The 144,179-nt window shown below is 33.4% G+C and overlaps 10 protein-coding genes, 1 long non-coding RNA gene and 3 pseudogenes across 18 annotated transcripts in view; 9 read left to right on the top strand and 5 right to left on the bottom strand.

Annotated features, from left to right (window-relative positions):
• LOC123910009 overlaps positions 1 to 58 on the top strand; it is a 655-nt pseudogene extending 597 nt beyond the window's left edge.
• The window catches only part of LOC123906980 (disease resistance protein RUN1-like), a 6,868-nt gene extending 503 nt beyond the window's left edge, over positions 1 to 6,365 (top strand). Inside the window, exons 1-6 of one of the 2 annotated variants that reach the window (XM_045957025.1) lie at positions 1 to 127; positions 593 to 1,995; positions 2,637 to 4,014; positions 4,172 to 4,447; positions 4,696 to 5,505; positions 5,648 to 6,365. The exon at positions 1 to 127 is cut by the window's left edge and continues 503 nt beyond it. In XM_045957025.1, the coding sequence (XP_045812981.1) occupies positions 1,430 to 1,995; positions 2,637 to 4,014; positions 4,172 to 4,447; positions 4,696 to 5,505; positions 5,648 to 6,241 (3,624 nt within the window). In that variant the 5' untranslated portion in view covers positions 1 to 127; positions 593 to 1,429 and the 3' untranslated portion in view covers positions 6,242 to 6,365. Of the gene's footprint in view, positions 1,996 to 2,636; positions 4,015 to 4,171; positions 4,448 to 4,695; positions 5,506 to 5,647 lie in introns of both variants that reach the window. The other variant, XM_045957024.1, reaches the window with a different exon arrangement.
• Positions 6,366 to 6,498: 133 nt separating this feature from the next.
• LOC123906981 (disease resistance protein RPV1-like) lies at positions 6,499 to 43,625 on the top strand. 3 transcript variants are annotated; one of them, XM_045957028.1, is made up of 7 exons: positions 6,499 to 7,055; positions 7,403 to 7,633; positions 39,298 to 39,598; positions 40,091 to 41,186; positions 41,375 to 41,650; positions 41,755 to 42,543; positions 42,644 to 43,625. In XM_045957028.1, the coding sequence occupies exons 2-7, from the start codon at positions 7,405 to 7,407 to the stop codon at positions 43,238 to 43,240; spliced, it is 3,288 nt and encodes a 1,095-aa protein (XP_045812984.1). In that variant the 5' UTR covers positions 6,499 to 7,055; positions 7,403 to 7,404; the 3' UTR covers positions 43,241 to 43,625. The 3 variants fall into 3 exon arrangements, with proteins under 3 accessions (XP_045812984.1, XP_045812982.1, XP_045812983.1); XM_045957026.1 differs by having other exon boundaries at positions 6,499 to 7,633; XM_045957027.1 differs by having other exon boundaries at positions 6,499 to 7,639; positions 39,304 to 39,598.
• A 1,464-nt stretch (positions 43,626 to 45,089) lies between these two features.
• Positions 45,090 to 45,758, top strand: LOC123906984. The gene is made up of 2 exons (XR_006809067.1): positions 45,090 to 45,183; positions 45,286 to 45,758. It is a non-coding gene; the product is annotated as an uncharacterized LOC123906984 (long non-coding RNA).
• A 3,796-nt stretch (positions 45,759 to 49,554) lies between these two features.
• Positions 49,555 to 64,036, top strand: LOC123910008. Its single transcript, XM_045961032.1, has 12 exons — positions 49,555 to 49,752; positions 49,844 to 50,375; positions 52,637 to 53,741; positions 53,957 to 54,232; positions 54,354 to 55,124; positions 55,276 to 55,976; positions 57,512 to 57,567; positions 57,669 to 58,257; positions 59,994 to 61,104; positions 61,265 to 61,540; positions 62,276 to 63,091; positions 63,218 to 64,036. Exons 1-12 carry the CDS (start codon positions 49,731 to 49,733, stop codon positions 63,722 to 63,724), a joined length of 6,762 nt encoding a protein of 2,253 aa, XP_045816988.1. The 5' UTR covers positions 49,555 to 49,730; the 3' UTR covers positions 63,725 to 64,036.
• A 4,203-nt stretch (positions 64,037 to 68,239) lies between these two features.
• On the top strand, positions 68,240 to 79,195 carry LOC123910005 (annotated as a pseudogene).
• A 347-nt stretch (positions 79,196 to 79,542) lies between these two features.
• Positions 79,543 to 88,626, top strand: LOC123906983 (annotated as a pseudogene).
• A 5,968-nt stretch (positions 88,627 to 94,594) lies between these two features.
• LOC123906979 (polygalacturonase QRT3-like) lies at positions 94,595 to 98,650 on the bottom strand. Its single transcript, XM_045957023.1, has 4 exons — positions 98,144 to 98,650; positions 97,174 to 97,410; positions 95,967 to 96,453; positions 94,595 to 95,258 (listed from the first exon to the last, which is right to left on the bottom strand). Exons 1-4 carry the CDS (start codon positions 98,393 to 98,395, stop codon positions 94,738 to 94,740), a joined length of 1,497 nt encoding a protein of 498 aa, XP_045812979.1. The 5' UTR covers positions 98,396 to 98,650; the 3' UTR covers positions 94,595 to 94,737.
• An 8,100-nt stretch (positions 98,651 to 106,750) lies between these two features.
• Positions 106,751 to 108,896, top strand: LOC123906978 (protein PELOTA 1-like). Of its 2 annotated transcripts, XM_045957022.1 has the most exons (5): positions 106,751 to 107,294; positions 107,600 to 107,675; positions 107,875 to 107,950; positions 108,030 to 108,062; positions 108,512 to 108,896. In XM_045957022.1, the coding sequence occupies exons 2-5, from the start codon at positions 107,635 to 107,637 to the stop codon at positions 108,611 to 108,613; spliced, it is 252 nt and encodes an 83-aa protein (XP_045812978.1). In that variant the 5' UTR covers positions 106,751 to 107,294; positions 107,600 to 107,634; the 3' UTR covers positions 108,614 to 108,896. The 2 variants fall into 2 exon arrangements, with proteins under 2 accessions (XP_045812978.1, XP_045812977.1); XM_045957021.1 differs by having other exon boundaries at positions 107,286 to 107,675.
• Positions 108,897 to 111,172: 2,276 nt separating this feature from the next.
• On the bottom strand, positions 111,173 to 111,822 carry LOC123911103. Its single transcript, XM_045962450.1, has 2 exons — positions 111,579 to 111,822; positions 111,173 to 111,478 (listed from the first exon to the last, which is right to left on the bottom strand). Exons 1-2 carry the CDS (start codon positions 111,816 to 111,818, stop codon positions 111,236 to 111,238), a joined length of 483 nt encoding a protein of 160 aa, XP_045818406.1. The 5' UTR covers positions 111,819 to 111,822; the 3' UTR covers positions 111,173 to 111,235.
• A 1,244-nt stretch (positions 111,823 to 113,066) lies between these two features.
• LOC123911037 lies at positions 113,067 to 114,234 on the top strand. Its single transcript, XM_045962352.1, has 3 exons — positions 113,067 to 113,140; positions 113,233 to 113,580; positions 113,680 to 114,234. The coding sequence occupies exons 1-3, from the start codon at positions 113,123 to 113,125 to the stop codon at positions 113,926 to 113,928; spliced, it is 615 nt and encodes a 204-aa protein (XP_045818308.1). The 5' UTR covers positions 113,067 to 113,122; the 3' UTR covers positions 113,929 to 114,234.
• A 2,228-nt stretch (positions 114,235 to 116,462) lies between these two features.
• LOC123910001 lies at positions 116,463 to 117,850 on the bottom strand. The gene is made up of 4 exons (XM_045961025.1): positions 117,572 to 117,850; positions 117,146 to 117,472; positions 116,936 to 117,058; positions 116,463 to 116,735 (listed from the first exon to the last, which is right to left on the bottom strand). The coding sequence occupies exons 1-4, from the start codon at positions 117,848 to 117,850 to the stop codon at positions 116,463 to 116,465; spliced, it is 1,002 nt and encodes a 333-aa protein (XP_045816981.1).
• Positions 117,851 to 130,477: 12,627 nt separating this feature from the next.
• Positions 130,478 to 135,764, bottom strand: LOC123909929. Its single transcript, XM_045960866.1, has 7 exons — positions 135,326 to 135,764; positions 134,804 to 135,248; positions 133,754 to 134,655; positions 132,419 to 133,642; positions 132,120 to 132,338; positions 131,154 to 132,002; positions 130,478 to 131,067 (listed from the first exon to the last, which is right to left on the bottom strand). Exons 1-7 carry the CDS (start codon positions 135,762 to 135,764, stop codon positions 130,478 to 130,480), a joined length of 4,668 nt encoding a protein of 1,555 aa, XP_045816822.1.
• A 2,749-nt stretch (positions 135,765 to 138,513) lies between these two features.
• On the bottom strand, positions 138,514 to 143,486 carry LOC123909747. 4 transcript variants are annotated; one of them, XM_045960628.1, is made up of 22 exons: positions 143,036 to 143,486; positions 142,896 to 142,937; positions 142,603 to 142,638; positions 142,460 to 142,495; positions 142,317 to 142,352; positions 142,189 to 142,224; positions 142,064 to 142,081; positions 141,944 to 141,979; positions 141,754 to 141,789; positions 141,634 to 141,669; positions 141,398 to 141,550; positions 141,035 to 141,302; positions 140,795 to 140,885; positions 140,586 to 140,713; positions 140,396 to 140,486; positions 140,157 to 140,316; positions 139,893 to 140,062; positions 139,678 to 139,798; positions 139,424 to 139,597; positions 139,244 to 139,321; positions 139,079 to 139,138; positions 138,514 to 138,978 (listed from the first exon to the last, which is right to left on the bottom strand). In XM_045960628.1, exons 1-22 carry the CDS (start codon positions 143,051 to 143,053, stop codon positions 138,817 to 138,819), a joined length of 1,986 nt encoding a protein of 661 aa, XP_045816584.1. In that variant the 5' UTR covers positions 143,054 to 143,486; the 3' UTR covers positions 138,514 to 138,816. The 4 variants fall into 4 exon arrangements, with proteins under 4 accessions (XP_045816584.1, XP_045816585.1, XP_045816586.1 ...); XM_045960629.1 differs by having other exon boundaries at positions 140,795 to 140,876; XM_045960630.1 differs by having other exon boundaries at positions 142,908 to 142,937.
• Positions 143,487 to 144,179: the final 693 nt, after the last annotated feature.

Raw genomic sequence — 144,179 nt, 5'->3', positions numbered from 1 at the left:
GAGAAAGGCACTTCGAGGTACCGGATACGCGCACCAGTACCGGATACTTGCATGGTAGTCGCTGCGTACTTACAAATCAAAATCCATTTGATTGATTCGGAGTCGTGGATACGACAAAAATGTGCAGGTGGTTTAAAAATAGCATAAAATGTTTTAATTTTTTATTACATTTAATTATTTATCTTGCTTTTGATGAAAATAGTTGAGGTGGTGGACAAATTCACTCAAAATATACTTATTTTGATACTCTGCATTAACGTACCCGTATCTTAAATTTTTTCAAAATGCCGTATCACGTATCCGCACTCATATCGGGTATCGTACCCGTACCTAGGCAACACAAGAATACATGTTACCAATTTTAGAAGTGCATTTTCGGACGCCAAAAATTATTTGGCTTGCATATGTAGCATGTAAGCCACTCTAGCCGGCAAGTAATATTCAGATCATGCATACTGTTTAGGGCATGAACCCCCCAATTTTGAAGAGAACCTTGACAATTATGTCATGTGGCAGTGCATAAAGTAGATATTCTCTTGACCTTTTTGCTTGATGATGTTGCAATTCTGTGCTGAATGTTTTCTTATGCCAGACACTGTATGACAAGTATAATCTTTTGGAGACACCATACTGCTAGTTTTATTCCTTCATGAAGATGAAGAATTTAGTTGTTGATGGAAAAGTTACCTCAATTTCTTGAAAGTGCATTCCTTTTAATAGAGGAGGTAAGCCGGAAGCCTTGTCCATCTTCTACTATAATATGCAATCTTCTTGTTTTAGGGAACAGTTTCATTGTGAAGAAGACAGCAGTTTGTCTCATATATGATAAACCAATTGGCAGAAAAATGGACAAAAGTCACGTACCAGATAAGAACAGCTTTGTTTGTAGTCGTATCTTTTATGAGGAACTTTATCTATGGAAAGTTTAGAGCATAAATATCAAATTTTAGGGGCTGATCATTTGTATGCTATCTAATGAAAAGTCTAGCAGTCTGCAATCAAGTTCCTAATAGATTATGTAAATAACAATGATTAGAGTAAATAGTGTTTTGAGTACTAAACTAATTGAGGAAAAATACATTCAAATACAAAATGACTAACAAAAGATACATTTATGTATGTTTCTGTGACTTTGATGCATTGAGTTGTGACTATTGTGACAGGAGATTTTTTTTATTACCAAATATACTGTACATATTTAAAAGTTGAAGGAGATATTTATGGGTATTGGTTGGTATGCTGTTGACAACTAATGTGGACCCGACACATCAAATAATTCTGCTTCACACACACACTTTCACACTACATTACTCTTCTCTAATCTTTCCCCTGCTGCATTCTGTTTGTTTCTTTCTTTCTTCTGCACACTTCACTTTTCTGTCATATAATTTTCTGTTTCAATAATTAATTAGTTCCCTCTCAACCATCCATGTCTTCTTCCTTTAGCTTCCCCAATCTTCTAAATGACACATACACAAAGAATCCATCGAAAACAATAAGGATCCATGACGTGTTCTTAAGTTTCAGGGGCGAAGACACACGTGTTTCCTTCACTTCACATCTTAACACTTCTCTTCTAAATGCTGGAATTAAAGTTTTTAGGGACGATGATTCGCTTCAAAGAGGAGATATCATTTCAACATCAATAAGTAGAGCAATTGAACAATCACAAATTGCCGTGATTGTTTTCTCAAAGAATTATGCAGATTCGCGTTGGTGTCTGGACGAGTTGGTGAAGATAATGGAGTGTTCCAAATCAACAGGACAGGTTATTTTGCCAGTGTTTTACGGTGTAGATCCTTCGGAAGTCCGTCACCAAAATGGTGAGTTTGGTAGAGCATTTCAAAGTCTCTTGACTAGACTTTCAAATATGAAAGGACTTTTCAAAGTGTTAAACTTTAAATCTGGATCGCTGAATCTGGAGCAAGAACGGAGTTGGACAGCGGCGCTTCATGAGGTAGCAGGCTTTGCAGGGTTTGTCGTACTAAATTCCAGGTAATGCAATTCAATTCTAGCAAATCATTTTAAAAAGGGGAAAAAAACTTAATATTTATGATCAAAATTCCCCTTACTTTTGAAAAAATGCTACTTTGACACTGATACATGAGCACTTTGCATCACTTATTATACCGTTAATGTAGTTCAAATACATTGTTAATTACGTTTAATTGATATCCTGTATATTGTTTCTTTTGACAAATGATATCTTGTATATTTGAACACCATGATATTTTGATATAAAACAATGTTCATTTCTTTATTACATGGTTAACATAATTCAAACATGTTAATTATGTTCAGTAGATGGTTAATAAATATCACAAGGTGTTGTAACTCATTAACCATATGTAATAAGTAAATGAACATTTTTTTTTATAAGCATTGTCGTGTCCAAATATCATTGTCTTCCATTTTACATGATATTTATTAAACATCTACCGAACTTAATTAACTTTGCATTTGAACTGATTCAAATATACCATGTCTGTATGGTGTCAACAAATTGCATGTCAAAATAACACAACTGACACTTTTGACACATAAGTACATACCTATATGTATGCACATATATTCAATGATATATGTATGCATGTGTGTGTGTTTCTATATGATCCTTTATTTGGGTTTTTAAACAGGAACGAAAGTGAGGCTATCAAGGATATTGTTGAAAAAGTTGTGCGCTTGCTAAACAAGACAGACTTGTTTGTGGCTAATAATCCAGTGGGTGTTGAACCTCGAGTGGAAGATATGATTCAACTGCTAGAGAAAAGAATACCGCAACACACTAGTGAACTGCTACAGTTTCAACAAATGCAAGCTCCGATTCAACTGTTACAGTTCCAACCGGGGCAAGCTCCGCTTCAACCGCTGCACGTCCAACCAATGCAAGCTCCAGTTCAGCCGCTACAGTTCCAACCAGTGCAAGCTCCGTTTCATCCGCTACAGTTCCAACCAATGCAAGCTTTGGTTCAACAGCAACAGTTCCAACCAGTGCAAGCTCCAGTTCAACAGCAACAGTTCCAACAAATGCAAGCTCCAAACCTGCAATCAAAGGATGTTCTACTAATAGGGATGTGGGGTATGGGAGGCATTGGCAAAACCACCATTGCAAAAGCCATTTTCAATAAAATTGGCCGCAACTTTGATGGTAGGAGCTTCCTTGCAAATATTCGGGAAGCTTGGGAGCAAAATATTGGACAAGTGTCTTTACAAGAACGAATTCTCTTTGATATTTGCAAAGAAACTACGAACAAGATACAAAGCATTGAGGAAGGAAAAAATAAGTTAAAGGATAGACTCTACCATAAAAAAGTACTTCTTGTACTTGATGATGTGAATACATTGGATCAGTTGAATGCTTTGTGTGGAAGTCGTCAGTGGTTTGGTTCGGGTAGTAGAATAATTATCACAACTAGAGATATGCATATTCTTAGAGGGAATAGAGTTGATCAAGTATATACAATGAAAGAAATGGGTGAAAGTGAAGCAATTGAGCTTTTTAGTTGGCATGCTTTCAAACAAGCGAGCCCCAATGTAGATTTTGCTGAAATTTCAAGAAACGTAGTGGATTATTCCGGGGGATTGCCGCTAGCTCTTGAAGTCCTTGGTTCATATTTGTTTGATAGGGGGATAACAGAATGGGAGAGTGTGTTGGAAAAACTCAAAAAAATTCCTAATGATCAAGTACATAAGAAGTTAAAAATAAGCTATGATGCTTTAAATGATGACACTGAGAAAGAAATATTTCTTGACATAGCTTGTTTCTTTATAGGAATGGTCAGGAATGATGTTATACATATATTAAATGGGTGTGAACTTTATGCAGAAATTGGAATAAATGTTCTTGTCGAGCGTAGCCTTGTGACTGTTGATGATATGAACAGGCTTGGAATGCATGATTTGTTGCGTGATATGGGAAGAGAAATCATTCGTGAGAAATCACCAAAGGATCCTGAGGAGCGTAGCAGGTTATGGTTTAGTAAGGACGTACTTGATGTATTATCAGAACAAACGGTAATTACTTCATTTACGTTTTTATTTTTTTCTTATTAAACTTTATAATATCTAAAGATATAGGAAATGAAACAAAAATTTATGAGTTATACATTTTTAACATTCATATTTTAGTTGTGATTTGAAAATTAATTTGACCGTGAATCATATTTCACAGGGAACAAAAGTTGTTGAAGGACTGACGTTGAAGTTGCAAAAAGCTGATGCAAAATGTTTTACTACAAAAGCATTTAAAAATATGACAAGGCTGAGATTGCTTCAACTTGTTGGAGTACAACTTGATGGGGATTTTGAATACCTTTCAAGAAATTTGAGATGGATTTCTTGGAATGGATTTCCTTTAACATGCATACCTACAAGCTTTTATCTAGGAAATTTAGTTTCCATTGAGTTAGTTAACAGCAATGTCGAATTTCTATGGATAAAGGCTCAGGTATTAATTTATATTTCATTTTTCATCTTTGTTTTTGTAGGTATTTCTAATTTTGGTCCAGTTGTATGACCCTATAGAATAGATCCTTTTCAAGTAAGGTTGTACACACTACGCATAATACGTATATATTTTGCAAAAGCAACACCAAATGAATGTATTAAGGAAAATGACACAAAAATGCAATGATGTAAATATTTTACTTTCCATTATCAAGGTTAGTGATACATTGTATTTTCTTCCACTCGCAGAGGATGGAGAAGTTGAAAATTCTAAACCTTAGTCATTCTCATTCCCTGAGACAGACCCCAGACTTTTCGAACATGCCTAATCTTGAAAAGCTAATACTCACTGATTGTCCAATGCTGTCTGAGATTTCTCCTAGCATTGGACATCTCAATGAAGTCCTTCTGATAAATTTGGAAGACTGTATTAACATACGGACCCTCCCAAGAAGCATATACAAGTTAAAATCTTTGAACACCCTTATTCTTTCTGGGTGTTTAAAGATTGACAAGTTGGAAGATGAGTTAGAAGATATGAAATCTTTAACCACCCTAATTGCAAATAATACGGCAATAGCACGAGTTCCCTTTTCAGTAGTAAGGTCGAAAAGCATTGGATATATTTCTTTGTGCGGTTATGAAGGATTCTCACATGATGTGTTTCCAGCTATCATTTGGTCTTGGATGTCACCGACAAATAATCTCCCATCTCCATTTCAATCACCTGCTGGCATTTCATCTCTTGTTCCTTTAGATGTACAAAATAGTAGTTCTCATGAACTATCATCTATATCCAATTACCTTCAATGGCTTCGATGTCTTTTGGTGGAGTGCGACTCAGAACTTCAACTTTCTCGAGACACAAAAATAATTCTGGATGCCTTATATGCCTCAAATTCTGAAGAGTTGGAATCAACTGATACTTCACAAGTTTCGAATGTGAAAACTTCTACACTAATTCAATGCTACAGTCAAGTATCGAATGTGAAATCTCTGTTTATTCAAATTGGAATGAATTGCCAAGTCACTAAGATTCTGAAAGACATCATTTTACAGGTTTCACATTGAACTCTCTACCTCTTACATGTATATATTATGAACTCATCGAATATTATATTCAAATTAACAAAAACTTTAGCCCATACGAATGTAGCAGATGCATATTGTTTTAATCTTGAGCCTATTTTAACTCTTACAGAATATGGCTGTCAAAGGGTGTGGTGGTCAATTGCTCCCCGGTGATAGTTATCCAGATTGGCTGACCTTCAATTTCAAAGGTTCTTCTGTAATTTTTGAAGTCCCTCGGGTGCAAGGGCGTAACTTGAAGACAATAGTGTGTGTTATATATTCTTCAACACCTGATAACATAGCCTCAGATGGCCTTAAAAATGTGTTGGTAAAAAATTACACCAAGGCCACCATTCAACTCTATAAGAGAGAGGCGTTAGTCTCTTTTGAAGATGAGGATGGCGAGAGGGTAGTCTCAAGTATAGAACCTGGTAATAAAGTAGAGGTTGTTGTTGTTTTTGAGAACAGTTTTGTTGTGAAGGAAACAATAGTTTATCTTGTATATGATGAACCAATTGGAGAAAAAATTGAGAAATGTCAAGAACAAGAAAAAAATGATATTGTTTACAGTGGTGATGATAATGAAGGCATTGTGTGGACAAGCTCTCCACCAGTGGAACTCGTGGATGAAAATGGCAGCGCTGCTAGTTGTTGTGGATTGATCAAATATAGTTTCAGACAGTGGATTACAGATTTGGTGCATAAATTAGTGGAGTGCAGGTGAAAGTCAAGTTGGCCTCGAGCTTGATTCTAAATAATCTATGGATTTTAATCGATTCTTTTATGGAATGGATTTTGCATGACTTTTTAGTTGAAAATATAAATATCAGACTCTTCCAACAATCCCACTCAAAACCCTGGAATTGTTCATATATACACTCATCAAGACTTTTTTTCTTTCTGCGTCACACTGAAATGTTTGATTTTAGCAAATTATTTCTCTCAGCAAAGATTATGCTCTCAGAAAAACGAGATCATGCTCTCGTAAAATTTTTGGTACATACATATACTTTCCAAGGACAATAGACGGTGTTTGTGAATGACAATTGCTATATTGTTCATGCATATCAATACAAATCTTAAAAGTCTGTGTTACAAATCTCACAAATTCTTGTGTTAAGAATTTTGATTGTAAAAAGTCTTTTAAAAAAGTCACTGGAAATCTCACAAAATCAATACAATCTCACAAAGTCTTTTAAAATCTTCAAGATTTTTTTTTGCCAAAATAGTCTTGTGAAATCCCAATCCAATACACCCCTTAGTGCTTTAATGTTGCTATTGAATCTGTTAGTCAGGGTGTGCTTTCGGTTTAGTTTTTCTTCTGTTGGTCTTTATAAGCCCTGTTATTATCTTACAAAAGATGGATCCATTTGTTATCTCAAAGTAATTGTAAAATCATATCTTAAAAAAGTTTAAGCATCATTTTTTATATCAGTAATAATTTAAAAGGCATGTACATAATATGTATGCGTTTTGAACTGATTATGTAACTAATAAGCCTAAGAATTATCATGCCACAGAGGTGTTTAACCCACAAGGTATGTTATTTGAGCATCAAAAAATTGATCTCTATTTATTTTTTACTTTTTACTTTATGCACTTTACACACATTTTAAAAATACACATAAAAAACACTTGACAACCAATTCCTTCCATCATTGACTTTGTGATGGCAACACTGCCTGCCACTCATGTGTTTGACAGCTGTAATGCGGTTTCATGTACAATGTGTATGTAATATATAATTGGTAGTTGGTCAACGCATCATGTGTTTTTCTTACAGATGTTATTTTCATTTTTTTTGGCTATAAATCAGTTTTTTAACAAAAAATGTACAAATCAATATTTTGTTGTTGCCTGGTTTGATCTTAAGCTCTCAGTATAGTTATGGCAGGACAAGTGAGTGGATCTGTGATGGGAGAGATGATGAAACACATCAACGAAACAGTCAAAAAAGGACTATTGAGTAGGTATGAAGTGTTCTTAAGTTTCAGAGGGGAAGACACACGTGCTTCATTCACTTCACATCTATATGCTTCTCTTCAAAACAACGGAATTATTGTTTTTAAGGACGATGAATCACTTCAAACTGGAGATCACATTTCAACTTCACTACCGCAATGTTTACACTGATTTTTGGTAAACAACCGCTAATTTAAATTAATTACTTGAGAGATCAACTAGTAAATCTCGGGACAATTGTTCATGCATTTTATTAAAAGAAATTTGGAAGTTTATCTTTAAAGACATCCTTATTTTGCAAAAGAACAATATGTTTGGTTTCTGAAACATATATTAAATACGAACAAAAGTAAGTTCACTCGAACGAGAGAACCTATAAAATGCAGAATTTGTAAATGCTTTAGAAAATAAAGACTTATGGAAAGTAAATTTGCATTTAGAATGTAAAAGTTACAAGGAAAATAAGATGGTTCACTGATTCATACATCTTTCTCGAGTAACTCGTTTCTCGCTTTAACATGGGTACTTTGAGTGTTTGAGAATTTGTGTAAATGAATTGTGACCACTAATTCGACTATACAGACTTCTATTTATAGAAAACTAAGTAACGTCTACTCTAACGTTAAACTACTAAACTTCAGCCACGCGTCCTTTTGCATTTGAAATGAACTAAGGCCTTGAACCGTTGTAACCGTCGAAGTCGAATCACACTTAGATAATGAAAAATACTCTAAGTCCACAATTCCTGATTACTTCGATTCATTGGCTTCCATCGAAACATTCTTCAGTCTTGAAATATGAAGTTTTTTCCATTAGAACTCTCTTGTTCTTAAAGACATTAAAGACTGAGGCTATTTAAAGCCATTTAACAGGTTTTTATAATAATAAATGTCTTTGGAACTGAAGATTATAACATATTTTACCTTGAGCTAAAATATGGGATAACAAATTGCCCCCAAAAATGCCTATTTCGATTTGAATGATTCGAATGAAATAAGAGATGGGCATTTTTTAAAGTACTTCTGCATTTCCAAACGCCATCCCTTTATTTCGAACTGATGATGCCATGGCATTTAAAAGGTAACCGCTTCGTTTCTTACAAAACTGTCATGTTCTACACCATACTTGAGTAGTGGGACACGCGTCAGCCTGAGAAGTTGAATCGGAAAAGGCAAAAAGCGCCTTTTTAGCATTTATTCCTTTTTTAATTAAATTTTGTCTTAATCCAAGAACGGCTATAAATAGAGCTTCGCCACTTCAGTTGAAACTTTTACAACTTCCTCCATAGCTTCTCACGCTCCAGAAAATCTCTCAAATTCTTCTTCCAATATTGAAACAACGAAGACTCAAACGACTCTGAACTTACCAGATCTTTGATTAACTTCTTCAAATCGTACCTTTTCAGATCTCAGATTTACATCTTTTCATCTTCTTTTTCTTTTCAAAACTTCATGGCGTCTTCATCCAACAAGATTCAAGTCCCTTTTACTGGAAAATGGAGTGATTTCTCCATTGCTGATGATGGAACAAAGTACGTTCCAGAACCCAAAGGTAGCAAAGAACATCGAGAAATCTGGGAAAGCCAGGTAATGATTCCCTTTGCTGTTAATAAAAATGTTTATGCTTTTGGTGGTCCGATTCCAGATGATATGAACTTGACTAGTGAAGTAGATGAGATATTTCCATGTCTCGAAACTTGCGAACCCAGAATTTTTGACAGCAAACCCTATAATTTTGAATATATGCTGACAAATTATAAACCCTTTCGATCCCATCCTTATTACGGAAACACCCTTTACCTTACTTGGCTTGATCGAATAGAACAATCCTTTGGCGATTTCTGGAAAGATTATGGAATCTTCGAGTTAATACAATTTTCCAGGATAGGGCCTAAGTACCAACCTGAAATGCTCATTGCTGCAATGCATTTCTTTGAAAAATCTACCAACACCTTTCAATTCAAAAGTGGTATGATGACACCCACCCTATTCGATGTGTCAGCTATCACAGGGTTAAGACCCACTGGCAAAACCTACAGCCCCAATGACGCTAGTGATAACATTACTTTGAACTACAAAGAGAATGCCTTTTCCGCCTATATCCTTAAACATTCAGGACCTGAGAATGAAGAAGTCTCAGATGAAGAACATGTGGCTTTTCTCAATTTATGGTTATCCCATTATGTATTCTGCTCTCGATCTCTTCAAATTGCTAGGAAATTCATTCCTATGGCTGTGCAAATACATGAAGGATGCCACTTTGCTTTAGGGCGCCTTCTGCTGGCAACCTTGTATGAATCTATTGGGGAGGTATGTGATAACCTGAAAGGTTTAGTCCCTGCTAAGTCGAAATCGAAGAAAGCTGCCACAGATGGATGCTTTCAAGCTGCTGGGCCTATGTGGCTATTACAATTGTGGTTAAATGCCACTTTTGAAAAGGAACTTGGCTTATTCATTCCGACTGAACACCAAGCTTCGATAGCCAAAAGGAAAGTCGAAGGTACCCGCTTGATAAGGCTCCAGCCTAATCCCCTCGAACAAAACTCTCGACAACTTTTCATGAAGTATATGAAAATTTTCTTAGCCATCGACCAATTCAAGCCTGAACACGCTCCATTTGTGAAAAGAACTATTGGTCCCTCCTAGTTCGTCAAAGAGATACCAGTGCTGAATCCAGATGCTGAGGAGGAAATAAATGAAACCTGGACAGCATATTTGGACCCTACCATTCTGTCTATTCGAATTGGTACCCTATCTTCTGAATATGCATTAGTTGGGTATCAACCAAATTTGGTCTCTAGACAATTTGGTTTCTCACAGCTTCGACCAAAGAGCATGTATATAAGGAAGAAGAACATTGTGCTTGGGACTACTGTGACTTCCACTTTATATGAAAGGTATATGAAGATTAGCCGCGAGAATGTTTATGGCTTCGAGCCATTTGACTTCAACCTTTCCTACTACTGTACACACGAGTTTGCCAACTGGTGGAGGCAATACTTTAACAGCAAGCACCTGGGAGATTCAGTACTTATCTCGAGGTTGGAGAGTGGTTTCACTCAACCTCAGATTAATAGAATCGAACAACAAGTCAAAACTACAGGTAACTTGTCTTTATATATGCACTTTTCTTTTGTCATATATTCTCATACTGCTTCGAAACTGTTAAGATAGTCAAAGAAAAACCAACACCAAAGGCTGTTGAAACAGTTGGAGAGCCTTCTAAGGTACTTACTGAATCGAAATTTGTTTTTCCTTTGAAAACTCTAAGTTAAGTTTTTATTCTTTCTCACCTACTTCTTCCAGGCACGTAAAAGATCAACCAACACCACTTCTACTGAGACTGGCCCATCGAAGAAGCCAAAACCTAGCATTGTAGTCGTCAGTGACGAAGAAGAGGTATAAGTCTTTTCTTACTCCTGGTTTATTTTCAAAGTTTCTCCCACATCAATCCCATTAATTCAAATGTTTCTTGTTTCGACTTCTATTCACAGGAAGAAGAAGAAGAAAGTTTCCAGAGAAAGAGGAACCAGCCTTCTGTGAATATCGAAACAAATATTCCAGAAACTACTTCTGATAGTCCTTCTGCTGAAGAGAAGGAGAGGAAGATGAAAGAGAAGAAAGAGAAGAAGGAAAAGAAAGAAAAGAGGAAAGAAGAAAAGAAGAAAGAAGGAAAGAAAAGTTCAGAGGATCAAACCCGGGAGAAAAAGAATAAAAAGAAGTCCAAGTCTTCAAGTGATCCTTCTGCAACCAACCTTAAAACTCCTTCGATCTCGAGTGAACAACAAGAGCCTACCCCTGAAGCTGAAGTTCAAGAAGATATTACTATGCCTGATGCTACTCTCAATAATTCGGATAACATGCCCCAGCAAGACATCAATCCAGAGGTACTTGTACTACTTTACTTGCGTTTTCTCATTAAGTAAAGTTATATTCCCTTATATTCGATTTTGTTTTTTAGGAAATCATATCGAACAAGTCTAGTGGTGATACCCTCAAAGACAGTGAGACCACTATTTCTGAAAAGATCATACCAGAGCCGAGTCAAGATCAACCAGAGCATCCTAAATCTGCTGAAACTGATAGCAGAACTTCTCCTTTCAAGGAATGGAACGAGACTGCAGCAGTCGAAGTCGACGCTAATGAGACCTCCTCAGAAGAAGAAGAATTTGACTCTGAAGCCATGAAGGAAGCAGAAGCTGGTGGATCGGAATTGCTGCCTGAAACTTCAACGTCGAAACTGTCAGCCAACCTAGGGCTTCCTGATGAAGAATTCATTGCCTTGCAAATCCATGATCCTGAGGCTGCTCTGAAACTTCTGATTTCCAAGACAACTTCTGATCCTGTGAGTTCGAGTGGACCCAGTAATTCGACTGCCTCAGATTCAGAAATCAATTCATCTGTTCGACAAGATTCTCTGATTTCAAAGCTGTACCAGGATTTCATTAATGGAGATATCTTGGCATCAGTGGAGGAGCACCCTGCTAATGCTTTTAAACATAAATCTTTCTTGAACAAGTTGCATAATCCTCACACTGATCTCGAGACTTTGGGGAAGGTCATCCAACTCGAATCTATCTTGGACCAATTTGCCACTACTGTGCAAAATTTGAAACGCAACTCTCAAAAACTTGTTGGTCAGCAGGCTGCTTATGATGCATTATTCGAGAAGGCCATGGCTGCTCAATCGAAAGTTGACCAAATGAAAGCACAAGTTCAGCAACCAGGTCTTGGAATTCAAGAATGTACCAACAATATTTCTAAGTGGGAGGCAGAGATAGAATCTCTTCATTGAAATTCTGGTATAGCAGAACCAGATGTTGTACAAAATGTCGAGACATCTGGTCTGACATGAATAACACGGTAAGGCATATAACATTAAAACGGATACTGAGGAATAATGTTTGATCAGATGTTCCAACATTCAACTTAAAGAGAATGTCATACTTAATGTTGGAACATCTTACGAAACATAATAAAATCAACAAGTAAATAAACTGCACAGGAAATTGTTAACCCAGTTCAGCCAACCTGCCTACTCTGGGGATACCAATCCAGGAAGGAAATCCACTAATAGCTCTAGTCACTAAGACCTCCAGCAAACCCTTTGAATTTACGTCTTACACTAAGACCTCCAGCAAACCCTCGGTTTACGTCTTACACTAAGACCTCCAGCAAATCCTAGGTTTACGCCTTATGACCTCGACACTACGCATGCAACTTCTGCCTAGGAACTCCTAGAAATGAGATCCCATCTCACTTCCACTAACACAACACAACCTGTGTTGTTTAAACAATGTTGGGAATGATGTGGCAACAACTTACCAAGACACTACTTCACTTTTGCTTAAAAGCTTCAAGTGAATCACACACGGTAAACTCCGTACTTCAAAGCTTAGGAGTAACCTTAAAATAACAAACTCAGTTCTTAACTCGTGTTATAGAATCCACAAGTAAGAATCACAATTAAAAAATACAAACACTATCTCATTGCTTAAAAGCTTCAGAGATATTACAATACTCAACTCATTACCTAAAGGTTTCTGAGTGAGGACATAGTGACCATCTCACAACCCGAGTGGTTCACTTACACCAACTCTCCTAGAGAGTGGCTTAAAGACACGAAACCCTAATGACTACATCTTTGATGAACAATGGTTTCGGTTCGTAAAATCTTGGTCTTGAGTCTTCTTTATATAGACAGAGCTAGCACACTCCTGATCATCAAAGATAAGCTTCAGAACACAGCTGGTCTTTGAGTCACGTCCAGCTAAGCAAATCAGACCTTAATAAAAACTTTCCTAAAATGGTTGATCCTCTTTAGGAAATAAATAATGTGTTGAATCATTCCATTAAGTCTTGATAAGAACATATCTTCACTGATAACGTCTTGATCAGATCAAATCTTGATATACACGTTTGTAGAGTGGATTTCCATATATAGCAAATACGTGTAATAAATGCGCGAGATTTGGGCAATCTGACTGTCGTACCCAAACATGTTACAACATTTGGTCCAACATCTTTTGTACCCAACATGTTGAAACATTTGGTCCAACATCTTGCTTGTATATTTGTTTTAGCAAAATGAGGCCAACACACAAATATCCAACAATCTCCCCCTTTGGCAATTTTTGGCTAAAACAACTTCAGCCCATTAATTATCATAGAGAGATTTAAAAAAAAACATAGAATCCTTCAAGTCAACGTGAAACACAAATATGAAGGAATATAGAACATCTTCTATGTTACTTCCAAAAGAATTCCTCAAATGAAAATAACGCGCAGGGTAAAGAAATAAACTTTACCATAAACCATCAGAGGCATACACAGCAGCGGAATCATAACATACTTAGCTTCATCCTTCAGTAGAGAGAAATAAACACTCACAAGCACACTTGGGAAAAATAAATTCCCACATCAGCATCAAGATGTTTCAACATTTTGTAGCGCATCATAACATCCATACATTAAGCACACATAGGCAAAGAACTTGATATTGCATTACTCCCCCTTAATGTCAGATCAGAGAAAAACATACTTTTGCTCCCCCTGAATACATCAGCTCATGCATCTCATCAGGCCATCAGAAAAACTGGTTCTTACTCCCCCTGAATTCATGCATGTCACTGCACACACTACTACTTCTTCATAGACAGGCTAGACTAGCATGTCACAACATCAGATACAACATTATAAAGTAGCAGACAAACACAAACATACTACTCCCCCTTTTTAGCCACAAAATATGCCAAACAAAAACTTCATGCATTAAGAGCAATAGTAATGAACATCACATAAATCCATAGTGCAGAATATCAGAGCATAACAAATCCATAGTCTTGAAATAGCAGAAGCATTACATCACGTACCAACAAAAAAGACAAATGTCCTCAACATTATGCTCCACATCATATAATCATCAGATACCACATACTTCTACCGCACACAAAACATATCACATATCACAACTCCTTAAGGAAACCACAAAGTAGCAGTTGGGAAGAGTAAATTCTCACATAGTTGAGAAAAATAAGTTGTCATGCATCCAGGATGTTCCAACATATGGCAGGACATCATCCAGAGCAAACAAATAGAGCTTTGCACAACAGAATAGTAACTACTTACTGCATTATGCTACTTCCCCTTAAAATCAGAATTAGAGCAAAAATTAATTTCACTCCCTCCAAATACATTGACACATGCTTATCAGAATGATCATCAGAAAACAATTCTTACTCCCCCTCAATTTTATCATCCATATCAGCACATCAGCATACAGCAGCACAGATTCAATACTGCACCACTCAGATTAGTAGATGTCTAAGCATCAGACACCACATCATATAGTAGAACACATCCAACCACTAAAAGAGCATGCATATGTTTCGACATCAGGTAGCACAACAGACATTAGCAGCAAAACATATCATGTCTACCAACTACTTAAGTACTTCCCTTTTTAGTCAGAAGTGTAGACAAAATAGGGTCTTCATGCATTAATCAAAGAGTACAATAGTAGAGATATCCAGGAACATAGTGCACAGAGCTACTACAAACGAAGATAACACCATGGGATACATACCTCATCAGATATAGATTAGCAGTGGAGTCATCATCAAATAGTCTAAAACAGATCACACTTCATCAGCACAAAATTTTCAACATGATGACCAAGATGTTTCACCATCTAGTAGCACATCAGATAGCACAGGTTCCTCTGGTATGGTATCAGAGCATTGACAACAAAGATGTTTCAACACATGTTAGCACAACACATAGCACATGTTAGCAAAGATGTTTCAACATGTCTATCTAGCGTGGTATCAGAGCAAATAGGAGCAATCACAAAATACGTCACATGTTAGAAAAGATGTTGCAACATATGGTAGCATAGCTTCTAGCACAGCTTCTTCCAACATGGTATCAAAGCACGTGGTCTTCCAATCAGGGCATTGAGCATCCATCTAGCAAAAACTCCTCTTGTACACATGATCCCATCTTTGTGCAAAGGAAGCACGATGAAAGGAAACATTGTCACAGAGAGCAACAAGCACATTCTGAGGGATCTTTTTCCCACCAGACTTCTTCTTTGAGGCAGAGGGTGTGATGTCTGGCACATCCTCCTCAACATCATACTTAGAGTCACTTGAAGATGCTTCCTTTCTTTTCAGACTCTGTTTCTTCTTACTAGCAGGCACATTAACCTCATACATATTCTTTTCAGAATCAACCACTTCTTCATTAAGTGGCACAATTTGATGACTTTCTTTACACTGAAAGACCCTTCTTCAACCTCAGTAGAATTCTCTTCATCAAACCCTGTTTCTTCATTAGATGAGTCAGATGGGTCAACAGATGTCCCAACATCTTTCACCACAATAGTTTCTTGAACAGGTTTCTGGACACTAGTAACATCAGCCTTAGGTTGGTCCACAGATGTGTCAGCGTCTGGCACAACATCCTTTTTAGGAACAGTTTGTTTTGGTTTATCAACAACGGAACCAATAACATCTTTTGTCTGAGATACACCAGCAACAAGAACATCTACAATTATGTTTGTGGAATCAGCAACATCCACCCCAGCAGAGATAATAATGTCAGGAACTAGCAATACTTCTCATAGCTTCTTTCTCCTTTAAAGCACAAAGGGAGAAATAAACTCCCATATACAGAGGAAAATAAATTCTCACACATCAGAGAAAAATAAATTATCAAAAATCAGATCAGGATGTGTAGACAACATGAGTGACATCATAGCATAACATATCTCATGAGAACATAAAGCTAGAGGTTTCAGAAGCAGATCTGAAACTGTCACATAATCACATTTAAGTATCACATATCTGAGCATTATCGCATTTGATCACAACACATCTGAACACGTATAGTACTTCTCAGCAGAATGCACATCCACACAAACAGTCATAGCATGACCAGTTCTCTTTCAATCATACTTTGAGCAATAGCTTAGTCACGTGGAAGATCATCAAGATCAGTTTCTTCCGCCACATTATAATCTTCAATACTCCAAATCACAATCAGGTTTGTGACTCTCAGAACCATATTAGCATCAGCTTGGGAATTATAGAACAGGTTTCAACAACACGAACAGGTTGGTCCAAGATGTTTCAACATCTGATGTGACATCAGACTCAGGTGAGGTTTCTTTGGGGGACACAACCACAACTTTAGTGGGGAATAACAAAGTGACAGAATCAACAACTTTGAAAGATGACACATGAAAAAATTTCAAAAAAAATGTCATCAACAACCACAACATTCATACTAGACTGACCTATGGTTTTAAGAGATCTTGGTTTATCTAGAATTACAATTTCAGAGACAGATCTCACAGATGTTTCAACACTACCCACAACATTTGAACTGACAAAAAAAACCTTTAACAGATGTAACAACATTTGACTCAACATTATGGGGTGACAACTGAATCAATGAGGTTATCAAAACGAGTTTGGTAGGTTTATTAACATCATCAACAAACATAGATAGGCTTTTCTAGGATCTTTTGAGAGATAAGATTAACCTGGATAATGGATTTAGAAATAGGTTTCCTAGATGATGCACATTTTGTTGACCAAGCAGAATAGAAGTAGATTCAGATGGATTCAAAGTATTCACAGACCTTTTATGCATTCCCTTCTGACACGAGGTTGATCACACTGTCCATTTCACTTCCTTTACAGGAAACATGTCTCGAATAATGTTCTAACATTCAGTCAGACATTGTCGTCTTTTACTTGCATTGATCAACACATCTTCAAACATACTGTTTTCCACTTGATTCGAAGTGTTCTCCTTTCACTTAGACTTAGTGACACATACCAAGACATATGAATATCACATTTGTGACATCTCTCAATAATGAAGACTCTTGGAAAGTCCTTCCAAAAAATCTGTAGAGAAAAATAAATTCTCCCAGACTCAACCATTTAATCACTCGAGAGATATATAACTGATATAATTATTCAGCTTTACATGATTAGAATCAACCATGCCTTGTTAATAATTTCATAATGTCACAGCATGTTGTCTGACATCATATTCTCATATGAGGCATAAGATCTCCACAAGCTTGTACAACACTCTAGGCAATATATATGTACCAATGCAATCCACAGATGAACACATGACTCTACCTATCATAGATAATCAGGGCTCCAGCTGAAGATGAAAACTCGAGCACTAAATGAAAACATGCGAAAGATTTCATGCTTTCATGTTGAAGGTCAACACCAACTCCCTCAGTAGAGTCGATTTTGAGTCAGATACTCTCACTTCTTGAGAATACATCCAAGCATTCTGACCTCTTCAGTTAACAAGGACACATCTGATCAATGTCATAGCAGAACCACACTATGTATCATGACCTTTTGAATAGGCAGGATGTCATGCATACAAGGTGTAAAGTCACTCACAAAGTCCAAAACATCTTAGTTTGCTTAAAAGCTTGACTAAGATCCTGATTATCAACCCTTTTCTAGAGTGACTTGCAACAGAAGAAAACCAAAGACAATTATCAAACCTCAGTATTTGACAATATTCTTCTGCCCTTACATTCACTAGTAGTTGTTGATACTAGTGGAATAAATAGTCATGCATTGCTAGAGCATACTATTAAAACAAGATCAGAACCTCCACATTCTGATTCACATAGTCAGAAACACGTCTTCTGACCACATAGCTTGAGCACTCCCATGCAAAGTCTCAGGCACCTTCCACAGAACAGCCATAAGTAAATATGATGTTACAACATCATTTGGGACATCAGCTTCTGATTTTGGAACCCAATTACATTGGTTCATAAATCATCACTCAAAAGGACTCATTGTGCATAGACATCCTTCAAGAAGCTCCCAATAGAGTACCATCAATGCAGATCATCCAGGTTTTTCAAAACACCTGAATACCATGAAGAGAAATATACTCTCCGAACAATAAAGTTCAGACTACATAATTGCACAGCTCTTCAGCAAATATATCAGTTTTATGCATAACTTCAACAAAGGATATACAGATACTTAGCTCCCATTAAAGTATTTATCATTTGTCAGATAGGATTACCTTCTCACACAAGGTAGGACATTAGATCTGACATCATTCTTCTGCACATATATGGCACCAACAGATAACATCCACTCATGACAGTTATTCTTACAAAAAAGTCATTCCATATTAGGTCAGTTGCTTGACCTTGTACTCCACCCTGAGTAGAACCAGCTTCCTTGGCTGAAGAAGCAGATGTTGGAGAAGATGTTTCAACATTAATTCTAACATCAATCTCAATCCCATCGGTTTCATCCTGAACTATGGTCTGAAGATACCATAGTAGTCCATAACTCTTGCAAGGGGACACAGGAGAATCAACCATCAGTAGTTGATCAACATTCAATATCAAATCATCCACACATGCAGGGACGTGCATATTTTACATCTCAAAAAATTCTTCTAATGTTCCAACCCCTTGTCTTACTTTGAGATGTTTGATGCCATTCTTCTGAACCTATAGAGGAGATTTCCTCAAACAGGTATCTGGAACACTTTGATCCAACATAATATCAGGTACCACTGATGTGACAGTACTTAGCACAACATCAGTCTTAGGTGCTAAAGATGTACCAACATTCGACACAACATCATTTTCAGAGCCAGATCCTTTGAGAGACTCATCAACAAACTCATTTGTGACCTCAGTGGAAGCATTAAATACATCAGATGGATTTCCCTTGATTAGTGTGCACCAGACAATGGAGAGAGGGATGCAACATATACTTCCTTCCACTTCAACACAAGCATACATCTTGAAGGGAAGTAAAAACTTCGTCAATCTTAATTCAAAAGATATCTTTAATGCACAAGGTAAAGAATTAACTTCACCAAAAATACCAGAGAACCATAATCCTTTGGTCCCAAAATAAATCCTCCTTTTTTTTTAATCATGCATTCATACAACTAGATATTATCACAAGAATATAACATGCATGGTTAAAACATCATATAACACATCAACACTGCACACAACTTCAACTACCACTTACTTGGATCAGACATGAACTAACCCGAGAGGTCAACCATATGTTGATCGTGTCCTAACAAACTTATCTAAGACATGTTTCTAGCGTAGAAACCATCTCAGACACAGATGCCTCCTCTTCCAGGTCAGGAGAAGGTTCCAAACATATGTAACCAACACACACACTTGTTTAGAACCCAAGCATCTGCCATGCCCTACTGTCATCCAACAAGATTCTGCAGAATCTGCTCGTCAGATGTTCCGTCAGATGTTCCAACATCTGGTAAGACATCAGTTCCCTTTTAACGGAACACACCAAGAAATCCTTTATCAAAGCCAATGGAGGTTAGCTTTTTAGAGTTGGAAGCAAAAATAAATTGCTCATAACTTTCTTCAGACCCCTTTTCAACAAACTCATACATGAGTGCCTTTATGAGTGGACTTAAGATCACCCCCAAATATCTTTGTCATCTCTAACAAGTTAATTAAACAAACTCTCCTCGAGCATCACCACACCAGGGCTTACATCATAGAACAAAGTGGTGCATCCTCCACAAACAAAACCACCAGGAGTTTTCCATCAGATATATATGCAGCGGAATTCAAACCACAAAACTCCTCAACAAACTTCAGGCACACTACAATAACACATGTTTGAAAATAAATCAAACCATACAGCAACTCATCACAAGATCTACACGCCTGAACAACAAAAGATAGGTCTAATACACACCCTATCAAGAATAGTCCATCCTCCACTTCTAGGGACCATTCAAGCAATGTGAACTTCTCCAAGTTCAAACAAATTTTCAGTATTCCTTACTTGCCCATAACCAGAAAGTATCTTCCCTAGGATCTCATCCAGAAAACAGAACAGGATGCCTGCTCTGATACCAATTGAAATTCTGGTATAGCAGAACCAGATGTTGTACAAAATGTCGAGACATCTGGTCTGACATGAATAACACGGCAAGGCATATAACATTAAAACGGATACTGAGGAATAATGTTTGATCAGATGTTCCAACATTCAACTTAAAGAGAATGTCATACTTAATGTTGGAACATCTTACGAAACATAATAAAATCAACAAGTAAATAAACTGCACAGGAAATTGTTAACCCAGTTCAGCCAACCTGCCTACTCTGGGGGATACCAATCCAGGAAGGAAATCCACTAATAGCTCTAGTCACTAAGACCTCCAGCAAACCCTTTGAATTTACGTCTTACACTAAGACCTCCAGCAAACCCTCGGTTTACGTCTTACACTAAGACCTCCAGCAAATCCTAGGTTTACGCCTTATGACCTCGACACTACGCATGCAACTTCTGCCTAGGAACTCCTAGACATGAGATCCCATCTCACTTCCACTAACACAACACAACCTGTGTTGTTTAAACAATGTTGGGAATGATGTGGCAACAACTTACCAAGACACTACTTCACTTTTGCTTAAAAGCTTCAAGTGAATCACACACGGTAAACTCCGTACTTCAAAGCTTAGGAGTAACCTTAAAATAACAAACTCAGTTCTTAACTCGTGTTATAGAATCCACAAGTAAGAATCACAATTAAAAAATACAAACACTATCTCATTGCTTAAAAGCTTCAGAGATATTACAATACTCAACTCATTACCTAAAGGTTTCTGAGTGAGGACATAGTGACCATCTCACAACCCGAGTGGTTCACTTACACCAACTCTCCTAGAGAGTGGCTTAAAGACACGAAACCCTAATGACTACATCTTTGATGAACAATGGTTTCGGTTCGTAAAATCTTGGTCTTGAGTCTTCTTTATATAGACAGAGCTAGCACACTCCTGATCATCAAAGATAAGCTTCAGAACACAGCTGGTCTTTGAGTCACGTCCAGCTAAGCAAATCAGACCTTAATAAAAACTTTCCTAAAATGGTTGATCCTCTTTAGGAAATAAATAATGTGTTGAATCATTCCATTAAGTCTTGATAAGAACATATCTTCACTGATAACGTCTTGATCAGATCAAATCTTGATATACACGTTTGTAGAGTGGATTTCCATATATAGCAAATACGTGTAATAAATGCGCGAGATTTGGGCAATCTGACTGTCGTACCCAAACATGTTACAACATTTGGTCCAACATCTTTTGTACCCAACATGTTGAAACATTTGGTCCAACATCTTGCTTGTATATTTGTTTTAGCAAAATGAGGCCAACACACAAATATCCAACAGAGCTGAGATTGCTGATCGAGAGAAGAAGATCCTCGAAGAGAAAGCAAAGCGCTCAAAGATTGAAGAAGCTGTTGCTGCTACCACTCAAGAATCTATTCGAGAGGCTGCAAAAGAAGGGATTTCTCACTTTAGTGCTGCCACTGTGATCAAAGAAGAGATCAAGTCTCTCGAAGATGCAATCAAGATCCAGACTGTCGAAGTTGGCCTTATTAAGGACCATTATGCTGATTTCAAATCCAAGTGTTTGTGTTAGACTTTCTTTTGATGTTCTTTTTAAACTTTTTAACTATTCGAACAATTGTCTGGTTTTGTTTTTATTTGGTTTGTAACTTTGACAATTGCCTTCTATGGCATTTTTACTTTGTTTATGCCATTTCAATTTCGTTTCGAATCTTTATTCTGTGCTAATATTAACTTCTAAAAGCGTTGGTTTATATTTTTTCAAATACTTACCATTTATATTCAATGTTCGCTTTTCTGAAGTTAATTCTTCTATTTCATATGCACCATTCGAAAACACTTGTATTATTTTAAAAGGTCCTTCCCAATTAGGGGACCACTTGCCTAAAATTCTATCTTTTTTGTCCATAGGCAAAATAACTTTCCAAACTAAATTCCCTACGTCGAAAGCTTTTGACTTAACCTTTTTATTGTAAGCCTTGGCTACTCTTTCCTTTTGTCTACTTAAGGTATCAAGTGCCCTTAGTCTTTCTTCGTCTAAATCAACCAATTCATCATACATCATACTCCAATAGTGGTCTGTTGGTATCTCTATTTGTCTTTGGATTCTGGTAGACTGTAAATAGATTTCTACTGGTAACACAGCATCATGACCATATGTTAAACGAAATGGAGTAGAATTTGTTGATTCTTTGGGAGAGTTTCTACATGCCCATAAGACTTGGTTCAAAGTCTTGTTCCAATTTCTTGGCTTTTGAGCAATGTGTTTTCTGATTAATCCAATAATAATCTTATTGGCAGCTTCCACTTGACCATTTGCTTGTGCATAATAAGGTGTTGAAGTTAACAACTTAAAACCTGTTTGTTGAGCAAATTCCTGCATCTTTCGACCAGTAAACACTTAACCTTGGTCAGTTGTGATGGTTTCAGGAATTCCAAACCTATAAATGATGTGGTTTTGGATAAAACTTATCACTTCTTCTTGGTCAACATTTGGCAATGGTATAGCTTCGATCCATTTAGTGAAATAATCAATACCAACTATTATGTACCTTTGATTTTTTGAAGATGCTGGTTTAATTTCACCAATTAAATCTAAAGTCCAACCTCTAAATGGCCAAGGTTTTATTATCGAATGTAATTCGCTTGTAGGTACATGTTGGATTCCTGCATGTTTTTGACATTCTTGACAACCTTTAGCAAAATCTATGCAATCTTTTAACATAGATGGCCAGTACATGCCTTGTCGAACTAAAAGCCATTTCATCTTATGGCCTGATTGGTGAGAACCACAGGCCCCACTATGAACATCAGAGATTGCTATGTAGGCCTCATTCTCACTAAGGTATTTCAACAGTACTCCTTCGAGGGTCTTTTTAAACAATTCATTACCAATGATCACATAATTTGACGCCCTATATTTGATCTTTCGAGGAGCAATCCCGATTGGATTCTCCAAATATTCTACAATTGGTTTTCTCCAATCACCATCTACTAAATTGTCAATGACAAAAATTTGGAATTCATCATAATTCATTTCTTTATCAGAATTATTTATGTCATTTGGTGACATCTCTGCCCCCTCAAGTTTTGGCATTGACAATTCCAATTGCATTGGCTCATTAGAAATCAATTTTTCTTTGATTTCTATTAATTGTTCCAACTTTTCTTTGGACACTTTGTATCCTGAAGCAATCTGTGCTAAGTCATTTGCTTCTTGGTTTGCTATTCGAGGAACATGTTCTATGTCAATCGAATCGAAACGTTTTAGTAACGCATTCGCTATAACAAAATAACGAATCAAATGCTCTTTAATACATTTGTACTCTTTTGTCAATTGTTTCAAAACTAATTCTGAATCACCTTTTATTTTAATGTCTTTTGCCCCCAGGCTCAACAATATTTCTAAACCTGCTATCAAAGCCTCATATTCAGCTTCATTGTTCGAACAAATACCATTAATCCTGTATTTGAACCTAGTAGGAATTTTTTGTGGGGAAATTATCAAAATACCTATTCCAGTACCATGTTGATGTCTAGACCCATCAAAATACAAAGTCCATGGTTCTAGAGCAATGTAATTCTGAGGTGATTCGATTGCTGAATGATCAACAATAAAGTCAGCCACTATTTGGCCTTTAATTGCTTTCAAAGGTTTGTATGAAAGTGAATATTCAGAAAGAGCCAAGGCCCATCTTCCAATTCGACTATGTAAAATTGGTTTTAGCAACATATGTTTAACAACATCATAATGAGAATAAACATAAACATCAATAGGCTTTATATAATGCTTCAATTTCATACAAGAAAAGTACAAACAAAGACAAAGCTTTTCAATACTACTGTATCTAGTTTCAACATCATTAAGGACTCTACTTAGATAATAAATGGCCTTTTCTTCGCCATTTTCGTCCTCTTGGGCTAACATACTACCTAATGTGGTATCAGATGCTGAAATATACAACTTCATAAACTTATTTCTAATTGGTGGCATCAGAGTTGGAGGATTAGACAAGTATTTTTTGATTTCATCAAACGCTTCTTGCTGATCCTGCCCCCAAGTAAAAACATCTTCTTTCTTGAGTCGAAGCAATGGTGAAAAAGCTTGAGCTTTACCACTTAGATTCGAAATGAATCTTCTTAGAAAGTTGATTTTTCCCAACAAGGATTGAAGTTGCTTTTTGTTTATTGGAGGGTTAGTCTCCAAAATAGCTTTTGTCTTGTTTTGGTTTATCTCAATGCCTTTTTTATGCACCACAAATCCAAGGAAGTCTCCTGCATGTACACAAAAAGCACATTTCAATGGATTCATTTTCAATCCATATTTTCTCATTCTTTCGAATGACTTTTTTAAACAAACCAAGTGATCATTTTGTGATGATGATTTTACAATAATATCATCAATATATACTTGCATAAAAGTATCTATGAAATCATGGAAAATTGAGTTCATTGCTCTTTGGTATGTGGCTCCAGCATTTTTCAATCCGAATGGCATCACGACCCATTCATAGGTGCCTAAGGCCCCTGGGCATCGAAAAGCTGTTTTTGCCACATCTTCTTCAGCAATAAAGATTTGATTATATCCAGAATATCCATCTAGCATACTAAGATACTCAAAACCTGCTGCTGAATCTATTAGCATTTCTGCCACAGGCATGGAATATTCATCTTTGGGGGTAGCATTATTTAAGTCCCTAAAATCTATACATATCCTAAGAGAACCATTTTTCTTAATGACAGGAACTATATTTGCTAACCATTCGACGTACCTGGCAGTCCTGATGAACTTGCTTCTCAGCAGCCTTTCAATTTCCTCCTTGATCTTAGATAGGATTTCTGGTGCAAATCTTCTTGGTGATTGTTTAACTGGTTTCTTGTCTGGTCGAATGGGTAATCTGTGTTCGACCAAATTTCTGTTTAAACCTGGCATTTCATTGTAATCCCAAGCAAAACAATCTTTGAACTCTTTAAGGAGTTCAACCAGTTTATCACGCAAGTCCTTTGGGATATTAGCACTTATGTACGTTGGCCTTTTGATCGAGCCATCTCCAATATCTATTTCCTCCAAAGGGTCTTGGGCTTGCATCTTTTGACTGGAACTGGAAGGATCCTTTTCAAATCCTAATGGTTCTTCATCGTAAATGCAGTCCAATTTTTGAGTCATTGGCAATGATTTGCCATTTTCACAGTTATTGGCTTCGACAGCCATATTTTCTTGCAGCATTGTGGCTTCTAAAGCCATATTTATTCTGTTTTCGGCCATGTAAGCCGAAATCTTGGCCCAAGCATTGGGCTTAGTCATTGTGGTCCTCTTCGAAGTCCCACCCAGTTGGGCGGAATTTGCCTTCATCCTCATAAGGACCATCATCTATCTCCTCTCTCTCCCAAATAAACCCATGAGTTGGATCTAATTTGACAGAATGGTAGACATTATCAGCAGGGGCATAGGCATATCCCTGTTCAGTACATGGCGAGATATTCGCCAATTTCTTATCAAATGAATGCTTGGTTATGTGGTGTGTTTCAGCCCTAAAATAACTTTGATCGGCTTCGATATTTTCCACTACACCATCATCTCTCCAAATACTTACCCTCTGATGGAGAGTCGAAGGCACTGCTCCTACACCATGTATCCACTCCCTTCCTAGAAGCAGATTATAATTGGCCTTCGATGCTACAACCAAAAACAAAGTTGGCCTAACAGTGCTGCCAATCGCTACATCGACTTGAATTGCCCCCAGTGAGAAATCAGTCTCACCTTCGTAATTCGAAAGAACGATGTTGTGAGGGTGCAAGTCAGTAGAGAACTTACCAATCTTGGTAATCATGAACTCTGGCATCAGATTTACTGCTGCTCCTCCATCAATCAGCACTTTGTTGACCCCCACATTGTTTACTTTGGCCTGAATAAAGAGGGGTTTCAAATGATTCTTCATTCCCTCAGTTGGCCTCTCAAAATTGGCCATCTGTTCCTCTAAACAGCCATTATTCATAACATAATAACACATTGGCTTATGTAAAGCCAATTCACTTTCATCGAACTCATCCTCCCCTTCAGTTACTTCTGACCATACGTCATACTCAGCAGGCAGAATAGATACCACATTCACCAGCACATCAAATTCAGGATCTGAACCAAGAAGATCCTCATCCTCGAAGTTCTCCTCTTCGATCTTGTCATCAACATTTTGATCAGCCAATGGTTGAGACAATCTTTCTTTCAGAGGCCTTCTGGTCGCTTCGACCACCTGTTTTCCTTTGTTGTTTTCTACCTTCTGAGCCTCCTGAAGTGAGAGTTTCTGTTGGCGTTGATGTCTGCGCCATTGTGTTCTTGTCATGGGATTCTTCCCCATGTAGTTGTTCCGGTAAGCATACTTCTTCGAATCTCCTAACTGACTCGAACGGCTCTTACTCGAACTTCCCTTGTCAACAAAATTTCTGACAAAGTTTGATGCATGACCATGAACCCATTTGTTCATTGGTGAGTTGTTGGATGGCACAAAAGTATTTGGGTTGCCCAACCTTTGATGTATTGGTTTGGCATGCGCCATGTTCTGTCTTTTCATTGGCCTTGACTTTGGCCAATTCTCATTGTTTCTTCTGAATGGTATAAACTTGTTGAGGCCCTCAGTAGCCTTCTTGTCGAATACGGCACTGCATCTTGGGCAAAGCATAACTTCAGACTTGTTAAGCTTACACCTTTGCAGAAAGTCAATCAGTTCCTCTTCAGCCCCAGGATATACTACTTTCATCTTCTCGTAGTATTCATTCTCTGGAATAGAAACCAATTGAGCGCCTCCTGATAAATCCATGGCATCGATCATCAAGCATTCGACCGGTTCCACATAGGAAGCATCTGATATTTGTAGTGGATCTTCGTCAATTTTCATCTGTTGTCTGGATTTCTCTCCAAACTTCAACCTTCCATCTTTCAAAGCCTTTTGAACCAGATCCCTGAAAAGAACACATTGTGAGGTTTTATGACCCAAAAAATTATGAAATTTGCAAAAACCTCTTTTCTTTTGTTGTTCAAGGGGAGGCACTTTCAATCCCTTTGGAACAACAATTTGGCCATCAGTAACCAATAAATCAAATATTTCATCACATTTAGTTATGTCAAATGAATAAGTTTTAGCTACAAATTTATCATTCTTAGGTTCGACAGGATTCTTCCCATTCGAAGGTTTTAATAATTTACAGACATAAGGAGGGCCAGGTTTTAGTTCGGCCACATTAATTTCATTATCCTCTATGTCTTCATAATTTATCATATATTCCTCATCATCATCATCCATGGTTTCAACATAAGCAATCTTTTCCCTCTTTTGAAACTTTGATGATCTAGCCTTTTCAGCTTTAAGGCGTTCGACCTGTCTTACCCTATCTGCTAATTGCGCCATGTCTCTTAGATGTTGTGTATCTAATTTCTTTCGAATTGAATAATCTAGGCCTCCAGCAGCCATTTCGACTAACTCATGTTCAGGCACTTGAGTAAAACATCTAGCCTTGAGTAGCCTAAATCGATTCAAATAATCATCTATGGACTCTGGTGTCTTTCTCCTCACACTGGGCAATTCCTTCAAACTAATCTTAGATTGACCCATATAAAACTGTTCATGGAAAGCCCTTTCCAATTGAGTCCAATGCTGAATCGAACGAGGGGGAAGAGTTGTGAACCAAGTGAAAGCATTTTTTGTAAGGGAATTTGGGAAATACTTCAACCTTAAATTTTCGTTATCTGCCAAATTTCCTGCTTCAGCAAAAAATCTTGCCACATGTTCTACTGTTGACTCAGTTGTGTCCCCAGCAAACTTTGTGAATTTGGGGATTTTCCATCCCCTTGGCAATTCAGTTTGTAGTACATACTCAGATAATGGGGAAATAAAATTAGGCCTGTGCAGGCCAACATTAAAACCATTTTGAGTTAAAATAGTTTCGACTAAATTTGTAACGACCCATTTTTCGTATTCGTATATTTTATTAAATGTTATTTTATTTATTAATTGGCTTTTATTATTTTAGTGAGCGACGAATAATTATTTAGCCGATCGTAAGTTATTAGGCGCGAGAACCTTGTTTTGGGCTTAATGGGGCGTGAGAGGCATGGGCCTAAGCCATTTGGGCTTGGTTCATGACACATGAGAAGTAGTATAAGTAGCAAGTCCAACTTATGAATAGTATCATAAATTCATTTTCTTGAGTTTGAGTGAGTAGAAACAAGATAGAGCAAGAGCTAGGGTTTTGGCTAAGAGAAAGCTTGAGCAAGAGAAGGCTTGGATCATCATCTTTGCTTAAGGTAAGAGATTAGAATTCATGATTCTTGAGTGACAAGGAGGGGGGAGATTGTCTATGTCTCCGTTCCCGAACTCTCCCACTCAATTTCTTTTAGACTTTGATAAGCTTTTGTATGTGAGTATGATGTTCTTCATCATCACTTTGTATGTGTTAATCACTAGCTTGATTCCATGATGAATATGTATGTGTTTGGATCATTTTTGTTAAGTTTATGAAAGTTGCTTAAAACTCAAGTAATTGGCATGATTTTGATTATTTGAGGTATTTGGATGTTTGGAAGGGATGATTAATGTTCCTTGATACCATATATGTTTGGAATGGCTGTTTATACGAATTTATAACATGTTTGGATGAATTTTTGAGTTGATTTGAGGTTAAACCGCCTTAGATAACTCAAGAACAGATTTTCTTTCTGGTGTAGTTCGCTTAGCGAATAGTAGCTCGCTACAGCGAATAAGCTCGCTACAAGCTCGCTACCTGTTCGCCATGTACCTGTAATCCTTTGATGTAGTTCGCTACAGCGAAAGGAGATTCGCTTAGCGAATAAGTTCGCTACCTGTTCGCTATGGATTCGCTTAGCGAACAGTACTGAACCTGCAACTTTTGTTATTGTTTATAAGTGTGATTAGGCACTTGTATCATGGTTTAAGAGTATCCTTACATGATTGTTGATACATGTTGATACTGTTAATGCTTATTGTTAATCGTTATATGAATGATAAACGTGTATGCAATAAGTTGTAGCTTAATGTGAGCAATGTATATGTTTTAGCATTAATTTGCAATGATAAGAGAATGATGTATGTTTTATGACATAAGTGTAAATGAAACCTTGTGTGTATAAAAATGAGTATGCAGATAATTATCATGTGAATAATTATGAATTGAGTGATAGGATATTGTGTTATCCTAATGTGTTAGATGTTGGAATTGTGTTTCCGCATCAGTGAATGATTAGCTTCGAGCTAGATAGCGTCATGTATTTGATGTGTTTAAAAGTAATCATGCATTCATGATTGTATGTGAACATTGGAAACTTGGGTTCCAATAACGAAAATGGACTATGTGTTCATAATGAAGCCGAGGATCGGATTAGATGAATCCATGAGTCCAGAGCTGCTATCCAACAGGATATAAAACTGTTTTGGCTTATCCAAGGGAGATAAGATGGTTCGGTAAGTTCCGACATATCCAGCATGATATAAAACTGTTCTTGGTCCACCGTTGGTGAGACATCTTGGTACCACATGCATTTAGTTATGTCTAGGGATGGCATGACAGTGAATTAATTGGCATTAGATACCTTAGGGTAAATGCGCATATATTTGATAAATGGTAAGTGACATTATTTGGTTGAATGGTGTTGAACCTTATTAATTGATAATTGTTTAGTGCGATGTTTTGACGTGAGTTAGAATATGTATGATGTAGTTCGAAAGTGTAAGGTCTTTCTTATGCTCGTATGATATGCGATTATGTTTTCTAACTCTCTGCTTTGTGTTATTTGCTGGACCTTTGGGGGTTCAGATATTCAGGCTGAGGATTGTGCCGACGTTTAGACTGCGGTGTTAGCTGGGTGTTGAAGATACCTTTTGGTGAGGAGACTTAGCATAGATTACTCCTCTTAGTACTAGCTTTGACTAGAGTTTGTAAATAGTGAATGCTCTGGTAATGTAACATCGAGTCGGGGTTACGCTTGGATTTCATCGTATATCGGTGTTACCTTTTGATATGCTAGTTCTTGTATAAGTGACATCCTTAGGGATGAATATGGCTTATGTATATATATATGTATATATATGCATGCTTGGTTTGATTGGAATCCGCTGTTGCTTTTCATGTTAAATTTCATGATGCTCTGTGTGTATGCTTGTGTTTTAATTACCGCGTGGCACTCTGCCTTTACGCTTGTTAAAAAGTTTTTAAAATTACGTTTTTAAGGGTAGTATGGGTTAGGGTGTTACAATAGTGGTATCAGAGCAGGTCGGTTCGTGTGAACCATTTAGGACTTTTCTTTTCCCCGTATGAGCATGTGTAGGGAACACTGTTAGTACTTTCTAACGTCTAGTTGTGATTCGTTCAGGAATCATGGCTGCTGCGAGGACGAATGCTCAGATTGCGGAGGCTTTGGCCGCACTCACCAACATAGTGGTTAGAGATCATCAACCTGGAAGAGAGGTAGAGATGAGGTTGGAAAGGTTCATGAAGCAGAAACCGCCAACATTTACCGGAGGTTACAACCCGGATGGAGCTCACAAGTGGCTGGAGGAACTTGAAATAATTTTTGAAGCAATGGATTGTTCCGAGGAAGGGAAGACAACCCTTGGAACATATGTGTTGCGTGAGGAAGCGAATGTGTGGTGGAAGAACGCCAAGTTGAGGCTAGGACCCGGTGGTATGGCTATACCATGGGCAATGTTTAAAAGAGAATTTTTGGTCAAGTATTTTCCTGTGGATGTGAAGAATAAGAAGGTGGTGGAATTCATGGAACTGAAACAGGGAAATATGACGGTAGCTGACTATGCCGTCAAGTTTGAGACTTTGTGTGCGTTTAGCCCGCATTACAACACTATGGAAGCGGAGGACGACAAGTGTGTGAAGTTTGAAAGTGGTCTACGTCCAGACATTAAGCATATGATTGGATTTTCGCAGATAAGGGATTTTGCGACCCTTGTGAACAAGAGTAGGATTTGTGATGAAGATGGTAGGGCCAAGGTGAATTACTATAAGGCTGTGAACGACCGGAAAGGGAAAGGACAAGAGCGCGGGAAACCTTATGACAACCGCGGTAAGGGGAATACAAGTGGTGGTAAGAAGCCGATGAATGGGAATTGTTACAACTGTGGAGAAAGGGGTCATGTGTCTTATGATTGCCCGAAGAGAGGAGATAGGTGTAAGAATTGTGGAAAGCTGGGCCACAAGACCGAGGTGTGTAGGACAAAAGTAGTGTGTTTCAATTGTGGAGATGAAGGCCACAAGAGTGCGACTTGCAAGAAGCCCAAGAAGGTGATGGGCAAGGTGTTTGCTTTAAGTGGAGAGGATGCTAGCCTTGAGGACAATCTCATTAGAGGTACGTGTTTCATCTATGACACTCCTTTAATTGCGATTATAGATACGGGAGCGACGCATTCTTTTATTTCTTTGGATTGTGCGAAGCGTCTTAGTATTCCTTTAACGGATATGATGGGTAGGATGGAAATAGAAACTCCTGCTAATGGTTCAGTGATTACCCGACGAGTATGTCGTAACTGCCCCGTAACCATTTTTGGTAGGCATTTTGGTATGGATTTAGTGTGTATTCCACTTAGTGGTATGGATGTAATTTTTGGTATGAATTGGTTAATCTTTAATCGAATTCATATCAACTGTCGTGAGAAGGCCGTTGTTTTTCCGAAGCCGGAGGAGAACTTGCATTTGATGAATGGGAAGGAAGTATCGGAAGCGTTGAAAGAACATGCCGAGATGTTCATGATGTTTGCATCATTGAAACTCGAAGGAGGAGTTAAGATAGAAGAGTTACCGATCGTTTGTGAATTCCCAGATGTGTTTCCGGATGATATATCTGACGTGCCTCCAAAGCGAGAGGTAGAGTTTTCTATCGACCTAGTACCTGGAACTAGTCCGATATCGATGGCGCCGTATCGAATGTCAGCGTCAGAGTTGAATGAATTGAAGAAGCAACTTGAAGAGCTGCTTGAGAAGAGGTTTGTTCGACCGAGTGTTTCGCCATGGGGAGCGCCGGTATTGCTTGTAAAGAAGAAAGATGGAAGCATGAGATTATGTATAGACTATCGTCAGTTGAACAAAGTGACGATCAAGAATAAATATCCACTTCCGAGGATAGATGATTTGATGGATCAACTAGTTGGAGCTTGTGTGTTTAGTAAGATCGATTTGAGATCTGGATACCATCAGATTAGAGTGAAGACGGAAGACATACCTAAGACTGCATTTAGGACGAGGTATGGGCACTACGAGTATTCAGTTATGCCGTTTGGTGTGACCAATGCACCCGGAGTTTTCATGGAGTATATGAACCGAATTTTCCATTCATTTTTGGATAGATTCGTGGTGGTGTTCATCGACGACATTTTGATTTACTCAAAATCCGAGGAAGAGCACGAAGAGCACTTGAGGATTGTTTTGCAAGTCTTGAAGGAGAAGAAGTTGTATGCCAAGTTGTCGAAGTGTGAATTTTGGATGAAAGAGGTGAGTTTCCTAGGGCATATAATTTCAAGTGGAGGAATCGCGGTAGATCCTGCGAAGGTTGACGCTGTGTCACAGTGGGGAACGCCGGAATCTGTTTCAGAGATTAGAAGTTTTCTTGGTTTAGCCGGTTATTATAGAAGATTCATCGAAGGTTTTTCGAAGTTGGCTTTACCGTTAACCAAGTTGACGAGGAAAGATCAAGCGTTTGTTTGGGATGGTAATTGTGAGGAGAGCTTCCAAGAGCTCAAGAGAAGATTGACTACTGCACCCGTGTTGATTTTACCTGATGCCAAAGAGTCGTTCGTCGTGTATTGCGATGCTTCGAAGTTAGGACTTAGTGGAGTGCTTATGCAAGGGGGTAATGTGGTAGCATATGCTTCAAGGCAACTGAAGGTTCACGAGAGGAACTATCCAACGCATGATTTAGAGTTAGCCGCAGTGGTGTTTGCTTTGAAAGTGTGGAGACACTACTTGTATGGATCGAGGTTCGAAGTGTTTAGTGATCACAAGAGTCTGAGATACTTATTCGACCAGAAGGAGTTGAATATGAGGCAACGAAGATGGCTCGAATTCCTAAAGGACTACGATTTTGAATTGAGTTATCACCCTGGAAAAGCCAATGTAGTGGCCGATGCTTTAAGTAGGAAAACTTTGCATATGTCATCATTGATGGTGAGAGAGTTAGAGTTGATTGAAGAATTCCGAGACTTGAGTCTTGTGTGTGAGGTTACTTCTTCAAGTGTGAAGCTTGGAATGTTGAGATTGACGAATCCTTTTCTTGAAGATATTAAAGAACGTCAGAAATCGGATAAGAGATTGATGGAGAAGATGGTACTCATCAATGAAGGCAAGGAGACCAATATCAAGATTGATGAAAGTGGAGTCATGAGATTTCACGGAAGAGTTTGTGTACCGGATGTACCCGAATTAAAGAGAATGATCATGGAAGAAGGTCACAGAAGTGGTTTGAGTATTCATCCTGGAGTAACCAAGATGTATCAGGATTTGAGGAAGTTATTTTGGTGGCCGGGAATGAAGAGGCAAATTTCTGAATTTGTTTATTCATGCTTAACTTGTCAGAAATCGAAAATTGAACATCAGAAGCCGTTTGGTTTGTTGCAACCAATGTTTATACCCAAATGGAAATGGGATAGCATTGCAATGGATTTTGTGGGAGGTTTACCGAAGACCAAGAAAGGTAACGAGGTGATTTGGGTAGTGGTAGATCGTCTGACGAAGTGTGCTCACTTCATTGCTATCAGGAAAGGTACTTTGGTGCCTAAGTTGGCCGAGATTTATGTGGAGCAGATTGTGAAGCTACATGGTATTCCAACAAGTATTATTTCGGATAGAGATCCGAGATTTACTTCTAGATTTTGGGAAAGCTTGCAAGAAGCTTTAGGAACGAAGCTGAGGTTGAGTTCAGCGTATCACCCTCAGACAGATGGTCAGTCGGAGAGGACGATACAATCCTTAGAGGATTTGTTGAGGGCTTGTGTTTTGGAGCAAAACGTGAATTGGGATTCTTGTTTGCCGTTGGTAGAGTTTACATACAACAACAGTTACCATTCTAGTATCGGAATGGCACCGTTTGAGGCTTTGTATGGGAGAAGGTGTAGGACACCTCTGTGTTGGTATGAAACTGGAGAAGGTGCAATTCTTGGACCAGAGATTGTACAAGAGACAACAGAGAAGATTCGGATGATTCGTGAGAAGATGAAAGCGTCTCAGAGTCGACAGAGGAGTTATCATGATAAGAGGAGGAAGGATATTGAATTCCAAGAGGGGGATCATGTATTCCTACGAGTTAAATCGACTACTGGAGTAGGACGTGCGTTGAAGTCAAGGAAGTTGACATCGAGGTTTATTGGACCGTTTGAGATTTTGAAGCGAGTTGGGAAAGTTGCGTATAGGATTGCATTACCGCCATCATTGGCGAATTTGCACGATGTTTTTCATGTATCACAGTTGCGCAAGTATGTGTCTGATCCGACACACGTGATTGAATCGGACGATGTTCAAGTGAGGGATGACTTGACCGTCGAGACTGTGCCTTTGAGAATCGAAGGAAGAGAAGTGAAGAGGTTGAGAAACAAAGAGATTGCATCCGTGAAAGTCGTGTGGGGAGGACCGGCTGGTGAGAATGCGACGTGGGAGTTGGAAAGCAAGATGAGAGATTCTTATCCCGATCTGTTTCTAGGTAATTTCGAGGGCGAAATTCTTTTAAGGGGGGTAGGATTGTAACGACCCATTTTTCGTATTCGTATATTTTATTAAATGTTATTTTATTTATTAATTGGCTTTTATTATTTTAGTGAGCGACGAATAATTATTTAGCCGATCGTAAGTTATTAGGCGCGAGAACCTTGTTTTGGGCTTAATGGGGCGTGAGAGGCATGGGCCTAAGCCATTTGGGCTTGGTTCATGACACATGAGAAGTAGTATAAGTAGCAAGTCCAACTTATGAATAGTATCATAAATTCATTTTCTTGAGTTTGAGTGAGTAGAAACAAGATAGAGCAAGAGCTAGGGTTTTGGCTAAGAGAAAGCTTGAGCAAGAGAAGGCTTGGATCATCATCTTTGCTTAAGGTAAGAGATTAGAATTCATGATTCTTGAGTGACAAGGAGGGGGGAGATTGTCTATGTCTCCGTTCCCGAACTCTCCCACTCAATTTCTTTTAGACTTTGATAAGCTTTTGTATGTGAGTATGATGTTCTTCATCATCACTTTGTATGTGTTAATCACTAGCTTGATTCCATGATGAATATGTATGTGTTTGGATCATTTTTGTTAAGTTTATGAAAGTTGCTTAAAACTCAAGTAATTGGCATGATTTTGATTATTTGAGGTATTTGGATGTTTGGAAGGGATGATTAATGTTCCTTGATACCATATATGTTTGGAATGGCTGTTTATACGAATTTATAACATGTTTGGATGAATTTTTGAGTTGATTTGAGGTTAAACCGCCTTAGATAACTCAAGAACAGATTTTCTTTCTGGTGTAGTTCGCTTAGCGAACAGTAGCTCGCTACAGCGAATAAGCTCGCTACAAGCTCGCTACCTGTTCGCCATGTACCTGTAATCCTCTGATGTAGTTCGCTACAGCGAAAGGAGATTCGCTTAGCGAATAAGTTCGCTACCTGTTCGCTATGGATTCGCTTAGCGAACAGTACTGAACCTGCAACTTTTGTTATTGTTTATAAGTGTGATTAGGCACTTGTATCATGGTTTAAGAGTATCCTTACATGATTGTTGATACATGTTGATACTGTTAATGCTTATTGTTAATCGTTATATGAATGATAAACGTGTATGCAATAAGTTGTAGCTTAATGTGAGCAATGTATATGTTTTAGCATTAATTTGCAATGATAAGAGAATGATGTATGTTTTATGACATAAGTGTAAATGAAACCTTGTGTGTATAAAAATGAGTATGCAGATAATTATCATGTGAATAATTATGAATTGAGTGATAGGATATTGTGTTATCCTAATGTGTTAGATGTTGGAATTGTGTTTCCGCATCAGTGAATGATTAGCTTCGAGCTAGATAGCGTCATGTATTTGATGTGTTTAAAAGTAATCATGCATTCATGATTGTATGTGAACATTGGAAACTTGGGTTCCAATAACGAAAATGGACTATGTGTTCATAATGAAGCCGAGGATCGGATTAGATGAATCCATGAGTCCAGAGCTGCTATCCAACAGGATATAAAACTGTTTTGGCTTATCCAAGGGAGATAAGATGGTTCGGTAAGTTCCGACATATCCAGCATGATATAAAACTGTTCTTGGTCCACCGTTGGTGAGACATCTTGGTACCACATGCATTTAGTTATGTCTAGGGATGGCATGACAGTGAATTAATTGGCATTAGATACCTTAGGGTAAATGCGCATATATTTGATAAATGGTAAGTGACATTATTTGGTTGAATGGTGTTGAACCTTATTAATTGATAATTGTTTAGTGCGATGTTTTGACGTGAGTTAGAATATGTATGATGTAGTTCGAAAGTGTAAGGTCTTTCTTATGCTCGTATGATATGCGATTATGTTTTCTAACTCTCTGCTTTGTGTTATTTGCTGGACCTTTGGGGGTTCAGATATTCAGGCTGAGGATTGTGCCGACGTTTAGACTGCGGTGTTAGCTGGGTGTTGAAGATACCTTTTGGTGAGGAGACTTAGCATAGATTACTCCTCTTAGTACTAGCTTTGACTAGAGTTTGTAAATAGTGAATGCTCTGGTAATGTAACATCGAGTCGGGGTTACGCTTGGATTTCATCGTATATCGGTGTTACCTTTTGATATGCTAGTTCTTGTATAAGTGACATCCTTAGGGATGAATATGGCTTATGTATATATATATGTATATATATGCATGCTTGGTTTGATTGGAATCCGCTGTTGCTTTTCATGTTAAATTTCATGATGCTCTGTGTGTATGCTTGTGTTTTAATTACCGCGTGGCACTCTGCCTTTACGCTTGTTAAAAAGTTTTTAAAATTACGTTTTTAAGGGTAGTATGGGTTAGGGTGTTACAAAATTCGCCAAATTATCTTGTTGCGCAAAATTGTTTCTTTGCACATGTCTAACTACTTCGTCAGCATTCTGATTTCTATTAACCAAAATTACTTCAGGCTCTGGCACATGGTTCTCTACTGGAGCCGGTGGTTCCTCTTGTACCACTTGTGGCACTTGATTGTTTGGAACTTCATTGTTCACATGAAACCCTTGGTTCTGAACCTGTGTTTGGTTTCGAATGGGCTGAAGGTTTTGGTTAGGCATGGCAGAAGTAGCAAAGAAATCTGCAATTCGCCCCATCTGATGGGCTAACAACTGATAGTTGTTATTTGTATTGTTGATCAAGGGATTCAAAATAGTTCCCAATTGCGAAGTCAGAGTATTAACCATTTCATGATTACTTTCGTCCATTTGTTGTCGAAAGGACATCATAGTTACATTGGTTAAATTTTGTAAGGCAATGTCTCTGGTCCTATTTCCCACAACAGAGGCTGCTGGGGAAGGCATGGTACTCCTTTCAGGATTTTGATTAGAATTATGTAAGCCTGCCATTAAAGATTCTGGCATTCATAATCCTGATTGGTTCAACAGAAATAATCGAATGGGGCTCCTTACATCTTCAGCACCAGGCTGACTGCCCCCTATACCATGTGATACTAACGAAGATATCGACCCAGATACAGTCGAACTCGTTGAGGGCATTGTTACCCCTATATTCCCAAAATTGACTGAAGGAACGCTCGAAGCAGATGTTCCAGAGCCTTGAGCCATGATAGTAGCGTTACTAATTGACGCTTGTGTTGGCTGTCCTTCAGGATTTGGGACATTGTTGTTATTGTTTTGATTGTTATTTGGTGGTCTAACCATTTTTGATCTAGATTTAACACTAGTTAAATTTGGTAAAGATTTACCACTTCTCAAATGCATACAAAATCAAAACACAAACTATAAATACTAACTGTCTTAGTATTTGTAAAAGGATTTTTTCGAAAATAAACTTCTTTCAAAAAATGTAAATTGCACAAAACAACCCGTCCCACTGGGCGTGCCAATTTGTTTACACTGATTTTTGGTAAACAACCGCTAGTTTAAATTAATTACTTGAGAGATCAACTAGTAAATCTCGGGACAATTGTTCATGCATTTTATTAAAAGAAGTTTGGAAGTTTATCTTTAAAGACATCCTTATTTTGCAAAAGAACAATATGTTTGGTTTCTGAAACATATATTAAATACGAACAAAAGTAAGTTCACTCGAACGAGAGAACCTATAAAATGCAGAATTTGTAAATGCTTTTGAAAATAAAGACTTATGGAAAGTAAATTTGCATTTAGAATGTAAAAGTTACAAGGAAAATAAGATGGTTCACTGATTCATACATCTTTCTCGAGGAACTCGTTTCTCGCTTTAACATGGGTACTTTGAGTGTTTGAGAATTTGTGTAAATGAATTGTGACCACTAATTCGACTATACAGACTTCTATTTATAGAAAACTAAGTAACGTCTACTCTAACGTTAAACTACTAAACTTCAGCCACGCGTCCTTTTGCATTTGAAATGAACTAAGGCCTTGAACCGTTGTAACCGTCGAAGTCGAATCACACTTAGATAATGAAAAATACTCTAAGTCCACAATTCCTGATTACTTCGATTCATTGGCTTCCATCGAAACATTCTTCAGTCTTGAAATATGAAGTTTTTTCCATTAGAACTCTCTTGTTCTTAAAGACATTAAAGACTGAGGCTATTTAAAGCCATTTAACAGGTTTTTATAATAATAAATGTCTTTGAAACTGAAGATTATAACATATTTTACCTTGAGCTAAAATATGGGATAACACGCAATCAATCGAAGATTCTCAAATTTCTGTTATCGTTTTCTCAAAGAATTATGCAGATTCGCGATGGTGTTTGGACGAGTTGGTAAAAGTAATGGAGTGTCATAGAACCATGGGGCATATAGTGTTTCCAGTGTTCTACAATGTTGATCCTTCAGAGGTACGTCACCAGACTGGTAAGTTTGGAAAAGCTTTTCAAAGTCTCTTGAGCAGAGCTTCAGTGGAGGAAGATGTGTCGCTGAAATGGAGACATGCACTTGGTGAGGCTTCTGGACATTCTGGCTTTGTAGTTCTTAAATCCAGGTAATTTAATTGGTTCAACCATTAGAGTACTTATGATTTGGCAACTAAATTGAAATTGCTTAAACCAATTGGTTGGATGAAGTGGTTGACATGCATCAGCAAATGTCGAATTGATTGTATTGAGTTTAAATTCTGATCAGTATAATCGTTGGTCAGATATTACTAATTCAGTTCCCATAAAAAAAAAAGACAGTAATAACTCCTTATATTAGGTTTAAAGCGAAACAAATGCAAATTATATTTTAATGTTAGAAACAGATTCCTTATATTAGGTTTTTAAAGTTCAGAATTACTCCTCTATTCCATTTTAATTGTGTATATATGTTCTCCTTTTCATTGGTCCATTTCTTGTCTGTGTAAACCTTTTTTTATTTGGTTCATGTACATATGCATCTGTATGTTGTATATGCATATACATGTTCATATATACCTATATACATGCATGTATGTGCAAATAATGTATAAGGACCTTTTCGTTTGTTCGTTTTATAGGAATGAAAATAAGGACATCCAGGATATTACTGAAAAAATTACTAATTTGCTTGACAAGAAAGACTTGTTCATTGCTGATAAACCAGTGGGAGTTGATTCTCGAGTGCAAGATGTTATTCAACGGCTAGACATCCAACAATCAAATGGTGTACAATTTCTTGGGATGTGGGGTATGGGGGGAATCGGAAAAACAACCATTGCAAAAGCCATTTATAATGAAATTGGTCGCAATTTCGACGGGAGGAGCTTCCTTGCGGAAGTTTGGAAGAAACCTGCTGGACAAGTGGATTTACAAGAACAACTTCTATATAATATCTACAAAGGAACAAAAACCAAGATACAAAGTATTGATTCAGGAAAAATTATATTAAAGGATAGGCTTTGTCATAATAGAGTACTTATTGTTCTTGATGATGTGGATGAGTGGGAGCAACTAGATGCTTTGTGTGGAAGTCGTGATTGGTTTGGTCAAGGGAGCAGAATAATTATCACAACTAGAGATATGCATATACTTGAAGGGAATAGAGTTGACAAAATATACTCAAATACAAAAATGAATGAAAATGAATCAATGGAGCTTTTTGAATGGCATGCATTCAAGCAAGCGATACCCACCAAAGAATTTGTTGCAATTTCCAAAAATGTCATTATGTATTCTGGGGGGTTGCCATTAGCTCTAGAAGTTCTTGGACGCTATTTGTTTGAGAGGGAGGTAAAAGAATGGAAGAGTGTATTGGAGAAACTAAAGAGAATTCCCAATGGAAAAGTACAAAACAAGTTGAAAATAAGCTATGATGGTTTAGACGATGAGTACCAGAAAGCAATATTCCTCGACATAGCATGTTTCTTTATTGGAATGGACCAAAATGATGTTATACATATATTAAATGGCTGCAATATGTTTGCAGAAAATGGAATAAGTGTCCTTGTTCAGCGAAGCCTAGTAACTATTGATGATAAAAACAAACTTAGAATGCATGATTTGTTGCGGGATATGGGAAGAGAAATCGTTTGTAATATACCACGAAAGGAGCCTGAGGAGCGTAGCAGGTTGTGGTTTCATGAGGATGTTGAGGGTGTATTAGAAGGACAAACTGTAAGTACATCGTATACTTTTTTTTATTGAAGAAAAATAACATTTATGGATCAGTGATTAACATTCATTTGTTTTATTGATTTTGATTATCACAAGAACTTCAATATTTTGGTTGTGTACCATTTTGTGCCTCGTGTCATAGATATGTTTCATCACAAATTTTTAGCTGCCTTGTATCTATTGCACAGGGAACAAAAGCTGTTGAGGGATTGGCTTTGAAGTTGCAAGGAGATAGTGTGAAATGTTACAGTACTAAAACATTTGAGAAGATGAAGAATCTCAGATTGCTTCAACTTGCTGGTGTACAACTTGATGGGGACTTTGACTATCTTTCAAGAAATTTGAGATGGCTTTCATGGAATGGATTTCCTCTATCATACATTCCTACAGATTTTTATCAAGGAAATTTAGTTTCCATCGAATTAGAAAATAGCAATATTAAAGTTTTGTGGAAAGAGCCCCGGGTATTAATTTTAAGTTATTTTCACTTTTCATATCTATCGATGAAATTTAAGCAAATAGTCTCAAATTGTAAATTTGTAATACTATTTTATGTTCTTTCTTGCAGAGGATGAAAAACTTGAAAATTCTTAATCTTAGTCATTCTCATCATCTGACACAGACCCCAAACTTTTCATACATGCCTAATCTTGAAAAGTTAGTACTCATGGATTGTCCAAAGTTGTCTGAGATTTCTCATAGCATTGGAGATCTCAAAAATATTCTTCTGATCAATTTGGAAGACTGTATTAGCCTTCGTAGCCTTCCAAGAAGCATCTATAAGTTGAAATGTTTAGAAACTCTCATTCTTTCGGGATGCTTAATGATTGACAAGTTGGAAGAGGACTTGGAACACATGGAATCTTTAACCACTCTTGTTGCAAATAACACTGCAATAACAAGAGTGCCCTTTTCAGTGATCAGGTCAAAAAACATTGGGTATATTTCTTTGTATGGATTTTCTCGCCATGTATTTCCATCTTTCAGATGGTTTCCATCAACAAGTTCTCCTTCATCTTTTGTTTCTTTAGATATATCACATTGTAGTTCAGAGGAACTGTCATCTATTATTTCCAACCAGCTTTCATGGCTTCGAAGTCTATGGGTAGAGTGTGACTCAGAACTTCAACTTTCTAAAGATGCAAAAATCATTTTAGATGCTTTATATGCCACATTTTCGAAGGGATTGGAATCGACTTCAGCTACTTCACAAGTATCAAATACGAAAACTTCTGCATTAACTCAACGCTGCAGTCAATTGCACGCTTCCGGATCTAAACTTTCCATGAAGTTTGTTCTAATACAAATGGGTATGAATTGCCAAGTCACTAATAATCTGAAAGAAAACATTTTACAGGTTTGTCACTCTCACTCTCTCTCTTTTATTCTGGTTGTATTGTTGAATCGCATTAATATATTGTTCAAAAACAAAATTGACCCTATTTTCACTTTTGCAGAATATGGATGAGAGCTGGAGTGGTGGTTCTTTGCTTCATCGTGATAGTTATCCAGATTGGTTAACCTTCAATTGCAAAGGTTCTTGTGTAACTTTTGAAGTCCCTCAAGTGGAAGGGCGTATGTTGAAGACAATGATGATATGCATTGTCTATTCTTCCACCGCGCATAACATAACATCAGATGGCCTTATAAACTTGTTGATAAAAAATTACACAAAGGCCACCATTCAACTCTATACGAAAGAGGCCTTAGTCTCGTTTCAAGATGAGGAGAGGGAGAAGGTAGTATCAAGCATGAAACCTGGACACAAAGTGGAAGTTGTTGTTGTTTTTGGGAAAGGATTCATCGTGAAGGAAACAATAATTTATCTTGTATATGATCAACCAATTGGAGAAAACATGGAGAAATGTCAAGAACAAGAAAAAAATGTTATTGTTTATAGTGGTGATGATAGTGAAGGCACTGCGAGGACAACCTCTCCGCAAGTGGAACTTGTTGATGAAAATGGTGGCACTGCTTGTTGTTGTGGATTGATCAAATATGGTTTCAGAAAGTGGATTATAAATTTTATGTGCAGATTGGTCGAGTGCAGGTGAAAGACAAGTTGGTCTCGAGTTTGTAGGCGGAAGTCATCCATTTTCCCATAAATCGTTCAGTATGCTTCAAATATTTTTTACAATGTGACAATGTCAAAGACATGCCTTCTACTAAGTTCTAATGTTGTTATTGAATCTGTTATCTTATATATAAGAGGTGTGTTTATTAATTATCTCATTGTAAATTCATATCTTAACTAGGTTAAGAATCATTTCTATATTCAGTACTCATTTAAAAGTCATATAATATTTTTATGAACCAAGTGTAGACTAATATGTAGGTTTGTTATTTTGAACAATTAAGAGTGTATTTCATTTCCAAATTAGACTTTGTCAAAGACATGTATGCCTCTCATAATCTCAATGTTTGAATTTTGTTGTTTAATGTGGACCTGTTACTTGGTGTGTTCCTTTGATTCATTTTTCTTCTGTTAAGCTTTACAAATTCCTAGCATTTGTGACAGTAATAAATATTGAAGCATGTTTGATGGTCTTCTATGCTAGCTTCTGCAGCATGAGCCGACGAATCCTAGACCTTCTTCATAATACTCTTTTAGTGTATCAATCCATACCACTGAGCTACACCTTTGGGATCCAAATAAGAAACTAAGTTTCTCAAGTCATTCATGAGCCAAAAAGATCAAACAGAATTCTCATTTTACAAGCAGAATGAAATTTGCTCAATCTCCTCACTGAGATTTATGCAACAAACATATTTTGTAACCCACTCATTGAGTAATTTTTTAAATGTAGTTTACATATACAAATAATTCTTGTAACTTGTATTGAGAAATCATGACAAAGTTAGTCAGTGATACAATGTTTGTAAGTAGGAGTGTTTTCCGGTCGGGTTGGATCGATTTTGACTAAACTTGTTATCCGACCCGGTTAAAGTTAATTGATAATTAGGTTGGATGTAAAATCCGTATTTTTATATCAAATCCGAATCGACCCAACCAACTGGTGAGCAAATTGGTTTAGGTCAACGGAAGGAAGTTGTTGGAAGAGGATTAACCAATGTGGTCTTCAAAATGGATTTTATAAATGTAATAGATGTAGGACATGTTTGTTATAGATTTTTTCAAAAGTAGTGTTAAATTTTTTCGAAGAAGCTAAATTAGCCCATTCAAATTGGCATCAGAGAGAGAATCGAACCTCAGACATCAAGAGGAGCACCCTTTCAGGTCCCAAGCCAATACTAGTGCACCAACCCAAGTGGATTCTTGTAGTGTTAAATAATTTTGAGTAAAAAAAATTTACAATTTTTTTTTTATAAAAGCTTCAAATGAAAATTTGGTTTGAATTAATAATTATTCTTAAAATGTTATTTTAGGTATTTGATCATTTTATTGAAACTTTTTTTGGATATCAAAATTTCGAAAAATCATTTAATTTTGAAGCTATTTCAAATAGATTTTTATAAAAATCATTTTTGAAATACAACTTTTTCAAAAAATTGTGATTTTGACTATATTTTGATCTTCAATAATGTGTGTTTATTTTATGATTTCAAAATTAATGTTTGAATTTAGAAAAAACAAATATAAAAAAACTTGTTGTTATATTTTGAAAACCTATTTTAAGATACAAAAAAAATTCATTTTTCTAAAGCTCAAATATTGTCTCTCTTTCGTCATACTGGATCGTCTAGATTTAGCTTGTAATCATTCATTGTTGTTTTTATATTCAAACTTCCCGGGTGAAGTTTATTGTTATGCAACAAGCAAACATGATGATTTACACATTAGCTAAGACGGTATTTCTTCTGTTTACCAATTGTTTCCTCTTTGTATTGAGACCAATTATTTAATGAAATCAACTGAGTTTATTATAAAAAAGAAACTTTTTGCGGAAGAAGTAGTTGACCACTTCACTATCTAACGATTAATTCATTTTCATCTTATGCATATCCATGTCTTCCTCTTATCCCCTACCATCAACGAGTATTACACTAAATCTATTATCATTTTCTCTTATTCAATTTTTTTTTTTTTACCGTTCTACACGATTTTATTTTGATTTTGATTTTGTTATGGTTATAATAGATTCAGCAGAAGCATTATATTCATCATCAACACATGGAAAACCATATGAAGAAGTGTTCTTAAGTTTCAGAGAAGAAGATACTCGTGCTACCTTCACTTCACATCTCTACGAAGCTCTTCGACGCGCTGGAATAACCGTTTTTAGAGACGATTGCCACGGTGATTTTCGGAGATCAAAACTATTGATTAGACTTTGACTCGCAAAATAAGAAGTCACCACCGAACTTTAATTTATCCAAGGGAAGGGGAAAAGATGGAATAAAACCCACAAATAAACATGCAACGCTAAAGAAGCAATAAAGCAATGCAATAAGAGATCAAGGTACGGGGGTTGATTATGCAAAGGGAATGTATTAGCACCCTAAGCATCTATAGTACTCTATAGGAACCTCTTGTAATATATATGTTTTTGGCTAAAATTGTTTGCTTGTAAATGATTGGGAAGATGAGAAAAGAAATGTCTTTTTTATTAATTTTTTGATTTGGAAAGACGTGAAAGTCTCATGCCTACGTACCAATGAAGGATCAAAACCTCGTAGTTCGGGGTAAAAATAATAAAGTGGTTTGTTTGATTGTTTTTAGGAGAAGAGAAAAATTGTCATCTTAAGTTAAGACTCATTTAATCCACCACAAACATGACGACGATAGATCTTTGCTTCACAATAGGGAAGGGCTTCAACTTGGATATCAAATCAACAAGTATGCCATTAACTCTCCTAGGTGGAAAATAATCAATATCTTTTGATTAAATGTTATGGGGAATTTGAGTTTTCAACCATAGATGACTCATGTTTAAACTCTTTGAGAAAAATTTTAAAGTCAAAATCCAAGTGGCAAAAGGTTTGAATGAGTTTTGTATTTTTTAGTCTTTTGAAAATGTTTGGATATGCTTAAGTGTGTTAAAGCATTTATTGAAAAAGAGTTGAAAATCTCTTGACGAAAGTCAAGGTTTTTTAAAAAAGATTCTTTTTGAAGTTTAGTTTTTTTGAATGTTTAGGATTTTATGTTTTGAAAGTAAAGAACAAAGATAAACAAGTAAACATGCATGAATCACAAAATGACACAAAGCCAACAAAATAATATCTTCCCTTGGATTTAGACAAAATTAAATTAAAATAATAAAGAAAAGTATTTTTTTTGTATTTTTGTTATTTCTGATAAAGAAAACAAAGTGACAAATGTTGAAAGTTGAAAGTGACAAAAAATGGGATTTGGGAGATGGTAATGGAGTGGTTACAGTTGATGATAAATGCATACAGAAGCTTATTTATGGTGTATGGATGATGATTCAATGGAAAAATTGGAAGAAACTTTGAGGAAATGCAAGTTTCGAAATTTGGATTTTTGAAAGTGTAGTAATGGAATTTTTGAGTGGATTTTGTGGATGTTGTTGATGTCTTAGTTCTGAGGCTTGAGGGGCTTTTATAGAGGTTCCAATGTGTCTTCAGAAGTAAACAAGATTGGGTTTGGTTGGATTCCAATGCTGGTTTGTCCATCAAGTTTCAAAAGTGGTTGAAAAAGCTTTGTGGTTCCAAGGTGAAGATGGCTTGATTCATGGACAATAGGGTGGCTTTTTCTGAGTTTAGGGAGTTGCTTATGAGCTTTGAGGTGGAGTGTGATCAGAGAAAACAAATGGGAAGCTCAATGCATGAGTTGTTGGAGAAAATCTACCTTTACAAAATGTCAATGAAACTTTATGCAAAAAGTGCTCCAAAAAGGACATGTAATTTGGACAATGCTTCAAACACTTGGATAATGCACCAAATGTCTGTGTAAAACACCAGTTTTTCTGAGATTAGAAGCAACATAGGCCTGTAAAGCAAGATTACAATGTTGGATTTGAGTTTGATCAAGAAACTTGTCATGAATATGGACCTATAAATCAGCTTCACCATGGTCACTTCTCCCCTTCGAAAGTTGGTTGTCAAGAAAGATAAATTCATGATATTGGTGTCGTTGGAAAGATGGCATCCTCCTCTACAACCTTTATGTTGATGACTTGTCTTGAATACATTGGAATCATATAGAAACCTGGCCACCAAAATTCAACGTTTAAGTTGTTTGACACTTGGAAAAAATTCTAAGTATTTTTGACAGTTTTTACAATTTGACATCTCATGTTTCCTTGTTGTTATAAGCCAGTCAGGAACTCTTCTGAATCCAAACTCTTCACCATGATATAGTATCATATGAAATATTAAAATGAAGCTCTTGTTTGCTCAAAATGGATGCTTGGATTGGAAGTTATAAGCTTGCAAAGTCATGCACTTGATAAGGTCAAAAAAACACTTAGAAAAAATTTCTAAATGTTGAGATTTTCAACAACTTGGAGAATCAACTTTGGTCATCAACTTTAAGCATTGTAAAGATCCTTTTGACTTCAAATCTTTTTACCACAGTTCAATATGCCATGAGAGCTTTCCATATAGTCCTTGTTTGCAAATTTATGATACTTGAGGAAGACGATATGATCTTGAAAAGTTGGCTCCATGAACATGAAATTTTCTATATTTAGAAAAATTTCAAAACCCTAGTTTTTGATTTTTGGAACCTTTTCTTGACTTTCTTGATTCAAAACCATGTCTTACCAAAGAGGCAAGCACAACAAGATATCTTGTATTTTATTATTTTTTTATTAATGATGCATTAGAATATGAGGTGGGATCTTAGGTCAAAAATTGGGGTATGACAACGATGATTCACTTCAAAGAGGAGATAAAATTTCAACATCAATAAATCGAGCAATCGAAGAATCTAGAATTTCAATCAATATTTTCTCAAGAAATTACGCAGATTCGCGATGGTATTATTTTCGTTTTTTAGTAGTGACAATTTTGAATTAGACCAAACTTTCAATTCTAAGATAAAGATGAAAAATGTTTAAAAGCACATGTATTAAAATAGCATTACAATTTGAAAAGTGAAAACAACTCATGAAGTGCGAAAGAAGAAATCAAAATTAATACCTGGGCCTTTTTCCACACAAGTTTGACATTGCTATTCACTAACTCAATGGAAACTAAATTTTCTCTATAAAAGTTTGCAGGTATATATCTTAAAGGAAATCCATTCCAAGACAGCCATCTTAGATTTCTCGAAAGATATTTAAAATCTCCATCAAGTTGAAGCAATCTAAGTTTTGTCATCTTCTTGAATGCTTCAGAACTAAAACATTTTGCATTAGCTCTTGGCAACTTCAGAGTCAGCCCCTTAATAGCTTTTGTTCCCTTTGAAACGAAGAAAAACATTCAAAGATTAAAGATAAGAGTCAAATAAACTTGTATCAAAGCCAATTATTTATTACTAGCTACTAGTGAGGAAGCACCACACAATCAAACTAATTTTCAAAGGTCTTGTGATAAAAAACAACAAAAAATGAATCATATGAAGTTCTTACAGTTTGTTCCTTCTTTAGTAGACAACCAAATTATCTTTGTATCATGGTTTTGGTTTATAGGCATAGTAAGAAACAATGTAAATTTAGCTTTTTTTGATTGGTATAATAATCCTTCAATGTGCTCTCAAAGCATACAAGATATGCTTGTTTTTGAATCGTAAGCCCCTTGTATTTCTTATAATTTATCATTTGCTTATATCTTCATGCATTTTTCCAGATTTTTTTTAATTTCAATAAAATAATAATTTAGAAAAGGACATCTCAGCAATTTTTTAATAAAAAATATAAAAAAAGATGTATAAGTGCACTTTATAAAATATAAAGGACTAAATTATTAAAAAAATAAAGAATTAAAATGTTAGAAATAAATAAGATAAAAGATTTTCGGTATAATTTAACCTATTTCTTTCTATCTATCGGTGATATCAGTAAAGGAAGAGATGGATAAGGTTAGAGAAAAGAATTGTTTAATTAAGAGAGTGAAGTGAATATAATTGTTGTTGAATTAAAGAAAGAAACCGAAGAAGATAATTGTTGAATTAAGAGAGTGAAATGTGGCACCCGTTTCAGTCAACGTAATGCAGTCAAACAATAATATCGGCCACTGATTTAATGTACCCCCGTATTCATTAAAGTTTATATGAATACTGGTCATGCTAATCAGTGTGTTTGGGACACTAGTTAAGGATAGTAATTTTTGCATTGAAAAGAATAACTTTTATATTTATAAAAAATAGTTTACACAATTTTCAATACATTCATATCTTATTTAACTCTTTAACCAGTGCCGTAGAGGCACTAGTTAATATTTTCATATGAATATTTACGGCGGATATAATATATATAAATAAATGAATAAAACATAGAGAGAGATAAAATGAAAATTTACAGCGGATAGTTTCCGTCTTGACATGTTCGTTCTTCTTCTTACAACAACAACATACCGACACAGTAAAGTTGATGACCACACTGCCACATATCTTTCTCTTCTCATTTATTCTTCTTTATCTCTTTCGTTAACTTCACTTCACGTTCCTTTCATCGATCCATGTCTTCTCCGAAAGCATCAGGTAAATTTATAAAGGAAACTCTTACTTTTTTTAATTTTTAATTTTAATTATTTCCTACTAATTTTGTTTGTTGCTGCTGCTGGTCATATATAATTAGAAATAGATCAGAAGGCGGGTGAATTTATCGCTAAGTTTAAGAGAAATTTGCGGCAACAGAGGACATTATTTCGTCGACATGAAGTGTTCTTAAGTTTCCGAGGAGAAGATACTCGCGCTTCCTTCACTTCACATCTCTACGCTTCTCTTCGAAATGAAGGAATCAATGTTTTCATGGATGATGATTCACTTCAAAGAGGAGATCGCATTTCAGAATCTTTAAATCAAGCAATCGAACAATCTCAAATTGCTGTGATTGTTTTTTCAAGAAATTATGGGGATTCCAGATGGTGTCTAGATGAGTTGGTGAAGATAATGGATTGTCAAAGAACCATAGGGCAGCTGGTTTTGCCGGTGTTCTATGATGTAGATCCATCTGAGCTACGTCATCAAACAGGTGAGTTTGGAAAAGCGTTTCAAAGTCTCTTCAATAGGATTTCAAAGCAGGAAGAAGATAAGTTGCGGATATGGAGAGATGCTCTTTGCGAGGCTGCTGCCCTTGCTGGCTTTGTAGTTCTAAATTCCAGGTAATTCAATTTCGCAAGATTTTTTTTTTTTTTACTAAAATAAAAGATTTTCATTCATTCAAACCGGTAGAGTACATCAAATTCAAATTACAAATTTAATACAGCTAAAAACAAAAAGATGAATCTTGCATCAAACTCACAGCATCCAAATTAATAGCATAAAACGACATACTCATGCCTACAAATAATGTGATAAAAACCGGAATACCGATGCATCCGGATCTGCATAATTGGGGAAATCACTGTGTGAATCAGTAGTTGACCGAGGTTGATCTGTCAATTCAATCAAACGAACACCGTAACAATACGGGAAAGCAAACACCGCACAAAGACAGGACAACGAAATCACACGAAAAAACAGACAAGGGGAAATCCTAATCTACGTGAAAATCACTTATTTAGATTAAACCAAATAAAAAAAAATATGCAAAAAATTAAAAGAAATAAAAAACAATCAAGAGGGGGTGATTCCGGATCAAAATTGATCCTAAACCACCCCTCTCTAATTGATAAACCATGAAAAATCAAACAAATAAATTTATGCCGGCGGCAGAGAGAAAGAGAGAAAGAATTAGGGTCTGTGCCTTTACATATTGCAGTTATTTTAATTTCGCAAGATTTTAATTCTCTACTAATTTGCCTAATTCATGATTTTGGTTTACAATTTTCAAATTGTTTTACTTTTTCTTCACTGTGCATTTATTTGGCAAACTGAGTTGGTTGCGTGGAAATGAGTTGTAAATTTGTTAATTTACCTAGACAGTGTCTTGCAACAAATTTTGTTGCTTTTATGATGTAAATGTATATATTGATGACATGAAAATCGTTAAGCGAGAATCCACCTAAACTCTGTGCCTCATAATCATCAAATTCGTATTCAAATGCTTAGATGAAGAAAAGGTCATACATACATTTTGAAAATGTGAGACAAAACTCATGGATTTAGAAACGAGAAACCAAAATTGGAAATTATTATGCAAAATAGAGAGGCCAAAACTATGTTCTTGTCATTTCACTGTAACAACTTTCAAATCAATATTCTCTGCACCTTCATCATGTGTCACGAATATTGAGGCCTAACTCATCCTTACAAAACCGGCTTGAAAGGTGAGGATTGCCTCCTCTTTATAAACTCTTCTCAAGAGTCCTATCTATCCGCACTGAGTGTTGTCCGCTAACACACCCCCTCACGCTTCAGCCCGGCCCAATGGGCCTGAAGCGTGAACGATGTCGGAAGCCCAACGATAGACCCGATAGGCTCTGATACCATGTTACGAATATCGAAGCCTAACTCATCCTTACAAAACCGGCTTGAAAGGTGAGGATTGCCTCCTCTTTATAAACTCTTCTCAAGAGTCCTATCTATCCGATGTGGGACTAAATCCCACCGAGTGTTGGCCGCTAACATCATGAACTAATTTTGCTTTACAAAAGTGCTTTTCATTAAACCATGGGAGTATTTGCTTCAAAAGAGGAGAGGGGGAGAAATGGAGAGACACAATGAGATATTATTCCTCTTAATATTACTTTCTTTACATTTTTTGAAGTTGAACATAGTTTACTGAACTTTACCCCGATTTACTGTTTACCACACTTTGTGGAAAATAGATAAATTTAGCTGAATATAGATATATAAGACTTAGGTTTTTATCTAACTCTAAACATTTGTTCTCCACTAGGTAAAGACTTTGTTGGACTTTTCATGAGGGCCATCCACTTGACATATAATTAGATCGAAACATAACTAGACCTTTCTGAATTCTCCCCTCTCACAAATCACAATAATTGTCCTTTCAAATAGTTGGTCTGCTTTGACTTCGATTTAACAACTCCTTTTCTTTCAAGCCAACCAAGGTCATCAGTGTTTTTTATCTTGTATGCACTCACTTGAATTACATATGCTTTTGACCTTTTGTTTAAATTAAGTTCTTTAGAATTTCTTTTCTTTTAAGGTGTCCTCATTCGGTGTAAAAATATTCCTCTCCTGCATGTGGAAGAGTTATTCCATGTTTACTTAATATGTACATAATAATTGAAGCCTGAGTTTTTTACTCAAAACATGATTTTACGTATAATTTACTCTTAGTGACAATTGGACAACACACATTCAGTGTCACTGCAATTATTTTTGAACAGTTGAACTGATACACACACTTCAACTGTACTTTTCACACTTCAATTTCCCATCTAATTTTGACACATACATACATGTACATTTACATGCATAGCCGCACATCTTTTATTTGGTTCAATTTTTATAGGAATGAAAGGGAGGCTATCAATCGTATTGTTGAAAAAGTTAGTCTTTTGCTTGACAAGACTGACTTATTTGTTGCTGATAATCCAGTGGGAGTTGAATCTCGAGTGCAAGATATGATTCAACTTCTAAATATCAAACAATCAAATGATGTTCTACTACTAGGAATTTGGGGCATGGGGGGAACCGGTAAAACAACCAATGCAAAAGCCATTTACAACAGAATTCGTCGCAATTTCAAAGGTAGTAGTTTCCTTGCAAATATTAGGGAAACGTGGGAGCAAACTGCTGGAAGAGTATCTTTACAAGAACAACTTATGTTTGATATCTTGAAAGAAACAACAACCAAGATACAAAGCATTGAGTCTGGGAAAAATACATTAAAGGACAAGCTCTGCAACAAAAAAGTACTTCTCATACTTGATGATGTCAATAGTTTGGACCAATTAAATGCTTTGTGTGGAAGTCGTGAATGGTTTGGTTCGGGGAGTAGAATAATAATCACAACCAGAGATAAAAATATACTTAGAGGGAACAGAGTTGACAAAGTATACATAATGAAAAATATGGATGGAAGGGAATCAATTGAGCTTTTAAGTTGGCATGCATTCAAGCAAGCGAGTCCTAAAAAAGATTTTGTTGGAATTTCCAAAAATATAGTTGAGTACTCTGGGGGATTGCCACTAGCTTTAGAAGTCCTTGGTTCCTATTTGTTTGAAAGGGGAATACAAGATTGGAAGTGTGTATTGGAAAAAATCAAAATAATTCCCAATGATCAAGTACAACAAAAGTTAAAAATAAGCTATGATGGTTTAAACGACGATACTGAGAAAGAAATATTCCTTGACATAGCTTGTTTTTTTATTGGGATGGACAGAAATGATGTTATACAAATATTAAATGGTTGTGGACTTTTTGCAGAAATTGGAATAAGTGTCCTTGTCGAGCGAAGCCTTGTAACTGTCAATGATATGAACACACTTGGTATGCATGATTTGTTACGAGATATGGGAAGAGAAATCGTTCGTGAAAAATCGCCGAAGGAGCCTGAGGAGCGTAGCAGATTATGGTTTAAAGAAGATGTGCATAGTGTTTTATCTGAACAAACCGTAAGCACCTCATATACGTACTTCTGTATTTAAAACATCTATAGCATAATTAAGCAATAAAAATATTTATGAGTTAGTTGTTAACATAAATGTTTTTTGTTGATTAACATAAGAACTTTGAAAATTAGTCATGTTGGTACTGTCACAAGTTTTTTCAAATTTCTTGTTTCTTAATGTTTTTCATGTTTTACATATTGGTCCATTATATTTCACAGGGAACAAAAGCAGTTGAGGGACTAACTTTGAAGTTGCCAATAGCTAGTTCAAAATGTTTTAGTACTAAAGCATTTAAGAAGATGAAGAGACTCAGATTACTTCAACTTGCTGGAGTACAACTTGATGGAGATTTTGAATATATTTCAAGAAATCTAAGATGGCTGTCTTGGAATGGATTTCCTTTAAAAAGCATACCTTTAAACTTATATCAAGGAAATTTAGTTTCCATTGAATTGGAAAACAGCAATGTCAGAGTTCTGTGGAGAGAGACCCAAGTATTAATTTTGATTTCAGTTTTTTACATTTTTTGTATTATTTCCTCTTTTCATGGTAAATGCTTCAATTTATATTCGTAAACTTCTTCCTAATTTTTCTATAATATTTATGTACTTGCAGAGGTTGGAGATGCTGAAAATCCTAAACCTTAGTCATTCTCAATATCTGACACAGACTCCAGACTTCTCAGATTTGCCTAATCTTGAAAAGCTGGTACTCACAGATTGTCCAAGGCTGTCTGAGATTTCCAATAGTATTGGAGATCTCAAAAAAATTCTTTTGATCAATTTGGAAGACTGTATTAGCCTTCGTAGCCTTCCGAGAAGCATCTATAAGTTGAAATCTTTGAAAACTCTCAATATTTCCGGGTGTTTAATGATTGACAAGTTAGAAGATGACTTGGAACAGATGGACTCCTTAACCAACCTGATTGCAAATAACACTGCAATAATAAAAGTGCCATTTTCAGTAGTAAGGTCAAAAAGCATCGGATATATTTCTCTGTGCGGTTATGAAGGATTCTCACGTGATGTGTTTCCATCTATCATTTGGTCTTGGATGTCACCAACAAATAATCTCCCATCCCATTTTCAGACATCTACCAAGTCATCTCGTGTTCCTTTAGATATACCACATAGTAGTTCCCACGAACTATCATCAATCTCCAAGTACCTTCCAAGTCTTCGAAGTCTTTGGGTGGAGTGTAGCTCAGAACTTCAACTTTCTCACGATGCAACAATAATTTTGGATGCCTTATATGCCACATATTCTGCAGAATTGGAACCAATTGCAACTACTTCACAAGTATCAAGAAATTCCTTGAAGTCTCTATTCATTCAAATGGGAATGAACTGTCAAGTGGCTAATATTCTAAAAGAGAAAATTTTACAGGTTTCACCCATTCTCCCTTGTAGTTTTTTGTTTGTTAGTGTTATTCAATGCCATAAGGTTTTGGGTGAAGATGTGATGCCTAATCTACTTGTATTGTCATTCTTAGCTCAATATGATGACCCCCTTATTATTATTGGTTCCTTTTGTACAGAATATGACAGTCAACGAGAGTGGTGGTGGTTGTGTGCTCCCCGGTGATAGTTATCCAGATTGGTTAAGCTTCGATTGTGAAGGTTCTTCTGTAATTTTTGAGGTCCCTCAAGTGGAAGGACATAAACTAAAGTCATTGATGTGCATTACCTGTTCCTCAACTCCTTTTAACATAACATCAGATGGTCTTAAAAATGTGTTGGTGAAAAATTACACAAAGGCCACCATTCAGCTCTATAAGAAAGAGACATTAGCTTCCTTTGAAGACGAGGAGGGACAAAGAGTAGTATCAAGTATAGAACCCGGAAACAAAGTGGAGATTATTGTTGTTTTTGGAAATGGCTTCGTTGTGAAGAAAACAACAGTTTATCTCATATATGATGAACTGATTGGAGAAAAAATGGAACAATGTGAAGTACTAGAAGAAAATGCTATTTTTAGTGATGGTGATGAAAATGAATGCAGTGTAAGAAGGTGCTCACCACAAGTGGAACTCATGGATGAAGAAATGGAGAAATGTCAACAAGGAGTGAAAAATGATATTGTGTTTAGTGGTGATGATAAGGAAGGCATTGTCAGGATAAGCTCTCCGCAAGTTGAACTTGTGGATGAAAATGATGGCGCTGATAGCTGTTGTGGATTGATCAAATACAGTTTCAGACAGTGGATTACAGATTTTATGTGCAGATTGGTCGAATGCAGGTGAAAGTCAACTTTGCCTTGAGTTTGTAGGCGGAAGTCATCAATTTTTCCATAAGTCGTTCAATATGCTTCAAGAAGAGTTTACAATATGAGAATGTCAAAGACATACCTTCTTCTAATGTTGTTATTGAATCTGTTATCTTATATATAAAAGGTCTGTTTATTAGTTATCTCACTGTAAAATCATATCTTAACTAGTGTACAAAGTGTAAAATCATTTCTATATAATCAGTACTCATTTAAAAGTCATATAAAATTTTATGAACAAAGTGTAAACTAATATGTAGGTTTGTAATTTTGAAGAATTAAGAGTGTATTTCATTTCCAAATTAGACTTTGTCAAAGTCACGTATCCCTCTCCTAATGTCAGTGTGTGCCTTTGATTCATTTTTGACAATAATAAATATTGAAGCATGTTTAATGGTCTTCTATGCTAGCTTCTGCAAGCTTCTGCAACATGAGCCGCGCCCTAGACCTTCTTCATAATACTCTTTCAGTGTATCAATCCATGCCACTGAGCTACAGCTTTGAGGATCTAAATAAAGGGTTTAATAAGAAACTAAGTTTCTCAAGTCATTCATGAGTCAAAAAGATCGAATGTCAAGAAATTTGATAAATTGAAAAGGTTTTCCAAGATGCTTCAAGAAGGATTAAGTTGATTAAAGAAGATCCAAGATGACTCAAAATATTATTGTTGTAAGAGAGACATAGATTAATTTTCTCCAAGTTCCAACAGAAGATAAGATTCAAATATCTTTTGGTGCCCTCATGTAGTTCCAATACAAATTGCATTTGGAATGGTCTAAAATTTAGAATACCTGAGAAAATGTGAAGTTACTTAGCAAACAAAACTATTAGCGAAAACCCTCCAATTGCTAGTTCCTCATCTGAACTGATATATGTACTTGTTTTCAAGCGCACAAACAAAGGAAAATGCAATGAAATCAAACAGAAGTCTGATTTAATAAGCAGAATGAAATTTGCTCAATCTTCTCACTGAGATTTATGCAACAACATTTAGAAAAATGCTTTGCAGGTCGGGTTGGACCAATTTTGACCAAACTCGTTATCCGACCCAATCAAAGTTAATTGATTCAGGTTGGATGTAAAATCCATATTTTTATATCAAATCCGAATCGACCCAACCTAGTGGTGAGCAAATTGGTTTGGGTCAACGGAAGGAAGTTGTTCGAAGAGATTTACTAACGCGGTCTTCAAAATGGATTCTATAAATGTAATAGATGCAATTGTCTCTTTCGTCATACATACTGGATCGTCTGAATTTGGCTCTGCAATCATTCATTGTTGTTTTTATATTCAAACTTCCGGGTGAAGTTTATTGTTATGCGACAAGCAAACATAATGATTTACACATTAGCTAAGACGGGTCATTTCTCAGTCTAATCCCTGTTTACCGGTTGTTTCCTCTTTGTATTGAGACTTATTATTTAATGAAATGAATTGAGTTTATTATCTTAAAAAAGAAACTTTTTGTGGAAGAAGAAGTAGTTGACCACTTCACTATCTAACGATTAATTCATTTTCATCTTATCCATATCCATGTCTTCCTCTTATCCCATACCATCAACGAGTATTACACTAAATCTATTATCATTTTCTCTTATTCAATTTTTTTTTTTTACCGTTCTACACGATTTTATTTTGATTTTGATTTTGTTATGGTTATAATAGATTCAGCAGAAGCATTATATTCATCATCAACACAAGGAAAACCATATGAAGAAGTGTTCTTAAGCTTCAGAGGAGAAGATACTCGTGCTACCTTCACTTCACATCTCTACGAAGCTCTTCGACGCGCTGGAATAACCGTTTTTAGAGACGATGATTCACTTCAAAGAGGAGATAAAATTTCAACATCAATAAATCGAGCAATCGAAGAATCTAGAATTTCAATCATTATTTTCTCAAGAAATTACGCAGATTCGCGATGGTGTTTGGATGAATTGGATAGAATAATGAAAAGTCATAGAACTACAGGGAAAGCGGTTTTACCGGTGTTCTTTGACGTTGATCCGTCGGAAGTACGTCATCAAAAAGGTGCGTTTGGAAAAGCTTTTCAGAATCTGTTGAAGAAAATGTCGAAAGAGGTTGAAGAGGTGTCAAATTCGAATTTGAAGTTTGATTGGGGAAAATCACGTCATGAGAATTCGAGATTTCAGGCTGATTGGGGAAATTCGGTTCGTGAGATTATGGAGCCAAGGTGGAGAGAAGCGCTTCGTGAGGCGGCTGGCCTTGCAGGCTTCCTAATCCTAAATTCCCGGTAATTTTATTTTTTTGGTAAAAAATTCCCAGTCACTTTATTTATTTATTTTGGTTTTTACCACCAGTTTAATTTAGTTGGGAGTCAGTTTTGCCATCAAGTGTTTCAGCCTCTTCGATGACAGTTGCGGGGATCGAACTGTGGTCCTCCCTACCAAGTTGAGCGTCAATTATCACTAGGAGTGGCAAAGTGGGCAGGCCCGCCCCGTTTAGGTCCCCGTTTAAGCCTGCCAAAAGCGGCGCGGGGCGGGCCAACTTAGGAGTATGGCTCAACCCTCAAGACCGCCCCGTTTAATGGCGGGTTGGCGGGCCGGCCCACCTTCATTTTTTTTTTTGCTTAAATGCAGTTTTGCTCCCTGTTTTGATTAAATCGGAATTTTACCCCCTGTTTTAAAACGCGGACTTTTACCCCCGTTTTATAATTTTTTGGATTTTTTGCCCCCCTAAAATTTTGCTTTCGAGTCACAACTCAATTTGGATCAATAATTCACCAAACGGATATCGAAATGACCGTAATTGAGTTATCTTTCCATATAATCAAACCCCACTAAATTTGGAGTTGCAAAAAGAGATTAATTACCGTTTTAGTGAAGGTATGTCCCCCAAAATTCTGCACAAAATCTGCTTTCGAGTCACAACTTCAAAGCTTCGCACACAACTAAATTTGGATCAATAATTCACCAAACGGATACTGAAATGACCATAATCGAGTTAGCTTTCCACAGAATCAAACCCCACTAAATTTGGAGTTACAAAGAGAGATTAATTACCGTTTTAGTGAAGGTATATGTCCCCCAAAATTCTGCACAAAATCTGCTTTCGAGTCACAACTTAAAAACTTCGCACAGAATTCCATTTGGATCCATAATTCACCAAACTCGTACCGAAATGAAGGTCATAAGTAGATTTCTGCAAAATTAGTAATTGGACAGAACTTCACTAAAACGGTAATTAATCTCACTTTGTAAGTCCAAATTTAGTGAGGTTTGATTTTGTTGAAAGATAACTCGATTACGGTCATTTCGGTATACGTTTGGTGAATTATTGATCCAAATTGAGTTATGTGCGACGCTTTGAAGTTGTGACTCGAAAGCAGAATTTTAAGGGGGGCAAAATCCAAAAAATTATAAAACAGGGGGTAAAAGTCCGCGTTTTAAAACAGGGGGTAAAATTCCGATTTAATCAAAACAGGGGGGTAAAATTGCATTTAAGCCTTTTTTTTTATAGTTTGAATTACTACATTAATTACAAAATTATTAATCATTATCAAAGAGGTCAAAAAAATAATAATTTAAGAGCACATAATAGAACTTCAACAAACAAATGAACCAACTAACATTAATCCAATAACTTTATTCTTGGCAAAGCTGTTTAGAGTTTATGTGTTAGAGTTGTTTTTTTATAAATCTTTTTTGGCAAAACTGCCGCTAAGGAAAGTTTAAAGTTATTTATGTTGGAATAAATTCAAGTAAAAGTGAATTGAACATAAAATTTAAGAGTCACTGTGATTGGAAGCAGATTGAAACCACTTGATAATAGAAATACTTAATATTTTCTTGGTATTTTTATAAGTGTTTAATTCATTTTTTATTATGAATCTATAGCTTTGTTTGACCAAAGCTATTGAACAACATGCCTCATTGCAACTCTTGACAAACACTTCAGCTCACATACTAAGACTTCCACCTATAAATTTTATTACTAAAATGCCCCCTCTACTTTGGTTTGTCTTTGTAGGAATGAAAGTGAGGCTATCAAACGTATTGTTGAAAATGTGATACGTTTGCTTGATAAAACAGATTTGTTTATTGCTAATAATCCAGTGGGAGTTGAATCTCGTGTAGAAGAAATGATTCAATTGCTAAACCAAGATATTGAACAATCAAATGATGTTCTACTTCTAGGAATGTGGGGTATGGGAGGGGTTGGTAAAACAACCATTGCGAAAGCCATTTACAATAAAATTGGCCGCAATTTTGAAGGTAGGAGCTTCCTTGCAAATATAAGGGAAGTTTGGGAGCAAAATGTTGGAAAAGTGGATTTACAAGAACAACTTCTCTTTGATATCAGTAAAGAAATGACAACTAAGATAAAAAACATTGAGTCAGGAAAAAATATATTAATGGATAGACTCTGCCATAAAAGAGTACTAATTGTACTTGACGATGTCAATACATTGGACCAACTAAATGCATTGTGCGGAAGTCATAAATGGTTTGGTTTGGGCAGTAGAATAATCATTACAACACGTGATAGACATATACTTTGTGGGAATAGGGTTAATCAGGTTTTCAAAATGAAACACATGGACGAAAGTGAATCAATTGAGCTGTTTAGTTGGCATGCATTCAAGCAAGTGAGTCCAACAAAAGATTTCATTGAAATTTCTAGAAATGTAGTTGAGTATTCTGGGGGATTGCCACTAGCTTTGGAAGTCCTTGGGTCATATCTGTGTGATAGGGAGTTAATAGAATGGAAAAGTGTATTGGACAAACTCAAAAGAATTCCAAATGATCAAGTACAGAAGAAGTTAAAAATAAGCTATGATGCCTTGAGTGATAATACCGAGAAAGAAATATTCCTTGACATAGCTTGTTTCTTTATTGGAATGGACCGAAATGATGTTACACTTATATTAAATGGATGTGGTCTTTTTGCAGAAATTGGAATAAGTATCCTTGTTGAGCGAAGCCTTGTAACTGTTGATGATAAGAACAAACTTAGAATGCATGATTTGTTGCGAGATATGGGTAGAGAAATCATTCGTGAGAAATCACCAGAGGACCTTGAGGAGCGTTGCAGGTTGTGGTTTCATGAGGATGCCCTTCATGTATTATCAGAACAATCTGTAAGAACTTCATATGCTTCATTTGTTTTGTTGATTATCACAAGAACTTCGAAAAATAGTTTGATTGTGAATCATGTGTTGCTTCCTTGCTTGTAGCTAGTTAAAAGAATTGGATTTGATGCAATTTTGATCTTCGCGTATTTTTCTTTTTGTTTCAAAGGGGACAAAAGCTATTAAGGGGATGTCTTTGAAGTTGCCAAGAGCTAATGCAAAATGTTTTAGTTCTAAAGCATTCAAGAAGATGAAGAGACTCAGACTGCTTCAACTTTCTGGGGTAAACCTTGATGGGGATTTTGAATATCTTTCGAGAAATCTAAGATGGCTGTCTTGGAATGGATTTTCTTTAACATATATACCTGCAAACCTTTATAGAGAAAAATTAGTTTCCATCGAGTTAGAGAATAGCAATGTCAAACTTGTGTGGAAAGAGGCCCAGGTATTAATTTTGATTTCTTCTTTCGCACTTCATGAGTTGTTTTCACTTTTCAAATTGTAATGCTATTTTATTTCTTGGTACTTTTAAACATTTTTTCATCTTTATTTCTGACAGCCTTTCAAATTTTGTCCTTTAGTGAAGCTTTTCTAAATATTCAAGTTGTGAAGCATATTGTTTTTTGTTAAGAAGCATTAGTTTTTCTAAATTTTGAAATTAAAAATTGAGTTAGTAGATGATTTTCAATTTGATATCTTTCATGTATTAAACTATTTTACACTGTTATCCAATGATGTGTTGACACTTTATTTAGAATCTCAGTTCTGCTATTTGATAGTTGTGAAAATGAGACTTGTTTAAGCATTTAGCAATAGATAATAGGTTGAAAGTGAAAAGAGGTTTTACACCAAGCACGAATCAAAATTAAATATCCAACAGATTATCTAATCGGATGAGTTTTATGCTAATTACCACCTTGTGCATAAACTTTGATATAGTAATTATCAGATTATCAAAATTAAAATATCCAACAGATTAGTTAAAGTTAAAGAAGCTTTAAATTTACTTTTACATTTAAAACATTCAGACATGACTTTTACTAATTTCTGTAACATTATATACTTAAATTTTAGCCTTTTTTAAAAATTTTGCACTAATATTGGTATTCTATAAAATGGCACTACATTGTTATTGCATCCATCTTCCTTAAGTTTCCCTTTGACATGTCTGTTCTTGCAGAGGATGGAAATGCTGAAAATTCTAAATCTTAGTCATTCTCATTGTCTCACGCACACGCCGGACTTTTCATACTTGCCTAATCTTGAAAAGCTAGTACTCAAAGATTGTCCAATGTTGTCTGAAGTTTCTCATAGCATCGGAGATCTCAGTGAAATTCTTCTAATAGATTTGGAAGATTGTGTTAGCCTTCGTAGCCTTCCAAGAAGCTTATATAAGTTGAAATCTTTGAAAACTCTCATTCTTTCTGGGTGTTTAATGATTGACAAGTTGGAAGAGGACTTTGAACAAATGGAATCTTTAACCACTCTGCTTGCACATAACACTGCAATAAAAAAAGTACCCTTTTCGGTAGTAAGGTCAAAAAGCATTGGATATATCTCTTTGTGCGGCTATGAAGGATTTTCACGTGATGTCTTTCCATCTATCATTTTGTCTTGGATGTCACCAACAAATAATCTCACATCTCAATTCCAAACATCTGCTGCCATGTCATCTCTTGTTTCTGTAGATGTACCAAGTAGTAGTTCACATGAACTATCATCTTTTTTGAACCAACTTCCAAGGCTTCGAAGTCTTTTGGTGGAGTGCAACTCTGAAGATCAACTTTTTCTTGATGCAAAAATGATTTTGGATGCTTTATATGCTACAAATTCTAAGGAATTGGTATCAACTACATCACATTTAACTACTTCTACATTAATCCAATGTTGCAATGAAGTGCACGTTCAAGGATCAAAACATTCCTTCAAGTCTCTTTTAATTAAAATGGGAATGAATTGCCAAGTCACCGATATTGTGAAAGAGATAATATTACAGGTTTGGCATACTCCCCCCAAAATATTTTTGTGTAATGTTAACATTTTAGGTACTAGTCATGATTACATCTTAAATTGTTGAATATACATTGTCAATTACATTTTGAACCTATATTTACTTTTACAGAATATGAATATCGATGGGAGTGGTGATTGTTTCCTCCCCAGTGATAGTTATCCAAATTGGTTAACCTTTAATTCTGAAGGTTCTTCTGTTACTTTTCGAGTCCCTCATGTGGAAGGGCGTGACTTGAAGACAATGCTGTGCATTGTCTATACTTCAACCCTGGATAACATAACATCAGATGGCCTTAAAAACGTATTGGTGAAAAATTACACAAAGGCTACCATTCAGCTTTATAAGAGAGAGGCATTAATCTCCTTTGAAGATGAGGAAGGGCAAAGAGTAGTATCAAGTATCGAACCCGGTGACAAAGTGGAGGTTGTGGTTGTTTTTGAGAATAGTTTTAATGTGAAGAAGACAACAGTTTATCTCGTATATGATGAACCAGATTTGAATGCCATCGCTTGTTGTAATGATGAAAATGAACACTCTGCAAAGAGATTCTCTACCGAAAACATGCCCACTGATGACTTCAACCAGAACAGAAAGAAGAAAAATCGAGTGGAATGAATCATTGAAAGATGGTAAAACAATGGCCAAGTAAAAGTCAATAATTATGGTTCCTGCAAACCTTTGTATTGGCAACAATTGTTTTCCACTTTTGGCAGAAGTTTCTAGATTTATCCATGCTAAGTTTTTGTAATTCTAAAGAGAAGTGAAATATTAGTATTTGTTTTGTTACAATTCTTCCATGTGATATCTAGTTTTGGCAGGTGACTCTAATTGTATTTCCAACTTTGAGTATTCAATTTTGAATTTTTATTGAAATCTTTGTCTGAGGTGAGAAAGTTAAAGAAAATGGGGTTGATAGTTGTATCTTAAGCAGGACTTATAACATTTATATATCTTATACAGTAACAAATTGGCCATAACTGTCTTCAACCTTGTTATGGCAATCTTCTGCAGTCCTGATTCCAGAATGATAATATATAAGAAACACTATAGATATTCGATTTCTTAATTTTTGGTTATCTTGATTGAATTCTTTGACATGGTCCAAGCCTGCAGTAGCAATAGATATTCGATCAAAAACTTGTTTATTGAAGACAACTTTGTTTCTATCGAATCAGACTTTTCTGACAGTGGTGAAAAAATCTGTCTTACTGCCAAGTAAATGTAAGCCTCTCTTGCTGCCAAGTATTCAGATAAGAACTGTTTCAACAACCTGCCAACAAAATGGCCACAATAGCTTTACCGTGACTCCCTTTTTTACTGGACATGCCTCCTGTTGGGCAACGAGAGAATGATGCCAAATATGCTTTGTTATATCAGCTTCTCAGCATTTTTCTTACTCAGAGGCCTGATGCATACTTAGACTGACACACTGCAAATTCCACTTTATTGAAAACTATGGTAAATACTTTTCATGCATAAATTATTATCATTACTTATATTTGCAGAGCCCTCTTTCTCTCTATGTTTCTACGTGAATGTTTTGATGAAATAATGTTGTTCAAGCCTTGTGCATGTAGAATGCATTGCAAAAATGAGCCTCATGTCATTTGTTGATGTATATTTTTTCATATGAAGTTGAGTTGGAGATTTTACATAAGCTCTCTTTATCTGTGATTTTCACTTTGAAAAACCTAGATGGAAATGAGAGTGGAGAAGTAAGGCAGAAGGTAAAATTTTCCCTTTTTGTACTCTTTGCTAAAATACAAAGTACAACAATTGTGTCATCTCCTGCCATGACTGTGCCGTTTTGACAAATTGTTCATTGTGAAGTAAAACTAGTTTAGTAGAATATGGGACATTGTTGATGTGTGATATTCACTTGGCCGTTTTGCTTGATGTTGCATCTGTGACTTATATTGAGAATTGAACAATTCATTTTTCATGTTCTAGTTTACCCAGTGTCCATCTTTTACTATTATCTGCAATCTTGTTACACTGACAGATGAAAAGCCTGCAGTGCGATCGAAAAGTTCTGTTTTTTCTTTGCAGTTTGATCAATCTGTATACACTCTAGCTTCTCTGTTAAAAGTTAAAGAAGAATGGAAGAATCACAAAAAGAGAAATGGTGATCAAATTCTCCTTATGTAAGTTACTCGTTCAACTTGTTCAGATACATTAGGGGGAACTTGCTTATATATCAATAACTTACGTCGTAATACAAAATTTTCTTTTTCTCTATGATTTTAGGGGATGTATCAAGAAGTGAGAGGAGAGCTTATAGTGAGAGATGAGAGGAATAAATATAAATCTTCGGATTTAAATGTATGGTACAAATTATAGTGCCATAAAAAATTGGACATGGATCCACGACTGTAACTATTTCATGCAGTTACACCTAGTAAAGAATCTCAACTACACACGATTCTTATTCTAGTAATCAGATTTTATGTTATTTAATTCCAACCATCAAATTTGATTAAATTGTCAAAAACAATTACTGCATCACACAGTAACCATGTGTAATTCAAACATGAAATTTTTTAGTCTAAATTGCAGTTTTGGCCCCCCACGTTTCATAATTGTGCGATTTTGGCCCCCCACGTTTCACATGTGCGATTTTGGTCCCTCACGTTTGCCCCCTTTTGCATTTCTTGGTCCCGTTGACTATTTTGACAAAAAATTGCTGACATGAAATATTTTTGACACGTGTCTTAATTGTATTGGCCAACCAAAATTTATTTATTTATTTTTTAAGAAAAAATTAAAAATTAAAAAAGGTCACGTGACTTTTTTTGGGGGGGGGGTTAATTATTATTTTTTTAACAAAATAGGTGAAAAAATGGAACCAAAATCTCATCTTCTTCTCCATCATTAAAACAATCTCTTCTTCTCCGTTGTCAGCATAAAATAATAATTAACCCCCCCAAAAAAAAGTCACGTGACCTTTCTTAATTTTTTTTTTTAAAAAGAATAATAATAATAAATTTTGGTTGGTCAATACAATTAAGACACGTGTCAAAAATATTCCATGTTAGCAATTTTTGGTCAAAATAGTCGACGGGGACCAAGAAATACAAAAGGGGGCAAACGTAGGGGGCCAAAATCGCACATGTGAAACGTGGGGGGGCCAAAATCGCACAATTATAAAACGTGGGGGGCCAAAATCGCACACGTGAAATATGGGGGGCCAAAATCGCACACGTGAAATATGGAGGGCCAAAATCGCACAATTATGAAACGTGGGGGGCCAAAACTGCAATTTAGCCAATTTTTTTATGTAATTCAAGTTTGATATCCAAATGTAGCATTATCTGGTGACTTAATATTTTTGCCCCAAATGGTTACTTGCTCAATTATTATTCTTTTGACAAGTTGCTCAATTATTGTTGTCAATCAATCACTTAATTACTTTTGCTCAATTATTACTTTTTGACGACAAAGTTGCTCAATTATTAATGAAAAATGCTTAATGGCACGACAAAATTGTCGTCACAAACGCATGACACTAAATTGCCAACTCATAATAATGCACATATGATTCATTCGCTCTCTTAATTTTAATTTCATTCAAAATACCAAATATTGTTTGCCAGGCTGCAGAAATACCTTCTCATGAGTCATGATGTAAGTTATGATCCCTTTTATCTTTAAGGTCATGCTATCTAATGTTATGGAGATACTAGTTAAGAGATAAAAAGTAAATTTTTTGTAGATACAACAACTTTTTTGAAGGAGATAAAATCCGTTTCAAATTTTTTGTTAATGACCCACATATGAGATGTAATGTTTTCAAGCCTACTCCTTTTTAATAAGCCACTTATTTCAATATGTAATATTTATCCCCTAAATTTGTCATACTGTAATGATTTGACAAATATAATATCATGTAATTTTTTGTTGTTGTTTAATGTAATGTTTTCTTATTAACTATGCTTATCATTTTAATTACATTTTATCTTATATTTATTTATCTAACAAAATGCTTCATTTTTTTACAAAACATTAAATTGCCATTAAAATTTTAAACACTACTAAAAACAACCCCGATCAATAACCCCGACGAATCATAACGCGCGGAACGCGCGACCCGTGCGACAACACGGGTATGTTACTAGTTAAGAGATTAAAAAGTAAATTTTTTGTATTTGAAAATATTTTTTTTATAAGTTAATTTAAAGACTACACAAATTCTAAAATATTTATATTATTTTTGATTTCCTTAACGGTGTCTCAAGAGCACTAGTTAATATTTTTCTTGTTTTTATTTTAATACAAAAATATATAGAAAAACATTATCGAATGAAAGAGTTGGTATGAATTATCCATTTCTTCACCGAAAAGTAAAATCGTAAATCGAAACAATCTAAATCAAAAATTGCAAAAAATCGCATTTAGTTTGAACCGCACAGATTATTTTTCTTCTAAACCGCGTGTTTGATTTGCAGTTTTTATTTCAGAAAATCAAATCAAACCGCAATATTTAACTTAACTTGGTCAACTAGAGCAATCAACTTATTACCTAGTCCAACATAGCAAGCCGAATCGTACGTATGCATTTTTGTCCCGCAGTTTGGATGACTTTTATGTTCAAAACCAAACCAATCTGCACCGCAACAACTCATGGTTAAATTTTACTTACCACACGGTCAAACTCTAAATTACTATCACACATACATTATTATCATAAAAAAAGAAAAAAAAAGCAAAGTGTGACTCTAACTATTAAAATATTTAATTTTAAAAAATATAAATAAAAATGGAATAAAATCACAACTTAGCGCACATACATTATTATCAACATATGGATACATTTATGGTCGTGCAATTTCAACGAATTGGCGGTCGTGCCATATAGCATGGCTGATTATTAATAAGGGTCATGTTAACATGTGCACCAAATGTACATGTTAAGATTCTAAATATAGAAAATTGCATTTAATGTTAGAAAAAAATTTAATGTTTAAAAAGTTAAATGCACAAATTTCAATATATTATTTCTATTTTTGCTTTCTTAACATGTGTCTTTGGTGCACATGTTAACATTTTTCTATTAATAATTGTTACTTTCACACATTGATAGCTGTTGCGCAGAGTTGCTCAATATATTAAGAATATTTTCATAAAAAAGATACCCCTTATTTATTTGGTCCACCCCTTATTCCGCATGGCATGATTCAAAAAGAGAGTATCAATCAATTAATCAATAATCAGCCATATTTTCTTTCTTCGGTCTTAAAAAATCTATCTACTACCATCACTCATTGTATTAGCTCACAAAATCCAAAACCAAAAAGCAATAAGGAGCATTGCATAGTTAAGATCTTAAGCTATCTCGGGTATATATAGTTATGGAAGATCTTACATTAGCAGCAGTAAGGTCAGCTAGTGAAGCAGCTTCAAGGATTCAGGCAGCCTTCTCTTACCACTCTAGAAGGAGGTATGAAGTGTTCTTAAGTTTCAGAGGGGAAGACACACGTGCTTCATTCACTTCACATTTATATGCTTCACTTCAAAACAACGGAATCATCGTTTTTAAGGATGATGATTCACTTCAAAGGGGAGATCACATTTCAACTTCACTACTGCAAGCAATTGAAGCGTCTCAAATTGCTGTTATCGTTTTCTCAAAGAATTATGCTGATTCGCGATGGTGTTTGGATGAATTGGTGAAAATTATCAAGTGTCATAGAACCATAGGGCAGATAGTGTTGCCAGTTTTCTACGATGTTGATCCTTCCGAGCTTCGTCACCAAACTGGAGAGTTTGGAAAAGCTTTTCAAAATCTCTTGAGCAGAGCTTCTTCGATGGAGGAAGACGCGTCGCTGAAATGGAGAGATGCTCTTCGTGAGGCTGCCGGCCTTGCTGGCTTTGTAGTTCTTAATTCCAGGTAATCTAGATTTTTCCTTATTTTGTTCACATTTTTTGAAGTTGGACAGGACATTCCTAAATAGTTGGCTGAAACATTATTACAACTTTGTGGAAAATAATGTGACCTAGATATTTAATTTTGGTTTTTGATTTAAGGGTATTTTTTGTCCAAACAATAGTTAAAAGATGTCTACATATGGTGTGTGCACGGTCGTGCGCATGTGCCTATGGGTATATTATTCATCTTTTCTTTGGTTCATTTTTATAGGAACGAAATGGAGGCTATCAATCATATTGTAGAAAAAGTTACTCTTTTGCTTGACAAGACGGACTTATATGTTGCTGATAATCCAGTGGGAGTTGAATCTCGAGTGCAAGATACGATTCAACTTCTAGACATCCAACAATCAAATGATGTCCTATTACTAGGGATGTGGGGTATGGGGGGAACAGGTAAAACAACCATTGCAAAAGCCGTTTACAACAAAATTGGACGCAATTTTGGAGGTAGAAGTTTCCTTGCAAATATTAGGGAAACTTGGGAGCAAATAGCTGGAAAAGCGTCTCTACAAGAACAACTTCTGTTTGATATCTTCAAAGAAAAAACAACCAAGATACAAAGCATTGAGTCTGGGAAAATTACATTAAAGGACAGGCTCTGTCATAAAAGAGTACTTCTCGTACTTGATGATGTGAATAGTTTAGACCAGCTAAATGCTTTGTGTGGAAGTCGTGAATGGTTTGGTTCAGGGAGTAGAATAATCATCACAACTAGAGATAAACATATACTTAGAGGGAATAGAGTTGACAAAGTATGCACGATAAAAGAAATGGATGATAGTGAATCACTTGAGCTTTTTAGTTGGAATGCATTCAAGCAACGGAGTCCTACAAAAGATTTTGCTGAAATCTCCAAACAAATTGTTGAGTACTCTGGGGGATTGCCATTAGCTCTGGATGTCCTTGGTTCCTATTTGTTTAACAGGGGGGTATCAGATTGGAAGAGTGTAATGGATAAAATCAAAGTAATTCCCAATGATCAAGTACATCGGAAGTTAAAAATAAGTTATGATGGTTTAAATGACGATACCGAGAAAGAAATATTCCTTGACATAGCTTGTTTCTTTATTGGGATGGACCGAAATGATGTTATTCTCATATTAAATGGCTGTGGACTTTTTGCAGAAATCGGAATAAGTGTCCTTGTTGAGAGAAGCCTTGTAACTGTCGATGATGAGAACAAGCTTGGGATGCATGATTTGCTGCAATATATGGGTAGAGAAATCATTCGTGAAAGATCACCGAAGGAGCTTGAGGAGCGTAGCAGGTTATGGTTTCATGAAGATGTACTTGGTGTTTTATTTGAACGAACTGTAAGCACTTCATATTCATATTTATGTACCTAAAATATCCATAGCATAAGTACGCCGATAAACATATATGAGCTAGTTGTTAACATAAATATTTTTTGTTGATTAACATAAGAACTTTGAATATTAGTTTTGTTGCGAATTTTGAATTGTCGAGCTTTCTGACTTCTACCAAACTGTTGGTTCAGTCACACGAGTTTTCAACTATCTTGTTTCTTAAAGTTCTCCATGTTTTACATTTTGTTCCATTATATTTCACAGGGAACAAAAGCAGTTGAGGGACTAACTTTGAAGTTGCCAATAGATAGTTCAAAATGTTTTAGTACTAAAGCATTTAAGAAGATGAAGAGACTCAGATTACTTCAACTTGCTGGAGTACAACTTGATGGAGATTTCGAATATCTTTCAAGAAATCTAAGATGGCTGTGTTGGAATGGATTTCCTTTAACAAGCATACCTTCAAACTTTTATCAAGGAAATTTAGTTTCCATTGAATTAGAAAACAGCAATGTCAGACTTCTATGGAGAGAGACCCAAGTATTAATTTTGATTTCAGTTCTCTTGCGTTTTATGTATTTTTTCTCTTTTCGTGGTAAATACCTCAATTTATTTTCTGAAGCTTCTTCCCTAAATTTTGTATAATATTTATGTACTTGCAGAGGTTGGAGATGCTGAAAATCCTAAACCTTAGTCATTCTCATTATCTGACACAAACCCCAGACTTCTCAAATTTGCCTAATCTTGAAAAGCTGATACTCATAGATTGTCCAAGGCTGTCTGAGGTTTCGAGTACTATTGGAGATCTCAAAAAAGTTCTTCTAATAAATTTGGAAGACTGTATTAGCCTTCGTAACCTTCCAAGAAGCATTTATAAGTTGAAATCTTTAAAAACTCTAATTCTTTCAGGGTGTTTAATGATCGACAAGTTGGAAGAGGATTTGGAACAAATGGAGTCTTTAACCACTCTGATGGCAAATAACACTTCAATAACAAGAGTTCCCTTTTCAATAGTGAGGTCGAAAAGAATTGGATATATTTCTTTGTGTGGCTATGAAGGATTCTCGAATGACGTGTTTCCATCTATTATCAGGTCTTGGATGTCGCCGACAAATAATATCTCATCCCTTTTTCGGACATCTACTGTCACGTCATCTCTTGTTCCTTTAGATGTACCACATAGTAATTCCCATGAACTATCATCGATTTCCATGTACCTTCCCAGTCTTCGAAGTCTTTGGGTGGAATGCAGCTCAGAACTTCAACTTTCTCATGATGCAGCAATAATTTTGGATGCCTTATATGCCACCAATAGTAAGGAGATGGAACCAACTTCAACTACATCTCAAGCAACAAATATGGTTACTTCTACTTCACAAGTATCAAAACATTCGTCGAAGTCTCTTTTAATTCAAATTGGAATGAATGGTGAAGTCACTAATATTCTGAAAGAGATAATTTTACAGGTTTGACATACTCTCTCTGTCACCCTCTATGTATGTGTGTGTATCCTCTAATACATTTGAATTCTTTAGTGCATAAGTCTATAACAACAATACATGGAAGTGTAAAATACTTTTTTTTTACCAGAGGTGTAGAATACTTAAAATTCAAAATAATGAATTCTCACAAATTTTGCTATCAGTCATTGACAGCTTACTTGACACATCTTATTTTGCATACATATACATAATTGATACTAAATCACTAATCTATAATTGAAATGCTTGTTTTTTTATAAGCAATTTTTTTGTTAAACCTAACAGATACACAAGAATACCACTATTAGGGTCAAAAGAACATTCATAATGAAATACGTATTTAGTAACTCGTAATGATCATATCTTTGAAACGATGTCTTACTCAAAAGAACCTGAGTATTTGGATTTACAAGTAATCAATGAATATGAGTTGTAAAATCATTTGTATGAACTTTGTTTTCATGAAAAAACTGTTGCAAACTTGTAGTTAAAAATAGTGCATTTTAGAATGGTGAAATTTGTCAGTATCATTATCTTCTCTCACTATTACTTTGGCTGGTATGGAGTTTTTTAGTGGATAGTCTGTTTTATGAATCCAAGCAAATATTTCTGTATAATGTAAAAATATGATTCTTAATTACTTTATACGAAAAACTATATCTTTAATTGTTGAAAAAATTATATCTTTAAGCAAATATTTCTGTATAATGTGAATTTTACGTTTACTTTCACAGAATATGGATGTCAGCGGGACTGGTGGTTGTTTTCTCCCCGGTGATAGTTATCCAAATTGGTTAACCTTTAACTCTGAAGGTTCTTTTGTAACTTTTCAAGTCCCTTACGTGGAAGGGTGTAACTTGAAGACAATGATGTGTGTTGTCTATACTTCAACCCCAGATAACGTAACATCATGTGGCCTTAAAAACATGTTAGTGAAAAATTACACAAAGGCCACCATCCAGCTCTATAAGAGTGAGACATTAGTTTCTTTTGAAGATGAGGAGGGGCAGAGAATAGTATCAAGTATAGAACCCGGTAACAAAGTCGAGGTTGTTGTTGTTTTTGAGAATAATTTCATTGTGAAGAAGACAGTAGTTTATCTTGTATATGATGAACCAATTGGCAAATATATGGAGTTATATCATGTACCAGATTCGAATGCCATTGCTTGTAGTGATGATGAAAATGAACACTCTGCAAAGAGATTCTCTACTGAAAACAAGCCCACTGATGACTTCAACCAGAACAGAAAGAAGAAAAATCGAGTGGAATGAATCAATGAAAGATGGTAAAACAATGGCCGAGTTAAAGTCAATAATTATGGTTCCTGCTAACCTTTGTATTGGCAACAATTGCTTTCCATTTTTGGCGAAAGTTTCTAGATTTTATCCACGATAAATTTTTGTAATCCTAAAGAGAGGTGAATGATTAGAATTTGTTCTGTTACAATTCTTCCATGTGATATCTAGTTTTGGCAGGTGACTCTAATTGTATTACCAACTTCGTGAGAGAAGTATTCAATTTTGAATTTTTATTAAAATCTCTTTGTCGAGGTGAAAAAGTTAGAGAAAATGAGGTTGATAGTTGTATCTTAGCAGAATGGTAGGATGTAAGAAACTTTGACTTGTGCAGTTTACATTTATTTTTAACCAACTCGTATCCAGGGGGAGGTGGTTGAGTGGTTGGATTTCTTAATTTTTGGTTAGCTTGATTGAATTCTGCATGGTCCAAGGGTGAAGTAGCAATAGATATTCGATCAAAAACTTGTGTATTGAAGATAACATTGTTTCCATCGAATCAGATTTTTCTTAGGGTGGTGCAGAAACTTTGGCTTGCGTGTGTAACATGTAAGCCACTCTAGCTTCCAAGTATTCAGATAAGTACTGTTTGGGTCATGAACACCCAATTTGGAAGTGAACCAGGCTAATTAAGTCATGTGGTAGTGCATAAATAGGCTAATAACCTAAACTCTTAAGCTAGCTTTTGTGGTTGAGTATAGGCCTCCGAAATTCTAATATTGGGCAACTGGAGAAGGATGCCAAATATGCTTTGTTATATCATGTACAATTGATTATCATTTCTTATATTTGCTTAGCCCTCTTTCACTCTATGTTTCTGCGCAAATGTTTTGATGAAATAATGTTGTTCAAACCTTGTGCATGAAGAATGCATTGCAAAAATGAGGCTGTCATTTGTTGTATATATTTTCATATGAAGTGAGGTTGGAGATTTTACATGAGCTCTCATGGGAGACAATCTGTGATTTTCACTCTGATTTTTACTTTAAAAAACGTAGTTAGAATTGAGAGTGGAAAAGTAAGGCAGAAGTACAACAATTATGTCAGCTCCTAGCATGATTGGCATTTTGCAAATTGTTCGGTGTGAAGTTTGAAATTCAATGTAGCATTACAGTGCCATCAAAAAATTCTTCAAAGCATTATTAGTTTTTCTTGATGGAAAAACTGAATCTTTTATGGTGCAAATATAATGTAGAATCATATGATTTTAGCTTTGATTCATTTTCAATTAAACTAATTTAGTAGAATATGGGGCATTGTTGATATGTGATTGTGATGTTCTCTTAGCCTTTTTGCTTGATGTTGCATCTGTGACTTATATTGAGAATTGAACAATTCATTTTTCATGTTCTAGTTTACACGAGTGATGGATGTTCTATACTGAATGAGATTGTTTGTGTTGACAAGTTCTGTTATTTCTTATGGCAGACATAGTGTATCTTTTACCATCATCTGCAATCTTGTTACAGTGACAGATGAAAAGCCTGCAATCCGTTCGAAGATGTAACATTACATCCTACTTTGTTTAGAAAACATACTCTCTTTTCTTTGCAGCTTGATCAATCTGTATACACTCTCTTCACTGTTAAAAGTTAAAGAAGAATGGAAGAATCACAAAAAGAGAAATGGTGATCAAATTCTCCTTATGTAAGTTACTCGTTCAACTTGTTCAGATACATTAGGGGGAACTTGCTTATATATCAATAACTTACGTCGTAATACAAAATTTTCTTTTTCTCTATGATTTTAGGGGATGTATGGTACAGATTAAAATATATGGATTAAAATATAAATCTTCGGATTTAAATGTATGGTACAGATTAAAATATCACATGGTACTTGTTCTCTTGTTCAACGCGCCTCCTTCTTTTCCTCACTAGTCACTACCTCCTTCACATTCCTTTGTTCTCTCTCCCAAACGCGATATTGCCTTCTTCTTGTTCCATTGTCAGTGGCTTTTGAGAAGACTGCATATGTTGGATAGGCACGCGGTAGAGGTAATTAACAGGTCACATGATGTTTAAGTGGATATTTTAATCTGTACTATTCATTTAAAATATAAAAGTTTGTATTAAGTGGATATACACAGTCACACACCAATAATACCATGGGATAAGCAAATTTATAAATGTAAATGGAAGGAACACTAACATTGATGGTGATTTTCTCAAAGTTTTCTCATTGCAGTCGTCAGCCAACATTATTAAAAGACGATACCAATCCAGAATACTATATTCAATTATGTATGAATTTTGTCATTATGGAAACAAACAAACTACAAAGTGACAAGGAAGTAACATGTTACGTTGACTGCACAGCTCACTATGCTTTTAAATTGAGGTTGCAGATGCGGTATCGGCTGCGGTGATTGCAGTTGCTGTAACGAGCATAAAAAGAGAAAATAATTTTGAAATTTCACAAACTATGTTAAGGGGCACCATCATGACACTATGCTATTTATCCACCATAGCAGAGTCACAATTTGTTGCGTAAATAATGATTGAAAATTGAAATTTGGGTTCATAAATTTTAATTTCTTGTGGAAATATTTGAACGAACATGATCGAAATCATCTGATGTGGTTCCCAATGTGATATGCAGCCATACACATAAGCAATATTACGGCCGCAATTGCAGATGTTAACTGCAATTTAAAACCATGCTGCTCACCACATAGAAAAAATGCACATACTAGAGCAACCACTGTTATCAATCCCTGCTCCATTCTGTTTCTCTTTCTTTCTGTTCCACACGCCTTCATTTCACTTCACTGTCGTTCTTTTTTTATTCTCTTTCAATTCATCTAATCTCATCACATCCATCCAATATGTCTTCTTTCATTAACTTCCCCGAATCAGCACAATCATTTTGGAATGATCACACATCTATGAAGAAGAATCCTTCAGAAGAATTAAGGATCAATGAAGTGTTCCTAAGTTTCAGAGGCAAAGACACTCGTGCTTCCTTCACTTCACATCTCCATGCTTCTCTTCAAAACGCTGGAATCAAAGTTTATATCGATGATCGAGCACTTCCAAAGGGAGATTACATTCCAGAATCTCTAAAGAAAACAATTAAGGAGTCTCGAATTTCTGTCATTGCTTTCTCAAAGAACTATGCGGAATCAAGTTGGTGTATGGATGAGTTGCTGCAAATCATGGAGTGTCACAAAACCATAGGCCAGGTGGTTTTACCAGTGTTCTACAATGTAGATCCATCAGAAATACGTCATCAAACTGGCGAGTTTAGAAAAGTATTTCAAAATCATTTGACTAAGATTTCAGAGAGGGAACACAAGCGCCTATTAGTGGAAAAGAGTTACAAATTGTGGTTTCGCCAGCATTTGGAGGGCATGTGGAGACCGGCGCTTCGTACTGTGGCTTCCCATGCTGGATTTGTAGTCCTAAATTCCAAGTAATTTCTTTCAACATTTACTTTTTAATTGCAACCTTTTGTTAACAGTCCCATTCTGATCACATTCACATAGTCATTTCTTACTCAAATTTTCCTTACTTTTGACATATGCATATGTACACTTTTTGTAGGAACGAAAATGAGGCTATCAAAGATATTGTTGAAAATATTATACGATTGCTTGACAAAACAGACTTATTTATTGCTAATAATCCAGTGGGGGTTGAATCTCGAGTGCGAGATATGATTCAATTGCTAGACATGCAACAATCAAATGATGTTGTACTACTAGGGATGTGGGGTATGGGAGGTATTGGTAAAACTACTTTAGCCAAAGCCATTTACAACAAAATTGGCCGCAATTTTGAAGGTAGAAGCTTCCTTGCAAATATTAGGGAAGTTTGGCAGCAAAACACTGGACAAGTGAATTTACAAGAACAAATAATATTTGATATATGTAAAGAAACAATGACCAAGATACAAAGCACCGAGTCCGGAAATATTATATTAAGGGATAGATTATGTCATAAACGAGTACTTCTAGTGCTTGATGATGTGAATACATTGGATCAACTCAAGGCTTTGTGTGGAAGTCGTAAATGGTTTGGTTCTGGGAGTAGAATAATGATTACAACCAGAGATATGCATATACTTAGAGGGAATAGGGTTGATCATGTATACACAATGAAAAAAATGGATGAAAATGAATCAATTGAGCTTTTTAGTTGGCACGCATTCAAGCACTCAAGTCCTAGAGAAGATTTTGCTGGAATTTCTAGAAATGTAGTTGAGTATTCTGGGGGATTGCTGCTTGCACTAGAAGTCCTTGGATCATATTTATTTGACAGGGAGATAACCGAGTGGAAATGTGTATTGGAAAAACTCAAAAGAATTCCAAATGATCAAGTACATAAGAAGTTAAAAATAAGCTATGATGGTTTAAATGATGATACTGAGAAAGAAATATTCCTTGACATAGCTTGTTTCTTCATTGGGATGAACCGCTATGGTGTTATACATATCCTAAATGGCTGTGAATTTTATCCTGAAATTGGAATAAGTGTCCTTGTTGAGCGAAGCCTTGTAACTGTGGATGAATGCAATAGGCTTAGAATGCATGATTTGTTGCGAGATATGGGAAGAGAAATCATTCGTGAGAAATCACCAAAGGATCCTGAAGAGCGTAGCAGATTGTGGTTTAATAAGGATGTGCTTGGCGTATTATCAGAACAAACAGTAAGTACTTCATATACATTTCGCTAGATTTATAATAACTAAAGCTTAGCCAAGTATAACAATCAAGCACTTCCTTTTTCAAATTGTTTATTGTGATTATATGTCCCTCATGCTCAAGTATAACAATCTAAGGACTAAATCTAAGGACATTAATATATTGTTCAAAAATAAAAATTTGACCCTATTATCACTTTTACAGAATATGGATGACAATGGTTGTTTGCTTCCTGGAGATAGTTATCCAAATTGGTTAACCTTCAATTGTGAAGATTCTTCTGTAACTTTTGAAGTCCCTCAAGTGGAAGGGTGTATGTTGATGGAAATAATGATATGCATTATCTTCTTCAACCCCGGATAACATAGCATCAGACGGCCTTACAAACTTGTTGGTGAAAAATTACACAAAGACCACCATTCAGCTCTATAAAAGTGAGGCATTAGTTGCCTTTAAAGATGAGGAGGGGCAGAGAGTAGTTTCAAGTATAGAACCTGGTAACAAAGTGGAGGTTGTTGTTGTTTTTGAGAACGGTTTCATTGTGAAGAAGACAGCTGTATATCTCATATATGATGATGAACCAATTGCTGAAATAGTGGAGGAGTGTCCTGCACAAGATAAGAATGCTGTTGTTGATAGCATTCTTGTAAAAGAGGCCTCTCCTCAATTGGCGCTTGTATATGACTTAGCACATAGAAAAAGGAAGACAGTAAAAGAATGGTTGGGTAAGTATCGGTGCTGCTAGTTGTCTAGTTGTTGGATTGATCAAATAAAGTTTCGAACTGTGGATTGCAGGTTTTATGCACAAAGTGTTAGCTACTAATGTTCTGGTTTCTGAAGAATGGGGTTCTTGGAAAAGACAAGTTGTCCTTGTGGTTGATTCTGAAGCTACGATCTTAATTCTTAAAGGGTAACTGGGACATTATTGATTCTGAAGCTATGTTGTTTAATGTCATTATTGGACCTGTTACTTATTGTGTGCCTTCGATTCATTTTTCATCTGTTTAGGCTTTACAAGTTCCATTGTGAGGGGTCATGTTTATTTATGGAGTTTCCTTTTCATTTGTATCATATCATACAATTGTTTGTATATGGATTTATTTTATCATTTTCATATTACTTTTTATCATTTGTTTGTTTTGAAGTGCAGATACTAATTTATGCACCAAACAAATTCTTAAATTAAAAAAAATTCAGCCGCCGTCTCATATGTTCCATTCATGCCTTTAATTAGTTATATAAACTTTGTCCTTACATTACAACTAACAAATTGTTTTTTTGTCCTTACAGAAACAATGATTAAAATTCAAACAAGACATGAAGTTACGAGGAAGGTAACATGCTAAGTTGACCGCAATGCTCACCACAAACAGAAACTGCATACCAGATCAAGCAACACGGCTGCTCTCATTTATTATATGTCTTTTGTATGACTTCTTTAATTATTTTAAATTGCTAATGAATTCTAAATAATAAAGAACTAATACAATTAATATAATTTGTTTGCTTTTAAAAAAAAAATAAAAATTAATGCAAACTAAGTTTGATCCAATGGGGAGGGGTTTGAGTAGTATGCACGAGGTCCTGAATTCAATCCTCTGCTCCATTGTAAACCAAAAAAAAAATAAAAATATATAATAATTTGAATAAAATATTCCAACATGCATTATTTGTATGGCTTGACTAAGTCTACATGACTTGGTTGCATTCTGACTCTTACAGGAAGGGATACAGAAATTCCTTGATGTAAGTAATTATAAAGTTGGCAACAACTGCTACTCCCTATCCAAATTTTCATTTTTCTCCAATTGATCTAAGGTTTGGTTTAAAAGACTGTTAGAAAGGTTTTACACTCACCAATTTTGTCTTATCTGTTTTATTCCTCTGCACTTGCAGTTGCACGGCCAAGTCTGCCATTCCATCATTCAACAATTCTGCCACATCTCATCCATGTGTAAGTCTTCCTCATCGAAATTGCAACCGATACAAAAAAGTGAATAAATTATTTTATAGATTTAGTTCATAAATATTTTATACACTGACAATCAATCTTAACAGTTAGATTGTAAAAAATGTTTGATTTTAATTATAATAACACATTGACTGTAATTCACCAATACGGTATATCTTTTTACACTGACCGAACCAAATATCAAAATTAAACTCTAATTGTTTAATTATATTACATTTACATGAATTTTGTTGTTAAGCCACACATTACTATATTTTTTTTGTAGCTTTTTCTCATCAGCGGGATATATTAAAGATCCATGAAGTGTTCTTAAGTTTTAGAGGAGAAGACACTCGTGTATCCTTCACTTCACATCTGTATGCTTCACTTCAAAATGCCGGAATTAAAATTTTTAGGGACGATAACTCGCTTCGAAGGGGAGATCACATTTCAAAATCACTACTGCGAGCAATTGAAGAGTCTCAAATTGCTCTTGTTGTTTTCTCAAAGAATTATGCGAATTCACAATGGTGTCTGCAAGAGTTAGAGAAAATAATGGAGTGTAACAAAACCATAGGGCAAGTGGTTCTTCCGGTGTTCTACGGTGTAGATCCCTCTGAAGTACGTTATCAAACTGGTGAGTTTGGAAAAGGATTTCAAAATCTTTTGAACAGAAATATTTCAAAGGAGAAAGAAAAGTCGCTTTCCGAGGTGGAAGCCACCAAGTCGATGAAATTGAAGCCAAGGTGGGAAAATGCACTCCTAGAGGCATCTGGCCTTGCCGGATTTGTTGTCCTAAATTCTAGGTAATTTGAGTTGTTTCATTCTTTCTTTCTTTTTTTTGAAGAGACTTGTTTCATTCTTTCTTGATAAGGGTAATACTAATATCTGCTGCACATGTTAAAGTAGGAATCTTGCATTAAAATAGTATAACAAATTTAGTTTTTAATAAATTAAATGCACAAGTTTTAATAAATTATTTTTACATTTAGCTCCTTAAGCATGCATGTTAGCATTTTTCTCATAAATCATACCATTTTTACCTTAAGTAATTTTCTATTGAAGTGCACACTTTATTATTGCCTCTATCTTTAAATATAAATCACTTTAATAAAATTTGCAATCCCAAATCAACTTAAAAAATGTGTTTGTGCATGTTCATATTTTGTAGGAATGAAATGGAGGCAATCAAAGATATCGTTAGAAATGTTACACGTTTGCTTGACAAGACAGATTTGTTCATTGTTGACAATCCAGTGGGAGTCGAATCTCGAGTACGAGATATGATCCAACGGTTAAACATCAAACAATCAAATGGTATTTTATTATTAGGAATGTGGGGCATGGGAGGAGTAGGTAAAACTACCATTGCAAAAGCTGTTTACAATAAAATTGGCCGCAATTTTGAAGAAGGGACCTTCCTTGCAAATATTAGGGAAGTTTGGGAGCAAACATCTGGGCAAGTTTATTTACAAGAACAACTTCTCTTTGATATCTGCAAAGAAACAAAAACTAAGATACAGAGCATTGAGTCAGGAAAAAGTTTATTAAAGGATAGACTCTTCCATAAAAGAGTACTTATTGTACTAGATGATGTGAGTACAATTGACCAACTAAATGCTTTATGTGGAAGTCATAAATTTCTTGGTTCGGGGAGTAGAATAATCATCACAACTAGAGATATGCACATACTTAGAGGGAATAGAGTTGACCAAGTGTACAAAATGAAAGAAATGGATAAAAGTGACTCAATTGAACTTTTTAGTTGGCATGCATTCAAGAAATCAAGTCCTAAAGAAGATTTTCTTGAAATTTCTCGAAATGTAGTTGAGTATTCTGGGGGATTGCCTCTAGCTCTTGAAGTCCTTGGATCATATTTGTTTGATAGGGAAATAGCAGAGTGGAAATGTGTATTGGAGAAACTCAAAAGAATTCCTAATAATGAAGTACAAAAAAAGTTAAAAATAAGCTATGATGGTTTAAATGACGACACCTTGAAAGAAATATTCCTTGACATTGCTTGTTTCTTTATTGGGATGGATCGAAATGATGCTATACATATCTTAAATGGTTGTGAGCTTTTTGCAGAAATTGGAGTAAATGTCCTTGTTGAGCGAAGCCTGGTAACTATTGATGATAGGAACAAAGTTAGAATGCATGATTTGTTGCGTGATATGGGAAGAGAAATCATTCGCAAGAAATCACCAAAGGAGCCTGAGGAGCGTAGTAGGTTGTGGTTTGATAAAGATGTGCTTGATGTATTATCAGAGGAGACTGTAAGAATTCATATACTTTATTTTTATCTTGACTTAAAGTATCTAAATATATTAAGGAAGTAAAACATATTTCGTTGTAATATTCATATTTGTTGTTGATTATCACAAGAACTTTAAATGTTAGTTTGGTTGCAACCTGTAAAATTGTTTAGTTGGTTGTAAATCATTATGTTCTTCTTGGCTTTTGGTAACAAATAATCGGTTACATCTTGTTGTTTTTACATGCACAGGGAACAAAAACTGTTGAGGGATTGACTTTGAAGTTGGCAAGAGAAAATGCAAAATGCTTTAGTACTAAAGCATTCAGGAAGATGAAAAGACTCAGATTGCTTCAACTTGGTGGTATACAACTTGACGGAGATTTTCAATATCTTTCAAAAAATCTGAGATGGCTTTCTTGGAATGAATTTCCTTTAAAATGTATTCCTTCAAGCTTTTATCAAGGAAATTTAGTTTCCATTGAGTTAGAAAACAGCAATATCAAATTTCTTTGGAAAGAGACTCAGGTATTGATTTTCATTTCAGTTTTTCGCAGTTCTATGGTCATTTAGACATAGTTTTCATCTTTGGACTATCTGTTAAAACTTGCAAGTTCCTTAATAGAAAGTTTCCCAAATATTCAAGTTGTGAATCACATTATTTTCTACATAGAAACATTAATTCTAATAAAATTTAATATTACAAAATTTTCGAAATACTTAAGTAATTAAGGTATGAGTTCAAAATTTTCGATAATGTCTTGTCAAATCATTAAAAGTCGTCAAATGGTTGTGATAATGAAACTTCAAAAATGAGTTAGCAATAGATAGATCGCATAAAGGCTTTTACACTAAGCATGAACAAAATTAAATTTTAGATTGTATAATAAAATATCGAGTCTTATTTATATTTAGCCTGTACCATCATGGAAAATCTTTTGGTGTTAATCATCCGGTTTTGAAGGCTTTGATAATTATGAGACATTATATACAGAAAACCAGAAATGTAGCCATGTTTCAGATAAATTTGAAAAAGTAATACCAAAAAGTCTTTGCATTTTAATTCCCATTCTTAAGCTTTGTGATATTCCATGTATTTTTTAAGCTTATTCACCACGTTTTGTATATAACACTTGTGTTTGCAGAAGTTGGAGAAACTGAAAATCCTCAATCTTAGTCATTCTCGTTATCTGACGCAGTCTCCAGATTTTTCAAACTTACCTAATCTTGAACAACTAGTACTCAGTGATTGTCCAAGGTTGTCAGAGGTTTCAAATAGTATTGGACTTCTCAATAAAGTTCTGCTGATAAATTTGGAAGATTGCATTAGTCTTCAAAGCCTTCCAAGAAGTATATATAAGTTGAAATCTCTAAAAACTCTCATTCTTTCTGGTTGTTTAAAGATTGACAAATTGGAAGAGGACTTGGAACAGATGGAATCTTTGACCACTCTGCTTGCAAACAATACATCAATTAAAAGAGTGCCTTTTTCATTAGTAAGGTCAAAAAGCATTGGATATATTTCTTTGTGTGGATATGAAGGATTTTCATGTGATGTGTTTCCATCTATCATTATGTCTTGGATGTCACCAACAAATAATCTACATTCCCCGTTTCAAACACTGACTTCCGTGTCATCTCTTGTGTCTTTAGATGTCCCCCAAAAAATTTCACACGAACTATCATCTTTTTCTAAACACCTTCCAAGGCTCCGAAGTCTTTGGGTGGATTGCAACTCCGAAGATCAACTTTCTCTCGATGCAAAAATAATATTGGATGCTTTATTTGCTACGGTTTCTAAGGATTTGGAATCAACTGTAGCTAAGTCACAGGTATCAAATATGGTTACTTCTACATTAATTCAATGTTGCAGTCAAGTGCATGTTTCAGGATCAAACCATTCCTTGGAGTTTCTTTTGATTCAAATGGGAATGAATTGCCAAGTCACGAATGTTCTCAAAAGAGAAAATTTTACAGGTTTGACGGACTCTTTCTCTGTGTCTCCCCGCTTTTTATGTACATTTGAATTCTTTAGTGTAGTATATTTCTATAACAGTACATGTATTTCTATACATAGAACTATTTGCCAAAGGTGTGTAAAATACTTAAAATTAAAATATTGTCGAAATTCTGACAAATTTTACAATCTGTCAATGACAGCTTACATGATACGTGTAAGCGTGTGGAAGATTGATCGTCTATACATTTTTTCAAGATATACACTTTAACATAATTGATAACAAATGCACAAGAAAAATGCAATTGTCAATTAAATTTTGAACTTATCTTTACTTTTACAGGACATGGATGTCAATGGGAGTGGTGGTTGTTTCCTCCCCGGCGATAGTTATCCAAATTGGTTAACTTTTAGTTCTGAAGGTTCTTCTGTAACTTTTGAAGTCCCTCTAGTGAAAGGGCGTAACTTGAAGACAATGATGTGTATTGTCTATACTTCAACCCCTGATAACATAACCTCAGATTGCCTTAAAAACGTGTTGGTGAAAAATTACGCGAAGGCCACCATTCAGCTTTATAAGAGAGAGGCATTATTCTCTTTTGAAGATGAGGAGTGGAAGAGGTTAGTATCAAGTATAGAACCCGGTAACAGAGTTGAGGTCATTTTTGTTTTCGAGAATGATTTCATTGTGGAGAAGACAGCAGTTTATCTGGTATATGATAAGCCGATTGGCGAGGAATTGGAGGAGCTATATCATGTACCAGATCTGAATGTCATTGCTTGCAGCGACGGTGAAAATGAATGCACTGCCAAGAGGATCTCTACTCACGAGGAGCCTACTGATGATTTCAATGAGAACAGAAAGAAGAAAAATGAAGTGGAACGAAAGATGGTAAAACAATGGTTCAGTAAAAATCAATTCTTATGGTGTCTGCAAGGCTTTGTATTGGCAACAATTGTTTTCCATTTGTGGCTGAAGTTTCTGGATTAGAGAGGTGAATGATCATAATTTATTCTGTTATAATTTTTTTATGTCATATCTAATTTGTAGTGACTCTAATTGTTGTACCAAGTTTAAGAGAAGTACTCTATTTTGAATTTTTATTGCAATAGTTTGTGTTTGGACTCTCAGGTGAAAAAGTTAAAAGTTGATAATCCTTACCATATAGTACATTTGATTTTGCTTTATCCTTATAGTAGATTTGATTTTTATCCTTGTGCGGAAACTCCAAACCGGAGAACGATCATTCAACCGGTAATCATATTCCACCGTAATATATTTTCCAACATGTAGATCTTCAACCCAACATCAACAATCTACACCTTGATTGAAAATAATACATAAGTTTTGTATTCCGCTTTCGTTGTCTATACCGACAAATCATATTCCATCATAAAGAGTACACTTCACTTGGATTTGAATTATTCCAAGAATTTTTTTCACATCGAAACCTTGCTCCCATGTTGACTTTCAGAAATTTCTTCAGCCATCGACACATCTCACCACACACCTTGCATCAATAAACATCGATCCCCTATGTTGTTCTGAATCTGCTAGCAATAACTTGTCCTTTTGCATGGTATAGCGGAAATACCACAAGGACATGCACAATTTATCTTCTAGATAAGATCATCATCATCTCCCAAAACAAGGAAGATGTTGCTAGTACTTGCCTCAAAGTCTTCAAATACTGCTCCACCTGGACAATTTCGACTCTTTACATGCCCAATTTATTGTACTCGATGATGTGAGTACATTAGACCAACTAAATATTTTGTGTGGAAGCCGTGAATGGTTTGGTTCAGGGAGTATAATAATCATCACAACCAGAGATCTGCATTTGCTTAGAGGGAGAGTTGACAAAATATACGAAATGACAATAATGAATGAACATGAATCACTTGAACTTTTTAGTTGGAATGCATTCAAGCAAGCGAGTCCTAAAGGAGATTTTGTTAGAATTTCCAAAGATGTTGTTGAATATTCTAAGGGATTGCCGCTAGCTCTCGAAGTCCTTGGGTCTTATTTGTTTAATAGGACGGAATCACAGTGGGAACTTGTCTTGGAGAAACTCAGAAGAATTCCCAATGTTAAAGTGCAGAACAAGTTAAGAATAAGTTATGATGGTTTAGATGATGATGATCAACAAGAAATATTCCTTGACATAGCTTGTTTTCTTATTGGGATGGACCGAGATGATGTTATACTTATATTAAATGACTGTGGACTTTCTGCAGAAATTGGAATAAGTGTCCTTGTTGAGCGAAGCCTCGTGATTATAGATTATAGGAATAGGCTTGGAATGCATGATTTGTTGCGAGATATGGGAAGAGAAATCATTCGTGAAGAATCACCAAGGAGGCCTGAGGAACGTAGCAGATTGTGGTTTCATGAGGATGTGATTGACGTATTATCAAAACAAAATGTAAGAATTTCATATACTCGTTTTTTAAAATCATGGCAAGTTTCATATCCGCGTTGATGCTTTAATTTGTGCATGTTTCACAGGGGAAAGGAAATGTTACGGGACTGGCTTTGAAGTTGCCTAGAGGTAATGCAAAATGTTTTAGGACTAAAGCATTTGAAAATATGGAGAGACTTAGATTGCTTCAACTTGACGAGGTAAAACTTGATGGAGATTTTGAATATGTTTCTAGAGATCTGAGATGGCTGTCATGGAATCGGTTAAGCCACTTACCTACAAACTTCTATCGAGAAAATTTAGTTTCCCTCGAGTTAGAGCACTGTAATTTCGAACTTGTGTGGAAGAAGACCCTGGTATTACTTTCGATTATAGTTTTTCGCACTTCATGAGTTATTTATCACTTCTCACGATCTCACACAAAGCCGTTTCCCTAATTACCTCAAAATATTTATGTTTTTGCAGAGGATGGAGAAGCTGAAAATTCTCAATCTTAGTCATTCTCACCGTCTAACACAAAGCCCTGACTTTTCGAACATGCCTAATCTTGAAAAGCTAGTACTCAAAGATTGTCGAAAGTTGTCTGAGGTTTCTCCTAGCATTGGACATCTCAAAAAAATTCTTCTGATAAATTTGGAAGACTGTATTAGCCTATGTAGCCTCCCAAGAAGCATCTATAAGTTGAAATCTTTGAAAACTCTCATTCTTTCTGGTTGTTTAAAGATTGACAAGTTAGAAGAGGACTTAGAACAGATGGAATCTTTAACCGCTCTGATCGCAAATAACACTGCAATAACAAGAGTTCCTTTTTCAGTGGTAAACTTAAAAAGAATTGGATATATTTCTTTCTGCAGATGTGAGGGATTTTCAAGTGATTGGTTTCCATCTATCATTTCGTCTTGGATGTCACTAGAAAAAAATCTCTCATCCAATCTATCCTTTCAAACATCTGCTACCATGTCATCTCTTGTTTCTGTAGATATACCAAGTAGTAGTTCCCATGAACTATCTTCTTTTTCTAACCACGATCAAAGGCTTCGAAGTCTTTGGGTGGATTGCAACTCTGAAGATCAACTTTCTCTAGATGCAAAACTAATTTTGGATGCTTTATATGCTACAAATTCTAAGGAATTGGAATCAACTGCAACTACATCACAAGTGTCAAATACTATTGTTTCTACCTTTATTCATTGTTGCAGTCAAGTGCACGTTTCAGGATCAAAACATTCCTTTAAGTCGTGGTTAATTCGAATGGGAATGAATTGCCAGGTCGCCAATATTCTGAAAGAGATAATTTTACAGGTTTGACATACTCTCGATTTTTAGTTAATATGACATTTTAAAGTGGACTGATAATCTGTTTTATCAATCGAAGCAAATATTGTACCTTCAAAAAATTAACAACTAAATTATGATTAATAACCTTATGAAAAAATTTGTATCTTTAATTGTTATAAGGTGGTATTAATATACTTATCAAATTAATTTTGAGTCTATCTTTACTTTCACAGAATATGGATGTCAATGGGAATGGTGGTTGTTTTCTACCAGGTGATAGTTATCCATATTGGTTAATCTTTTATTCTAGATGTTCTTCTGTAACTTTTGAAGTCCCTCAAGTGGAAGGGCGTAACTTGAAGACACTGATGTGCATTGTTTATACTTCAACCCCGGATAACATAACCTCAGATGGCCTTAAAAACGTGTTGGTGAAAAATTACACAAAGGCCACCATTCAGGTTTATAAGAGAGAGGCATTAAGCTCCTTTGAAGATGAGGAGTGGAAGAGGGTAGTATCAAGTATAGAACCCGGTAGCAGTGTCGAGGTCATTTTTGTTTTCGAGAATGATTTCATTGTGGAGAAGACAGCAGTTTATCTGGTATATGATGCACATGATTTGAATGTTGCTTGTAGAGGTGATGAAAATGAACGCTCTGTGAAGAGATTCTCTACTGAAGATGAGGCCACCGATGACTTCAATCAGAACAGAAAGAAGAAAAACCGAGTGGAATGAATCAATGAAAGTTAGATTTAATCCCGCAAAAATCAATTATTATGGTGCATCCAAATCTTTGTCATGGCAACAATTGTTTTCTATTTTTGGCTCAAGTTTCTAGATTTAATCCATTGTGAATTTTTGTATTCCAAAGAGAGGTGAGAGTTTGGTCTGTTACAATTTTTCCCTGTCATGTACCATTTAAATGTCATTTTAATAGTTCACAAGCCCTAGCTCAACTCGCAAGAAATGCCGAAATTGTTAACGGTTCCTCCACTTGTGTGTGTGAATTTATAACGGTTTTGCCATTTTGTCTATATACAAAAAAAAAAACATTTTAATAAAATAGACTCAATACCTATATCATTTAATTGTTTAGCAAACTTCTGGTCCTGAATGATAGGATATATGGCTGCCAAGAAGAAACTCTGATTTGAACAATGAACATCTACAGCAACCTGCATAACTTTATTTTTGAGTAAACAGTTATTTGGGTTCCTAAACGTCTGAGACGCTCTCACTATAGTCCCTGAATGATTAGCTATTCTAACCATACAAAAAATTGAACAGGATAGTCATCAACCTAGTTTAGCAAACTTCTTTAGTCCTGAATGATAGTATATATGGCAGATTGGTTGCCAAAAAGAAACTCAGATTTTTCATAGGTTATTTATATATATATGTGTGTGTAACATGTAAACCACTCTAACTGCCAAGTATTCAGATAAGTACTATCTGGGGCATGAATCTTCAAAGTGAATAGAATATGTAAGCCATTTCGGTCATGTTGCAGTGCATAAATAGGCGAACCGCGAACTTCTGTTTCAACAGCCTGCCAGCATAATGGACACAATAGCTTCACCATGATAACCCTTTCTTCCTAGACTGAACCTAGTAAGTAGGATGTTCTTGGTAAATTTCTCTTCACAGGTGTTTCTCAATTGAAATTGATGATGGTCCCTGTGGTTGATTGGCTCTTAACTCACACAAAATGTAGTAACCATTTTTTTAATCATAAATGTTGTTTGGTAGTTTCTCTGCCGAGGTCTTGCTTGTGAAATAGTTATAGGGCTGCTTTATTGCTCGACGAGAATGTTACTTTCCTGCAGAGGCTACCTGTGCTTGATGGAAGCTATATGATTTGTCCACTCCAGGGTGTATGCGCATTGCTGGATGGTTTTTACGACTACCTCGCCTTTCCTGATGTACAATATGTTCGTAAGTTGCTTGAGTCTCTTTGGTTGCTGGGATGCTGCTGCTGTGGATGTCTTGAGTCAAACTATGATGATGGTGTACCTTGTTTATGATCTGCTCCCTATAGAGGCTGTCTTTTATTTTCGGAAGGGTGATTTGGATCTTGAAATATGTAGTTGAATTTGTTTTGGATGTGTTAGTGAAGTGTGTGTGGATGCTTAAAGCTAGTATTTGACGTGCCTAAAGCTTCTTCTTATTTTTCCTCCGTAAACCAATGTGACTTTATGCACAAATGCAGAGACTAATCCTTCAAAATAACTTGGGAACATTTAAGGACTGACATCTCCCAACATATCTTTAAGCTTAAAGCTTCTATTGAGACAAAATGGTTGCTTAAAGGTTGTTTTGGTGGTAATATTATCATGTTTTGAGGTGCTGATGCTGCTGGATTATGATATACAAGTTGATGATGACCATTTGGAGTTACATGTCTGAAGATGTTCTCAAGTTAAAAGGATTTAACTATGAGTATTGGTGTGCTGCAATATTCATTCTTGTGTATAGTGTGATTGGAAAATTATTCCATTGGAGTGCTTTCATCAATTGTCAATAAATACTTAAATTTAATTTCTCTTCATTTGGGATTACAAATATGAGGAGAGGATCTATGTTAAAATTTCAATATGGTATAACTTAGCTGTTTTTTAAAATTATATGAAAATAAACATCTTTTATGACAATATGAAAGTAGAGTTTTATATTTTGAAATTAAATTCTAATTTGAAAGTTCATTCACAATAGGTATGAACTATGAAACCATTTCAGATGTTGATCTGAAATCTAGCAACTTTCTCAAATTTTCTAGAACTAGATCAATCAGAAAAACTATATGGATCCATATAATTTAACTTTGAACAAAAAACACAATATACAAAAATTAATCAAATATGTAGTATGAAAAACAAACTTGAGATATGTTCCTTCAAACCAGAGAAACATAAACTTAAGTGTGTATTTATTGAGCCAATTGGAATTATTCACAACAACAAAATTCACAGATAATTAATATAAAACATTAAATAACTCATAACAATTACATCTTCACATTAAAGTTTCAACACAATCACATATATATATAAACACAAAATGGAAACACGTCCAAGATTAATTATTCCAATAATATCTTGAATTAATGAAAAGAAAATCAAGATTAATTTTCTTAACAAACTCTATTATAAGTACCACATCTATTGTTAGGTCCACCTCCATTTTTTGAAGGCAAGCAAGAACGATAGCCTTGTTTTATAGGACACTTAACAGCAGCACCATTTTCATTACCAGTTCTTCCTGTTTGAGTTTGACTTAAATCCAAAAGCATCCTTGCTGCATGAGAACTCATAGAGAATTCTGAATCAAAATCATTGTTGATGAGACAATCTTCTGAGAAACAATCATTCACTTTCAATGATGTTGTTTTGTGAAGATGTAGTTGGATCAATAAGATAAGGAACAATAGTGAAATACACTTGTTCATTTTCTTCTTTCTTCTTTGGAACTCAACTTTTTTCTTCACACACCAAGAAAAAAGACTTTTGGTTGTTCACATGAATAGCCCCAACAAAGTTATCTAGTATTTGTAATAAAATAATGAAGAATCTTTTTATATCTTGTATATTGTCCAAATATGTATTCTTTGTTAATTCTTCCGTCAATTGCAAAATGGTCTGAATATATATACTCCTCCGTCCCATATTATAAGAAGAAAAAAAAAATATTTTCACACTTACTAAAAAAAGTTAAATATAATAATTTGAAGTATGACTTTTTGTGTTTTTCTTGAAATAAGTTTCATTGAAAGATATAAAAAGAATTTTTATTGGTCATTGATTATAGGGAAAAGAAGAGAGTGTAAATTAAATTCAATTTGCATTAAATTTCATGAGAATAAATAAAAGTAAATCTTGAAAATGATAAAAGAGAATTGTTTTTGCTTATAATTTGGGACAAGAAAAAGTAATTTTTTTTGCTTATAATATGGGACAGACGGAGTATTTATGAAGTAGAGGTAATCATCATCTTACAATTCAGTTTTGTAAGGTTAAGTTAAACCCAACTGTTAATTCTAAGATGATATCATAGTATTATTCGCTGAAATAGTGATGGGTCGCATGTTATTAATTAGGTTTATGATAGGGCAATCGACCAATTATATCCGCATTTCAAGCCCAATAGTGCTGGACGCGATGAGATGTATTAATTAGAAGTCTCACATAGGTTATGAGATGACATGTATATGTTTATAAAGTAGAGGCAATCATCACTTTGTAAGCCGATTTTATAGAGTTGAGTTAAGTTCAACTTTCAATTCTAAGAATGTTTTTAATTGGATGTAAATTAGCATTCTCTTAGCGAGCTCACTATATCAGAAAAGCCTCAAGACTCAACTAGTACCGATAAAAGTATTTATTTATTGTCCACCAACGAAATTCTCACATCAACTACGAGATTTGAATTCGATTTTTTGTGAGATATGAGTTGAATCCTTATCAGCTTGATTAATATATATTGGCATAATGAAGGAATCTTCTACCTATATCAAACAAGAGTGTATGTTAGGCTGTTAACATTATGGATTTTATTTTATTATATGAGGAAAGCATATGCATTGACTTGGCTTATATGTTATCATTAGTCTTGTTTGAAAAAGTCTTTAACCTCATAAATTTCTATTTATTTTGAACATTATGAAAATAATTAATGATGAAAAGGAAATGGGTTAGTGGGATATTTTTCTTAATTTGTTGTTTCCTAATTATTGAGTTGATTGTATGGTGCTTGTATAGTATAGGTAGGGACTTGATTGTGAGTTGCTCTCAAAGATGGGATAAGGTTAAGGTGTGGATTGTCTTGACAGCCAATAACTTTGTTAGCGTGGCATTTCAAGGACTCTTTCCTTTTACTTTTGAGGGGTTTTTGGATTTTCTACTTTATGCATTTCATAATGGATATTTTATGCATTAATATTTCACCTTTGTGATATTTGATATGCGTATATTTTGTGGTCTAAATTAAAGTACTAATTAAGGTGTATAGTTGTTGAGATTAATCACTCAAAATAAATGAGATTAACTTAAAAGAGTAAATTTGAGTCGATAAATGGTGCACATTACTTGTAAATTTATTTTTAGATTTTCATGAGTTTCCTACGCAAAAGGTAATTTTATCTTATGTATATCCGATATTAAATGTGAATATCTCTTTTAATTGAAATTTTATTTGTGGAAGTTTAATATCATTGCTAAATTGACAAGTAATGTTAAGTGCAAATAATAGGATTGAAAGTATACACTCTTTTTTATGTTAAACTTCAAAGGCACCATAATAATTATAATAGGTATAACTTATAAGCACTTGTCAATTTAATTGAGTATTGCTCGAATAATACATTATTAAGTTGGTCATGGGTATTTGTCATTACAGTGACAGTTGTGTACCAATAGTGACTCACAAGTTATAGTATTAAGAATGTAAATAATTATATATTCTCAAATATGTTTAATATAGGATCAGATCAACGGTCAACATTCACCAACAAGAAAATGAACGGTCAGTATTAACCATTAACAAGTGGTACTTTAATTTTTGTCGTGGACTAAAAAAATTGAAAAACATCCACCCGTTTGAGTACGGAAAACTTCTCAACCCACCAAAATATTTCTCGTTCACCCCCAATAAATTCAGAAAACGTTTTCCGAATTTTTATAGTGTAAATTTTAAGTTAGAAAAATACTTCGGAACATATTTTCTGAATTTTTTTGCACACTAAGGGGTGAACGAGTAATGTTGTGGTGGGTTGAGAAGTTTTCTTGAGTATGAGCAGTTTTGGCCCTTCAACAACATAGTGTAGGAACAGGATGGGCTTAAGATGGTTCCAATACAAAACCTTTTCTTTTAGCACCCTAAGTCTTCTGCAAAATTCTAAAATTACTTATGCCCGCTGATTAACTAGCGAACACTACTTAAGTAGCGGATGTGAAAGAAAAAAAAAATTCAAATTCAACATGTTTGAAGATATCATTCCAAAAAATTTTAAAGTGTTTTCCATCTCATACTTAAGTAGTAAATGGAGTGAAAGTTTTCGCTACTTTAGTGGCGAACGGATCCAATGTATATAAGAAACCCTGCCACCTTCTTCCTATTCCATCAATAACGAACATGTCTGATGCTGAATTTTTTTTAAGTCATCGAATTTTTCATGTTCTGATGTCCATATTTGCAGATCCTATTTTTCTTGTGTTTTATGGCTCATAAATGGATGGTTGCGTTAGAGGAAAAAGGGATGAATGGGCAACTACCTCTTCACAGTGGGAACAACAATAGGGGTTTCAATAGCAACAAGCCCATTTTATATTTATAAATTAGTTTAACGGCTAATTTTACAAAATACTATAAATTTAATTAACCAACTTTTCCAATATCGATAAACTATTGTAAATTCATTCACTATAAATTAATTTATTATATATCCACTATAAGTTAACTTATACTTACAAACAACAACGTATGCAATCGATAAAATATCAAATATTTTCGAAGTACCGGTTTACATTGAAATATTGAAAAGTGATCCATATTAAAATTTTCATGTATTCAAATAGATGATATTTTCAAACAAATGATTTTCTCATATGATCTTGGAATGAATTCCTTAAATTAACACGTTTTCAGAAAAATAATCAACAATCTTATAGTGAGTATAGATAGCCAGCAAAGCAATATTAATAACGGTAAATAATAATTGATAGGTAACCAAAGAATACTTTGAGTAATAACATCCGGTAAAATATATATAAGGTTATCCAAAGAAAAAATATATATACCTCGTTTATTTTTTTTTGACCGTACCTCATTTATTAACTAATACTCGTAACTACAACTTAGTTGATAACAGTAAGAATGTTAATTTCAAGCGACTAAATTTGAACCTGAAATTTTACATTTCTCCACATTTAACTAAAATGTGCAAGTATATATAACCACCAGATTACTATATATATAAAAAATGAAAATAATAGTATGGTTGTATTTAATGTTATCCAAAGAAAAAAAAAACATTCACAACCATATATGTGCAAAATTCCCTCTTCAGATCTTGATGACTCAATTTTCTAGCCACCACCATAAAAAATTCCATCAACTTGTAATACCTTGATCCACTTTGACATAAATATTTGCAGTCACAACCTCATTAGTTTCAATCACAACAATATTATGAGACACATTTCTAAGAGCATGATTAGGAAATGTGTTACCACTAGCACTTAGAGAATATTCAACATTTCTAATAAGATTAGGAAAAATCAAAATTTTGTTAAAATCAGCAATCCATGAAGTTCCATTTCCATGCATAGATATCATTGCTGAAGTAGCCTTTAAATTCATACCATTCACAACATTTCTAGCAACAAAAACTTGTTCAATTTGATTAAAAGGAGTAATTGATGTGTCTAGCTTCACAATTTCAACACCATGATTTGATCCGGAGAACATGTTGTCAACAATGTTGAGACCATTAACAACACCTTTGATTGATTTTAGAACAATTTTTGCATCACCAAGGAAGAAACTACTTGAGATATGAAGTTGAACAGGATCTTCAGCAACAATGTTTGTGTAATCCATGTAAGAATTTACAATCCTTGTTTGTGTTAAACCTGTTAGAAATATTAGATATAGAATAAATTTCTGAATAGTAACAAGTTTAAATATATGCTTTTGGTCCTTAATTTTTTAAAAAATTGTTTATTTTTTTGTTAAATTGCACTTTTGGCCCTCAATTTTCACAAATTTGCGATTTTGGCCTCTTAACTTTCATAATAGAATTTTTGGCCCCTAACTTTAGCCCATTTTGCAAAAGGATGACCCGTCACTATTTTGATCAAATCAACGCACATGTGGCAAGTGACTCACATGCCACATATGATGATGTGTCATTGAGTCACTTGTCATATGCCCGTTGACTTGGTTATCGGGTCAAAATCGCAATTTTGTGATAGTTAGGAGGCCAAAAGTGCTATTATGAAAGTTAAAGGGTCAAAATCGCAAATTTGTGAAAGTTAGAGTGTCAAAAGTGCAATTTAGCCTTTATTATTAGTGGAAATAACACTAATAGTCATCTTACAACCGTCCTAAATGAGATTTGAATTTCATACTTTAAAGTTATAAAGTCAAACTCTTACCACTGAACTGACACCTTACGATAAAAGAGTGGTATATTTGCTGGTCAAAAGACAAAAAATCACAAGGACTAAAAAGTAAAACATAATTTTATTTATTTATTTTGGTAATGGTTTTATTAATTATTTTTTAATTGTTAAAAAATGATATATTTATAAATAATAAAATAGAAAATTATAACAAACCTGGTAGTTTCAAATAAATTCCTGTGCCACCAAATCCACTAGCTTTATTATAACAATGCACACCAGAAATTATATTTGCTTGACCAGTAATCATAATTCCAATAGCAGCAGAGAAAATCACAACATCAGTGATTGCATTATCATTCCCTTGAAGGCTAATTCCAATGCCTGAAAATTTTCTTTCATTTTTGTCACCTCCTGCAGTTATGTGTTGACCAATGAAACAATTTCTAATGTATGTTTCATGACCACTTTGGACTAAAATTCCATTTGTTGTAAAATGTGTTATGTAACAATTATCTATGTTGATTCTTAGTGAGTTTGTGATTGAAATTCCTCCACCTTTGAAGTTTGAATCTAGAAAGAGATCTTTGAGAGTTATGTATTCATAATTGTAGGAGTGTGAAGTTGAACCATAGTTTGATAAATCAATTAGATTTTTGTTTGGTGGAAAAGTGTTTGAGGCTCTTATACTTCCTCCATGTATCTGTTAACATCAAATAAAATCAAAGTTATATGTCAAATTTAAGGCCAAATTTGATGTCTTTTAGTATATTGACTCAAGAAAAATAAAAACTAAAACAATGTATTTTGCCTTAGATTTGCTAGAATTTCTTATTTTAAGAATTGATAAAATGTTACTTTTCTCTAGAAAGTGTTTTTTTTTTCTATCTCGCGAAAATATTAATAGTACGTACGTTTGGAACGCTAGTGAGTTTGTCAGAATCACAATATTTCATTGTGATTTTGGCATAATCTATATTTTTGAAGATTCAACAAAATTATTATGTCATCGTAATTTTGTCAAATTCACTATAATTCCAAATTTATACTACATATACGTTTAGATTAAATGTGAGTTTTGTAGAATTAAATGTGCTACTATGATTTTGATAAAAATTACATTTTTAGAGCTTCAACAAAATAGCGAAATAGCGATGTCGTTATGCCTTTTCATATTTGAAGATTCCAAATTGCACATAGGAATATGGTCACTCCTCAAATAAATTCATTTGTTCTGTAATTTATGAATCATAGTCAAAGTAACCATAGTCTATAATATGTACATAATTTATGAAAAATAATTTTTTTTCTTCATATTCTAGATCATTGAGCTAATAATTTACTAAGAATTTTTTTTTTCATTAAAAAGGTGAAATTGCTTTTTGAAGGAAGAAATTTAACAAAATGGTTTGATCAAACATACCATAAGATTTCCAACACCAGCAACTGGAAACTGCAAAGGCTTGCTGATCAAGTAATTTCCACCTTCAAGATTAATCTGAGCACCTCCAAGGTCAATTATGTCATTCACCAAAAACCCTTTACTTGGACCTTTTGCAGCATCTGCTATGGCTGCAAGAAGAGCCTCAGTGCTATCTGAATTTCCAGTTGGATCAGCACCATATGATGTTACAAGGTACTCATGTGGCTTCTTAAGATCCTGCATTAACATTAAAATTCAAAAAAGTTTCCTTGCCCAATAACACAATTTTTCATTGAAAAACTTCAAGAGTAGTTAAGGTTTTAAATTGCGGTCCAAAACACAATAGAAAGGATTTTGAGGGGAGTGGATTCCCTCCCGTACATTTTCCCTCCGGTGACATCATGACCATCAAATTAAAAATTTAAAAAACATAAACAGAAGAGAGAGAAAAATTCAACGCCCTTGATTGAAACCGGAGAGAATCCGGTGTAAAGTACACTAGAGGGGATCCTTTCCCGATTTTGAGATCTCCACAATAGCATTGTAACCTCACTTGTGACCGCAATATAAAGGTTTAGAGTATAACCGCAACCAGAGTTTTAAATTGCAGTCCATAACCGTAATTGTGGCCAAAATATAACAAATTTTGAGGTCTATGCAACAGAATCATTACCACAATTTTGACCGGATAGGCCACATTTTTCCATAATATATTCACCAGCGTAACCATTGTTTTAAATTGTGGTACCCAACTGCAATTGCGGTCACAATATAACACATATTGAGGTCTTCGCAACGCAATCACAATTGCAATTTTGACCTCATCGGTCACATTTTTCAGTAGTATAAGGTTTGTGGTGTGACTACGACCACAATTTAAATCCATGTTCGTAACCACAATTTAAAACCATGCTTAACTAATGACATAGATGAAGGGAATTAAGAGGTATAAACATGATTGATAAATTACCTTTGGTGGCATAGGAGAAGGGCTAGGAGAGGGTGAAAAGGAAGATGGTGGTGAAGCAATAGAGTCATGTTTGGTGAATGAGACCTTGAATGCATTCAATTGAAGCATTGCTTCATGATGATGAGTGGCACCAGAAATAATCCTCAAAGGTAACTTACCCTTATAAGCATGAGTTACATAGGAAGAACTATAAGCCATCATAAGAAGAAGCATGAACCACAATGGACTTATTCTTGCCATTGTGGTTTGCATTGGTGAATCTGTTTGAAAAAAAATCAGATTATTGAATAATCAGTTTTTGAAAAGGACTTATGTTGTAAGAGCATATAAATAAGGAAGAAATTACTTCAAAAGGAAAGAGGAGATGAAATATCAATATATAGATTGTGGAATGGTTAACTAAGATTTAATTTGCCTAAAAAAACTTAGATTTATTAAAAATTACTATTTTGTTATATTTTATCATATATATTGTACACACTTAGATCGTTTGGACTAGGCACTTTTGTTGAATTCGAACTCTTGTCATGGAATTATATGAAAAAGAAAAACAATTGTATAAAAAATAACAAAACTTAGTAGTTGTCTTGCTATGTGTAAAAAGTCAAAAAGTGACAAGTAAAAAGTAGTAAAAAGAAAACAAACAAGTTGATTTTAACAAAAAAAAATATATTGGAAAATGGGAATAATTATAAAGAGGGATTGATATTGACTTAGGTAGGATTTTCGCATAGTTTAACATTGTAACTGATCTTAATCGTTGATTTAAGATTGGATGGTTCAAATTTTAACTTAGTTTTATAAAGTGATCAATCTCATTCATTCATTTTAAATAAATAGCAGAAAATATGATTCTCATAAAGAGTGATACATTTCACTTTTTTTTTTTTTTTTGGTCAGGAGTGATACATTTCACTTTATCTCACCGGTAAATTTATAATGACATGTTAAATTTAATATAAAAACATAAGTGCAGTGGTGTTGCACAAAGTATCAATTTGAGCCATCCACCAAATTATCACACAAAGAGTTGGACGTAAAAATATGTATCGGAAATCTCTTAACCTTACTAGCTCGATTTTTAGATATTGGTACGTAGAAAGGTTTAGCATTTTTGCTAGTAGTTAGATATTTTTTATTTTAGGGCAATTGTTTAATGAAATCATTTTAAGATGCATCGTGAGGAACATTTTTGCGAGGTCAAGCATTTCCGTGTTTTTTTTTCAAGTATCTTAGTGACTAAAAATTCATATAGTGTTCTTGCCAATTAAGTTATACTCACGAAGACACGTATATTTATTTTATAGTCTTTTTTTTTTTTTGTTTACAATATTGATAATGATGATTGAACCTATGATTTCATAATATTACACAAACGACTAACCACTAGACCAAACCTCGTTTATCTTTTGTAATTTTAATCTTGATAAATTTCCCTCAAATTTAATTGCCCGATTATATTAACTCACTTAAAGACTTTTCTTCAATTAAAAAACCCACTTAAGGACTTGCAGATTTTTGGAAGCATAAAATGATTTAAAAATAGAAAATATTGGTCATGAGAGATAAAAAGTAATTAAGCATGTTTTTTATGACTTTTTCTTCTCCATAATAGATTTATTTTTAAAGAATTAAGAAATTAAATTTAAATAATTAATGAGGTTTTCTTAAGATAAATTATTTAAAAGAATTTATGTTCAATTCATAGTAAAAATAATTAAAATTTATATTTTATTTATGTCGTAGCTAAACTTCAAATTATTAGAATTCTCTTCTTTCCGGAATCAAACAATTTATATAAAAAAAAAAAAAAATTCAAAGAGGTGAAAGACATTATCGTAGGATGTTTTGGTTGAATGGATTGGTCCATAATTTACCGCGCAATCTACGGAATCTTTGTCAGTAGGGTGACTAGGCTATTACACACACAACACAAAAATAGACAAAGTGACAAACACAAAGTTATACATGAGTGATGAGTCGTGTGTACTTGTGTTTCTAAGTTAAAATTGTAACAGTTCACTTTCACAAATTTGACCTTTGTAGATCCACTCAGAATCGTAGGTACACCAAATAATATTGTAGCAAAACAATTACGGACTATTTCATTTATCACATTAATTAACTCTTTTATAGCATTTCTTTTGTTGAGAAAAATAAACCATGGGTTCCCACTCATTGTAAAAAAAAAAATAAAAAATTAGTTATCTTTGTCAAAAGAAAAAGATTATCAGTCTCTGTAAATATGTTGACTTAACAAAAAATATACATGCTTTTTCACCCACTATTATCGGGTTACATAATCTTTTGTTGATAAGATATCAGGTGACATAATTTACGTTGATCTTAATATTTAGTGTAAATAATATTCATTTTAGTTCCGCACAAATTTCTAGAAGGATAATTCAATTCTTAACAAAAAGAAAATTCAAATTAATTCATGATTGTTATGAATAGTATAGATGTGGATGTCCATTTGTCTAGGCCCATATTCTTGGCCCATGTAATCTCCTATATATATATGACTATATCACAATGTAAAATACACACCTTGAATAGAACAATACAATAGTCTATTCCTTTCTCTTCTCCCTTTCATCTCTTCTTCTTTATTCTTGTTATTCTTTAGGAATAGTTCATAACACGTTATCAGCACGATAGTCTCTCTCCCCTCTCTAGAAAGGTATAGCAACCATGAGAGGTGATAATTTTATTTCTTGTATTTTTTATTCTATTTTTTTCGTTTTTTTTATATTGATTCACAGCCTACGATCCAGAAGTATCGTAGTGAAATTTTAAAAAATATGAATCCTGAAGATTCATAGTATGATGAAATTTTAAAATATGAATCCTGAAGATTCATAAACCTACGCTTCTAAAATATCAATCCCTGAAGGATTGAAAAAAATAACTGATTTGATCTATTATATAGTTTTTAAAGAACTTAAAAAATCCAAATTTTGTTCTCCATGAAATCTTGATGAATTCAATTGGAACACATCCCTGAAGGATGTACAAAATAATTGATAAGATCTATTATATTTATAGAGTTTTTGAAGAACTCATGAATAATTCAATATATTTATGCATCCCTGAAGGATTGCACCAATATATGTATTCCTATTACATTATAATATATGTTATACAGTTCCTGAAGAACTCAATGTTGTATGCATTCCTGAAGAATTGCACAAATGATTAATTTTACATTATAATGATGTTATATAGTTCTTGAAGAACTTCTTATAAATTATTTCTTATGAATTCCAGAAGAATTCAAAATACATATACATGCATCCCTGAAGGATAGCTTTATCAATTTTTTTTATAGTTTTGGCTATTTATAATTTTTATTGAATTTATTTTATTTATTGTTATAATAATAATAATAATAATAATAATAATAATAATAATAATAATAATAATAGTGTATAATCTATGCATATCATGCTGATTAAAAATAAATAAATAATAATAATAATAATTTAATATGTATCATCATATTGTAAAGCTAAAGCATAAAAATATTCCAATTTATTTTCAATAAGTTACTAATTAATCTCATTCATAGCATATGTTACATTATAATTATTATTAATTTCATTATGTTACTATTTAATTTGCATTATAAAAATTATAGTACGTTACATTATATTAGTATTTCATTGGAATTATCTTTTATTAGACTGTGTTTAGTATGTTTATCTAATTATTTGCTTAATTTTATTATTTGATGATAGTATATATCAATGATAAATAAATGAAAAATCATTCCCAGAAGTGAATGAAATCTAACCCACTGATGTTACTCCATTCCCAGAAGTGAATGTAGTAACACACGATTACCATGAAAAAAAAAATTGTGGTCATGGTCGTGGTAATAGTCATGACTGTGTTAATTTTAAAATTTCGGCTTCTCACTAGAAGTGAAAAAAAAATAATGAAAAAAAGAGTAAAAAGTGGGCAAATTAGTTCCTGAAGAACTAAAGAAGAAAAAGGGAAAATCCAATTGAATGCACAAGGAATAAATTATTCTTAATCATTATGAAGATCACTTGTGATATAGTTCTTGAAGAACTAATGCTTTAATAATAATGATCTCCGATGGATTACTCAAAGAATATGAATTTCCCGAACCATTGTTAATGAAAAATTATTTGTATAGTTCTTGAAGAACTTAAAATTCAATATTAAAGCATTTCTTGTAGTATCGCTGAAGAACAATTTTTCATAATCAATGTTTATAAATATTGGTGGTATAATTCTTGAAGAACTAATATTTTAATTTCCCTAAAGATATAGTTCTTGAATAAGCAAAAGTTTAATATCAAGTATTCCAGAAGGATTGGAAAATTGTAATTTTCCATAGCCATTGTTGATAGAGATATATTGTTAAGTTCCTGAATAACTTACAAAATTTTACAACATGATTACAATCTATATGATATATTTGATCTTGGTATAAGGTGAACCAAAATTAAAAGGAAATCAATAGAAGAATTATTTATGTCTCTTGAATATGCTCTTGAAGTAGCAACTTTGAAAAAAAAAAGTTCAAGAATATTTTGTATATCCATTGTTGTACATACATTGGATGGATATTATTGATATATTAAACTCGTGATTGAATGCATGGTTCAAACGTTTTTTTCTTCCTCTCATAATAATGATTATTCTTTGCTCTTAAAAAAAAAAAATTTATTCCTTGCAAACATAAATTGATTTTAATTATTCGGTTACATATTTAAATCAATTGATTGATTTTAATTTTAAAATCTTTTAATTGTTACTATATTTTAATTTCTAATTCTACTGAAATCCACATAAACATTATTTTGTTATACTTTATTTTTACTCTTTTAATTCTCATACAAATAAATTATTACTATTTTTTTATTGCGTTCCACCGAAAAGATTTTTTTTTGTAGAAACATATTTGTTTAGCTTGAAAATATTCATCGATACTACTATTCATGAAAAATTAAATTTTATATTTGGTAGTACGAAAATTATTGAAGGCTCCAGAAGAGACAATGCATTATTATATCGAGAAGCAAAGTTGCACTTTGCTAATATATTTTATATTTTAAGTCTTAAAGAAATTTGTTACCGAAAGATATTCACATAAATGAATATCATATTGAAACAAGAAACGACGGAAATATTTTATCTCTATATTACGAGACATATTATCAACTTTTGTCTCTAGTTTGTGGTGTACTTATGATATTAGTGCAATTTAAGCACATGTTCAAGTAAACCAGAAGTTTACAAATAAATCATATTAATTTTATCATTGGCAAGATCAGTTGGGTCATTTCTGGTCTATTATGAAGCGAAAAATTTCTATGAATATGTATTGAATGGCCAGAAGTTCATTCAATCTAACACTTTTTGTGTATTACTAGTTCCCGAAGAAAATTGATAAATTTAGTAAACGAGCGTCTCTTATTTTATATATAAGGTGATATTTATAAATCAATACACCGATCATGTGGACCAATTAAATTTCTATAATTTAATTGATGCATCAACTAAATGGTCACATGTATGTTAGTCATCAACTCACAACCAAAAGTTTGTGAGATTATTTTTGAGAGCTCATTATGTATATATTATTCTAGAAAGTATTTGATAAGTATCATATGTTAATTGAAATTTATACCGAACATCTTGTAGAATATGTTCATACAAACAAAAATAATAATGGACTTGAAGATCCATTCTTTAGACGTCTAAAGTTAATTACATGATCGATACTTATGAGATCAATACTTCTATGTTCTATTTTATATTTTGGGAACATTTAAATATATATGTTGAGATATTGATTCGCTCAAGCCAATAAGTTATTATACGAAAGTCTTCCCCCTAACTTGCAATTAAGTTTAGTTTTATACTCTAATATTTTTCATATAAGCATTTTTGGATGTGTTGGTATGTTCCAATTGCTCCAATATAATGCAATACGATGAATTATTAAAGAATATTGGGAAAATATATTTGATACAACTCTTCATCCCTTATAAATTATATTGAGCCAATAGGGACTTGTTTATAGCCCAGAAGGATAATTTTCAAGTGATGATGAATTAGTTTTCCCAATATTAGGGGGAGGGAATAAGCAGCTGAAAAATATGAACCTGAAGTTCAAATGAATCACTTGAAATAAATAGTTATTATTATCTCATCTTGATCCTCATATAAAATAGATTGAACCAAATGTTCAAAAGATGTATCATTTGCAAAGTTTATGAAATCAACTATCAGCTGCTAATGCTCCAATCAAAATGGATGTCCCTGTTGGACAATCTTATATTGCAAATGAATTTTAACCACCCTGTAGCGTGGTAGGTCAGTCGGTTCCAAAGATTAAAATCCTCAAATAAGAAAAGGAGCTAAAAAGAAAGATGACCCAAGTGAGGATATGAAAAGATTATTTGACATAATTAATTTTCTAGTTCCATAAGAACTTATCAGGTACCTGAAATTTATGAAAATAAAGAGATCTCGACGAATTATGTCATGAATGGAATACGATGAAACCGAAAGAAAAATCAACGTTGACGATGTTTATTTATATAATATAGCGCTATATATGATAAGAAATAATGAGGATCATAAATCAAAGTCTATTAAGGATTATAGACAATGAAATGATTGACTAAATAGATAGACGTAATTGATACAAAATTAAACTAGCTTTGCAAAGCGGAACGTTTTTGGACCGATAGTCCATTCCATCTGCAGATGGAAATAATTCGATATGAATAAATTTTCAAGAGAAAAATAATGAAAATCAAATATTTAGAGTTTGAATTGTTATTCAAGTATATTGATAAATGTCTATCATTGATTTTCAAGAAGCATATTCACCTAAAGTGAATTCCAAAACTTCTTTGTAATTAATTAAGTTGAGTAGCATATGAAATACTCAATTTATGTGAAATATGTGTTTTAACGTATTTGACTGGCTCACTGGATAATGATGATTATATGAAAATCCCAGAAGGATTTAATTTTCGTAAGACACATATATATTGGAGAGATGACTTAATAAACATGAATAAGTCTCCTTATATACTCGAGCAACATCTATATGCATGTTGTATAATATTCCTGTTGAATATTTCCAAGTGAGAAATATGAAAATGACAATTTGTTCATTTTAAGAAAATATTTGGCAATGAATTTGATATATTTAAGATTTATGTCGATGATAAAAATATGATCAAGAGACTCCTGAAGAGCTTGAGATATTGTCATTTCTTACAAAATAAGTATTTGAAGAATATTTTGTGAATCATGAAGTTTATATACAGAAGGTTCTAAAATGATTCTATATGAAAGATAAAATCAGTTACGTTTTGTAAGATCACCGATGTAAACAAGTGTCATTTTAGAGTTCATGTAAATGATGAAGAACTATAATAACAAACTCATGAAATAAAATGATGCGGAAAGTTTAGCACTATATGAAATAGATCAAGAATGTGATTTGTTTTGAAGTACGCTATTCACCAGATACAAGGGGTTGTGATTTTTCTAATAAAGGGTTTTTGCTACAATTCAACATGAAGATCATATCACAAACACTGCTAATTTGAAGAATATAATAACGAAGATATAAGATTGTCAACACGTCATCACCAATCGTCAAAGCTTTGGAGCAACTAATATTGAAGATTATTTGACATTTTTCTTCTTAGATATATTTGTATTTATCAGGGGGCACTAGTAGAAAAATGACTTTTGGTTTGGAGATACCACTACCGGTATGTGAATACCAGTAGTGAAATACATTTGACCAAAGGATTCCACTACTGATATTTTTAAAACGGTAGTGGAAAGTTCAGAGACAAGGGATTTCACTACCGGCTTTGCTAAATCCGTAGTGGAAAGTAGACACGGTGGCAATGTCGTAATTACGTACAAATTTGTTTTAATTATCTTCCACTACCGATCTAGGATTCAACGGTAGTGGAATCCTAATAGTGTTATTATTTTTTTCATATTCCCACTTTTCACTACCGATCTAGGATTCACCGGTAGTGGAATCCTAATAGTGTTATAATATTTTTCATATTGTCATTTTCATTCCCAATTTTCATACGCGTTCAATCTCCCTCCCACTGCAAACTCTCCATTCTCAATCGTCCCAAGTTCTTCCAAATCGTCCCAAGTTCTTCAAATCAAACACTCCAATTTCCCAATCATTCTCCAATCTCTCCATTCTCCATTCTCCATTCTCCATTCTCCAATCTCTCCAATTTCATTCGGTTTCATTCTCCAAACCCTAGAATGCTTGAATCGCCTCCAAATTTCTTCGTTTTTATTCGGTAAAGGTATGAATAAATCAAACTTCCTCCAAATTTCATTCGTTTTCGTTTTCATTCGTTTTCATTCTTGTTCATTCGTTTTCATTCGCTTGGGTTAGACATCATTTTTCGAGATTACGAGAGACCCGAGTAAGAAAATGATGATGAAAGGTAGAGGAATGGGTAGGAATAGGATTAATCCTGTTCAAACAATTTCAAGTCATATGGGTGATAAGGATAAGATTCAAGGTATTGATTTTGCTTATTGGTTAAAGATTGTTGTTACAAGTAAAGATTTTGTTGTTGTGAAAATGGATGTTGAAGGTACTGAGTTTCATTTGATACCTAAGTTGATTCAAACTGGTGCTATTTGTTTGATTGATGAGCTTTTTCTTGAGTGTCATTATAATAGATGGCAGAGATGTTGTTCTGGTCAGAGAAGTTCTAAGTTTCAGAAAAGTTATTCTGATTGTTTGGATTTGTTTACTGAACTTAGAGATATTGGTGTTCTTGTTCATCAATGGTGGTGATAATCCATAGTGTACAAACTTGTTTGTATAGGTTTTTTTTATACTAGGGTTTTATATGATTAAATTGATTCTTTTGTAGATTCTTTTTTAGTCAATTGTAGAGTTTAATGAATGAAAGATTTTGTTTATTCTATTGCATTTAAATAATAGTTATTGAAACTCAAGCTATAAAGCGCCGACACAAACATGAACGCCGAATGTGACATAAATACGGACACTAGATACATCTTCAATATAAAGTATCGGTGCTACATAACTCAAGCGTTTGAAAAGAAGCATATTTGGTACTCCAGCAGGCCTCTGGTATGTTATCGTTTATTTGATGAATCTGTCAATTCTATAATAGGCGTTTTTACTAATATGTGTTTGTGGGAACCATGGGAAATAATGGATCTGCTAGTTTATGTAATATATCTTTAACCCTGCACCCATTTAAAGTAGGGAAAAATGTGCAAAAGTGAAGTAATTAAGTAAATGTTTCATGTAGAATCACATTCATATTCATTAAGCAAAATGGAAGTCATGTTCTTCATCTGGTCGGCTTGTAATATGATTGTTGGTGTAAATAATGTCAATATGGTAAACAATATTCCATGTTTATTTTGCAGATCCTGCTGCAAGTGCTGATCTAGCCGTGGTGTTAATGCAAGAAGGATTAGCCCATATCCTCCTTGTTGGTAGAAGGTACTATATTAGTAACATTCATTAAATAGGTTTCACTTATCATTTTTATATTAAGATTAAGATGACCATTCGATAGAGTAGTAGGATTGTTGGTGTCGGGTGTGTTTGATTTCTGTGTGGAACCACATACCACATGTATATTAAATACTGGTTCTTCTTGTTGATGTATTTATTCATCATCTTATGACTGACATAACAGTATGACTGTTACTCGTTCACGGATAAAAGCTTCAATTCCTCGCAAGCATGGGGCTGCAATTGCTGGTTTTGAGAAAGTATGTTCTCTCTGTCTGCCTCTCTTTTAAAATGAGAAAGTAAGCTTCCAATTCTAAATCATCGTCCTCCTTTTTGTAGGCTTTGAATAAGTTCTTTGAGAATGTTTTGCAGGTAAATTCTTCCCGAGTACTGGTATTTCTCATGCTTAGCATTTATTCTCATTCGTGATATATATATATATATATATATATATATATATAGTTTGTTCAATTTAAAGAATATGTGCTAGTGATCTGCTGCGAGTTTGTATACTCAAATCTTTATAAGCTTATTTGTGCTGCACTAGATATAACTTATAAGTTGCCTGCACATTCTTTATTCACCAGTGTTAAATATATTTATTCTTTAGTCCAACAAAATTGAGAAAGGGGCACGCACAAGTTTAATTGATCCTGCTGATCTTTTTGGGCTTCTTCTTTCTTAGTGAGCATTTACAATTTGATACCACATATACATTTCTTAATGACAATGATATCCATGCATAAGCTCGGACGGATTTGGTATAGTTTAGTGTGTTTGTTATGCTTATTATTTATCTTATGTCTCTATTTCTGTTACAGGATCAGTTTCATCGTCACTTATTTTTGGAGGCAGAAAGAAGACAGCTGCGACCTATTATTGAAAACAAATCACGCATCATTCTCGCACACACAAGCTCATGATACAAGTATGGTTGCTTTCTTCATTGCATCTTCTCTTCTCCTCTCTATTCCTATGTTTATATGAGTTTAAGAAAGCCTTGTTAGGTAACTAGCCTTAAGTAACATGAAAATTATAGTTGATTATATGAAAACCTTGTGACTTTTTATTGTTGTAAGTTGTAACCCATAATTTTCCAGTATTTTAACACTTGATTCTACTCAAGTTGTACCGTTCCTTTTAGGCTGGCGTTTAAATTATGTTTTGTAGTTGTATCTGCTCTATATAGACATTTTAAGTGAATGCCAAATTTCTTACACGTAGCGGAATCCCCATGATTTATATTAAAAAAATTTGAAACCATACATACCACTACTGTTCTAGAGTTTTGATTTTTCATATTAATATGCAGGCACAGGAAGCTACAAAAAAACGAAAAAAAAAAAAAAAAAAAACTAACATACCACTACTGATATTTATAACAATCAGTAGTGAAAACTAACATACCACTACGGGTATTTGTAATTACCCGTAGTGGAATCCTCAATTCTAAAAAAAAAAATGGAATAGCATACATACCACTACCGGTATTTACAAATACCGGTAGTGGAATCCCAGATTCTAAAAAAAAAAAAAATGAAAACCATACATACCACTACCGGTATTTGTAAATACCGGTAGTGGAATCCCAGACTCTAAAAAAAAAAAAATGAAAACTATACATACCACTACCGGTATTTACAAATACCGGTAGTGGAATCCCAGACTCTAAAAAAAAAAAAATGAAAACCATACATACCACTACGGATATTGAAAATACCCGTAGTGGAATCTCATACATACCACTACCGGTATTTGTAAAAACCGTCGTGGAATCCTCATAAATTTAATTAATAATACAGTAGAAACCTGACATACCACGACGGGTATAAAAAGACCCGTCGTGGAAAGTATTGACTTACAACGACGAGTGTGTTTACTACCGGCCGCGGCCAGTAGTGGAATCCCTATTTGGCCGGTAGTGGAATCCCCTTTCTGCACTAGTGGGGAGATATAAATATGTTATGCACTCTTTTTCCCTTCACCATGGTTTTATCCCACTGGGTTTTCCTGGTAAGGTTTTTAACGAGGCAGTTCACACACAAAAGATGTTGTACTCTTTTTCCTTCACTATGATTTTTCCCACTGGGTTTTTAATAGTAAGGTTTTAATGAGGCATATCATCGATGGACATCCAAGGGGGAGTGTTATGAATAGTATAGATGTGGATGTCCATTTGTCTAGGCCCATATTCTTGGCCCATGTAATCTCCTATATATATATGACTATATCACAATGTAAAATACACACCTTGAATAGAACAATACAATAGTCTATTCCTTTCTCTTCTCCCTTTCATCTCTTCTTCTTTATTCTTGTTATTCTTTAGGAATAGTTCATAACAATGATATTTTTATATTAGGGATAAATTAGTCTATCTGTTATAACGAATATGAGACAAGTTTGTCCTCAGTATAAAAATATCAAAATTAATTTAGATTTTATTTTTGTCAAAAATTTGTAAAAGACTTTTTAAACTTTTTATCTACAACAATTTTTAATAAAATACTATTATATTAAATTTTTTAATTAATATTTTTAGAGCACTTGTTAGTATTTTTTTTACATTTATTTTATGAAACTTACAAATTAGGCAACTGAATTGCAAACCCACTTCAACTACCAAATTATGATGGTTGTGAAGGAACAAAATAACAATGCATTCAATTTGACAAATAAAACTAGTATAGTACTAGTACTACATGGTCGCATTTAGCATGCACAAATCTAAAATTTGTGCACCATGCACAAATTTAGATCAAAAATCGGATCTTGCGCATTTACATTACATCTTATCACGTGTCTCTCACACTAGATCTAACCAATCACTTCTCTCAACATTTTTTTTCCTCCCAATGCCACATTATCATCAACCTCAAACACCCAAAACAGCATCACACCAATTTCTAAATTTATTTATGGTTAAATTACTCCATCAGTAAACCACATACACCTCATTTTATTTCACTTCCTCTTCATCTTCTTTCTTTTTCTTCTTGATGTTCATAATCATGTTCAATGACCTTTATAATCTTCAAAAAAAATCTCGAAAATAAAAAATCAAAATAGAAATTTTCAATTCTTTGAGCATAACCCAAAAAACTCAAAACAAAGAAAATTAAAAAAAAAAATGAAGGAATTTTTGGAGTTTTATGAAGGAAATTTCTGGAAAGTAAACCCAAATTCTTTTCCATAAGTTTTCTTAGATCTATAAGATTTTTTATCGGTACTAGGTACAAACCCGTGCGTACGCACGGGACGCGCCTTCGGCGCGTTATATTGCGTCGGTTTCTTAGGTCGTAAGTGTGCTACGGCGCGTTGCACGCGCCTTCTGCGCGTTACGTAGTTGATTTCAACGATATAATTTTTTGATAAATAGAACAATTAATTGGATTTCAGCCTTGTCTTTATAAATAATGGAGATAATTTTTGTTTGCCGTTATATTTAAATAAAACAATAACTTAATATTAAATCCATTACAACCATATAGAGGAATATCAAATACTTAGCAAATAAAAGTTATGATTGTAGCATAAAAGGTTGTCTAAACTATGGAAACCTGACAAACATTTAAGTTTATATCTTTGAATTCAAAACTTATTCTATCTCCTAATTCAATATTGTTGGCCAAACAGAAATTTTTCCATCCTCTTGCAATTCTGACATTCTCCGAATGATTTTCCGGATATTTTAAGTGAACAATTGAACTGCTCTTGTTTGGTACTTGTAGAACCAGCTTATGAAAATTGTATTGCCTTACATAATTGCTAAATTCAGAAGGTAGTGTCTACAAAAATGTAAGATTATTAATTAGAATAACAAAGTATAAATAACATTGTAGTAAGTAATCAACGAAGAAAATAAATTTGAGGTTAATTAAAACTTACAAATTGTGTCTTTGTTGCCTTGTTTAGTTGAGCAAGTGTCAATTCAAAAACATATGATTGTATTAGTTGACCACTAATTGACAATCTACCAAATGTTTGACCGTAGAAATTTTCAAGACATGGTTCTATATTGTTATCAATAGGGGATATGTCATGATTAGTCTGATTTGATCCTTGACCATCGTAAGAGTCATAATTTTTTGCATATTCATCCAGAAACTTCCCATATTCTGCTTCCATTTCATCAATTTCAAATTCACTATGTAAAACAAATATATTTATATGATTTAGGATACATTCATAAAATGATGAAATTGCAATTTGAGAATAATTATATTAAAAATAATTGTGAAATTGATATAAAAAACGATGCAAAGAAAGTTCTGTGAAATATAATGAGTAAAAGAATTGAGCTAATAATATAAAAAATAATGAGGAATAATATGAAAAATAATTTGAATGAACTGGTCAGTCTTAATATGAAAAATAATGAGGAATAATTTTGTTTAAAAAAAAAGTCAAATATTAATAACGCATAGAACTATTGATTCATACCTGTTATTTGAAGAATCCATTTTCAGCCTGTATAATGATTTCGTATAATCAGTAATCAAAATAAACAGAATTGATTTTCAACTGAAATGAGATTTGATCCATTAAAAAAATTAGAAAATAATGATTGATGATTAAATTTAAAATTATAAAGGAATTAATGAATTGATACTAAACCTATTTTGAACCTTAATATGAGGTTTTACGAAAAGAAATAAAAATCGTTTTAAGGAAGAAGATTAACAAACCTGAGAAACTTCAGCTGCAGCCTTGTTTTAGGGTTAGTAGATGAATGAGAGTTTTTCAAGTGTTGGATATTGTATGTGGTGGTTGTATTGGGCCAAAATTATATTCTAACTGGGCCGAAAAATAATATATAGCCTATTATAAACTTTCTGTTTCTACCCCAAAAAATGCAACCAAACCCAATCTTAATTTAATATTTTGTTGTTGTTAGTTAAAAAAATTTTAAAAAAAAAGTGTACATAAGTAAAAATTTATGAAATTTTTCTAATCTAAATTCTTTGGTTAAAAGTCTTAAGGTCTATAAAAAAAATATAATTTTTTGATTTTACGAAAACAATTTTTTTCAAAATATTCATACATACGAAGTAAATTTGATATATAATAATTTTTATTGTTTATTAGCAGTAAAATTAGTTGAAATAAAAAGTTGTATATAATGCACAACCGTTAACTGTGTCAATAAAATTTGGACAGAGCAAGTATCACTTATTTAGACATTGTCGTACCAACTATTGGTAGTTGGATAAGATAAGATTTTTTGTAATGTAATCTAATATTTTATTATTTTTATTTATGCTTTTGGGGTAAAACAAAAGATAATTAAATTAGGTATAGATATATATACAAAGATCTGTTGATATAAGTCATCAACAAATATATCATTTGTCATTTTTCTCTTCCAAGACTTCATGGAGACCTATTATTGCGATTTAATTGATGTTACACCTCTTGGAAGCTTTGCTACTATGTTCTTCTCTAATCAGGTATTTAGAAATTTCTGTTTTTTTCTTGCGAAAATTTATGAATTCTAGATGTTTAAATTAACTAATTAATTGATTGTTGAAAATCGAATTAGGAATTTGGAGAGGTAGATCCAAATTTCATTCGTGAATTTGGTCATGAACTTCCTGTAGAATGGAGAATAATGGATTACCGATTTGAACATCATCTTGTTACATACAACAAAGATGAAATTCATCCTCTTCTCACTGATGGATGGAAACAGATGAGAGATCATTTCGACCTTCATAAGAATGAAGAAATTCATTTTGCGTATCATGGTAATGGTCTTTTTGGCATCACGGCTGCAAGAAGATTTGTAAGTGAAGATCAAATACCAAACTATCATAGCCGATATACTATTGGTAATTGTGCTAGATTTCAAGTGGAACTTACGCGTGATAACATAAGGAATCCATATTTGGTGAGTTTTATAATTTATTTAATGTTTGTGATTTATAAAAATGTTTATGATGACAGTTATTTTAGATGTATATTTACGATGTTTTAATTTGCAAAACAGAGCTTATGGAATATGTTTGCAGTTTTTTTGAGAAATTCTAATGTGGATGTTATAACTGCTTGCTGTGACAATGGATCAAAGACTGATCTTCAAGTTGCAATTCACGATAATCCATTTCCGGTTACCGCCTTAGGACCTGGTTGGTATGGTTTTTGTCGCAAAAATGGGTTTCGTGCCGGTGATGAACTATGCTTTAATTTTTCGCTTGTTAAGTCTGGTAATAATGTTGTGCGCGTATTTAAAATCTGAAGAGAAAAAGAAGATGATTTTGGAAGGTTGTTATTGGTGGAAAAAAGGAAGGTTGCAAAGATAAGTTGTTGGAGGATGGTGATTATGCAGTATGTTAGGATTATTTTGACTTAATTTGGTTTTAATGTTGGTTTTTTAAGATTAGGAAGATGATTATGTTAGAAGGTGTAGGCCGGATGCTTAAGTGTAGGATTTATAAGTTTAATTTGGTTTGGTGTAACTTTATGTTATTGATGTTTATTGTTAGTGTTGATGTTATTGATATTTAGGTTGAATGTAGTTTATGGTCTGTAATGAATCAAACTATTTGCTGCTTTGTTTTAATGTTGTTTTAATCAATCAAACTACTGAATGTTGAAAGTGTTTGTTTACATTTATTAAATAAGTATCGTAAGCTTTAAATTTTCCATTGAATACCCAGTTCATCAGAATATTTTATAATAAAAAAAAGATCTAATTTTCTAAAAGTCTGTAAGTGATTGACTAATGTTAAGTTATATAGTAATGAATATTAAAAAAGCAAGAAAAGTAGTTTTTCAACCAAAATGTTAAGTTATAATTAGCATTTGTACTAAATTTTATTTTATGGACAACCAAAATTTATACTTAGTTGTTTGAATGATTTATTAAGTTAAAACAAATGTCCGTCAAATGAATTTTATTTATTTGTTAGTCTTCATAAATATTCACATTCGGAAAATATGTAGAATTATTTTAATAACTTGAAAAAAAATTATCAGAATGGGAAAATACAAACGTAATTGGATAGATGAATGGTCGTTAAAATTTTATAAGTTTTCTGAATTATTTGAGAAATTAGTGCTAGACATTTTTTTTCAAATAGAAGAATAACTCTAATTGTTTTGGAAAATTATAATTAGCATTTGTACTACATTATAATTTGTTGACAACCAAAACTTATTCCTAGTTGATCGAATGTTTTATAAAATTCGAATAAATGTCCGTTATATGAATTTCATTTATTTTTCACTCCTTATTAATATTGAGAATTGAAAAAAATTTATAATTATCTAAATAACTGGAAATAAATTTATAATAACGTGAAAAAACAAAAGTCATAGGATAGATAGACCGTGGAAAAACTTTTTGTAAGCTTTATGAATTATTGGAGAAATTAGTTTGATACATTTTTTTAAAAATAGAAGAATGTGAAGAGGTGAAGATGAGAAAATATAAAATTTGAAGAATAGAATTAAAAATTTGAAAAAATCGTGAAATTAATTATAGCAAGTAAAACTCAATATAACAAAAAAAATATAAAAACTTAATCTAAGAAATACCTTTTTCTATACATTAGTACAAATGTTGCAAAGTTAGAATAGAGTTATTCCTCTTTAGTATTTAAAGTAGTACATTTAATTCATTATGATACAATAAAATATTATTTAATTTGGGCCAAAGACAAAGTTGGGCCATTACAAAGCCATGATCCGAATTATGAAACCCACATCTAATTATTGTGAATTTAACATAAAAAACGGGTAGGTTTACAAAGGTGAGCTATGAAAAATTTTCCATCTCTATTGATCCAAATTTCCAGACGTTGAAAGAACAATTTCGATTTAGAATCATACCAAAGTGTCTTGATCCAGATCAGGTAATTATCAATGTTTACCTGAAGGAAAAAAAAAATCAGTTTTTGTCTTTGGTTTTTATGAAATATATGATTCTCAGAGTTTATATGCCTAAATCTAGTTGTAGGAATGTTAATCTACATAAGTAATATCTCTTTTGTTAATTATTCTTCTACTTGTATCTTATACATATTTTATTTGAATTTTGTTGACGGGGAAGATATTCAATCACCCAGAGTTTGGGATATTGTCATCAGCTCCTACCATTTTCCAGACAGAGCATCATTGGAAATATAAATAATCAAAGAATCGTTATTGTTATGGTCTGGGAGAATTTGGTTATTAATTTCAATTGTGAACAATTGTGAAATAAATTCATCAAAATTGAGTAGCAATGACAGATATATATGCGATGGGGGGAATGCATTTATCGATACAGGTAATATAAATTTTGGTCAGAAACTTTGTTTCACCATTTTAGATCTACTTATTTTTTTGAAGTTTTGATAGTTAATTAACATGTATAAGCATATTATGAATCAATGTTTAAATTCGACTACATTATAAGACAAATTATTGTTTTGTTATCTTTTGTTTTGTATGTCATATAATTTATATTTTAAGAACTATATTTGAAATATTAATGTTAGTCAAATTTATGCAACAATAAAAGATAGAATATTATGTTTCTATAATGAAGGCTCAAGCTGTTTAATTAAAAGACCCAGAAAATATAATATCTGTCATATTACAAAAGAAAGGATATTGACTTAAACATTAATCTAAAACAGGTTATAGTAGCTGACATTTGTCCTTACTGAGTCTTAATATACATATAAAATAGCATTAAAGCTTTTGCAATTCATCATCATGAAACATAGCATAAGATGAGAAAGATGGGTCTGTTATAAATTGAAGGAGCAAGAAAGATTACCGCTCCTAATGCCGATTCATATTAAAACGTTCCAGCTTCACATATAGTTCTTCTCTTTCTGGATACAGCACAAACACCAAATTATCCCCAATCCTTGGCCTGTGAAGGCGCACATATTCATACCATCCTCTGCCAATATGCTTTTCAAATTTTCCAGTTTTCAGCGATCTGTTTGAAGTATGAACTTTGCATTGAATTTCAAAATCACTGTCTTCTGCTATTAGCTGAATCTGGTTGGTATTGGCTAGCACTCCCCTTGAAATAGGATTTGGGAAGTGCTGCAATAATAACAAAAAAAATTAACAGAATTCTTGGCAATCAAACCTTACATCATACATGAGACAATTTCCATTATAACTTAGAAAATCAAAACCATATATTTATTTGTTCTCCAAATTGATCAAATGGACTAATGCTATATTAATCAAAATCTAATTGTAATGAATTAATAAAGAAATTGAATGTTATAAAAATTTACCAGCACTTGTTTCTTTGAAAGATTAGAAATGGCCTTTGTTACTGTTGTATTCCATGTAACTGTTAGATCATTCTCTTCTTCTCCGGCATCATCTTCTTCGTGTTGCTCTTCCTCCATTTCATTCTGAAAATATAGATATTTGTAAAAAGAACATCAATTGTTATCTGAAAATTGTATGTTTGTAAATTTAACACCAATAAAAATCATTACCTGGACTTCCGTTGCTCCATCTGATTCATTCCCATCTGATTCATTTGCTAAAACCTCTGTTTGGTTAGAGTGTTCCACATCCTCTACATAACTTACAAAGGTCATGTGAAAATCATTGTTGGTAATCTTATAATCAAGGAGGACCCTTATTGGTTTTTCAATTCCAAAAACTTCAGTAATCTGGTTCCCATGCATAAAGTACTCTGTACCATGCATTTCAAAATTGACTTGTGCCCATAGTTTTTCTGCTACAATCCTGCCGTAGCTCAATCGATTCAATTCCCTTTTCCAAAGTTCATGGAATTCAGATGGAATTTTAATTTTGGACTGCATTTGAAGGTAAAAAAACAGTATTAGCAATAATTGAATCTTTTTTATGGTATAAAACAGTCATATAAAGCAAGAGTATAGTATAGAGCAATATACCCTTAAAGGACTGATCACAGTTTCAAATGTGGTTGGTCTATCTCCAATCTCCATTGTTTCAATGCACGTCATCTCAAATTCGTTACGGGCGATCTTATAATCAAACATTACTCTGGTAGGATGTTGAAATCGAAATTTCTTAGCTACTAACTGCCCATAGAACATGAATGATACGTCTTCATTCAAACTCAGTCTGATTTTCACTGATCCAGAATTTGTCGTAATGATGGCATCCTTATGCTTATTCAGTTCACATTTCCAATCATTTAAAAAATCCATTGGAATATTGATTGGTCCCTAAATTGGAAAAACATTATATGTTTTGATACTTGACATTTAATAAAAGGGAAAAATTAAAGTATTTGTATAATGATTTCAAAATTATGGGTTGAATTTTAAAATAATAATTTATGTATCTATACACATAGATAAAAACTACTAAACTATTATAATTCAAAAAAACAATTTATGTATCTATAGAAGTTTAAAATCATAAAACATACAGTATAATGTAAAATTTCCACAAATATTTGGATTTATTACAGTATAATGTAGTATTTTGATTTCCATTGATTTTGACTCTTCTTATGTTTCTATACACATAGATAAAAAGTATTAATTATAATAATATTCATCTATATAAACATAGTGAAAAAAATACAAAACATTATATAATCACAAACCTCATTCGGATAAATGATACTCTCGAAAGTGTTGATTCGTTGATCTCCATTGATTTGTGTAGTCCTAAAACGTATCAGAATTTTTTTAAAAAAATTGAGAAAAGAAGTCAGGTATATCAGGGTTTAAAATTATAAACTTTAATAGACCAAATCCTACGGCTAAAGTTATGAATAATGAGCAATGTAAGTATTAATTTAAATCGATTAAGCAATTGATCAATATATATGTTAATCTGGAAATTATGATTATCGAAATCGTTTAGTAAACATGCATGAACAAAAAGAACAAAAAAGAAAAGATTAAAAACGATTCAAACTGGAAAAAGGTCGAAATATTTACCCATTTGAGGAAGACGCCATCTTGAATCTGAACGGTTTTGGTTTGATAGTGAAGGAGGTTGTTTGCAATCTAATGGCTGGGGAAAGTTAGAATTGTTGCCTAAAGTCCTTTGGTTGAAAGGGAAAGTATATGTTGGAGAAAAGGAAAGTTTGTTTTGTCTTATTATTGCCTAAATTCCAAGAAGGATATGGAAAGTTCTTTTTGTCTATTGTTTTTCAATTACCGTGTTGTCATTTTCATTAATGGATAAAATATCAAATAGTAGATATAAATTGTGGCTGCTCATTTGGTATTCTTTAATAATTGCGACTGTTCATTTGGTACCCCTATAAGGGCGGTTGAAAAAACGAAAAAAAATTATTATTATTATTTGATATTGAGAAAAAAATTGCGACTGTTAAATTCCAAGTTTTTGTCCATATTGAGAAACGAAAAAATTATTAATATTTGAAATAATCATAAACAAAATTATGGTGTTTAATAGATAAAATCGTATAAAGGAAAAAAAAAAAAAACATAATATTTTATTTGAAGAAACAAAAATCAAACATAAATGGGTAGATGAATGAAACATAATTCGGTAGATGTACGGGGTAAAATAATTTTGTAGTAGTCGATTGAATAATTGGATGGAATTTTCTCGACACATATTGTTTCTCACACAAAGAATATATTATATTATTATAATAAAAGATGATTCAATTTGGGGCATAAATTTGAGCTAAAGACCAAGTTATGAGAAACTCTATATCCAACCTTGTAAACCGACTTCCGATGGGTTTCATTTCAAATTTAAGATATTTGTGAACATTTTTCTATAATCAATGATTTGTAAGATTAATAATATAAAATAATATTTTAAGATTATTTACTTGTTTTGTTGTCTTGGTATTTATTAAAATTGATGTAATATATATATCGTTATATTTTTTTAAATAAATTTAAAAAGTTGAATTATCTTAAAATTAGCGCAAAATATGTGATTTTCATAAACTAATATTGATAATTAGTATATTTTAGTAATAATGAGGATCTTGCTTTTGACGCAGTATTTGGCTATGTATTGTCTAAGTAATCATCGGATAATATTGTTGAATTCGCAAAAAATAAATCACATATTTTAATTAATATTGGCCAACGTAGTTATCATTTGAGTTATGAACTTACAAATTCATTTTAATTTATATTGAAGGTAGTTAAAAATAGATGAAACGAAATATTGTGTTGGCTAATTGAAATGAAATTACGGATATAAGCGCTTATATTTTGCGTTGATAAGTTTGTCCATTTTATCAAATAATCATTAAGAATGAATATTGATCATTGTAACCTTGTAAACCCACAGTCAATTTGTTTCTTTTCAACATAATAATACGGCTAGGTTTGAATAAGGTGATATAGCAAACAGTTTCCATTTTCAGGCAAACAAAATTCCAGACGTTTCCAAACAAATTTGATGTGAATTATTCAAAGTTTTGTTGATTTAGATCAGGTAATTTTAAATTGTTATCTGCAAAAAATATTCCATTATCTTATGAAAACTTTTGTAACTACATGATTATCAGATTTTACATGTTTTTATATAGTTATAGTCATATTAATCTATATCAGTAATAGCAGTACCTATATCAGTAATTAACTTCTGTATGATTTAAATGGGTAGGATTTTCTATGCAATACCCCAATTAACAATTTGGGAATATTGATATGGTTTTTCAGACATATGATAATTCTGTCAATTGCAAAATAAAATCATCATAAATTATAGATGGGAATATTGTCAAGATTTCAGGTTTATAATGCATTACTTATGATCTACTGTAATTCAGGCTAAAACAACTTTAATTAAATATGCCCCATAATATAATAGTTGTAATATTACAAAGCAAAAGGATATGAAGTTCAACACTCACCTTACACATATTATAGTAGATTACATTAGTTCTGACTAAGTCTTAGTACACATATACATTAGGTAAATAACTTGAAATTCAGATTCAACATGATCATCACAAAAGATATCATATGATAATAAACAGGCTTTTGGAATAAAGTCACAGAGCAACAAAGATTACCGGTCCTAATTCTGATGCATATTCTGACGTATAAGCCTCACATTAAGCTCATCTGTTTCCGGAAACAGGACAAACCTCAAAGTATCTCCAGCCCTTGGTCTGTGAAGGCGAACGTAATCGTACCATCCTTTACCAATGTGCTTCTCATTTTCGCCAGTTTTCAGCGATCTTGTTGAAGTATGAACTTGGCATTCAGCTTCAAAATGTATGTCATCCGATATTAGCTGAATCTTGTTCACATTGGCAAGTACACCTCTGGAAATTGGATTTGGAAAATGCTGCAATAATAATACAAAAATTATCACAGTTAGTGGATTTGAATTTCAGACTATATGATTACACTCGATATTTTTCATTGCTTACAAAATAAGCAACAATGAAGCCACGATAAGCCTAAATCATATGAATCCAAAAAATAAATAGAATAGTTCGCAATCAAACTATATATCTCAGAGTATATAAACATATTATTATTTATTGTCCAAACAGGTAAAATGTCTCAATGGCATCACAAATGAAATGTAAATCGAATTAAGTATTAAAGAAATTCAATGGTATGAAATATTACCATCACTTGTTTCTTTGAAAGATTAGCCAAAGATTTTGTCACTGTTGTATACCATGTAACTGTGACCTGTTCACCTTCTTCTTGAACATGATCTTCTCCATTATCCTCATGATCTTCTCCATTATCCTCTTCCTCCGCTTCTTCCTGAAAAAATAGATATTCGTAACAGACGTCTATTTTTTATGATACTAATATTGAGGATTTGAAATGCAAGATCAATGAAAAGCATTACCATGACTTGAGGTGCTGCATCCTCAACCACACTTATAAAGGTCATATGAAAATCATTGTTTTTAATTTTGTAGTCAAGAAGAACCTTTATTGGATTATCAAGTCCAAAAACTTCGGAAACATCATTGCCATTCATATAGAAATTGGTATCATCCTTTTCAAATGTTACATGTGCCCAATGATGACCTGCTACAATCCTTCCATACTTTAGTCGATGAATCTCTCTTTTCCAAAGTTCATGAAATTCAGTTGGAATTTTGATTTTTGCCTGAAATTAAAGTTAAAATCCATGATTAGACAATTTGCATATGGTAAATGTGTTACTGAAATCAAAATTCATATAATGGCATGGTATACCTCAAAAGGACTGATAATTGTTTCAAATGTTGTTGGCCTATCAGGAATTTGCATCGTCTCAATGTATGTCATTGCGAATTCATTACGATGGATTTTATAATCGAAAAGTACTCTGGTAGGGTGCTGAAAACCAAACTTCTTAGCCACAACTTGGCCATAGAACATGAAGCAAATATCTTCATTCAAACTAAGATAAACCTTCACGAAATCAGAATTACTGGTAATTCTCGCTTCCTTTTCCTTTGGTTTGTTCAATTCGTATTTCCAATCATTGAAGAAACTAATTGGAATGTCAATTGGTCCCTAATATTGAAAAACATTATATATTTTAAAACTTGACAAACAAATTGAGTCGTATAACATAAAAATTAATGTCTGATAATCATCAGTGACAGAATCATTCCTAATAATGTGGGGGGCAAATTTGTTGTATAACATATAAAAATATACGAAAATAATAGTATCTACAATAGATAATCTAAGTAATTAATGACTGGCGTACCTCCGTCGGATAAATAACACTTTCGAAAGTGCTTATTCTTTCTTTTGGATTGCTTGGTGTAGTGCTAAAAAATAGCAAAAATTACAAAAAAAAAAAATAGATTAAAAGTCAGTGTATAAAGTAGTAAATTTGCTGATGGAAAAGAAATTCAAATAAACACCTATTAGTAAAATATTCAGATATATTCAAATTGAACAATTTTTCTTACAAAATAATCAGCGGTTCTTCCATTTCAACTTATATATGACATATATGCTACGATTTTGGTAAAACTTAAGAACAATGACCAATGAAAGTGTTAATTTGTATGAATTTAGTAGTTTATCAATTTAAATGATAAACTGGAAAAGATGATGATTTAAAAACGTTATTAAGCATGCATTACCAAATACATAAAAGGAACAAATGATTCAAACTTGAGAAAGTACAAATTGATTACCATTTTGAAGAAGACGCCATTTGAATCTGAACGGTTTTGGTTTGATAGGGAAGAAGGTTTTGGCGGATCTAATGGCTGGGGAGAAGCTTCCTGTGTTGTAATAGTTAAATGTTGAAAAGGAAAGTGCTTTTTGGCTTTTATCTCATAAAGGTAAAGAAGAATATGTAAAGTATTCCTTTTGTTGGGAAAAGACAACGGTTTGTGATACGGTATGAGTAGTAAAGAACTCTTTAGAAAGATTTTGTGACTGTTCATGTGGTATAATACTCAATACACGGAGATATATGTCGTTTTCAATTAATCAGGACCACAATTCTTGGAATGTTTATTTGGTCATATAAATATTAAATGTTGAATAATATTCCCTCCGTCACAAAATATAAGCAAAAATTTATCAATAAAAGTTGATGTATTTTGTTTTAAATTTATACCAGATATATTTACTTTTGTTGATCTCCCTTTGTTTATATTTTGGGACGGAGTATTAGTTGGTATCAAGAAAGTTGGCTGAAGTGGGGTTATGCGGTCGAAAACATTATTGGTATTTATGGACGGTGTAAAATAATTTTACACCGTCGGTGCATTTAAAGTAAATCCTTCTTGAAAAGACACGGAGATATGGGTGTTAGCGATTCGGTTTGGATCGGTTTTGAGGCAAAAACTCATCCGATAAAAAAATAAATTCATTTGCGGTTTGGTTCGGTTTTGGATGACAAATAAGAAAAATCCGATCCAATCCGATCCAATATTAGGTGGTGTAATTTGGATCGGTTTTTGGATATCCAAATTATAAATTGTAATTTTTTTTAATAAATATAAATATTATAAAAATCGCTAAAAAGTAATAGTTTGACATTTTTGACAAAATAAATATTAAGTTTGACAACAAAATATAACATATAATATATTCAAGATTAATATTTTGGAATGACAATTACCAATTATATTTGAAAAATATAAAAATTAAAAAAAAAAGAATAAATTAAACTATCATATAGTATTAACAAAATTTAAAATAAAAAAAAAAGAGAGGTTAATATATTCATAACATCTTAGAAATACTGAAAATAGATATATGCCATAATAAATTACATATTATTGACGATAATAATATTTGTATACATAAATGCATTACAGTTAAAATCTAATATATTTCCTTCAACAATGTTATTGAGTTTACACCATTTTTTCCATCCTTTTGTAAAGGTAAACTCAACACCATTTTCATCATTTTTTGTGAATTTGCATGTGACATTTTCATGATGAGGACCGCATAGGATGAATTCTCTATAATCTGATAATGATAGGTGGTATCCAAAATCATGAGGTAGAACCTAAAGATTGACAAAATTGATTTGTTAGTATATATGTACTGACAAACCATGACTATTAAATGATAAAATACTTAAAAGATTATAATTTATGAACTTACCAATTTAGAGGAATTCAGATGGGATTCTTTTATCACAAGTAGGAAAGAACGATAATCATCAAGATTTGTACTCAAACTATGATATTGAGGAAAAGAAGATGGGCACTCATTTTGTTCAAACTCACAAACGATCATAAGAAAAGTATCTTGACCATAGTAGTGAAATGTAAGGCTTTGATTTCCATTCCATTTATAATAATTTCTAATTCTTGGCCAACCATATGTTATTAGTGGTTTGGTAATTGACATATTGAACTCTACCTGGTGAGGAATTCCATCTCCATCATACAATTTCCATTGAGCACCCAGTTGCTTAGAATATTTTCTAATAAAAAAAGGATCTAATTCTCCGAAAATCTGCAAGTGAGTGACTAATGTTAAGTTTTATAGTATGCAATATACAAAAAGAAAGAAAAATATTTTTTCAAACCTCATTAGGAAGATGGACTGCTTCAAACATTGCCAGAGGACTTCCATGAATTATTGGAGGCCATTTTGATGCCATTGATTATGAATTAACAAAAGTAAGTAAAGCTTTGTTAAATGAATGTATTTATAGATAAAAAATAATGAGTATTTTATTAAAGAATCTGTCTTTGTACTACATGTAATACTTTTTGATTTATTTAGTAATAATTTATTATTTAATCGAATATAATTATCATATTATTTGGCAACAAAATGTAACATAAGCTTAATTCATAGGCTGTTTTTGAGTTTAATTTAACGTAAAATTATTATATTTCTCCTAATTTATATTAGAGTAATTTATAGGCTCAATGGAATATATTGATACTGTTTAAATTCTTAAGATTGATAATATAGGAGAAATATTAAAAGAAAAAGATAAAAATTTAATTAAAATTTTGAAGAAATAAGGAAATATAAATCATAGAAACAATATGTGCGATTTACGAAGGTAATATATCATAGAAAAATACAAATTTAACGTAAAAGACTTCGTAGATAATAATTCCATTAATTAAAAATGATAATACAAAACACCATAATAAAAGAAAGTAAAGAAGGAAAAAAATACACAAATTATTTGATTGCCAAATTCAACGAAAATTTGGCAAATAAGTAGTGCTTTTAATTGATAAAGAGAACCAATAGAACATAGCAAATAACAAAGATCATGCATTGGTAATTTCTGGTAGCTTCCACATGTGGCATCGATCGTGTGGATCGTTAATCGCAAACTTAAAACGAATTGTATCACCAGCTTTGAAAGGAATTTGTTGACATAGGTCTTTCCAGGTATTTCCCAATTTTGTTGTGACGGGATTGGTAGAATGAACAACCTTCATATGTTCTTTGTGGGGATAATTGCCGCATATGGTAATAAATTTGAAATTTTTATCCATCAAGAAACTTGCAAAGTCCATAGGTAAAATCTTAAAAACAATAAGGAAAAGAGTTAATATATATTGTAATTAAAATCTTAAAAACAATAAGGAAAAGAGTTAATATAAAGTTATTAAGTATGAAATAAATATATAAAAAGGAAAACCACACGAAATATGAAAACAATAAAAAATGTAATTTAATTGACAATACCAAATTTTTGTTCTTCACACTTTCGGTAGTCAGGAGAATGTCAAAAAACACGGTTTCATGTGGTATTAGACTACGACTGTGAAATGGCAAAATCTCAGTTTCAATAATAGGTTCCTTAAAAGATTTGATTCCAAAACAGCTCCCACCATAATAGTCTAGTTCAAGTTCAATGTTATTTGGCAATCCATGAAATTCTATTAATTCTTTCCAACCATTAAAGATTATAGGATTATCATAGCTTTTATTGTAGTTAAGTACGGTCCAACCCTTGTCTGGAGTGCATACGAACCACATATTGTCTAACTTATTAAAATGTTCGACAATGAAAGTTGGATCTATTTCTCCGTAACCCTATAAAACAAAAATAAAATGTATTTATTAGTAAAAAAGATTACCAAAACAATTAAAAAAAAATTTAATGAAAAAAAAAGAAAAAATTATTACCAGATTAGAAAGTCTTACAACTCTGCAAGTTGTAATTGGTTTTGATCGAAGCATTTCAGCAATACTCATTTCGTTAATAATTTTAAGTGTTAAACACAATTAATACACACAGCCACACACATGTATATATACATATAGAATTTAAATAGAAGGTATAGATTTAGAATAAATTGTATTTAAAAATTGGTTGGTTTGCAAAAGGTAGATTCTTCAAAAATTTGTTCACGTGAGAGATGTAAGTGGATTCTTTGTCATTGTGATGTATCCAAAAGGTAGATTGATTCACTTAAGCAAGTACAAATCATGAAGTGAAAACACTTGTGCATGATTCCAAAATCGTACCGCATGATATATAGTCAAAACATGCAAAGATATTATAGATTAATAAAAAATGACTTGTTTTAACAATTTGCATGATCCTAAATATAACATAATATTGGTTTATTATTTTGAGAGAGGAATTATGCTAATGCGACGATGAATCACCTAGACAAATGATTTACTGAATATGAATATAACGAAATTTAATTTTGAAAAAAAGGTTGTAAACTATTATTGTATAACGAAATTGCATAATATAATGAATAATTTGATAAAATTTATATTCGTTATAATGTTGTTAATGATTGGTTCATCATGGATTATTTGATGAAGTGATTTATATTTGAATTTGACTGATAAATTAATACATTGGAGATATATTTTGAATTAAATATATTATATATTGAATTATTGGAACTGGTAGATTATCAGGTATTGAAGTAAATGAGGAAAGGACATAAAATAAATAAGAAGCAATATTTATAATAGTAAGATTGATTGAAACTTATCAGTACTTGAAAATTGAGTGCAAGTAAAGTAATGTCTATTTGATAAAGCAGATTGTTGCTTTAAAGAATCTTAGGCTTCTTCACGTGAACATCACATTGGCTTCTTTTCTACTCTACTCTATCAATACTCATTCCGTTTGAAAATATAAGGAAAAGTAGGTCAAATAAACTTGATGTATTTGGTTAAAGATTTGTACCAAATACATTTACTTTTATTGACAAACTTTTGCTTATAATTTGGGACGGAGGGAGTATTATTTTAATATAGTTTAAATTTTTTTGAGATTATATCAATTTATGAACGATAATACAATTGGTAATCATATTATAAGGACAATGAAATGTAAGCACATCTCCATTCATTATATTATTTGCAGCGCAATAGCTTTCCCAGCCACGTCCAATCATCAGCTTTGGTTCGGTGTCGGGACTTATTTGTAATCTGCATGGAATTTTGATGTTCATTGGACCGCACAAGTAAATATATTTCTTCTTTGCCTTTAGAATGTAGTTGGCAAAATCATTAGGAATCGTCTGGAACATGGAAAAAAAATTATAAATTGTTAGAAATTATATATTGTATTAGAACAATACTTAGAAATAATTTGTAAAATTAGTTTACCAATGGTTTATTGATAGCCTGATTTGCTTGAAGAAATACCAAAAATGATGGGCATATTTTTGGAGCAGTGCTTAAACTATGGAATGGAGGAAAAACATTTGATTCTACTTGAGATATATCAATTTTTATTTTGAAATAATTATCACCAAAATAGCTAAAGAATATTCTTTTATAGCCAACGAATTTATATGTATCTCTTATAGCAGTCCAACCATTTGTTAACTTAGGATGTAATATTGATTTATTGAAGTTCATAGTATGAACAACTTCATCTGATACTTTGATATGCCATGTATCTTCCAATTCATAAAAAAATTGAGCTGCAAACCATGGATCAATTTCAATTGCAGTCTAAAAAAAAAATAAAAATAATTAGAGATCTTTGTAAAAATAGCATGAAATCAAAAATATAGAAGTAATATTGAGAATGAAATAAACCTGATTAGGTGCATCAATGGTTACAAAGTTAGCTATGACTTCTCTTTTGTTATTACAAAACATGACTTGATTAAGTTAAACCATTCTTATCAATATGATGATATGATTCATTGTATTGTATGTTTGGGGATATTTATAGTGATTGAGTTGAGTTATTGAGGAAATGTTTATTAAATTAATTATATTTAAATGTACCGTAATTATGACTTGGTACATGACTTTTTATTGTATAAATACTAATGACAAAAAAAATAGTCCATACGTATGTCAACTTTTTTTTTATTAAATTGTCATATTTTACATGTTTTTTTTTTTTTTTTGGTCAGGATATTTTACATGTTTTTAATAAGTAATAAAAATGGATATTTATATTTTCTTAGACCTGATGGTCATTGATGTTGATAAGGCATGATTGAGTTGTGATGGTCTACAATATCTAATCTATCCACTATAAAGTTTGATTGTATTTTACACTCAAAAACTATTAAATCACGGAAGTTGCAAACATTGAAAAACAATAAATAATATTTTTTTTAAAAAAGTTAAAAAATATAATATAATGCATATTTGTAATAAAAAAACGTTTAAAAATAGGAAATTTGTTGAATTTTATAGATTTTTAATGTTGAAATAAGAGAAAAAATCAGAATTGTATATTATAGGTCATTATGTTAAAATAAGAAAAATGTAAGTTTTATATATAAAAAAAATATATATTCTAATTTAAAATTAGATATTTTAAATTTTTAATTGGATGGAGTTGAAATTTAAAATTTAAAATTCGTTAGCACTATTGTGATAAATTTAAAGTAATGAAGTAGTGGTGTGAAAGAGTTTTAGTACTAAATAATATTAAAAGTTATCGATTGATAATGGCACGGGGGAAAATTACGAAAAGAAGTATAAACATTATTTTAACAATGTTAGAAGATTAATTAAAAATTTTGTAATCTTACTTCCAATTATTTGAATATAAAATTAAACTTTATAATTAAGTTATCTATCACATATTCGTGCAGATTTTATATGCGAATATAAAATTAAATTTTATAATTAAGTTACTTTCAATCACTACTATAAGTGCAGTGTCATTATAAAGGGTATTATATCCTCATTGTTCCTATTCCAAAACTTGTAGTTGTGGTTTGATATTATTATTCTTTAGATGGAAGGTCCAAATGATGGTAACGTGGAACATGTTGAAGAAATTGGTGATGGAGAAGTAATAAATGAGGGCAAAAGTTCAAAAAATTATCCAGGAGTATATTGTGCTGATAGTAGTGATTGTCATTGGTGGGATTATACTGTTGCAGATAACAATAATATTTTGGTAAGTCTATTATGTCTTTAATGATTTGTTTGTTTCTAATGATATTTTAGTATGATTTAATATTGACAACGTTGTAATCCAATTTATTTATCGTCAGGAAATTCCTAGAGAAAACTGTTTCATTTTTATCAATAGGAATCAACCCAAAATTATGCTCATTGATCATTTCAACGGTGATAGATATCCTTGTGATATTCATTTTGGGGCAACAAATATGGAAGATATATCTATTGGAAATGGTTGGGAGGAATTTCTAAGAACCAAAGAAGTTAAGAAAGGGGATGTTGTTTATCTTCTTTTGTACGGAGATAATCCACATAACATACACGTGTTTCATGTGGACAGAAACTGATTAAGAGATGATATATATGTAAATTAGTTTAATCTTTATGTTGAAGCTATTGATGTAAGATAGCGTAAGTTTTTATTAAGAGCATTATTTCTTGAGAATATTAAGATTTTAAGTTTGTTCTAGTTTATTAATGCAATAAAGTTATATTGTCAAAGATCACATTCACTTATATTGTCTCAATAACTTAATTATGAATTATACTTAATAATGCTGATTTATGAAGTTATATGACCTGTTGTTTATAAAGTATAACACATAATATAACCAACGAACTTAAAACAAAATGAACAAAATATTATAAATCAAGGTTGAGCTAAGAAACACATGGCACATCCAGCAAACTGAGCTTAAATTACATATTTTCCAATTGATGCAACTTTTAGTTCAACGCACCTCAGATGAGTGTATTTTGAGTAAAGATATTATAAAAAAACCTTTCAAAAAATTGAATGATGAGTTCAACATCTCTGCAGATCTTCGAAGCCATTCAAGCTGGAGAGGTAACTTATGCAAATCTTTCATAAGAATTCAATACTTTTTCAAAAGATGAATGAATTGTTACAGCTTTCTTGTCATTTCAGTACATCTGCAGATTCATGTTGTAAGAAACTTGCAAATTAGAAAGTAGGATTGTGAGATAAAATTAAATATAATATTATGCTATAAGATACAATTTAGAACAATTAGTGGGATACCTGAACTACTACAAATTTTCAAAAACCTCCTTGAAAACCACATTAGTAGTTGAAGTTGGGACAACCTTTTCGTTTCTTTTTTCTTTATCGTAAATCAATATCTTCAAACCTTCTTTGGTAGTAACCCTTGACATTGCCACATACAATTGACCATGGCTAAAAACATCCTTTGGTAAGTATAGCCCAACATAATCCAATGACTGACCTTGTGATTTATTGATGGTCATTGCATATGAAACTATAATTGGGAATTGTATTCTGTTTAGCTTAAATGGCCATGGTGATTGTGATGGTGACATTTTCATACGTGGAATATACATAGTGTTACCAAGATATTTCCCACTTATTATTTTGGCCTCGATTACATGATTTGCAAGTTTTGTTACTATCAACCTAGTACCATTACATAAGCCATCAGCCTGATTAAGATTCCTCATAAGCATGATTGGTGTTCCAATTTTCAAGCTGATTTTGTGATTTGGTAACCCAGAAGTTCTAAGTGAATTTAGAAATTCAGGTGTGAGTGTCTCAAAAATTTCACAATCATTGATGTCTGAACGATCAATTGAGTCGCAGCTATAAAAATCTTGAGTTTCTCCTACAATTATAATATAATATGATCTGATGTTAATTTTTGAATATAAAGTGTAATGTTATGCTATACAATTAGATAAGTTTGATTACCTGGTATCAAACTCAACACATATGTATTAATCTGTTCAACAACTTCAATTGTGGATGCTAGAATTGCTCTTGCTTGAAGAAATTGTGGACATTTGTATTTATCAACAAAGTTTGGATAAGTACTTTTAACAATGGCAGGAATAGGATCATCATAATCGATAATCAACAATTCCTTTGGAATTTCTATGTCTGCATAACCATCGTTTGGTTCTGAGAGTCTGCCTTCTCCTACTTTTAATAACCACTTAGAGAAATTGGCTATATCTTGATTATTTCCATTGCTTTTCAACCTCATATTTTGAGTTAAAGTCAAGACTTTACAATGGTCCCAAATTTTTGAGGAATTTATGGTAGCATGGACAATATCTGAGCGACATCCTCTTGGAACCACAGGAAGTATTTGTCTAAAGTCTCCTCCAAAAACTATAACCTTTCCACCAAAAATTCTATTACTGTTAGAAAAGGAACTCATTACATCCCTGAGTGTTCTTTCCAATGCTTCAAAAGTATACCTGTGTGCCATTGGAGCTTCATCCCATATGATGAGTTTGGTTTGTTTTAGAAGTTTTGCATGATCATCATTGTGTTCTATGTTGCACGTAGCATTCTCTAAAGTTGGAACAGGTATTTTGAACTTTGAATGTGCAGTTCTTCCACCAGGTAATAAAAGTGATGCTATTCCACTGCTGGCTGTTGTGAGAACAATTTCTGATTTTGATCTGAGGGACGAAGCAAGGGTTCTCCACATAAATGTTTTACCTGTTCCTCCATAACCATGTAAGAAAAAAACTCCTCCTTGTTGTTTTCTCACTGCCTTCATTATTGTGTGGTATATGCCTCTCTGTTCATCTATTATATAATTTCAAATGAGTTTGAATAGATACCAACATTATGTCTAATGTAATGTTATACTTGTATTGATTATAAGTTAAATTATGTCATATAAAGATTTAATAAATAAAGTACCTGTAAGTGACTGATACAATTTTTGAAATTCCTCTCTTTGTTCATGAACATTGTAGTTTAGCTCATCGTATATGAGTCTATTTCCCAATTCTGCTGTTACATAGTCTTTTGGAAATGGAAGACATGGAAAATCTGCCAAGCTTTTCCTATTGGCTTCTAAGTATTTTTCAATCTCAATTAGAGTTAAATTTTCAATCTGTTCATCAGACAACTGTAATGCTGCATATGGTATGGAGTAATATTTAGGCTTTATGATGAAGGTATAATTAAACATTGGAAGAATAATGTTGAATATATACCTCTATTGTTGGCAATGATGCGTTGGCGATGAAGGATACCATCTGATAGCCATTTTTTAGATTCATCCCACACATGTCTAGGACGATTCATTGTGTTTGCAAGTAGCATAATGACAAATAGCTTTCTCAAAAAATGACCTGAACCCCAATCTTTAGCTTCCATAATGGCATGAATATATTCCCTATCGTCTTCAAGAAATCCCATGGCAAAGCAAGCATCTCTGTAACTAAAATATTGCGTGTCCCCAATTTTTTTGATATCATCATAACATGTAGGTCCCTTTATAACTGTTAACATCATTCTAAAATAATATAGTTCACCTGTACTCGGAGGAACCCAAATTAGTCTTCCAATTGTGTATCCTCTTTTTCTTGGCTTCCACTTTCTTAACTTCTTGACATAAACAAACTTGGAGACAAATTGACCATATGTTAGAGTTCTTGCTTCTGGGAATATTTTGTTTGCTTCTAACCATGATGTAAACATTGATTCAGTGACACTTGGTTTAAGAAGAACATCATCAAGATTTTCATAATCTTGAAAATAAACAGAATTCTGGCCTTCTAAGTGATAGAATAATCTTTCAACTGCAGGTCTTCTGCCATGGATAGGAAAAGAAAAAATTCTCCAACATGCCTCACATGGAGACACATACCGGCAATCAATGTATTCTTTCACTTCATCAATTTCTTCATTCTTAGAACTTTTGTGCTTAATTGACCGAGAAATAGATGCTGTGATCCGATCGTACCCCTTGTGGATATATTTGAACAGATATTTGATTGAGGTACATTGGTTACACCATTCCATGTTTATGTGTGCTTGATATTTCAATAGCAAAAAAGCATTGTAAGGTACAACATTCCTATTGTCCATTGTTACTCCACTTTTTGATATAGTGTGACCATCTGTTCTTCTTCTATAAACTGGATATCCATCTTGATCAACAACAGTTTTTGGTTCAAAATTTTTGGGATAGTACTTTGAACACTTTCCAGTTTGTTGCATGCAAGGAGCAGAGGTATGTGATGTACCACAAGGTCCATGAATCATGTGATTTTTGACTAATTGATGCAATTCTTGTTGTGTTTCTGGATCTGGAATTTCAGCTGAGATTATTGTGTTAATATCATCAGGGGTTGGAAACTTGCTGGATGGATGAAGGAATAGTAGAATGTGAGCATGTGGCAAACCTCTTTTTTGAAATTCAATAGTGTATAAATCTGTTACAACATAATTTAAAATATAATTATAGATTTGTACTATGAAATGAGAATTGGCAGATAAAATAATAAAAAATTAACCTAATAGACTGAATAACAAAACAAACTTACGTGCAATTACTCTTCCTAACACATGATTTTTTGTAAGATCCTTCAGCAACTCATTAAATTTGATTTTAAAAACTCTTGATATGATGTCTGGACGATCATGAGGTTTTAAATTTTTGCTTTTGAGCAATCTAATAATTTCTGGCCAATTTGGATTGCAGGTAAACGTGATGAATAAATCAGGAAAACCAACTGCTGCAGATATGGCCATACCATCAAAATATAACTGATCCATGTATCTTTTGCTTCCAACGAAAGTCGAAGGCAACACAACTCTTTTACCAGTTTTTCCATCAGTACCTTCGGCAGAATGAAGTTTTTGATATTTAGATACTCTAAGGGTAGACTGATTGTTTCTTATGAATGACAATCTTTCAGCCTCCATCATTGTGAAACCATCAACTAAAAATTGTTGGAAAAGTCTTCTGGAGGAGATTAGAGTTTGAGCTTCTAATTTTCTCATTTGTATTCGAAACGATAGCCAGTCCATTATGGTCAGTCGATTTCTCCTTGTAATGACGACACCAGGCCTTTCTTTATGTAGTGTTCCACGTCTATATCCATCCTCTCCATATGGAAAGATTAACGGATATTGATATGCAAGGTAAGCAGAATGGAATTCATTGATTCTTTCAAGTTTGCCACTACGCTCTTCAATTATTATATCTCTTGTATCTCCAGCATCAACATCGCCAACAATGAGAGCCGCAACTTCAGAAACAGTCGGATGATTGTATATCCTTCCATCTGTCTTTCTATCATGAATTAGTCTCAATTTAAACTCATTGACATTTCCTTTCTTCAGTTTATCTCTTGCCATTCGGAAAACTTTAGCATGGACATTGTGTTGATCAAGCATTAAGGCCAAGTTTGTCACAGTAGTAGGATCAATGGATTTGTTGTTACTGTGAACATTATTTATGAAATCATTGCTATATATATATGGATTCAACAATATAAATAAATTTAAAAATTCAAAGTATTCATCAATTTATAATAAAACATAAATCAAAAATTGTTGAAAGTATAATTTAAAATTATAATTAAACTTACCCACAACTCTGTATTCGATTCGCGACTTCATTGTCGGTATCATAAATGTACAGCTGGGCATACTTTGGAATGTCCCCATCTTTTGGCAACATGCTTCCGATTCGATGACATGGTTGTCCTTGTAACCTAAGTACTGGTGGACCTTTACCCTTTTTGTTAGTTTTGGTATCAAAGTTCATTCCAGGTGACGTGAAGGAAAACATCGAATTGTACATCCTAATATTTTGTTGGAAGCTCTTACTCTGTGTGGACTTATGATCAAACAATAGTTTTTGCAAGCATTCAGGTGGATGTTTTAGCAATGGTAATTGAACTTTTCCATTACCACAACAAATTTGGAAAGATGGTTGTAAGGTATCTCTAGATTTTGCGCGTCTCTCTTGATACCACATTTCAGCTCCACATGATTGACATTCAAATAGAGGATCACCAATGTCCGAATAACCTAGTAACAATTAAAGGCGTTAATGAAAGTCAAATAAAGGATAATTGAAAGTCAAATTAATATAAAATTCATGCAACCTTGTGGTGAATTAGCAACAGTTAATGAATTGAAGTCAACAACATCATCTTGATCTGTGTCACTATCCGTGCTAGTCTCATACGGATCTTCTTCACTACTTGAACTAATATTAGAGTCTTGTAAAATGTCAGCATGATGAGATTGAGTAGCTGTTTTTTTCCTTTTATTCTCTGAATTAGTTTCAACAGAACTGGGCATTACATCTGAATCAGGAATAGCACTGTTGGAGTTAACTGTGGTGACGGCGTGAAACTTGCTTGTCAAGTTAACCTGTAACGCTGCAATATTGATTCTATTCTTTGATTGATTGGGCCTATTTTTAATTATGGAGTGGTTAATCGATTGTTCACCATGTTTGAGACTTTGATTCACTGTGTTTAACACTGATGAAGTAATATCACAAAGTGGAGTGTTATTACTAATAGAAGTAGAACTCATAGTTGGTGTTGTGGTAGATGAAAAAGGTATGCATGCAAAAGTGCCCCTCTTTATATGTCTGAATCTCATTTTGTGTTTGAGGATTAATTTTCTCTTGTGCCTTGCAATCTTACACATCATTTTTTTAGCAAAATCCTGATTGTCCATTTGTACTGATTAGACAAATAAATCTGCATTAAAAAAAAAGTAACTTTTATAAGGATTTTGTAATACTGTTTTGCTTAAACATTCTATACCACAATTTGGAATTCAATTTCATAAAGGATTAATTAAACCTATATATCACAATTATGAAATGTAGTGCAACATGAGACATATAATCATAGATACAAATATTGGATTGGTACTACAAAATGTAGATGCTCTAACCTGTTTACTTGAAATGAATCAGGAAAATCAATTATAAACAATAATAGCTCCTTTAATTGGCTCAATCATTTAAACTCAACTTCTGTTAGTAAGTAGCTGGAAAGCCAACTTCATTAGTTGTATCTGCTATCATGCTTTTAATAATGTCTGAATATGATCAATTGGTTACAAACAGAAGTTGGAGCTATTTGGATGAAGTTCATTTAGAGGTTAAGTAGAAATAGATGTTGATAATTTCATATTGCTTTTTGGATGATATTCATGTAGATGTTCAGTTAGATTGAGAGGTTTATCAAGAAATGAGTTTATCTTGGGCGTATATACGATGTATTATATAAAACTCAATTGACTGAAATTAATGAAATTTAAATTTTGAAAACCGGTGGGAAAAGAAGGAGTGTTCAAATTTGCTGCTAAAATTTGGTGTGAAATTTGAATTTGAATTAGATGTAGAGTACTTATTTTAGTCTTGATGACAGCTATTTACAAAAGCAATATTAGTATTAAATTGATAATAACTTTTGCCTCTATAAGTTTGTCAATTCGTAGTAGCTTTCAAATGCATCAACCTAATGACAACCTAATGCAGGGATTGTGCTGATTGATTGTGATAAAACAATTTAATAATCAACTGATAGTACAAAAAGGACTGCCTAACGCAGTCATAGGCTTATAACGTGCTGCAGGAACACTAATAAGCAGTGAAATGCTTATTTTAAGGAATTATTCAGGATTAAATAATATAAGGACATAACAATTACCAATGCTCATTGAATAAAAGGTTTCATTATGTAACCATAGCATGTAAGTAAAGAAAATCTATTAGTCACAATGGAACTTAAACTTCCATCAGCCATCTTGTCTAGTTAGCTGTAAAATTAATTCTAACAGGGATTTGTTTGTGTTTTGAGCAACAAAATCAATGACCTGTGAAAATTAAACATGCTTTCAATATACCTAAATTATCACACAAAACAGCAAGCACTAATATATAGTTTTAATATAAAATACATAAAATTAATACAGTTCATCAGAATTTTTTGTTGTCTCAAGTGAGAATACAATTCTGCACAACTGAGATAGAAGTTATACAAATTATAGGCTGGCGAAATTATTATAAAATTATAGCTGGTTTCTAATAGAGCATAAACGTAGAAACATGAGTTATCAACCACGAATTAGACGTACATGAACCAAGTTGCGCGAAATTCTGCAAGCAAATTTGAACCTAAGTGTATCCCCTTCTTTGTAATTTTGTATGTTGCAAAATTGTTTCCATCCATGACCAATCATAGTTGTGACTCTAGGAAAACAGCTACTAATAATTGATGCTTGAATCACATCAAGATGGTCATTAACTAATAGTAAAGATTTGTAACCAATAGTTCTAACATAGTCTGAAAAATCTTTGTCCAAGGTCTGTAAAAAAATAACATTAGATAATATTAATATTTTTCATGAAATAAACATGACAGTTTTAAAATGAAAGTAAAAATAGATGTAATTTACCATGTCTGTGTTATCAACATTTAATTGTGATAAGGTTATATCAAATGATTGAGTATCAATTGGATTGGTAGAATGACTGTGGAATGAGGGATAATTTTCCGATAATTCTGAAATACTTCCGACGGATAGAAAAAATGTTCCACCTCCATAATATTGAAAAGTGATTTCAGTCACTTGTTTGCATTCAAAATGATTTAATAGTGCAAACCAACCATCGGTAAGGTATGGAATGATGCTGTACTTTCCAAAAGTTAACTTATGATCTATACCATTGTTATCCCAGACGTGCCAAATGTTATGAAGCTCATTGAAATGTTTCTGGACAAATTCTGGTGACACTTCTCCATAGAACTGAAGTGCATACCAATGAATATGAAGATAGATTAATAATGAAACCTTAAAAAATAAAAACGTATCAAATGTTATAGGAAAAAAATAATTCACCTGATTTGGAATAAGTAAAGTTTTGAAACTGGCAGTTGGTGTTGAGCTATGTAGTCTTTGAACAATTTCCATAGTTACATGAAACTCCAGGTTGTTGTATTATTCTACTACTTTGGTGAATTTATAATATCTCAACACTATAGTGCTAATAAATGAGACAGATATTATGCATTAAACTCAGTAGACTATATGTAAGAGAAATAATAATGTAGGTAGTTGAGATGTAACTTAATTGTAGTAGATACTTGTTTTCATAAGGTATGAGTTATTTAGATATTATTTATCCAAACTGTATTGGATCTTACTTCACGTTTTAAAACATGGTTAAATAATTTCAAAATACATGGAAGGTCATGAAATCATTTCCTTGTAATAAAGATTGTTTGCATAATAAACAAAACGAATATAATTGAAATTAGATGTGAGATATAACTGACAATAAATCCTATAATTCATAATGTTTACAGGATTATAATGTTGTTCGATAACATCAAATACACCATTGTCAAAAGATTGGTAGTGTGGAAACGAATTTGTACATACTAAACCACCAAATAGGTGTCAAGAGGTGAATAGCCAACAAAATAGAAAATAGCATTGTGTTAATGCTAAAATGGCTGAGAAGTCAAGCATAGTCTCTAACAACGTTTGATTAAGTACGCCGTAAATGATATTTTCCAAAATTAGCGCTACAAACTATTAAAACATGCAAATCTTATATCCACTAAAGTTATATTTTCTCCTTTTTAATCAGTTTGCCAGATCTGGTTGATGAAGCCTGAGAATCAACATTAAGAGAATCAGCTGGTTGTTCCTTTGATGCAGTCCTTTTGGCAGGAGTTTTTTGTGATGAAGGAGAGATATCGTTCTCCGCTGATCCAGAAACATTCGGCTGTTGCATAACAATATATAGCAGGTATAAGTGACGTACAACTAAAGCTTAATATGAAAAAAAGAAGAATGAACTAAACTTATAGTATAAGTTTGCTTACAGTTGACATAATTCCATCATCTAGCCGTGAAAATTGATCAATATCATCTTGTGTAAACACCTGCTAAATGCATACAATGGTAATGTTATATGTATTTATTCGTTAAATATAAAGCAGATGTCAAAACATTATTATGATCGAAAAGAAGTAAAATACATTACAAACCTGAATTGTAGGTGATTCAGAAATTCCACAAAGTTCTTCCTCAATAGAATCAATAGACCGAATGTCCTTGCATGAACTCTATCAATGTATCAATTTAGTTAGGCACGTGACATTATATAGAGTATAAATTATATTGTTATGAGGTTTGTGATAATGATACAATACACTTTAGATTTTTACCTCAGCAATTGGTAGCTGCTCCTGAATTCTGGCAATCAATTCAGGACTATCCTTACACATGAGAACAGATCCCATTCCTCCCCATCCAACTTGCCACTTGACTCTAATAGCAAACTTGCGTTCCATGAGAGCATCAAAATGGCGAGGGTATTCTTGTGGGTCGCCATAACCATTCTAAGTAATATAAAAATATGATCAGACACGATGAATGGTAACTTAACATAGTTATTAAAAGTATTGATAAATTGAGTAACCTTCTTTTCGTGATCAAGTAAAGTCTTTGCATTGAGGCCAACCAATTCGTTAAGAGTACTGTCCCAAAAAACAAACTTGGCTGTATCATCACCATCATATACTTCAACATCCAACTTGTACCTAATAGTGAAAAGTGACATAGTTAAACCATAAAAACCAATAACGAAAATATGAACAAATTTATTATTAACCTGAGGAACTTAGAAACTAATACTTGATTAGAGGATCAGTTGTGAAGTGTGACTTTCGACATACAAATGGGAGTTCACTTCCCTCGCATTTTAAAGAGCAGTCGTTCTCACCATCATGACAACCATAGAAAAACCAACCTCCATTAGAAACTCTAATGTGTGAAGTGGTAACAACCGTGACACAATATGTCTCCTGCAGATATGATAACCGGTAAAATGATTACATAGTTCGTTAAACTTCATAAAGAATAACCTAATGTAAAATATGCAGACTTGTGGAATGATACCTTTTTAAGTTTTTTCATAGCTCCCAATGAAAGAACATGGGCATGATTCATGAAGGTTTCATCAGAATTGTATTGAGATCCACCATAACTTTGGGTGTAGAATTGTGTAGAATTTGAAAAAGTAATGTTTTGAGACGGATAGATGTTGTCATTGGGCAAACTGTATATGCAAACTATATTAGTATATCACATCCAATATCAGAAATATATGAAGGGGATGTAATAATATTATAAACAACCTGCGACGGAAATTTTCAATTTCAGGAATTGATGGATCAAATAGAATCTTGGTTCCATTCCACACATTTGTGAGTTGCAGTGGATATTGTCCTAAAATCAAAAACATAATCTTAATTGTAAAAAAGACACCAATATGGCTAATTGACAAAGTGATAGGGTTCATAAAACATTTTGTTATACATGACAAACCTTGAGCTTCCCTGATTCGGACATGTCGCAAAATAATGACAACAGGACCATTGTTGGATTGTTGGTTGTAACCATTGAAAAATTGTTCAGATAAAGTATCCCACAAAGTACAATCAAGTTCCTTATCACTGAAATAATAAAATCTTTACTGATCAAATATCATTGTTCGTAAAATTCAGTATTGAGATAACAGCTGAAAAAAATCATACCGTAGATCTTTGATGGTAAAAGCAATGTTAGCTTTCCTTGTTGTAGTGGCAATAACAGTCTTCCCAATAGAGTTAACAACTCCTATAGTATCTAAAACAGAAAATAGATATTATATGATTCACCTTTATATTAACAACTCCTATATTAACCTTTATAGATATTAAATTAATTTCGCCATTATGTTTCAGAATTATAGATTTGCAGATTCAAACAAATTAAGTATTAATATATTCTCTTACCAACTAACATATCAGTGCGAAACTTCCCATTAGATATCTCTTCAAAGTCCTTAAAATAAAAATGTGTTTTTGGAATTCCAGGAATTTCAACTGCATTAACTCTTGTTGCACCAACAAATGTTAAGCGAAATTTGTGGGGAGTCATTTTATACTGTGCATCATTGTCTCCGACTTTAAAGTTTCGCATATAATATGTATTTCCAGGTGTTAGTTCATCTTTCCACTTTACAATGTCGTCAGTCATCACAGTAGCTTGGATTGTGTATCCCTGCAATATTTTAAAGGCAATTGTCATATATGAATCAAAATAATAATAAACATTTATTCAGATGCAGGACCTTGATTATATAGGTTATAAGGTACCTTTAAATCCCTTAGCAACATTTCCAAGGTCACATCATTTTCTCCTTTGGACACAATCCACATATCATCCAAAATCACTCCTAGTCTCCAAATTTCTTTCTTCTTAGTGATATCTTTAATAGAATCATAATCATACTCAATATAATTTGTTTCCTACACATATATACTGTAAAATTATAACAATATATTTTCTGATTTTGCCTATTTAATGACATTTTAAAGGAAAATAACCACACCTTAGAGCCTTCTTCCATTTCTGTAACTTTGCATGCCTGCCATTCATTATCAACGTACTTTAGCATAAATAGATACAATAGCAGTACAAACTCTAGGTTTAATAAGCCTAATAGCAGTACCTCTTGACTTTCTACAGCTTCAGCAGTATTATTTTCCTGAAAAAACCAGCCAAAATGAATAAATTATACGTTATTCCTCAAGTTAGAAAGCATATTCAATTGTTAAAAAGTGTTCTTATACACTAAAGTTCAGCGATTTGACAAAAACAAAATGACTGAATATTATGTACTCCACTCAAGAGATGTATACCTTAGTTCCATCCTCCCTCTGAGTAACCTGAGATTTCTGCAGTATATTATAAACAATCTTAAGCATAAATATAATAAAGTACAAATTTTAATTTTATGCAGCAGAGAAAGAGATGTGTACCTTATTTACATCATCCACCTGATTCAAAACAGATATATTCAATAAATAAAATAAGTTTTTGACCATAAATTAATAAAAACCAGATCTATTGATATTATGTTATGCATTCATAAGAACAAATTTACCTTAGTTCCTCCATCATTACCCCCAATTTCAGTTTTCTGCAGTACATCATAAAGTATTTTTAATATATCAGCATAAAAATATAAAACAGACAAATTAGTCCAAAACCACATAAACAATACATGTGTACCTTAGTTACTCCGTCAATATGAGCAACCTGAGATTTCTGCAGTATAATAATTACTATTTTGAGCATGCGCACAATAAAGTTTTCATATGTGGTAAAGACCAGATGTACAAATAATAAGTTATGCTTCCAAAAGATATATTTACCTTAGATCCTCCGTCAATCTGAGAAACCTGAGTTTTCTGCAGTAGAATAATAACTATTTTGAGGATACGAAAAATCCAGTTTTTAAATTTTATAAAGACCAGTTGTACAAATAATAATTTATGCTTCCAAACTATATATTTACCTTAGATCCTCCATCAATCTGAGAAACCTGAGTTTTCTAGATAATATTTACACAAATATTGATCAGTTAAAGATTAAAGTTAACTCTCTAACAAATAATACTTACTTAACAAAAACAGATGAAACACATTGAACAAATAACAAATACTTAACAAAACTACTCAACTAATTGTAACCTTAACAAACATTGAAACATACTACACAGAAACCAGCTACCAACAAAATCAAAATATCCATCAAAACCAGAAAAAAATTAAGTTTCAAGTACAATAAAGGATTTTAAAAGATCTTAACCTTTTTTCCTACCTCCAAGGTAGTAGATCCAAGCTTTGATTTCTATAAATTAAAACAAAAAATGATTAGTTATTTTTCTTCATGACTACATCGAAAACCAACAGAATAAATAGAAGGAATGATTTCAACATTTCATTTACCTTTTTAATCCCCTCCATCGGAACAGGTCTACAAAGAACGAAAGAAAAATAGAGCTTTTGAGATTTTGGATGAAGAATGCTTTCCAAATTTTTTTCGTTTGAGAAAGTGGAGGGAGAAGGAGTGTTCTTTTGGAGAAAAATCTGTTCTGATTGGACAACTTGACTTTGTGGTTCAAATTTTGGTTGGAAAATGTGAAACAATATCCGGAAATGACCAAATTGGTGAGGATGTTGCCCTTAAACATTGAATTCGTATTCATAATAACAAAGGGCGAAATAGTCATTAAGGCAAAATTTGGCTTAGATGAATGAGAGAACTTTCATCAAAATAATACCATTTTACCCCCAATTGAAGGAGCAACCAAAAACGAAAAAAAATTAGACTTAAGGGCAAAAAGGGTTTTTAAAGATCATCTTACTTTCTTAGATTACTAGTAGATATGTCAACAATAAACAACTTCTGGGTTCTTCCTTGCTATTAAAATAAACAACTTCAATATTATCAAACTAAATTTCTGAAAAAAGAAAAACGAAATTTGTGAAAGAAAAATCACAGACAGTGGAAGGAGAATTATTTCATGAGTCTGAGGATTCAATTTGAGTTCTTCCATATGAGGTTTTCATTTCAATATTTATAAATTGTGTTTTCTCATGGGTTTAATTTTCAAGAATTTGCTTCATAAAGATCCAAAATTTCATTCATTTTTTATTTTCTATGTTTACGAGTTTTTTGGGTTTTGTTTAAGGGAATGAAAAATTTTAGATTTAGATTTTTCATTTTCTGGAATTTTTCTATGTATAGATGATGATGAACATAAAGAAGGAGAAGAGAGAAGAAGATGAAGAAAAGTGAATGATAGGTGTTAGATTTGATACTAACAGACCATGCTAAAAATATGTTCCTTATTTGATCTAATGGTCAACAATTATCTTATAAAGTTTGTGCATTGTAAATGCCACCGTACTGCATAGGAAGTTAAGATATTATGATTGGTGCTTGCCTTGCCTTACCCAATATGGTGCTGTTGAATTTTGTACTTTATTTTGATGCGTCATCTTGAAGAGAAAATAAGTACAAAATGATCCATTTTGCTTATACTTGACTCTAACACAACACATGGCCATGGCTTTTTGAATAAGTCCA

This window comes from Trifolium pratense, linkage group LG2 (genome assembly GCF_020283565.1).
Source record: "Trifolium pratense cultivar HEN17-A07 linkage group LG2, ARS_RC_1.1, whole genome shotgun sequence".
In the NCBI taxonomy this organism is placed as follows: Eukaryota; Viridiplantae; Streptophyta; class Magnoliopsida; order Fabales; family Fabaceae; genus Trifolium; species Trifolium pratense.
Note: the sequence above shows the minus strand (reverse complement) of the source record. Positions and strands in the feature narration are given on the sequence as shown.

Coding starts and splice junctions, on each gene's coding strand:
- LOC123910001 (XM_045961025.1), bottom strand. CDS start 117,850: ATGGATTTTTTAAATGATTGGAAATGTGAACTGAATAAGCATAAGGAT. Junction 117,473..117,571: donor CTGTGATCAGTCCTTTAAGG/GTATATTGCTCT, acceptor CTTCAAATGCAG/TCCAAAATTAAAATTCCATC. Junction 117,059..117,145: donor ATGGAGCAACGGAAGTCCAG/GTAATGATTTTT, acceptor CTATATTTTCAG/AATGAAATGGAGGAAGAGCA.
- LOC123909747 (XM_045960628.1), bottom strand. Junction 141,790..141,943: donor AGAGGGAGGATGGAACTAAG/GTATACATCTCT, acceptor TGGTTTTTTCAG/GAAAATAATACTGCTGAAGC. Junction 140,317..140,395: donor ATTGAAAATTTCCGTCGCAG/GTTGTTTATAAT, acceptor TTGCATATACAG/TTTGCCCAATGACAACATCT.
- LOC123911103 (XM_045962450.1), bottom strand. CDS start 111,818: ATGGAAGCAGAATATGGGAAGTTTCTGGATGAATATGCAAAAAATTAT. Junction 111,479..111,578: donor AGGCAACAAAGACACAATTT/GTAAGTTTTAAT, acceptor ACATTTTTGTAG/ACACTACCTTCTGAATTTAG.
- LOC123911037 (XM_045962352.1), top strand. Junction 113,581..113,679: donor ACATAAGGAATCCATATTTG/GTGAGTTTTATA, acceptor TTTGCAAAACAG/AGCTTATGGAATATGTTTGC.
- LOC123909929 (XM_045960866.1), bottom strand. CDS start 135,764: ATGAGTTCTACTTCTATTAGTAATAACACTCCACTTTGTGATATTACT. Junction 135,249..135,325: donor TGTTGCTAATTCACCACAAG/GTTGCATGAATT, acceptor AATTGTTACTAG/GTTATTCGGACATTGGTGAT. Junction 132,339..132,418: donor CATCATTGCCAACAATAGAG/GTATATATTCAA, acceptor TACCATATGCAG/CATTACAGTTGTCTGATGAA.
- LOC123910008 (XM_045961032.1), top strand. CDS start 49,731: ATGTCTTCTCCGAAAGCATCAG. Junction 49,753..49,843: donor GTCTTCTCCGAAAGCATCAG/GTAAATTTATAA, acceptor CTGGTCATATAT/AATTAGAAATAGATCAGAAG. Junction 57,568..57,668: donor TTATCCCATACCATCAACGA/GTATTACACTAA, acceptor TGGTTATAATAG/ATTCAGCAGAAGCATTATAT.
- LOC123906981 (XM_045957028.1), top strand. CDS start 7,405: ATGGCAGGACAAGTGAGTGGATCTGTGATGGGAGAGATGATGAAACAC. Junction 39,599..40,090: donor TTTGTAGTTCTTAAATCCAG/GTAATTTAATTG, acceptor TTCGTTTTATAG/GAATGAAAATAAGGACATCC. Junction 42,544..42,643: donor TGAAAGAAAACATTTTACAG/GTTTGTCACTCT, acceptor TCACTTTTGCAG/AATATGGATGAGAGCTGGAG.
- LOC123906979 (XM_045957023.1), bottom strand. CDS start 98,395: ATGCAAACCACAATGGCAAGAATAAGTCCATTGTGGTTCATGCTTCTT. Junction 96,454..97,173: donor CTGGTGTTGGAAATCTTATG/GTATGTTTGATC, acceptor TGATGTTAACAG/ATACATGGAGGAAGTATAAG. Junction 95,259..95,966: donor AATTTATTTGAAACTACCAG/GTTTGTTATAAT, acceptor TATTTCTAACAG/GTTTAACACAAACAAGGATT.
- LOC123906978 (XM_045957022.1), top strand. CDS start 107,635: ATGCAAGAAGGATTAGCCCATATCCTCCTTGTTGGTAGAAG. Junction 107,676..107,874: donor ATCCTCCTTGTTGGTAGAAG/GTACTATATTAG, acceptor CTGACATAACAG/TATGACTGTTACTCGTTCAC. Junction 107,951..108,029: donor CAATTGCTGGTTTTGAGAAA/GTATGTTCTCTC, acceptor TCCTTTTTGTAG/GCTTTGAATAAGTTCTTTGA.